Source organism: Hyla sarda, chromosome 1, assembly GCF_029499605.1.
Source record: "Hyla sarda isolate aHylSar1 chromosome 1, aHylSar1.hap1, whole genome shotgun sequence".
In the NCBI taxonomy this organism is placed as follows: domain Eukaryota; kingdom Metazoa; phylum Chordata; class Amphibia; order Anura; family Hylidae; genus Hyla; species Hyla sarda.
The window spans coordinates 289139110-289273687 of NC_079189.1; the positions used below are offsets into that span (position 1 = coordinate 289139110).

Sequence of the window (134578 nt, forward strand, 5' to 3'; positions counted from 1 at the left end):
AAGATCGGAGAAACGGGATGTTCTCTAGAAACTCTGTATATTGGATTACTATGTAACACTCTCTCTTTATATACACGATACTGTTTATTTCACTATGTTGTGTTTATTTATGTCATTTTCTGACACACCCATTGTCACTTTAAGGGTAACTCCCCTCGCCTCTGAGGTTAACTCCTCCTTATGATGTCATCAATTGGTGACCCTATATAACACTTGTTTGCTCCTTATTTCACTGTGCTTGATAAAGACCTTATTGTTAGGTCAAAACGTTGCATCATTCTGTATGTATTGGGATCAATAAACCACTTTCTTTGAATTTGGACACCAATACCGGAGTGCCGTCTTCCATTTCTTCTATTGATGTATTCTTCGAATATAATACTGGCACACACCCTCTGAATATAATTCTGACACACTGTACCCCCTGAATAAACAACACACTCTACCCTCTGAATATAATACCGCCATACACCATACCCTCTGAATATAATACCACCACACACTGCGCCCTCTAAATATAATACTACCACACACTGTGCCCTCTGAATATACTACCACACACTGTGCCCTCTAAATTGAATACTACCAAACACTGCACTCTCTGAATATAATACTATCACACACTGCACCCTCTGAATATAATACTACCACACACTGCACCCTCTGAATATAATACTACCACATACTGTGCCCTCAGAATATAATACTACCACACACTGTGCCCTCTAAATTTAATACTACCAAACACTGCACTCTCTGAATATAATACTACCACACACTGCACTCTCTCAATATAACTTGCTGTGCAGTACACCCTCTGAATAAAATACCCAAATGTATTGTGGCCCATAAAAAAATGTACCACCCCAGAAATTCCTCATAATATACACTATACTTCTGAAATGCAGAACACTCTGTGCCTTCACATATAGTAATAATGCCCCATCTTGTGCCCCTACATATAATAATTATGACCTGTCCTGTTCCCCCCACATAATAATAATGCCCTCTGCCCTGTGCCCCTATCATATATTGCCCCCTGTGCTGTGCCCTTCACATATAATTCCCCCGTTCTTTGCCCCTCACATATAATGCCCCATCATGCGCCCCTCACATATAATGCCCGCATCATGCGTCCCTCACATATAATGCCCCCTGTGCTGTGCCCCTCACATATAATGCCCCCTGTGCTGTGCCCCTCACATATAATGCCCCACATGCTGTGCCCCTCACATATAATGCTCCTGTCATGTGCCCCACACATATAATGCCCCCTGTGCTGTGCCCTTCACATATAATGCCACCGTTCTTTGCCCCTCATATATAATGCCCCCATAATGGGCCCCTCACATATAATGCCCCGTGCTGTGCCCTTCACATATAATGTCTCATGTCCTGTCCCCTCATGGGGCATTATATGTGAGGGGCACAGCACAGGGGGCATTATATGTTTGGGGCACATGACAGGAGCATTATATGTGAGGGGCACAAGACAGGGGGCATTATATGTGAGGGGCGCATGATGAGGGCATTATATATGAGGGGCGCATGATGGGGGCATTATATGTGAGGGGCACATCACAGGGGGCATTATATGTGATGGGCACAGCACAAGGGGCATTATATGTGTGGGGAACAGCACAAGGGGCATTATATGTGTGGGGAACAGCACAGGGGGAATTGTATGTGGGGGGCACAGCACAAGGGGCATTATATCATATAATGCCCCCTGTGCTGTGCCCCACACATATAATACCCCCTGTGCTGTGCCCCCCACACATATAATTGATATGTGTGGGGCACAGCACAGGGGGCATTATATGTGAGGGGCACAGCACAGGGGGCCCCTCTGTCATGTGCTCTTTACATATAATGCCCCCAGTGCTTTGCCCTGCAGCCCCTCACATTAAAAATTCCCCTTTCTCTGCCCCCCACGTTTTTTAATCCCCCTCTCTCCTATACAATATAGTGCCCCTTACAGTGGCACATATTCTGTCCCCCTAATCTCCTGGGCCCTGAGCATACTCTTCAGTACTTACAGAATGCGGGCCGCGGGGACGGGATCTCTGGGCGCCGGCGCCATGATGTGACGTCATCGCGCCGGCCTGCAGTAGATCGCGTCCCCGCAGCTCACACACTGTGTACTCACAGTGTGTGACAGCCAAGGTTAGTGAATGGTGGAGCGGGAGCTTACAGCTTCGGCTCCACCATGCTAGGGGGCGGGGGGCAGCAATCCCGGGGGCGGGGGGCAATTGCCCCGTTGCCCCCCCCCCCCCCCCCAGGATCCGCCACTGTTCCAACCTTGGAGCAAACAGGGAAGAACTCCACATACAGCTCTCTCTGGCAGTGTGAGCTGCAACTAGCAAATCCCCCTCGGCTGGTGAAACAGGCTGCCTTTAAGGCCAACCAAAGGTGCCTTGGATTGTGGGGAATGACCCCCACCCTGCACTTGGTCATTCCCAGTAAGAGCCGTCCCGGATTGCCTTCCAGCCATACTACGGCCACAGTGTCAGACTGCATTGCAGCACAGACACTGATTAATACCGGCTCTTACTTCACCAAAGCCAGGAGCCTTGGTGACACATATCGCCCATCCACCACGATGACATATATCCAACACATTTCGCTACCCTGTAGCATTACAGGCAGCTCCTCAGGGATACGTAGGAATACTTTAGGCAGGGGTCATGCAGTGACCCGGGCACAACAGTATGTGTGCCTACACATGTATGGCTATGTAGTTCCGATGATGTAAATATAGAAAATGATCCTCACTATAGTTAGGAAAGAGGACCTGTGGTGGATATATGGACAGTTGCCGGTATCCTTGGTATAGAGGGGATCTAGAGTAAAAGATATAGAACTGGTAAGGTATTAAAAATGAAATTAGTAGGATAATATGAGTGTGGCAGAAATAGATGAGGTTACCTTGTGGATGGGGTAGATAACCCTTAGGTATGTCCAGAATGGTAGGTCCTTGGTCCCATATAAGATGACTGTGAATCTATGAGGTAATATTATAATAAGGAGGTGAGTATAGTATAGTAAAAAAGTGTAAATTACAGACATATGGGTAGATTATACAATCTACATATATACCTTGGAGTAGCGTCTCAGGAGTGGTGGTACTGGATCCGGCCGGATGCTCACAGGAGATGCCAACAAGGAGTGATCCCACCCTAAAAACTGATAGAGGTAAATAGATGGTGAGAGGGTGGTTGATACAGTAGCTAGGAAGGTAAGGAATGTAGTGGCGTAGTCCGCTACCTAATATGTTGATTATATAGGATATATAGAGATATATAGGTATTCTCCCACACATAAGATGTAAACCAGGTATAAGTACATGTCGCCATATAGTAAATGGTAGGTAAAGATATAGAAGAAGATCATTCTTATCATTCTTTTCAAGCGTATGGCTTTTATATGACAATTTTTTTTACTTACTTTTGCTTACATGTGACCTATTTATCAATAAATCACACGTAAGCAAATAAATCACACGTAAGCAAAACTTGGGAAACCCACTTACAAAAGCATTTTTTAAAGCAGAAAAGTTTTCCCTTATGTTAATAGCTGAAGTTCTTTATCTACCCTTTATTACCAGTAGCGTCGCTAGAGAGTGATGGGGGAGGCGTATCGCATCGGGTGACACCCTGACTGGCCTGCCTGGGACTAAATAGCTGCATTCCAACTATCCCACAACAACCCATCCACCCTCCTCAGAAATAAAAACATACTATGCCGCACCATGAATATCCGTACTCTGGAGGCTTTTTTGCTTAATTTTGAGCCCAGATTTTGTGACGTTGGTGGGCGGAGTCTTACATCACTGCACTGAGGCCGGAGTTTACGTCGGGAAGAAAGACAGCGCAGCACCAACAGGCACATAAACAATAGTGAAACCACAAAAAAATAAAAAAAACTGCTCGGTATGTTACCCACCCCAAAATGTACATGAAGCTGTATTACTATGGATGTTTCTTTTTTTTTTTTTTAAGGAAAAATGTTTGTGCCACATATGGGTTATTTACGTAGTCTGTAAAAATTCTCCTTATTCTATTTTTACACAACTCTAATTTAAAAATTTAGTGGATACGCCAACATGTACGTGTCCTAAATTAACAAGGTGTGCAGTGTGTATTTTCAACATTAAAATTAATAGAGTTATTAGTTATACAGTTAATTTTTTCTATAATTAACATTAATGTAGTAGCTTTGTTTCCTGATGCAGAACAAGAACAGTTGTTAAAGTGGGTGTTAATTTCAATTTCTGCAGACGTATGCACTTTCAGTAAGCCAGGTTGGACCACTGCAAAGTAAAAAAAAAATATACTACCTGAGCAGATTTCAGAAATGGGCTTTGGAATAAGCAAAAATCAAAAAGTCGGAGCATGTTTAGAAAAATATATACTACAGAGCTTGATAAATCTCCTTCATAGTGATAATGCTAAGAGGGTGCAATCAACCTAAGTATATTCAACAGTGGATAATGTTATCTATATAGTTCGTGGATGGACAAACTATATCTACATCCCCTGGTGAAGTAGGTACAGGCTATATATCATTAAAATAAAGTATAATAATAATAATAAGTGGCCTGCTAACAATACAGAGATGAATCATACTGCAGGCCCAGATTAGATGAGAGTAATATGCCAAGACAGGTAGGGTATTTGGGGAAGGACCGCCATCAGGGGGTGTGCAACCCATACACCTGTATGGGGCCCGGAGCTTCAGGGGAGCCCCGCCGGCCCTGTCCTTTATTTTTTTTTAAAGCTTGTCAGTGAGTGACTGTGTCTGTCAGGCACATTCTTTGCACAGGGGACCTCTGCTGTCTGTGTCCGCCCCTGGCGCCAGACATTGGCTGCATCCCTCTATATGGGGGTGCAGCTCCATCCCCTGAAAGAAATCTCTCCCCCTGCCAGGCTGGTCCATCAGTTGATCTTTTGTATAGTGGTTTTTATTCAATAACAATATAGCAGTGTTAGCCAGTGTTAATGGTAGTGGTCATGGTGTGGCGGGATAAGATGGATGGCTCGGGCACTGTCCGCAGTTTGTGCGGAGATTCAGTACGAACGAGCGCATTAAGCAAAGGGTGACCGGATGCGTGTCACAGAGCGGCGCACCGGTAATGTGTGTGTGTCAACAATGGAACGCACGCCGGCACCTGCGCAGATAAAGCAGTGGCGGGGGAAGGGAGGAACCTGAGCAGTGGGTGTACCTGTACACTCTGGCACCTGCGCTGTAAAGATAGTATTGGTAGACCTGTGGGGAATGGTGCATGATAATAAAGAGTAAAGCATTATATATAATTGCAGCCACCATTATACCTACTTATAAGCAAGGAATAGCGATATATAAACATAGAAGAAGTACACCAACATGATATAAAGGTGCACAGATGGGGGACCAATTGGGATGTGGTGTACTGGAAAACTATTATAAAAGTTGTGGTAGATGTGTTAATTTGGACTCTAGAACCCATTATGAATAAATAGATTTCGACTGTCACAGTGAGAATATGTAATGGGAGAATGGAAATTGGGGTAGATAGAGGACAGGAAGGTAAGGAATTCTTGAACCAGGGGATACGAAGAGGGATTACAGTTATCGCAAGTTGAAATGGCTGTGGGCAAACACTGTATCTAGCGTGAAAATCCATTGCGTCTCTTTTTAAGTCAGGATTTTGTCAATGTTTCCTCTCCAGAAGGAGGGTTGTATCACCTCGAGGACCTGGAATTGAAGCACAGTAGATTTTCCTCTGTGTAGAGTATTCACATGTCTGTCTATAGGTTTGTCTCTGTTGTTATTAATGTCTCCCACATGTTCCAAAATTCTCCGTTTAAAATCACGTGTTGTTTTACCTATGTATCTTAGGTCACAGGTACAAACTGCAAAGTATACGACCCCCGTGGTTTTACAATCTGCAAACTATTTGCTGAGGAATAAGCGATTCAGAGTAATGTCAAAATATTGATTATCAATTTTGACAAATTGACATGCTCTGAATTTCCCGCATCTGAACGTCCCATTCCTTCTTTGTAGTAACCAGTTAATTTGTGTTTGAGGTGGCGTGTAGTGGCTGGTAGTGTTGAGCGGCATAGGCCATATTCGAATTCGCGAATATTCGCGAATATATGGACGAATATACATCATATATTCGCAAATATTCGCATATTCGTAATAGTCTCGTTTTATTTTCGCATACACGAAAATTCGCGCATGCGAAAATTCACATATGCGAAAATTAGCATATAAAAAAATAACATAATTGAAGATTCGCATATGCGAAAATTAGCATACACAAATTTTCGCATATGCGAAAATTTGCACGCCAGTCTCACACAGTAGTATTAGAGCCTTCTTAACACCACACAAGCTGGAAGCAGAGAGGGATGATCACTGCGATGTGTACTGTGGAAAAAAAAAAAAAAATTTAAAAAATTTAAAAAAAAAGAATATTCGTAATTACGAATATATAGTGCTATATTCGCAAATATTCGCGAATTCGTATTGCGAATATTCGCGAGCAACACTAGGGCTGGATACTATTCTATCCCCAATGTTATGTCCTCTCCTAAAGGTGATGAGAAGGTAGGGGCTGACTGCCTCCTTAAGGTGTGGGTCCATCTCGAGGATGTCCCAGCATTTGCTGATGATGGTACGTACCTCTTTGGATGCGCAGTTGAAGGTAGCAATAATGCGGGTGAAGGTGTTATCTTTGTCCTTATTGCGGGGGCTGTGTAGGTTATGTTTGGAGGTGGAACTAATATCCAGTACTGCTGTGTCCAGGTTTCTTTTAGGATAGCCGCGTTCCTCAAAACGGGAGTATAGCTTAGCCTCTCCTTGCTGGAAAACCGCTTCAGATGAGCAATTTCTACAGATTCTGAGGAACTGGCCTTTTGGGATTCCTCTCCGTAGGGGCATAGGATGGAATCTCAGTAAATGATTGACCGCCATCAGTTTCCGATAGAGTGTTGTCTCAATTTGTCCCTGATCATTTCTATAGATACCTTCCTTACCTTCCTAGCTACTGTATCGGCCACCCTCTCACCATCTATTTACCTCTATAAATTTTTAGGGTGGGATCACTCCTTGTTGGCATCTCCTGTGAGCATCCGGCCGGATCTAGTACCACCACTCCGGAGACTCTACTCCAAGGTATACATGTATATTGTATAATCTACCCATATGCCTGTAATTTACACTGTTACTGTACTATACTCACCTCCTTATTATAATATTACCTCATAGATTCACAGTCATTTTATATGGGACCTACCATTCTGGACATACCTAAGGGTTATCTACCCCATCCACAAGGTAACCTCATCTATTTCTGACACACCCACATTATCCTACTAATTTCATATTCAATACCTTACCAGTTGTATATCTTTTAGTCTAGATACCCTCTATACCACAAATACCTGCAACTGTCCACATATCCACCACGGGTCCTCTTTCCTAACTATAGTGAGGACCATCTTCTATATTTACATCATCAGAACTACATAGCCATACATGTGTAGGCACACATACTGTTGTGCCCGGGTCATTGCATGACCCCTGCCTAAAGTATTACTACGTATCCCAGAGGAGCTGCCTTTAATGCTACAGGGTAGCGAAACGCATTGGGTGTCTATGTCTTCATCTGTATATGCATAAACATATCCTTTGTTATGCATATCTATAATAACTTACTTGTATATTCTTTTGAATACTGAATATTACCCCTGGGGCACACCCACGGATTCTGTTTGCTATTATAACTGACACATGTTGATTAAGAATCTCCCATTGCGGTTTGTAAGTATTCTGTTATCATATGGGACTACTCTCTATGCAGCCATACTGTACCGGCGCACCAGCCCTGTTATCTGTATCCCTGACCTAGCCTAGGTACAACAAGTAGGTTCCGGTGTAGGCCCAGGTCACAAGGACAGGGGACCTACTACTCGTAGGCAGGAGACCTACTACTCGTCCAGACTAGGGCAAGAACAGATCCGGTTACCTACCCATTACCTTATTGGGGCTGCTTTAATATACTATATATACTATAATATGTATAGTGTACATAACCTCATGTCTTGAACTATTTGAATTATTTGCTTTGTGTGATCAATTAATAAATATCTAAATGGAAATGTTTTTCGTGATTTCTCCGGGAATTCTGGGAGTTGTAGTTTTGCATTAGATGGAGGCACCCATTTTATGAGTCATTGCTATGTAGTACAGGACATCAAAGCAGGATGGGAATGGTTGCTTAGTAACATACCGAGTGTTTGGGCTGGCCAAGGGACTGGGGCAGAAATCGGCAGTTATGAGGAAGTGAGCACAGAGTGACAGCAAAGAATGCTGGGACCTGTAGTTTAACCCCTTAAGGACTCAGCGTTTTTCCGTTTTTGCATTTTCATTTTTTCCTCATCACCTTCCAGAAATCATAACGCTTTCAATGTTGCACCTAAAAATCCATATGATGGCTTATTTTTTGTGCCACCAATTCTATTTTGCAGTGACATTAGTGATTTTACCAAAAAATCCACGACGAAACGGAAAAAAAAAATCATTGTGCGACAAAATTGAAGAAAAAATTTCATTTTGTAAATTTTGGGGGCTTCTGTTTCTACGCAGTGCATTTTTCGGTAAACATAACACCTTATCGTTATTCTGTAGGTCCATATGGTTAAAATGATACCCTACTTATATAGGTTGGATATTGTCGTACTTCGGAAAAAAATCATAACTACATGCAGGAAAATTTATATGTTAAAAATTCGCATCTTCTAACCCCTATAACTTTTTTATTTTTCCGCGTACGGGCCAGTATGAGGATTCATTTTTTGCGTCGTGTTCTGAAGTTTTTATCGGTACCATTTTTGTATTGATCGGACTTTTTGATCGCTTTTTATAAATTTTTTCATGATATAAAAAGTGACCAAAAATACACTATTTTGGACTTTTTTTTGCACGCTATTGAACGTGCAATTTAATTAATTATATATTTTTATAGTTCGGACATTTTCGCACGAGGCGATACCACATATGTTTATTTTTATTTACACAGTTTTTTTTTATGGGAAAAGAGGGGTGATTCAAACTTTTAATAGTGAAGAGGTTAAATGACCTTTGTTAACTTTTTTTTTTCACTTTTTTTTTGCAGTGTTATAGTTCCCATAGGGACCTATAACACTGCACACACTGATCTCCTATGCTGATCCCTGGAAAGCCATAGCTTTGCAGGGATCAGTCAGATAGGGGCTCGATTGCTCAAGCCTGTAGCTCAGGCTTGGAGCAATCAATCCCCGATCGGACGCCACGGAGAGAGGTAAAGAGACCTCCGCCTGCGTCCCAGCGGATCAGAACATCGCGATTTTATCGCGATGTCCCGATCAGCCCGACTGAGCTGCCGGGAACCGTTTACATTCATTTTCAGACGCGGCGGTCAACTTTGATCGCCGCGTCTGAAGGGTTAACAGAGCGCGGCACAACGATCGGTGCCGCACGCTGTTAGCCCAGGGTCCTGACTATCGTTAGCAGCCGGGACCGACCCGGTGTGATGTGGGGTCACGCCGTGACCCCGTTTTTCACAACGGGACCGGGCTTAGGGCGTACAGGTCCTTAAGAGGTTAAAGACAGCGTGAAGGGAAGGGAACAAGTAGGAGGGCAAAAAGGTGTATTAGAGCCACATACAGGAGATAAAAAGGTCATAGTAGAATAATAGATGCAAGGTTGATGTCCTATGCTGATCTGAGTTTTTTTTTTTTTTTTTTTTATTCCGTTAACTGGATAACCCCTTTAAATTTGTTTCAAGAACAGTGAAATGAGTGGATTTCCAATGCGTTTCAGGGCAAAATATGCTCCCAAGAAAACTAGGTTTGAGTCAAACAAAATGACCCAACAGCAGGATAATAACCTAAACCACACATTCAAAAAGAAAAAAAAGAATAGTATAGAAGGAAAATTGGACTGTAGAATTGCAGTGGAATAATGGAAAGAACTATCAGCATGCCAGAAACTTACAGATGGCTAAAATTTTTTTTAGAGGCTGTCATTGTTGACAAGGATTGTACTAACAAATATTCAGGAAGGGTGCCTTTAATTCTTTAATTCTATTCATGCCATATACTATGTTTTTATTTTTTTATACCATGTTTGTTCTTTACACACACACACACACACATATATATACACACACAACGTTGGTTCATATCCACTTATTTCTGAAGATATGTGCCAGTAATGTTGGCCACAACTGTTTAACCTCTTAACGACAATTGACGTAAATGTACGTCATGATGCCGTGGTACTTAACACACCATGATGTACATTTACGCTCCACCATGACTGCGAGCACCGGACCGGTGCTCGCGCCATGCGGGGCAGGTCCCGGCTGCTATCAGTAACCAGGGACCCGCAGGTAATGGTGGACATCCGCGATCGCGCGGATGTCTGCCATTAACCCCTCAGATGTCGTGATCAATACAGATCACGGCATCTGCAGCAGTGCAGTACTTTGAATGGATGATCGGATTTCCCGCAGCGCTGGGATCCGACATCCAGCATGGCGGCCAGAGGTCCCCTGACCTGCCTCCGGCCATCTCCAGGGGTCTGGAGATCAAGCAGACCAGAGCAGAATAAAGCCGATAACACTGATCAGATGCATAGCACTGAACAGTATTAGCAATCAAATGATTGCTATAAATAGTCATCTATGGGGACTATTAAAGTGTAAAAAAAAAAAAAAAAAAAAGCGTAACAAAAAAATGAATAAACATATTTGGTATCGCCGCATGCGTAAAAGTCTGAACTATCAGAATTTATTGTTAATTATCCCGTACAGTAAATGGCGTAAACGTTAAAAAAAATTAAAAAGTCCAAAATTGCAGCTTTTTGGTCACATTTTATTCCCCAAAAAATTATAAAAAAGTAATAAAAAGTAAAACGTAAGCAAAAGTGGTAGCAATAAAAATTAAAGATCACTGCGCTTTAAATGAGCCCTCGGAAAAATGAGAAAGTTATAGGTTGTCAAAATAGGGCAATTTCAAACATACTAATTTTGTTAAAAATCATTTGAGATTTTTTTTTTTAAGCAGTACAATGAGATTTTTTTTAAAGCAGTACAGTTATAGAAAAGCATAAATATTGGTATCATTTTAATCATATTGACCCACAGAATAAAGAACACATGCCATTTTTACCGTACAGCGTGAAAACAAAACCTTCCAAAATTTGCTAAATTGCGGTTTTCTTTTCAATTTACCCACATAAATATTTTTTTGGGTTGCACCGTACATTTTATGGTAAAATAAGTGATGTCATTACAAAGTTAAATTGGTGGCAAAAAACAAGCCCTCATATGGGTCTGTGGATGGAAATATAAAAAAGTTATGATTTTTAGAAGGCATGTAGGAAAAAACAAAAATGCAAAACTAAAATTGGCCTGGTCCTTAACCCTTTAACGACCAAGGACGTAAATTTACGTCCTGGTGCTACAGTACTTAGCACACCAGGACATATATTTACATCCAGTACATGATCGCGAGCATCAGAGCGATGCTCGGATCATGCACGGCTGGTCCCGGTTGCTGATCGCAGCCAGGGACCCACCGATAATGGCCGACATCCGTGATCGCACGGATGTCTGCCATTAACCCCTCAGATGCCATGATCAATACAGATCACGGCATCTGCGGCAGTGTGGTCAGAAATATGAATGATCGGATCGGCCGCAACGCTGCCGTGGCGATCCGATCATCCAGAATGGCGCATGGAGGTCCCCTCACCTGCCTCCACTGCCTTCCATAGGTCTTCTGCTCTGGTCTGAGATCAAAAGGGAAACAAAAGTAAAAAAAAATGAAAAATCCCCTCCCCCAATAAAAATGAAAAATGTCCTTTTTCCCCATTTTACCCCCATAAAGTGTAAAAAAATTAATTAATTAATAGACACGTGTGTAAATGTCCGAACTATTAAAATATAATGTTATTGATCCCGTATGATGAACGGCGTGCATAGATGCCCATGACAAGGAAATAATTTTACCGCTGTACAAATAACTAGTCAGACCACACATGCAATACTGTGTACAGTACTGGGCATCAGTGTACAAGAAAGATATAGTGGAGCTGGAGAGGGTTCAAAGACGGGCAACCAGGGTAATACGGGGAATGGGAGGATTACAGTACCCAGAAAGATTATCAGAATTAGGGTTATTTAGTTTAGAAAAAAGAAGGCTTAGGGGCGACCTAATAACTATGTATAACTATATCAGGGGACAGTACAGAGTTCTCTCCCATGATCTATTCATACCCAGGACTGTATCTATAACAAGAGGGCACCCTCTACGTCTGGAGGAAAGAAGGTTTCTACACCAGCACAGACGGGGGTTCTTTACTGTAAGAGCAGGGAGACTGTGGAACTCTGCCAGAGGAGGTGGTCATGGTGAACTCTGTAAAAGAGTTCAAAAAGGGGTCTGGATGCATTTTTGGAGAATAATAACATCGCTGGTTATGTATACTAGATTTATAGGGACAGAACAATGATACAGGGATTTATTCTGACTGCCTAATTGGAGTCAGGAAGAAATTTTACCTCTAGTATGAGGGTTTTTTGCCTTCCTCTGGATCAACTCAACTCAGTAGGGCCTTTTTAGGGGTATAGGTTGAACTTGATGGACTATGGTCTTTTTTCAACCTTATGGACTATGTTACTTCCCCATTTACTGTGTTGAGTCTCTTTAAAAAATAAATAAATAAATAAAATTATATTTAATAGTTTCTATCATATCCCCTCTGTCTCAAACACAGCGTTAAGGTGTTACTGTCACTAGTAAGTAAATGTACAAAGAATGCTCAAGTCAGTTTAGCAATGTGTCCTAAGACCTGTATGCATACTAATATGCATGTGTTAATATAAAAAATACCTTTTGATCTATGTATGCTCACTCTGCTGGCAGTTCTCCTGAAGGCTGAGGGCATTTCTTCACAAGTTCTTTTCCTCCCCTTTCCCTTTTTATGAGTCCTGCACCAACATTTTTATATTTGCTAATCTTTGTGCCTAAAGTGCATGCTTTTTATAACTCCAGTGCAGCCATGTGGAACCTAATGTGTTACAAGTACACGAGAAAAAACTAAATTTTGTGCAGAAAATTAAATTTTTTTACTTTTGCAAAGCTCTGTGGCCAAAGTGCATGCTTTTTTATAACCCTAAAGCAGCCATGTAGAACCTATATAGGGAAAATACACACAAAATAAGTTCATAAAATGACCAAAGACAAATAGTAAGAAAAAGTAATTATTTAGCACCTTGTATTGCTTGTCAATGTGCATGGAAAAGCTCCTCTTCTGAAAAGACTGCAAGGTTTCTGAATCTTGTCTACATCTCACAGGGATTCAGCTCACACTGGTAAGAGCTGGTTTATACACTGCACTTAGACACAGCAGGGAGATAACTACTCCTCCAGGTCCAAAATATCTTGTTGTTAGGACCAAAAAGACTTGGATACCAGGGTTTGTTTGCAAAATTAAAGAGACAGAGACCCTCAGTGAGCATTTTTTTTTTAGCAATCAAATTTATTAATAAATTAAATTAGAAAAAATGCTTAGTTTCTAAGGAAGTATTAAATGAAAAAAGTGTTTTTCTAATGATAGTTTTGCTTTAATAGATCCTTACATTGCTTAACAATCAAGAACATTGGCACTCTACTTCATAGGGAAGGCAAAGATAGAAGAAAGACCATGTTCTATGTTGTTACACTGGATAATCACTGGATAATCATAGAGGGAATGGAAATGCACTGCATTACGAGAACACAACACATGAAATCCGCAACATTCCATCCTTCATTTCAAGGTCTGTTTCACCTTTAAGATAGATTTTAATATATTTAAAACCCTATTCTGATAAACAATTTACTAAATTGTACAAAAACAAGAGGGATGAGAGCTGACAAACACTGGCACGTTAAGTCAAGGATTGTCATAATAAGCTGCATAATAAATCTTTTCCCCAAGAAAAAGAAAGATGTTTCATATTGGTATTCTCTTTCAGTATGGGAAATGATAAATATGTACCAGCAACAGAAGTGGGTCTTATCTGATGTCACATGCTATGCTTATACCTAACATCATCTAGCTCTGACTATTGTAAGGGATGAAATGGTTTCTATAGAAACCAGTATATGACGCATTCAGCTCTCCTCCAAAGAAATACAGTCTCTTATCTGTGAATGGGAAATTAACAAACAGGGAAACACAGAAGAATCTATTTTTTCTCAGACTCTTTTCTTCCCAAGGAACAGATGTGAAATAAAATTTTAACATTTAGCAAAAATGTGTTGAGATGTGTTTCCACAAAGATAACAGTTTTATGTTTATAAAACTGCTGTCACACTGACTACCTCAAGTGTATACAGTGGAATGGTTATGCGGTAAAGGAAGCTTCAGAACTGTTTCTTCCACCTTCCATTTCCTCTGATGAATCCATTCACAAGTGTTGTAGAATTGCTGAGGCAGAGGAGATGTGCAGCATGTTTTCTTTTATCGGTCCCTGCCCCATGCACTTGCACCATGTCTTCCTATCTTAATTCCATCTCAGTGGAGAACTAAATCTTCTCTCATTACTGGTTATTAGCTATATTAAATCCTATCTGTAGCCATAGGGCCACATGAGGGTTAAAGTTCCTGTGAAAATCAAGCTGTCAATAGAGATGAGCGAATCGAATCTGACGAATCCGAATCCGTTGCGAATTTCAGGAAAAATTTGATTTGCAGTGAATGCGAATATCACCACGATTCTATCATGTGAATTGCTTCATTAAACTCCATTTAGTGCGGTCCAGGCTCCAGGACATCTAAAATGGTGGATCCACATGTCAGCACATGGAGCAAGGAATCATGGGAAGGCGTGAACAAGGGTAGGTGGGATGACCCTGAATCACATGCAGGATGCAGCCTATCAGCAGCCAATCACCCCTGTGATGTCACAGCCATATATAATCAGCAGCCATATTGCGGCCAGTCACTTCATCCTTACACTACAGAGAGATAAATAGGGACAGAAAAGCTTTTTCCAGCAGTGATTTACCCCCTAGTCAAGTCAGCGTTCTGTTGGACAGAGAGCAGTTTGTTTGTCACAGAAAAGCATTCTTAAGGCAGTGATCCACTTCCCAGTCACTGTCTACAGCGTTCTATTAACCCCTTAAGGACCGGGGTTTTTTCCGTTTTTGCATTTTCGTTTTTTGCTCCTTGCCTTTAAAAAATCATAACTCTTTCAATTTTGCACCTAAAAATCCATATGATGGCTTATTTTTTGCGCCACCAATTCTACTTTGTAATGACGTCAGTCATTGTGCCCAAAAATCTACAGTGAAACGGAAAAAAAATAGGTTTGATTTTGTCGTACTTCTGGAAAAAATCATAACTTCATGCAGGAAAATTAATACGTTTAAAATTGTCATCTTCTGACCCCTATAACTTTTTTATTTTTCCGCGTATAGGGGCGGTATGAGGGCTCATTTTTTGCGCCGTGATCTGAAGTTTTTAACGGTATCATTTTTGCATTGATAGGACTTATTGATCACTATTTTGGACTTTGGAATTTTTTTGCGCGCACGCCATTGACCGTGCGGTTTAATTAACGATATATTTTTATAATTCGGACATTTCCGCACGCAGCGATACCATATATGTTTATTTTATTTACACTGTGTTTTTTTTTTTATGGGAAAAGGGGGGTTATTCAAACTTTTAATAGGGAAGGGGTTAAATGATATTTATTCACTTTTTTTTGCAGTGTTATAGCTCCCATAGGGACCTATAACACTGCACACACTGATCTTTATCATTGATCACTGGTTTCTCATAAGAAACCAGTGATCGATGATTCTGCCGCTTGACTGCTCATGCCTGGATCTCAGGCACTGAGCAGTCATTCGGCGATCGGACAGCGAGTAGGCAGGTAGGGGCCCTCCCGCTGTCCTGTAAGCTGTTCGGGATGCCGCGATTTCGCCGCGGCTATCCCGAACAGCCCACTGAGCTAACCGGCATGGTTTCAGTTTCACTTTAGACGCGGCGTTCAACTTTGAACGTGGCGTCTAAAGGGTTAATAGCGTGCGGCACAGCGATCAATGCCGCGCGCTATTAGCCACGGGTCCCGGCCGCCGTGGCCCCGCATTATAGATCGGGAGTGGACACATGACGTTCCAGTGCATCATGTGTCCTTAAGGGGTTAAAGAGAGGATCAGAGAGCAGTGTGTTGCACAGAACAGCAGCAGAGATTCAGCTCAAGCACAAATCCTGCCTAGAAGCACTGATAGGGAAAGGAGTGAGATTGAGAATCTGCAATTTTGCCTGTAGTACACAGCGACCATGTGCTGCAGCACTGGTGTCTACTGCTGGTGTTGTGCACAAAAACTTTTTTTAAGCGTACTGTAGCGCATTTTTCGGCCCTCATAAGTGCATACCACATACGTACATCTGGGTGTTGTACCATTTTTTCCCTGATAAAGTCTTAAGGGCCTAGATACTGTGAAAGGACAGCCAAAAGTTCTCACCGGCTGGTGTTGTACACAAAAACTTTTTTAATCGTACTGTAACGCATTTTTCTGCCCTCATAAGTGCATACCACATGCGTACATCTAAGTGTTGAACCATTTTGTTTCTGATAAATTCTTAAGGGCCTCGATACTCTGAAAGAACAGCCAAAAGTACTCACCGGCTGGTGTTGTACACAAAAACTTTTTTAAGCGTACTGTAGCTCATTTTTCTGCCCTCATAAGTGCATACCACATATCTACATCTAAGTGTTGTACCATTTTGTTCCTGTTAAAGTCTTAAGGGCCTAGATACTGTGAAAGGACAGCCAAAAGTACTCACCGGCTGGTGTTGTACACATACTTATTTAAGCGTACTGTAGTGCATTTTTCTGCCCTCATAAGTGCATACCACATAAGTACATCTAAGTGTTGTACCATTTTGTTCCTGATAAAGTTTTAAGAGCCTAGTTACTATTAAAGGCAAGCCAAAAGTAAACATCTGCTGCTGTTCTAGACAAATACAGTTTTAAGCGTAGTGGAGCGTATTGTACTCCCCTCAGATACGCACTAAGTATGTCAGGCAGAGAAGTGCAAGGACGTGCACAGAGGAGTGGCAGAGGCCTAAATTCATCAGGCGCAGGCAGAGGTCGCAGCAGACTAGGGGCGAGTGGCAGCAGGAGTCGCAGCAAGAGGCATGATCTCCCAGTATGAGCTAGCAGTCGTGACTCGACCAGCAACCCATCTGCCGTCATCAATTGGTTAACACGGTCATCCACTTCATCACAAGTGACATCTGATACCCCCAGTCAACAGTCGGTGGATTCCTCAGACACAACCCTCAGTTGGCATGGCCTGGAAGCAGTCCCTGTCCTCACATTGCCTCTGTCCTATGCTGTTCCCTCCCCTACATAAGTATCTTATGCTGTGGGTTCAGCTCCACTATTCAGTGAAGACGATCTAATTCTAATAGAGGACAGTCAGCAGCTACTGCCCAGCCAAGAAGTGGAGGAGACATCCGCTGCGTCCTCCGCTAGGCGGGCAAGTAGTGATGAGGAGAGTGACATGGGAGGTGGTGTTGCCAGCATTCAGGGTCCTGAAGCAGACACTGTTGAGGAACCTAAGGATGACATGAGTGATGTGCAGACACTTGTTGATGATGATGAAGTCGATCGCAATTGGGAGCTGGGTGCAGAAGGGGCTTCATCATCATCAGGAGAAGAGGGTTTCAGGTTACCGATGAGGCAGCAGTGCAGGCAGCAAGGTGGTAGCATGGTTGGCAGTCAGCATGGGGGTAGAAGTGGAAATTCTGGACCCAAACGTGCCCGGGGGAGACCACCTGTTTCACGGCAGCATACCTTCCCGGGAGGTAGTGGAACAGGGGTTCCTGGAGATGTTGGCAGTAACAGTCGATTAGTGCGGATTATTGGTGGGAAAATCAGCTACTCGGCGGTGTGGGAGTTTTTCATCAAGCATCAGGAGGAGGTTAACATAGCCACATGCAAGATGTGTGGGCAGAAGGTGAAGCGTGGCCAGAGTCCCAATGTTGGCACCACGGCCCTGTGTCAACATATGCTGCGCCACCATAAAGCAACCTGGGAGAACCATGGCTCTGATGTAGTGGTCCAGCCTGTTGCATCACCCAGTGGCACGACGCTCCCTCTTTCAGCCAACCAAGGCTCCACCACCTCAGACGAAGGGAGCTGTGTGTCAAACCCTCCTTCTGTCGCTCCAGATGCTCCTGCTCCTCCTACTTTGAGTCAGTCATTCTGCCAGTAATCCATCGGCGAAGCCATGTCCAAGAGACAACAGTATGCACCTACTCATCCATGAAGCTGAATGTGCTCAAGTCTAAGTTGCTGGTGCTTCAGTCCCTCCCTTTTCAAGTGGTGGACTCTGCACCTTTCAGAGAACTGATGGCTTGTGCCGAGCCGAGGTGGAGAGTCCCAAGCCGTCATTTGCCAAGAAGGCAGTACCAGCCCTGCACAATTTTGTGGAAGAGATGGGCCAGTCCTTGAGCCTGTCGGTATGTACTAAAGTGCACAACAGTGCCGACTGTAACTATGGTCAGGCACACGTGTTCAATCTGGTTGTCAAGCAGTTCCTAAAGTGTTCCCCCCATTTGCAAGACATCCTAACAATGGGAAGGAAACTATGCATGCACTTCAGCCACTCGCACACCGCAATGCACACCCTCTTTGAGCTGCAGCGTCAGAACGGTATCCCCCAACATAGACTGATTTGCGATGTTGCCAAAGGTTGGAGTTCCACCCTCCATGTGTTGGACCGACTATACAAACAGAGAAAAGCCATCACCGATTTCTTCATAATCCAAGTGGATAGGGGGACTACCCTGTGTAACTTCATTGTCAACTAGTGGCAGCTCATTAGTGACACCTGCCGTTTGCTCAGGCCCTTTGAGGAAGCCACATTATTAGTCAGTCGCCAGGATTATGAGATGAAGTAATTATACTGCTTCATTTCCTACAACACGTGTTGGAAATGATGGCTGGTCAGGACACTGGAGACGTTGCGCCTACATCTCATGGCCACATGAGCTCTGTGAGGGCTGAACTGGAGGAGGGGGGGGGGGCACAGTAGGGCACAGTTTAGGTTTAAAATGGGCGGTTTTTCTAGTCATCTGATAGGAAAGGAGGAGCAGCCAGAGAAGCAAGAGGGTTATGAGGAAGGCGAGACAGAGGACCCTGACACACCATGGCAGTATTCAGTGGAGATGGAGGCAGGGAGTCCTTCCAAGTCACTTACACAAATGATACGATGCATGCTCAGTTGCTTGCGTAGTGACAGCTGAATTGTCACCATTCGGCAGTGGGATGACTTCTGGCTCTCCACCTTATTGGACCCTCGTATCCTGCACAAAATGGGGGCCTTTTTTACACCCACTGAGAGGGAGGACAAACTGACCTACTGCAGAGACATCCTATGTAGTCAGTTGGCCGATGCCTATGTGCGCCATCGTCCATCCTCTTGCAGGTCTGACTCAGGTGGCCCTCTGCGCTCACCTTCCACTGCCATGGCTGCTGGGGAGGGGTGGGGTGGCCGGAGCAGTACCAGCTCCATCAGCAGCAGCCTGAGCATACAGTCGCTGATGAATACCTTTCTTCACCCGCATAGTGAAGCAACTCATCAGCAGCAGGTAGACCTGGAGCAGGACCTAAACCAGCAAGTCGTGGCATACCTTGACATGCCCATGCCAACACACCTTGAAGATCCACTGGACTTCTGGGCAGCCAAACTTGATTTATGGCCGCAACTAGCAGAGTTTGCCCTGGAAAAGCTGTCCTGTCCGGCCAGTAGTGTGCCATCAGAGAGGGTGTTTAGTGTAGCGGGGGGCCATTGTCACCCCAAGGTGAACTCGTCTGTCCCCGAAAAATGTGGAGAGACTGACCTTTGTGAAGATGATTCAGGCATGGATCTGGTGCCACACCAACACTTCACAAATATGTATAGTGCCAAACAGATTTAAGGCGCTGCTCCCCAGTTACAAACATTTTGCCGCATCAGACCTTTTTTATCGACCTTCGTCACCGGGTACTGATATTGCCACCCACCGCACCACTCACCGAATAACTTTTAGGACTCCTGCTGCTGCTGCCACCTCCGGGCTGTCTCATTTTGCCACCATATGTTCTCCTCATGTTGCCGCCACCTCCAGGCTGTGCCAATCAGCCACTATATGTTCTCTTCATGCTGCCGCCATCTCCAGGCTGTGCCATTCAGCCACTATATGGTCTCCTCATGCTTCCGCCACCTCCAGGCTCTGCCATTCAGCCACTAGATGTTCTCCTCATGCTGCCGCCACCTCCGCGCTGTGTCATTCAGCCACTATATGTTCTCCTCATGCTGCCGCCAACTCCAGGCTGTGCCATTCAGCCACTATATGTTCTCCTCATGCTTCCGCCACCTCCACGCTGTGTCATTCAGCCACTATATGGTCTCCTCATGCTGCCGCCACCTCCACGCTGTGTCATTCAGCCACTATATGGTCTCCTCTTGCTGCCACAAACTCCAGGCTGTGTCATTCAGCCACTATATGTTCTCCTCGTGCTGCCGCCAACTCCAGGCTGTGCCATTCAGCCAGTATAATTTCTCCTCATGCTGCTGCCAACTCCAGGCTGTGTCATTCAGCCACTCTATGGTCTCCTCATGCTGCCACCACCTCCATGCTGTCATTCAGCCACATTATGATCTCCTCATGCTGCCGCCACCTCCACGCTGTGTCATTCAGCCACTATATGTTCTTCTCATGCTGCCGCCAACTCCAGGCTGTGCCATTCAGCCACTATATGGCCTCCTCATGGTTCCGACACCTCCAGGCTGTGTCATTCAGCCACTATATGTTCTCCTCATGAGGCCGCCAACTCCAGGCTGTGTCATCCAGCCACTATATCTGTTCTCCTCATGCTGCTGCCAACTCCAGGCTGTGTCATTCAGCCACAATGTGATCTCCTCATGCTGCCGCCACCTCCACGCAGTGTCATTCAGCCATTATATGTTCTCCTCATGCTGTAGCCAACTCCAGGCTGTGCCATTCAGCCACTATATGTTCTCCTCATGCTTCCGCCACCTCCACGCTGTGTCATTCAGCCACTATATGGTCTCCTCATGCTGCCGCCACCTCCACGCTGTGTCATTCAGCCACTATATGGTCTCCTCTTGCTGCCACAAACTCCAGGCTGTGTCATTCAGCCACTATATGTTCTCCTCGTGCTGCCGCCAACTCCAGGCTGTGCCATTCAGCCAGTATAATTTCTCCTCATGCTGCTGCCAACTCCAGGCTGTGTCATTCAGCCACTCTATGGTCTCCTCATGCTGCCACCACCTCCACGCTGTCATTCAGCCACATTATGATCTCCTCATGCTGCCGCCACCTCCACGCTGTGTCATTCAGCCATTATATGTTCTCCTCATGCTGTAGCCAACTCCAGGCTGTGCCATTCAGCCACTATATGGTCTCCTCATGCTTCCGACACCTCCAGGCTGTGTCATTCAGCCATTATATGGTCTCCTCTTGCTGCCGCCAACTCCAGGCTGTGCCATTCAGCCACTATATGTTCTCCTCCTGCTGCCACCAACTCCAGGCTGTGCCATTTAGCCACTATATGTTCTTCTCATGCTGCCACCAACTCCAGGCTGTGCCAATCAGCCACTTTATGTTCTCCTCATGCTGCTGCCAACTCCAGGCTGTGCCATTCAGCCACTATTTGGTCTCCTCATGAGGCCACCACCTCCATTCTGTGTCATTCAGCCACTATATGTTGTCCTCATGCAGCCACAAACTCCAGGCTGTGCCATTTGGCCACTATATGGTCTCCTTATGCTTTCGCCACCTCCAGGCTGTGTCATTCAGCCACTACATGGTCTCCTTATTCTGCTGTGACATTACCTAAAACATTTTATGGTAGTACTAGCTACCATCAATCTTCATCTTTTAATCCTAGGGATTGTGAAGCCCTATTGTCTCCTCATGCTGCTGCCAGCTCCAGACTGTGTTATTGGGCCACTATATGGTTTTTCATGCTGCTGGGACATTACCTAAAAAAAAATATGGTGGCACCAGCTCCAGGCTGTGCCTTTCAGCCATTATATGGACTTATGCTGCTGCCACCTCCACGCTGTGTCATTCAGCCACTATATGTTCTCCTCATGCTGCCGTCAACTCCAGGCTGTGCCATTAAGCCACTATATGTTCACCTCATGCTGCCGCCAACTCCCGGCTGTGCCATTCAGCCATTACATGTTCTCCCCATGCTTCTGCCACCTCCAGGCTGTGTCATTCAGCCACTATATGGTCTCCTGCTGCTGCAAACTCAGGCTGTGTCATTCAGCCACTATATGTTCTCCTCATGCTGCCGCAATCTCAAGGCTGTGCCATTCAGCCACTATATGTTCTACTCCTGCTGCCGCAATCTCAAGGCTGTGCCATTCAGCCACTATATGGTCTCCTCATGCTTCCGCCACCTCCAGGCTGTGTCATTCAGCCACTATAGGGTCTCCTTTTGCTGCTGCAAACTCCAGGCTGTGTCATTCAGGCACTATATGTTCTCCCCATGCTGCAGCCAACTCCAGGCTGTGCCATTCAGGCACTATATGTTCTCCCCATGCTGCCGCCAACTTCAGGCTGTGCGATTCAGCCACTATACGGTCTCCTCATGTTGCCACCACCTCCATGTTGTGTCATTCAGCCACTATATGTTCTTCTCATGCTGCCGCCAACTTCAGGCTGTGCCATTCAGCCATTATATGGTGTCCTTATGCTGTCGCCTCCTCCACGCTGTGTCATTCAGCCATTATATGTTCTCCTTTTACTGCCGCCAACTCCAGGATGTGCCATTCAGCCACTATATGGTCTTCTCATGCTTCCGCCACCTCCGGGCTGTGTGATTCAGCCACTATATGGTCTCCGTATGCTGCTGGGACATTACCTAAAAATTTTTATGGTAGCCCAAGCTGCCTTAAATCTTCATTTTAAATTTGAAAATTCATCTTTTAATCTTAGGAATTGTAAAGCCCTATTGTCTCCTCATGCTGCCGCCATCCACATCCTTATTGTTCTTAGTGTAAAAAACCCTTTCTTTGCCTTAGACAAAATCTCCTTTCTTCCAGTATAAAAATTGCTGAGTTGCCCATAGCAACCAATCAGATCACTTCTTTCATTTTTGAAAAGGTTGCTATGGTTAACTCAGCAATTTTTCCTCTGGACACTAACATATATTCAGCTATCCTGGTAATTTAATGTGCATTAAACATGTGACAGATGCGCTTTATTTGTGTTAAGAAAAATTACTTTGTGTTGCATTTTCATTTTATATATTACGATAAAAAGGCCCATCAAAATCTTCAGCACCAGGCCCATGATGCTCTTAATCTGGCCCTGGCACTATGTACATTTGACGCCCCCTCACGGAATGTAACAAGGGGTATAGTGAGCCTTAACACCCCACAGGTGTTTGAAGAATTTTTTATAAAAGTTGGATGGGAAAATGAAAATTACATTTTTTTTAACAAAAAAAAGCCCCCCAAAATTTGTAACCCCATTTCTGTGGATGTAAAGTGCTCTGCGGGCGAACTACAATGCTCAGAAGAGGAGAAGCGCCATTGGGCTTTTGGAGAAAAAATTTGTCCGGAATTGAAGGCCACGTGTGTTTACAAAGCCCCCATCGTTCCAGAACAATGCCCCCCCCACATGTGACCCCATTTTGGAAACTACACCCCTCATGTACTGTAATAAGGGGTACAGTGATCATTTATGCCCTACAGGTGTCTAACAGATTTTGAACAGTGGTCCGTGAAAATGAAAAATTTTATTTTTCACTTGCACAGCCCACTGTTTCAAAGATCTGTCAAACGCCAGTGGGGTGTAAATGCTCACTGCACCCCTTATTAAATTCTGTGAGGGGTGTAGTTTCCAAAATGGGGTCACATGTGGGGGGGGGGGTCCACTGTTCTGGCACCACGGGGGGCTTTGTAAACAAATGGGTCTGTAGATGGAAAATTTAAAGTGTTATGATTTTTAGAAGGTGAGGAAGAAAAATCAAAAATGCAAAAAAAAAAAAAAAAATGGCCCGAGAGGGAAGGGGTTAAGAGGTAGTGTAAAAATAAATATGGTTCTGGGGTTTGTAAAAAATAGAGAAAAAAAAAGCCATATTTGGAATTCCCCAATAAGTGCCAGATTCCCGGAGGAATTTTACTAGCACACTAGAGAAAAACTGAGCAAGACCAAGGAAGTGAATATTCCTGGGGACTGGTATTTGTTCTACGCAACTTTTCCGTGACAATAATAAAATGGCTTGCATCACAGTGGTTCTTGAAGGTATTACAAAAAAATTCAGTGTGTAGCTGCACTCTTACCTTATGTATATTGGTATTTCCACTTCTGGGAACCTCTGTCCAAGTAGCCTTTCTTAGGTAGTAGAGTGGTGGTTGGCATATGTGAAATGGAAGTAAAAAAAAAAAACAATTGCGCTAAGCATCTGTTTTTCTCATTAGGTTTATTTAATTACAAGATTGATTACACGCAGTCCTTTTGGGATGCAGGAATAGGTCATTTGAGGAAGACTAGGTCTAGAACTTGCTTTGCATTGCTCTTGATAAGTGTTTAATGTAACACTTCTGGTGCTGTGAGCATGCTGGTTTTAGTATACACAGATTACAAACGTACAGCTGAAAGAGTGTTTAATGCTTAATACAATGACAACTGATATCACATTTAATATTAGGAATAAAAATATTTTATTAGGATTTTCATGTACTCTGATAACATGTAATCTTAGAGCATTTTACTCTTCATATCCTTCCACAGTAGGAATTAGATATGTATAGGAAAACTGATCACAAACAGATGGATATATTCACGTCATTGATATTGTCAGCATATGATGACATTATAAAATGGTTACTGTGGGATATGTGTTCTATAACCTACAACAAATGTTTTTGCATTTAGACAGTATAATACATTTACAAGTGAAATATTATCAGTACAGGCAATATGGAACCAAACAGTGCATTGCAGAATTGTGCGCCAACTTTCATGCCCTCCATAGACCAAAGCCTCATGCCCTAGCAAGGAATAGCATAACTTTGCACCTTGTGTTCTTCCCCAAGTAGAAAGATAATAGAAAAATATTACCATTTGAATGTTTATTTGCTTTTGCTTTAACTCAAACATCCTGATTTCTTTGATAGAACTATGCATTTGCCTACTATTAACATATAAACATCTAAAAAGTGAATGGAAGAATATTTTGCAGTTTTAGTGTTTGTACATCAATGCTCTAGTATAGCCAGCTAGTGTGGGTAGCTTCCCATTGACAAGAAGGTTGTTGTCACCGCCAAGTTAGCAGCAATTGAAGGGTCAAATACAGTTACCAAAATATTTATCTTTGCATCCTTATGTCCCAAACTTATGGTTTAACATCACGTTATCCATATTGTGGTATATAAATCTTATTTTAGCTAAACCATAACTCCTAAGCCCTTATTTCCATTACATTTGGGTTCTACGTATACAACAGTATAATTACACGATTTGCCTAATATACCAGTTATCTATAGTACTCCCATCATCCTTTAAATATACTGCAGGGTTGTCAGGAAATGGATCATATTCCTGGTTGCTCTTTTTTTTCTGTGTGTACCATGAAATCCTATCTAACATGATAAATGTAACCCATAGAATCAATAAAATCTCCTATTTATAACAGCCAACAACTAAATAGTCTTATATTTTTCCACACTAACCAGCCCTTGTTGTATTACATGTACCTGTGCAACCAAAACATGTAACATAGGATGCACCTCCTTTTGAGTGGAGGTGCTCTTTGCAGCAACTCTCTATGGTCATCATATACATTGATCTGTCATCTGTAATCAGGCTGCATAAACCAAAAGTCTTCGAACGAGGCTGGTGGGGCAGTAATAAGCCACTGGGAACCATCTCAATGACTTGTAATTTAGGTGGCATGAAACTGATGGCAGGTTCCTATTCTTCCAACAAAGGCCCATGCTTTAACTTTATAGGAAAGTGAGGCAGACTTTGCTTTACTATACAAAAGGCCACCAAAAATGTAAACCGAGAGGGCAATATATGCCACTACATAATGGCATATATCAGAGCCTTTCATTGGAGGTAAAGGTCAGTAGTTTAAACCTCAATGAATGAGCAAATGAGTGAACAGTGGCTAAGGGGGTTCCGTTACAAACTATATAACTAATTAACCCCTTAAGGACTCTGGGTTTTTTCATTTTTGCATTTTCATTTTTCCCTTATCACCTTCTAAAAATCATAATGCTTTCAATTTTGCACCTAAAATTCCATATTATGGCTTATTTTTTGCACCACCAATTCTACTTTGAAGTGACATTAGTCATTTTACCAAAAAATCCACGGCAAAATGGAAAAAAAATTCATTGTGCGACAAAATTGAAGAAAAAAACACCATTTTGTAATGCTTCCGTTACTACACAATCCATTTTTCGGTAAAAATTACACCTTCTCATTATTCTGTAGGTCCATACGGTTAAAATGATACCCTACTTATATAGGTTTGATTTTGTCGTACTTCTGAAAAAAATCCTAACTACATGCAGGGAAATGTAGACGTTTAAAATTGTCATTTTCTGACCCCTATAACTTTTTTATTTTTCCGTGTACGGACTTTTTGATCGCTTTTTATTCATTTTTTCATGATATAAAAAGTTATTTTGGACTTTGGTATTTTTTTGCGCGTATGCCATAGACTGGTGGTTTATTAACAATATATTTTTATAGTTCGGACATTTCCGCACGCGGTGATACCACATATGTAATATATTTTTATTTACACAGTTTTTTAAATGGGAAAAGGGGGGTGATTCTTGCTTTTATTAGGGAAGGGATTAAATGATCTCTATTTACTTTTTTTTCACTTTTATTTTTGCAGTGTTATAGCCCCCTCTAGTGGCTATAACACTGCACATACCGATCTTATACACAGATCATAACATGGAGATGATCAGTGTTATCTGCGGTCGATTGCTCAAGCCTGGGTCTCAGGCTTGGAGCAATCAATAGCTGATCAGACGCAACGGAGGCAGGTAAGGCACCCTCTTCTCGCGTTCTAGCTGATCAGGACATGGCAATTTCACTGAGCTGCTGGGATACTTTAACTTTCATTTTAAACGCGTTGATCAACTTTGAACGACACGTCGAAAGGGTTAATAGTGCACGGCAAAACGGTCAGTGCCGCACGCTATTAGCCCAGGGTCCCGGGTTTCATTAGACACCGGACTGACTAGCTATGACCCGGGGTCACGGCCTGACACCGCGTTATATACCGGGACCGGGCATACAGGTACACCCTGCGTCCTTAAGAGGTTAAAGGGGTACTCTGCTGAAAATATCTTATCCCCTATCCAATGGCAGGACCCCCAAAATCTGCGGCGGCACCTAGGACATGGAAGCTTGCTGTTTCCATGTTCGTAACGTCAAGCTACGCCCCCTCCATTCATGTACGTGAATGGAGGGGGCATGGCATCTTGCATTGCCAGTCATCGGACATGGAGCGGAGTTGGAGGGGAAATCCTTTGGATAGGGGATAAGATGTTTTCAGCTGAGTACTCCTTTAAGGTTCCAAACAACCTCTATGATTGATCTGTTACAGCTTCCTATAACATAAGAGTTTTTACAGAACCATAATAGTCATGTACATGACCCCCCCAAAAAATATTGTTTTTGTGAATTATGTAGAGGGCAATTAGCTTATTTGTAAGGCTTAAACATTATAAAGGTAACATTAATTAAAGGGTAGCTGTCAACTTGAACTCCCAGTCATGGAGACATATATTGCACGCTGGGCAGTAGAGTTGCAGAGGCAACCGCATAACACCAAGTGAGTTTCATGCACAAGCCTATCTATAATAATAGGTCTCATACACAGTGCTTTGGCAATCCGACAGACTGGCATGGAATGTGTTTTTCTTTATGCCTGGTCTGAGGATGGGGGGGGGGGGGGGCTTTATATTTGGGGGGGAGGTTAAGATATACTTTAAATCATGCTTAAATATATGAAAATCAATTGCAGCATTAACCTCCTGGTTGGTCCCTTTGTGTAACCACAGCGGGGGGAATTTATTAATGCTTCGTACCAGAGAACTAGGGGAAAAGAAAATTGCAATTTTTTACACAACCCTCTAAATTTTTGCGCAAAACACTGAAAATGTTTATTTTTGCAAGGCTTGTGCAAAAGTTAGCAACTTTTTTATTTTTGTTTTCTGCTGTCAAGCATTGTAAATCCTCCCCTAAAATCTTACTCATTCCATGTATTCCCAAAAAGAAAAGCTCCCCTGTCCCCATCCCATGGACAGTTTCAATGTAAAGGGCTTTTTCCAACTTTCCATAAATAATGCCTAACAGGTAGAGGTCCTCAAGGAGGGATGGCTGTGGATCTCTAAATTTTAGCCTAGATGAGGTAAGGAAACAGCTGAGCAAGCTAGTCATACCTAAACTCAGTTATTGCTTTCATACAAAATGGATCATTTGTGAACGAAGACTCACCTTTCCTTTTATAGAGCTGGGCATAATTTAGGATTACATTTTCAAATACCTTCTATTTCAGATAAGATACAACACATTTCCAGCTGAAAAATGCATGGAAATTATTTGCAAAACATGAATAGATCTGCGCATCCAAAAAGGTCTATTGTTAAGGGTCATATAGCTATGATTCTTAGCTGATAAGCATATGCTGAGGGTATAAGGGTGCTTACATGCAGTGCTAGTGTCTGTGGCTCATATTTGCTATACAGATAATAGCTGGGCACCTCCTGGACTTGCCTTTTGAAACAGTGACCAGGATTAGCCCACAATCTTTGGTAAACTGCGAGTGCTAGCCATGACCATTAGCGCTGCCTGTAAGAGCACCCTTAACGGGATGGCCAAAAATGTGTGAGGAGGATGAATATATGTAAATTTCTAATATATCCTGTGACAAGACATGTCCATCATTTTTCCAACATTGAAACATACTACACCTGTGCTAGTGTCTTGGATATTCAAAAGCTGGACAGGTGCAGATGAAAGCATGTTATAATATTTTTATCTGGACTTAATGCTGCTCCAGAAAATTGGCCATTTTTAAAAGTGGAGGCTGATTTATGTTGCTTGTCACATGCCCCTCCATGTGGCTATTTTGTTGATGAGAATGGCAAAAAGCTAAGTCAACAAGGTCGTGTGGCTCTGTTGCATGTCTTAAAGGGGTACTCCGGTGTAAAAACTTTTTTTTTCTTTTTTAAATCAACTGGTGCCAGAAAGTTAAACATATTTGTAAATTACTTCTATAAAAAAATCTTAATCCTTCATGTATTTATTAGCTGCTGAATACTACAGAGGAAATTATTTTCTTTTTGAATGCTCTCTGATGACATCACGAACACACTGCTCTCTGCTGACGTTATTATAATAATAATAATAAGTCTTTATTTATTGTTGTCCTTAGTGGGATTTGAACCCAAGGCCCCAGCACTAAGCCACCATGCTGCCCTTAGCATACATCTGCTATGAACGGTTGCTAAAATGGACAGATGTCAGCAGAGAGCACTTTGGTCGTGGTGTCATCAGTGTTCCAAAAAGAAAGGAATTTCCTCTGTAGCATTCAGCAGCTAATAAGTACTGGAAGGATTAAGATTTTTTTTTATAGAAGTAATTAACAAATATCCATAGAAAATCCAAGAAGGAGAGAGCACACCAGATAGCAAACCAAATAAATGGGGAAAGCAAACATACAATACCGCGAGGTAACTGTTGGGAGCGTCCGGACTCACTTCAGTATATACGCAGCACCTGCGGGGTGCACACACTAGGTAAAGTATCAATATATGCAGAAACAAAGAGGTAGTATGCACTCACCGCTGGTAAGCTGCTATGGGCTCCGAGTACGGGATCACCACGGCATGAATAGAGACGATAAGGGGCGCTCAGAGGCTACGCCGGCTGTTTCGGACGTAGGAACGTCCTTCTTCCGGCCTCAAGAAAGCCGGAAGGACATTCCTACGTCCGAAACAGCCGGCGTAGCCTCTGAACGCCCCTTATCATCTCTATTCATGCCGTGGTGATCCCGCACTCGGAGGCCGTAGCAGCTTACCAGCGGTGAGTGCATACTACCTCTTTGTTTCTGCATAATTTACAAATATGTTTAACTTTCTGGCACCAGTTGATTTAAAAAAGAAAAGAAAAAATTTTTTCCCCCCAGGAGTACCCCTTTAAACTTTCAAAATGAGATATAGAATGGCCTACCCATTAATGGAACTAAGTGCTAACTATGGTTAGTAATGCCTATTATCAATTCAAGCTGCTTACATGCATTTAAGCTAATTAAAGTGAGTACAAAGATTGAAAGCTTGTCATATTCAATGCAGAATTTTACCCTTTATGTTACAATAACTTTTTGATATACACATACATAATACAGCTGTTTCTATGATGTAACCTTAAAAAACTGGAGGGAAAAAGCTATCAAATGCCTCAAATGTATCAGAGTTGCTCTATTTTTTGGCGTAAAATCCTGGTCCACATGTACAGCAGCCATGAGGTGGTGAAAACATGTCTTGTGAGTTTAACCAGATTAATTACATGTGCCATTTTTATAAATTTGGAACAGTTTACACCATTTTCACCTTCTCATATATGTTATTTAGGGGTATATTATGTAGACAAAAACTGTCAGTAAGCTCCACTGAATTGCTTTGAGTAGGGACTAATGTCCCCCCCCCCCCCCCCCCCAGGAGGGCATCTAAACAGGGACAATTATGCTACCAAGTAACTGTACCAAGACTGTATTAAACCCAAACAATGAATATCACAACGCAAAGTTGTGAAGAAGTGTAATCTGCTGTTTCATAGAGCACATATATATATTTTTTTTTTTCTTTTTTACTTCTAGAAGTATAAGAGAGCAATTACATATGACTTACAGTCACTTTTGGATTAAAACCAGTGTTTCCCAACCAGGAAACGTATGATTTCCTCAGAACACAGCATATGGAAAGATCTAAAACGACAGTATATATGGTAAAACAGCCCCCTACAGAGAGGAATTAGAGGTGGGGTTTCCTGGGACTCAATTGTTCAGCATTTTTCCATGGTAATAAGGTTAGGAATCACTGATCTAGACAATGGACCACTATTATCTTGGAAGAATAAAAACACTAACTCATACATTGTTTCTTTAAAAACATATGTATTATTTTGTTGCCCAATAAATTACCTTAAATAAAAATGATTTGTCAAAGCATTGTAATTGTATTAAAGGAGCGGTCTTTAGCCGAAGTGACAAGGATATCTTTTGACCATCTCTGTAACGGTAAATGCTATACTGACCATGTAATACAATCACCTAAAAAAGAAACATAATTCAAGAGTTAACAATATCTCTAATAGGTTTATAGAAAATAATATTAATGGCAATGATTCAGTGTTAGGGTATGTTCACACTGAGGAATTGGAGAGGAATTTCCACGAGTAATTCTGCTCGCTTTTTCCTCTCCAAATCATTCAGCAGTGAACATCCCCATAGAGCTGTGCAGAATTTCTGCCCCCCAGTTCACACTGAGGAATTTCCTCAAGCAGAATTCTGACGAGGAAGTATGTTGAAGAAAGAACATGTTCTTTCTTTCAGGCGGAATCAGCGTCGTTCTCCCATAGAGATCAATGTTATATATATTTTTTTCAGTCAGAAGCATTTCCATGCGGAATTCGCGTGGAATTTCCGCATGAAAAAAAAAAGGAGTATTTATGAATAAAAAAAATACATATATATCGCCCACTCTCCAACCTGCATTTCCGCACGGAATTCCGCGCGAAATCGCTGCTAATTCTGAGCAGAAAAAAAATGTATTTTGGGGTGGAAATCTTTAGCGTGATTTCCGCCCCAATTCCTCAGTGTGAACATAACCTTAAGTAACACTAATTTGGCGTGAAGTAAAACTGAACACAACTTAAGGGTACGTTCCTACACGGTGTATTTTGCTGCGTATTTGCAGCGTATTTGGTGCTGCGTATTTTCCTACCCATTGACTTCAACAGAGAAAATAAAATACGCAGCAGCAAATACGCCGTGTGGGAATGTACCCTAAGGGGGTATTTACAGGTGCAGTATCCTGTGCATATTTGATAAACATAATTTGATGCTACAGATTTTATGCTGCAGAGTTCAGTGTAAAATAATTGACTAAGCACAGCCTTAGCAGCTACAAATCCTGCGCATCAATTATGTGCAGGATACTGTACCTGTAAATAGACCCTAGAGCAGAAAACAATTTGTAGTGTAAATTGTATTTAATATTAAACTTTTTTTCCATTCCTATGTCTTGGATTCTATTTTTTATTTTTTCATTTCTAAAAATATAATATGTGCATAATTGTTTACAAATGATGTCTGGTTGGGTCTTTCTGCTAGGAATGCCTTCACCACCTGTGGTAAAGGAGTCTTGATGTGGCTTATGGCTGATTTCTGTGCAAAACCGTCACAGTGGAAAACAAAGCATTGCAGAAAACCCATTGTAATCAATGACTGTCTAGGCCATCCATTGTTTATGATGCTGCTGAGACCTGCTCTGGAAGTTGCTTTACATTATTCGCTAAACATGTCATAAAACAGCACCTATAAGGGGGTTATCTGAAAACAGACACACCTTTAACATGCTCTTCTTAGTTTATTTTGGGTATACACTTGGATAAAAGATACTGCATATATTTATATACAATTATAATATACAGTTATTATTCATTACTTTTCCATTGCTTTTCCCAATCTAAGTTCATGCATTATTCAGTATTTATGCTCCATATAAAGTCAGTTGAGTAAATTCTGATCATAATCTCACACAAGCTCTACTGAACTATAATTTATTTCCATTTTGTACAGATCGTACATTTACTTTTCTTCCATGTAGAAAACTATCAGTTGTTTATGCCTATAAATATAGGCCCTTAAGGTCACAGAATATGCTATCCAGTGTCCTTTGTCTTAAGACATAAGTGCTTAGTTCCCATCTCCTATAACATGTGCACTTGGCTCTAGTCTCTGTAACAATTATCTCTGGATCTCATGTCTATTGAAAAAGATAATTAATTCCTATACAGTCATGGCCATAAATGTTGGCAACCCTGAAATTTTTCAAGAAAATGAAGTATTTCTCACAGAAAGTATTGCAATAACACATGTTTTGCTATAAACATGTTTATTCCCTTTGTGTGTATTGGAACTAAACCAAAAAGGGGAGGAAAAAAAAGCAAATTGGACATAATGTCACAACATACTCCAAAAATGGTCTGGACAAAATTATTATTGGCATCCATAACTTAATATTTGGTTGTACACCCTTTGGAAAAAAATAACTGAAATCAGTCGCTTTCTATAACCATCAATAAGCTTCTTACACCTCTCAGCTGGAATGTTGGACCACTCTTCCTTTACAAACTGCTCCAGATCTCTCTTATTGGAAGGTGCCATTTCCCAACAGCAATTTTAAGATCTCTCCACAGGTGTTCAATGGGATTTAGATCTGGACTCATTGCTGGCCACTTCAGAACTCTCCAGTGCTTTGTTGCCATCCATTTCTGGGTGCTTTTTGACATATGTTTGAGGTCATTGTCCTGCTGGAAGACCCAAGAACTCAGACACAAACCCAGCTTTCTGACACTGGGCTCTACAGTGCGACCCAAAATCCGTTAGTAATCCTCAGATTTCATGATGGCTTGCACACATTTAAGGCACCCAGTGCCAGAGAAGCAAAATAACCACAAAACATCATTGAACCTCAACTATATTTCACTGTAGGTATTGTGTTCTTTTTTTGTATGCCTCATTCTGTTTTCGGTAAACAGTAGAATGATGTGAATTACCAAAAAGCTCTATCTTGGTCTCCTCTGTCTACAAGACGTTTTCCCAGAAGGATTTTGGCTTACTCAAGTTCATTTTGGCAAAATGTAGTCTTGCTTTTTTATGTCTCTGTGTCAGCAGTGGGGTCCCCCTGGGTCTCCTGCCATAGCGTTTCATTTAATTTAAATGTTGATAGTTCGCGCTGACACTAATGCTCCCTGAGCCTGCAGGACAGCTTGAATATCTTTGGAACTTGTTTGGGGCTGCTTAGCCACCATGCAGACTATCCTGCGTTGACAACTTTCATCAATGTTTCTCTTCCGTCCATGCACAGGGAGATTAGCTACAGTGACATGGGTTGCGAACTTCTTGATAATGTTGCGCACTGTGGACAAAGGCAAATCTAGATCTCTGGAGATGGACTTGTAACCTTGAGATTGTTGATATTTTTCCACAATTTTGGTTCTCAAGTCCTCAGACAGTTCTCTTCTCCTCTTTCTGTTGTCCATGCTTAGTGTGGCACACACAGACACACAATGCAAAGACTAAATGGACTTCTCTCCTTTTTATCTAGTTTCAGGTGTGATTTTTATATTGCCCACACCTGTTACATGCCCCAGTTGAGTTTAAAGGAGCATCACATGCTTGAAACAATCTTATTTTTCCACAATTTTGAAAGGGTGCCAATAATTTTGTCCAGCCCATTTTAGGAGTTTGGTGTGACATTATGTCCAATTTGCTTCTTTTCCTCCCTTTTTTGGTTTAGTTCCAATACACACAAAGGGAATAAACATGTGTATAACAAAACGTGTTACTGCAATTCTTTTCTGTAAGAAATACTTAATTTTCTTGAAAAATTTCAGTTGTGCCAACATTTACGGTCATGACTGTATATAAAAACATCTGGTTCCTGAACAGATTTCTCCTAGGGACAAAGATCATTGGTACACTTCTTTATGAACACATATCCTTAGTTTCCATTTGCATGATCAAGTGTTTTCGGTCTCCACAGATACTTAGCCCTGGTACATAGCTCTGTAGACACCTGTAGACCTAGGTTCCTGACTCTACAGACAAACATCGCTGGTTCCTCACTTGTGTCCCTAGGTTTTGGTCCTTGGTCCACCAGACTTGTATGCTTGGTTCCTATCTCTATACTGTTTCATTGCTGTATACAATAAGTATTTGCTTCTAACTATATATGTTTGTATATTTGTATTTGTGTATCTTTATCTTTAGTTCCTTTCTCATTGGACATATGCTCTTGTAGGCCAATGAACAAACATAACGGACATTTTGATTGTACTTAACATGAATACAGTATATGTTTCCTTATCTACAGAGTAATATGACCCTGTAGCTATCTTTAATGGTCTATACATGTGAAACAAAAAACACCAGTTCTATAAATAAAAAAAGGTTATCCTACTTAATATCTGGTAATTCCTTGTGCTTTTAACATTAAGTTTTGTGCTCTTCAGTTTTTGGATACTCTTTAGTTTCCAAAACACTGTGTTTTACAATACCTTCTGTAGATTGACAAACATTGTAGTCAAACGTGCTTTATTGTGTTTTATGGAGAATTCAATGGCTACACATTTACTGTGTAAAATTTGCCTTCAAAACTCATGCTTGATAGAATTTTAGGCTGTGTGCTATTCTGTTTATTTGGAAATAACTACATTGTGCTTGGAAACACATCTCTATGGGCCTAAGATGCATGATTTAGGAGCAAATCAAATAGGATTTACCTACCTCTTGTGCCTTTATCGCTTTGCTCTGAATTAGGTTAATACTACACATAGATGATGAACATCATACATACGTTGCTAGCTTTCTACATCAGGGAAGGGTAAAGGTTACAAGATATGTGTTGTATATATAAGTATGATGATTGATAACATTGTACTTGACAACCCCTTTCCATAGTGTACATTCTATGAAAATAATATCTTTATCAATAAATGTCATGTTCATTTTCAAATATTTGGATATTTTTTTAGGAAATGATTTATACATGCTTTATCAATAACAAAGGCCATATACAAGTAGGTCTGCTTGTTCTTTTGAAATATTCACAATATACTGCACTACAAATATGAATACTCTAAGTGCCTCCATAGTATCAGCTTGCAGCTGTCCCATTTTGCCACACAGAGTTTTGTAATAGGTTGTGGACAGACAAAAGAGCAAAGCATCTATTTTTATAGAAGGTTTTCCTCTTACAATATGTATAGTCAACATGAAGCTGAATGTTATTATGTATATAAATACTTTTCAATGAGTTTTCATACATCAGCAGTATCTCAGGCTAGGTTCACACATTGTTTTTTGAGTCTCAAAAATTACCATAAATGTTTAGCCTTTTTTGCTTTTGGGTTGTTATTTGGAAAAGTATGTTCGACTTTTGGGCATTATATTGTTCATCTGATGTATGTAAACCCCCCCTCCAAACATCTGTGTGTGAACATAGCCTCAGGTTCATTTTCGGCTCTTACAAAGAGTAATAAACCACAATTTGACATGTTATTATTCTTTTTCATAATTTGGTATTATATTAAGAACATGTTTAAAGTAATAAGTGCCAAAGTTTCGTCTCCCTCTTTTTTTCTAGTTAATTATTTGCCAATATAGGTGTGTATTTACCATTGTAGTCAAGTCCATACCTTCAGACTCACATAAATGCTATGTGAGTTAACAACAAAATAAAATATCTTAATCTGTAGAGCCAAGGTTTTCTCTTCTTTAAATTCAATGAACAGTATAATCTTTCAGATGAACAATCGACAGAAGCATGCACATTGCTTTTTTAAGTCAAGTCTGTGAAGTACCATTTTTCTTGTTTCTGGCCTTTTTTTGTCATGACAGTACTACATTGATAAGGTCAAAGGTGACTCTGTTTAATGTACCTGTTTGTGCTCCTCAAAACATCCCTTTTGAAAGATCTTTTGGACCAGGACACATTCCTGATACTTTATTTAAGCACCACCCTTTTAGAATTGAGTGAGTCATACATCTGTATATGTTAGGCTAACAGCTATGAACTTGTATATTATTGTGTTATATATGCATGGTGAAGCAAAACAGATATTTCACAGTTCCACTGTTCTTTGTTAAAAAAATAAAATAAAATAGAAAAGGGGAAAAAGGGGTATTGTTCTGTCAGATTTTGCATTCTCCAAAAATAAAATTAATGACATTTGGATGTAAAGCAAAATCTGTAGTTGCTGCACAATGAAATTTCAAGGCAGTTTCTGTATGCCTAGAAAGTCACAGTGTTAAAATGCAGCAAGGACATGACTTCTTTTCTTCAAAGCAACAACAAAAGAGAAAACTGGTATGACTGTGCATATACATGAATGAAATGGATGCACCAGTGTTTTCATTGCTTACATGAGACTGCACTTCCCCTTAATTTTTTCTGCCCTCTTCTGCTTGCTTGACCTTTTGCCATCAATATTCAGACTCATGTTTCTTTTTTTTTCCAAGTTAAGAAGCTCTTGGAAAAGTTCCTTCACATTATAATTCATCTTGGCTGAGGTCTCCATGAAGGCACATTTCCACTCTTTGGCCAATGCCTCCACTTCTTTTGTATCCACTTCACGTTGCGTTTCATCACACTTGTTTCCTACTAGCATTACAGGAATACTCTCTATACTTCCTTTAATCTGCAGGATTTGTTGATAGATAGGCTTTAGCTCCTCTATTGACTGTTTGCTGGTGACTGAAAAGACCAAGATGAAGGCATGGCCCTTGGAAATGGAAAGCCTCTGCATGGCTGGAAACTGGTGACTTCCAGTTGTATCTGTAATTTGTAGGGTGCAAACACTTTTGTCACAACTGATGACTTGTCGATATGTGTCCTCTATGGTGGGAATATACGTATCTCGAAATGTTCCTTTCACAAAACGTAGAACTAGTGAGCTCTTCCCAACACCTCCTGCACCAAACACAACTACTCGATAATCATTACTTTGTTCTGGCATTTTAACAGCTTTTTGCGTCCTACAATAAAAAATAAGAATACACAATCAAACTTATTGCAAAAGAAAAATGTGTTATAAACTTAAAACATATATAGACACAATCACAGAATAAATACAGTCATGGCCGTAAATGTTGGCACCCCTGAAATTTTTCTGTAAAATTAAGTATTTCTCACAGAAAAGGATTGCAGTAACACATGTTTTGCTATACACATGTTTTTTTCCCCTTTGTGTGTATTGGAACTAAACCGAAAAAAAGCAAATTGGACATAATGGGCCTCATTTACTAAGCTGAAACCAACCAGTTTTTGTCTGGTTACTTTGTCTGAGACATGTCTGCGCCAGTGTGTGACAGTGTGCGCCTGAAAAATCCGACAAACCCGAAAGGGGGCGTGGTCAGTCGCAAAAGGGGCGTGGTTTCAAAACCCGACCGATTTACTATGGAATTCACAGAAAATCCTGGGGGTAAATGGCTGGAAATATCGACCTAGAAAAAGCTGGTCAGAAAATGTTCCCAACTTTTCCCAACAGCAAATAGAGAGGAATCCTACATGTCTGAAACAACTTTTCCCACTAGTAAAAACCCGAAACTCTTAGTAAATGAGGCCCAATGTCACAGCAAACTCCAAAAATGGGCTGGACAAAATTATTGGCACCCTTTCAAAATTGTGGAAAAATTGTTTCAAGCATGTGATGCTCCTTTAAACTCACCTGGGGCAAGTAACAGGTGTGGACAATATAAAAATCATACCTGAAAGCAGATAAAAGGAGAGAAGTTCACTTAGTCTTTGAATTGTGTGTCTGTGTCACACTAAGCATGGACAACAGAAAGAGGAGAAGAGAACTGTCTGAGGACTTGAGAGCTAAAATTGTGGAAAAATATCAACAATCTCAAGGTTACAAGTCCATCTCCAGAGATCTAGATTTGCCTTTGTCCACAGTGCGCAACATTATCAAGAAGTTTGCAACCCATGGCACTATAGCTAATCTCCCTGAGCGTGGACGGAATAGAAAACTTGATGAAAGGTGTCAACGCAGGATAGTCCGGATGGTGGATAAGCAGCCCCAAACAAGTTCCAAAGATATTCAAGCTATCCTGCAGGCTCAGGGAGCATTAGTGTCTGCACAAAACTATCCGTCCACATTTAAATGAAATTAAACACTATGACAGGAGACCCAGGAGGACCCCACTACTGACACAGAGACCTAAAAAGCCAAGACTACATTTTGCCATAATGAACTTGAGTAAGCCAAAATCCTACTGGGAAAATATGGTGGAGGTTCAATGATGTTTTGGGGTTGTTTTGCTGCCTCTTGCACTGGGTGCCTTGAATGTGTGAAAGGCATCATGAAATCTGAGGATTACCAACGGATTTTGGGTCGAACTGTACAGCCCAGAGAAGGAAAGCTAGGTTTGTGTCCGAGATCTTGGGTCTTCCAGCAGGACAATGACCCAAAACATACGTCAACAAGCACCCAGAAATGGACGGCAACAAAGCGCTGGAGAGTTCTGAAGTGACCAGCAATGAGTCCAGATCTAAATCCTATTGGACACCTGTGGAGAGATCTTAAAATTGCTGTTGGGAAATGGCGCCCTTCCAATAAGAGAGACCTGGAGCAGTTTGCAAAGGAAGAGTGGTTCAACATTCCAGCTGAGTGGTGTAAGAAGCTTATTGATGGTTATAGGAAGCGACTGATTTCAGTTATTTTTTCCAAAGGGCGTGCAACCAAATATTAAGTTAACGGTTCCAATAATTTTGTCCAGCCCATTTTTGGAGTTTGGTGTGACATTATGTCCAATTAGCTTTTTTTCCTCCCTTTTTTGATTTAGTTCCAATACACACAAAGGGAATAAACATGTGTATAACAAACATGTGTTACTGCAATCCTTTTCTATGAGAAATACTTCATCTTCTTGAAAAATTTCAGGGGTGCCAACATTTACAACCATGACTGTAGTATATATGTCTCTTGAACTACAACAGGTAACATTTCAGTTTAATAGGTGCATTTAGCTGGACCACTGCTTTTTAGGGGTCCTAGGAGGTGGACCCACTGTTAAAACATCGCTGACTGAGCCTAAAGCTGGCTATACAATAGATATTTTATACAGTTTTCAACTGACGGCGACTTTAACAACAGAAAAGATCATGACAGATGCCAATCAAAAAGCAGATATCATTGAATACTTGCTGAATTTAACTTTTCCTGACCCTACCAGGCAATTATTGGCATACTTGCAGGCCTTTTCTAAGCAGTGAACTGCTGACGATGATGAATAAACCACAACAAAATAGATCACAGCAAGGAAAGGGTTAAATTACAACTGTAGTCCTTGTTTAAAGGGGTATTCCGGCCCTAAGACATCTTATCCTCTATCCAAAGGATAGGGGATAAGATGTCTGATCGCGGGGGTCCCGCCGCTGGGGACCACCGCAATCTCTCATGCATGCACCCACCTGTCTCAGCTGCAAGAAGCGATGATCGCTCTGTGTCTGAGGCCTCACGACCACGGAGTCGGAGTATCTCCGGCCTCGTGAGGCTTCAGACACAGAGCGATCATCACTTCGTGCAACTGAGGCAGGTGGGTGCTGCATGAGAGATTGCGGTGGTCCCCAGCGGCGGGACCCCCGCGATCAGACATCTTATCCCCTATCTTTTGGATAGGGGATAAGATGTCTTAGGGCCAGAGTACCCCTTTAAGTGAACGGCTGATAAAGATGACTAAAGGGAGGGGGAAAGGTGATTATATTCAGGGTGAAAGAAGCACTGTGTACATAATAAGAACACAAACATTTACACAAAATTTTTAGGTGGTCCGAGGTAAGAGTGGCAGCAATACGCATACATTTCTTAGAGATAATATATGTGGTCAGAAGTGGGGTACCCCTGGGGTATGGCAGCCCCTATCTATACCCCTCATATGGCAGTGACGATGGCCTCCGGTACCTATAAATAAAAAAACACAAGAGAATAGAGGGCTATAAATCACACATCTCCAGATTCCTTCCTATAGATATAGTGTATCTTGTTACACTCACGGCCATAGGAGACCCAATACCTGTAAAAGAAAATGCCCCATCACTTTGATTGTTCCAAGTTACCTAGGGAAAAAGAAGCCACCGCACAGAATGCCGCTTGACGGCTTACTCACGGTTACACTGCCGTCAGAAAGTCTCCAGTGGCGGGGGGCTGTGTGTTACTAACAGCTTCTCAGCTCTTCGCTGTATGTAGTGCGAAAGTTCCGGACGGATTACTGCCCGCACATCCCGCGCACAATGCGATAGTTTGCGCATGCGCAAGTTGAGCACAGAATGTGATTTAGGCTATAGATGTCAAATCTTATGACCAATTTAGGGTAGTGGTAACTATAAATAACGGCAAAGAACTTGGCTAATCCCAATGCAACCGATTATGTTAAGAATGTAATATATGATGTTATATCATAAAATGTTAGGCAGGTAGGACTCTTAGTGAAACCTACATACAGGGTTTGTAGGTATATACTATGGCACTGGTTGATACCCCCAGGCATCACAATCAAAGGGATGCAAAATTTTCAGCTAAGGTAGGTATCAGAGCCAGTGCCATTCACATACAGAGTCCAACACACCACACTTGAGTTGAACACCTCAATGTACCTCTGTCAACCTAATTTAAAGTTAGGATTACCCCTTTACATATCAGCCTAGGTATGTGTTATAGGGGATTATATTCACCCTCAAAGTGAGGTCCTATTGGGGGGTATATGTTAATATACAAGCCGTGAGCATCTGTATAAAAAAAGTTAATATATCAAAATGATGTAAAAAAACAAACAAACAAAAAAACCACACAGGGAGTCTTTAAAGCGTACCCGTCAGATCGAACAAAAAAAACATTTTCTTAAATATATCACTCAGTACCTAATCCTGACCATGTACATGTAATTTTTATATGTCTAGCACCTTTATTTTTTTATTACACTTATAATTTAGCTCACTAGTCTGAATTCCTCTCAAAGGGAGGGGGCATGGCCTCACTGTTCAGGTCTCCGCCCCTTCCCTCAGTATACTGTCTGCTCACATCTCCGCTAGCATTAGCAAAACTACAACTCCCAGCTTGTCCTCACTGACAGTAGCGGGACACAAGCTGACAGTGGGAGACTTTTTCCTCCAGCTGTGAGCCCTGCACTCACAGCTGTCAATCAAGGAAGCGTGTCCATGACATAGGTGACGACGCATGGACACAGCAGGACTAGTATGTGTCCAAGCAGGCAGGGGGGGGCACTTGTTTGACTGGCTTTTTCAGTATGAAATACTGAAAATTTTCTAATGAAAGCAATTGCAAAACCTATTTGTTTTGCATGCTTTACAACATATCAAAAGTTTTTGCATCTGACATTGCCCATTTAAAGATATATATATATATATATATATGTGTATGTGTGTATATATATATATATATATATATATATATATATAGAACATGGGGGGTAAGAAATGACACATCACTTGGAAATTATCAAGATGATACTATATAAAGCGATGCGACTCCCCTAAAGGATAACTGTTTAAAAGTGGGATATGAATAGTAAATGGCCCTAGGGAACCTGATCTTACCCTACACTAGCTTTAGGCCCTAAACCTAGGCGGGTGCCCCTGTCCTAAAAAGGAGGGACCCGCTCACCAACCTCCTTCATGGCCTAACAAGTGCTATACTAAACAGTAGGTCTAACTCAAGACTAGGGATCGACCGATATCGATTTTTTAGGGCCGATACCGATAATCTCTGGCCTTTCAGGCCGATAACTTATACCGATATTCCGGTATAAGTTATCGGCTATTTCTCCACCCCCCCCGGCTCCGAAAAAGCGGCTGCAGATCATTGATTTAAAGCAGGCGCTTTAAATCAATGAACTGCAGCGGCTTTTGAAGGGCCAGAGACCGCCGCCACCACCCGCTTCTCTTCCTCTGCCTGTCCTGGGGTCCTCCTGAGTCCAACCCCCCCCCCCCCCCCCCCATCCTCTGGCCAGAGAACACAGCCGCCTGCTTCTCTCCCCCTGCCGGTCCTTAGTCCAACCACCGCCGCTGCCCCATTGCCTCCCCCATCCCCAATTTTATAATTATTTGTTCCCGGGGTCCGCGCTACTTCTGGCTCCGGTGGTGTCCTGAGCTGTTACTGTGCGCACTGACGGTGACTTTGCGTTGGGGACATCACTCTTCATTGCGCAGCGCACAGCGTAACGCAGGACGTCGCAGAAGCCAGAAGTAGCGCGGAACGCCACGATTGAAGCGAGATCCGGATTATCTGGCAGAGGAATCCCAGCGTGATCCATGGCTGGATCTTGCTGTTACGGAGCAGGATGTGGATCCTCTAATCTGTGTGGCTGATGACACGAACCGTATCGGGGAGCTGAGTCTAAGGTGCCGCTGGTCTTCACCAGAGCCCGCCGCAAGGCTGTGGCAGGCGACACTGCTTGCTTGCTGCGGCAGGCGACATCCAGGTTGCTACCTCCGACACGGCTCGACCACACAGGTAGCTGGGCAAGGTGAGGTACCAAAGGAGGCAGTAGCATAGTCAAACGTAGCAGAAGGTCAAGGCAGGTGGCAAAGGTGCGAAGTCAAATAACGTAGCAGGAAGGTCTGGATACACAGGTAAGGCAAACAGGCAATATGGAATGCTTAATCTCAGGCTAGGGGCACTGAAGATCTGGCAGAATCTTCAGTGTGGGTGTGGGCGGAGCAGGGACTTTATAATGTAGTGTCAGGTGTAACACCTAATTATTGGCGTACTGGCCCTTTAAATATCAGAGCTCTGGCGCGGGCGTCCCCTTCTCCTAGAGCTCTGAAATTTAAAGGGCCAGTACCCCCATAATTAGGTGTTACACCTGACACTACATTATAAAGTCCCTCAAAAAACAGAGAAGGGGGCAGCAGCGGAGCGTGGTGAGTGACGGGCTGGGATTCACATGCGGGCACGTCCCGCAATGCGAATCCCAGCCCCGCCGGCAGTCAGGGACACAGGGACAATGCACTCACAGCCGGTGCTTGCGGCCGGAGTGCAGAGTGTGACACCTATAAATTTTCGTGCATGTAGTTATGATTTTTTTCAGAAGTAATACAAAATCAAACCTATATAAGTAGGGCATCATTTTAATTGTATGGACCTACAGAATAAAAGATAAGGTGTCATGTTAACCGAAAAATGTACTGCGTAGAAAAGGAAGCCCCCAAAATTTACAAACTGGCATTTTTTCTTCAATTTTATCTCACAATGATTTTTTTTCTAGTTTGGCAGTAGATTTTTCGGGTAAAATGACGGATGTCATTACAAAGTAGAATTGGTGGAGCAAAAAATAAGCCATAATATGGGTCTGTAGGTGCAAAATTGAAAGGGTTATGATTTTTAAAAGTGAGGAGGAAAAAACGAAAGTGCAAAAAAAGAAAAACCCTGAGTCCTTAAGGGGTTAAATAATGTACACAAAAGTATACATAAACATGTAAAGTTAATGAAATCGCAGAGTGAATGGCATAAGCATAAAAAAATCAAAATCCTAGCTTATTTTTAGTCACTGTATTAGAAAAAATTTATCAAAAAGTCCAATTGAAAATAAGCCCTCATGCAGCCCATATATGGAAGAATAAAAAAGTTATAGGGGTCAGAATAGGACAATTTTAAGCATACTTATTATCTTGAAAAAAGGTTAAAAAGTTTTGCAAGAATAGTCAAATAAAACAAAAAATTTATAAATTGGGTATCGTATTGATCTACAGAATAAAGAAAACATGTCGGTTTTCTCAGTTTGAAGTGCATCTATGATGCTATGCCATCCTAATAATCTGATTAAGTGGAATCCCAAGCCTGTTAAGCTATTCTTCGTTTTATTTGCTTTGCTTTGTTTGATTTAGATTTTGTTTGTATCACAAAATAATTGACCTTGCGTCATTGGAACACAGAAGAATCCTCTTTCTTATTTACCCTGATGTACTAGCTCACATAACAAAAATATGGCATTTTAAATCAAGGCATGCTTAAGATGACCGTAAAGGGCTAAAACAGTGCACAATGTATAGCCAAAGGCAGTCCATAGTAATATACTTTTTCTTAAGAAAGGGATATTCTAATTTTAATGTAAAACAATCATGGGAAATTTGTGGCTCAGTTTGATTAAGTAATTGGGGTAGTTATTGTACTTGGTTCCGTGTATTTACCTGTTATAAAATAACTCATTAGTAGTGCTTTCCCAATTCCAACTCACACTTTACGTGTGCCACAGGGAGAGTACAGACTGTTCTGGACAGCAGGTTGACCGATGTCTAATGCATTACCAAACAGAATCATTTACACTGTTTTATAGCTAGATATTACATGTAAGATGACTAGGCCATTCTGATCAAACACTTTTACCTTGTGAACAGGGTGCTCACTCCTATTGCACTAATTGTTTTGTATATTTTATTTTGTATGTTAAGTACCCTCAGAATTATTTAGTGCTGAGCAAAATATTAGCTCTATATAAATCAATATGTATTATTACTATCATTATTATCTTCCAGACAAGGCTTACAAGGGTTCCAAAAGCAATAAAGACCATTATACCTGTATGTATGCTTATAAAAGTATGCAAGAAACATTATACAAATTGTGACTGTAAATACACCCTAAATGTAAATATCCAACTGTTATTATGGCACAAAATGAAAGGGTTGGTTCAAGCTGAGAGGAATCAGATGAGAATGTGTTACCACAGCAGTGCACAGATAGGAATCTATGAATGCACAACACATCACACCTTGAAGAGGATTTGCTACAGCAGCAGAATGCAAATCTCAAATTTTGCTATACCATATAGATGGTAGTGTCAAAATGTATCTGCAACTTTATGAATACGCATTCTTTGTCGTCTCAACAGATGTAGGTGATTGTGTAATGGCATGAGAAATATTTCTTTATCTTTTTAAAATCAATGGAGCACATTTAGAAAGAACATACAGTCCATATGTATCAAACTGTATGAGAGAAAACTTGGAGTGCTTTTCCCAGAGCAGCCAATTGTAGCTCATCAGTCCTATCTTAACTTGTTGGGGACGGAGGGCGTACAGGTATGCCCTCGTGTCCTGGTGATCCGACCAGGAAGACTGCTGATATTTATCAGCAAGCATCCCGTGGCAATGCCTAGGTCAATTCAGACAAGCAATTTGCGGCGATTCCGGGCCAATCGGGTCACTGGTGACCCGACTGCATGGAAAATAACAGTGATCAGAGACAGCTCCGACCATGCTAAAGGATAGGAGCGAGGTGGCAGTGGTGCCACCTTCTCCTATCCCCTGCCATTGGTCGGTCAGGAGTAACCGACCAATGGCAGTTGCGGGCAGGGGCGGGTAAAAGTTCATTTCCCCCGCTCTGCCCACCGATTGAATTCGGGGCAGAGCGGGAGGAACAAGTGCGGCGAGGGGGGAGCATGGCCGGCTTACCGATGGAGCAGTGGTGGCGGCATGGAGAAGGGCGGCAGCAGAGACATGCATGGCAGGAGGAGTGCGGCCTGAAAGTGCGGCGGTGGAGGAGGCTGCAGTGAAGGTCGATTATAAGTGATCCTTACTGTGGCCTTCTAAAAGTTGCAAAACTACAACTCCCAGCATGCCCAGACAGCCAAAGGCTGTCCTGCAGCTTCTTATCCAAAGCCTTCACACAGCAGCAAACTGCAGACTATCAAACTGACCTTGGAAGAGTTGCAACTCTTGCTTGTGGGGGAATGCCACCATGTTTTAGAATTCACAATCAGCTGTTCCTAACAGAAACTTCTCTCTGTTCTAAATTACTTTTTTTTTCTTTCATTATATGTAACAATGAAATATTGCTTTTCTTATATTGACCACTGAGCCTTATAAAAGGAAGACATTTCCTGTTCTATAGAGGTCATTTTTAAGAAATTACCTGTGAATGACATGTGCTGGCTTGGCCTGGAGGGAGTAGTTTTCTAGCTCCCCTCACAAAGGTAATGGTAATCTATTGCTGATCAAACTTTTATTGTTCTTTGAAAGAACCCTGCAATCCGCTCTCCGTTTTTTTTTTATTTTTGTACTTTATATGCTCACATGCCAAGGAACTACACATGTATTGTGAGGATGGCAGGAGAATTTAAAGGAGAACTCCAGCGATAGAATACTTATCCTCCTATCCACAGGATAGAGGATAAGTAGCTGATCATAGGGGGTCCGACCGCTGGGACCCCCCGAGATTTCCGGGACGGGAATCCGTCTCTGTCAGTGAGGAGCGCTTGTTATTTACTGTTAGACGGCACACCCTCCATTTTTTATATGAGAGTGTCAATTATGCCCAAGTGCTGTACTCGGATCTTATCAGTGCTCCCATAGAAATGAATGGCGCCGGGTCACAAGTGCTGAGACCCTCCGCAATCATCTACTTTTTCTTCTATCTTGTGGATAGGGGATGAGTTTATTTTTGAAGGATTTTGTAGTAGAGATCTGCCACTCACTAATTGTAAGTTATTTTTTGTATCATATTCTGGTGTGGAAGATCAGTGCAGCTACTGATTTTTCTTCATTTGCTGTTTTAAGTTTTACACAGGCAGGATTACAATGAAAATTAACACCAACATCCATGATCCACCATTGACAATACTTTTGCATGTTTAACAACAACAACAAAAAATAAGAAAAAGAAATGCAAAACAGAACTAAAAAATAAAATTAATCAAAACAATGGTTAGTAAAGTACAAAATCCAACAAAACATAAAAAAAAAGATCATATTAAGGCTTGGTTCACACCACGTTTTTGCAATACAGTTCCAGTCTACGTTTTCAATTTGAAATCTGTACGGAACCGTATTGAAAACCGTATGCCAAAAGATGCATCAGATTGTATCCGTTTTGCATCCTGTACAGTTTTGGCAGTTTTTTTTTTCCCGTACCCAAAACCATAGTCTACCACGGTTTTTGGTCCAGGTGAAAAACCGTATTGAAATGTATATGTTTTTTTTTAACATGGGAGTCAATGGGAACCGTACAGAACTGTATGTGCGTACGGTTCCATCCGGCTTTCGGTTTTTGACTTTGCACAGTTTTTTTTCTTGGAATTTTAATCAAACAAGTGAAACTTTATTCATAATGGAGTGAAAAGTTTAAAACGTATACTTTTTTTTTTTTCTCAAAATACAGATGCAACCGGACATCATTTTTCAAACCGTATACGGTTTACAATCATGTACGGATTAAAATTTGTACACACGTTTTAAAACAGTTTAGTCCGGTTTTGAGTAGGGATCGACCGATATCGTTTTTTTAGGGCCGATACCGATACCGATAATCGGTGCAGGTTAGGGCCGATAGCCGATAACTTATGCCGATATTCCGGTATAAGTTATCGGCTATTTAACCCCCTGCGACACCGCTGCAGATCATTGATTTAAAGCGGGCGCTTTAAATCAATGATCTGCAGTGGCTTTTGCGGGGCCATAGGCCGCCGCCGCCGCCACCACCTGCTTCTCTCCCCTTACCTGCCAGGGTGCTCCGGGCCATCCATCCATCGTTCCTGTAGCATCCGGTGGCGTTCCGGGTGGAGGGTGGTCCGGTCCGGGCTGTCCTTCTTCTCCGGCGGTCATCTTCTCCACTCCGGGCAGGCTCCGGCCTAGTACGCTGCATAGACGTCGCTGCGCAGTGACGCCCGTGCGCAGCGACGCACCTGACGTCACGGCGTAGCGGCGTCTATGCAGCGTACTAGGCCGGAGGCTGCCCGGAGTGGAGAAGAAGACCGTGGGAGAAGAAGGACAGCCCGGACCGGACCACCCTCCACCCGGAACGCCCCCGGACGCTACAGGAACGATGGATGGATGGCCCGGACCACCCCCATTATGGGTAAGTTAAATTTTTTTATTGACTGGGAGGGTGGGGGAGGGGCCCGACCGGTATAGTGGTATGGGAAAAAATCCATACCGGTATACGGCCTAGCATCACGGTGGGGGGTGCGGTGGGTCGGCGGTGCGGCGGGTCGAGGGGGTGGCGGTCGCGGTGCGGTGGGGGTGGTGCGGGGGGCGGGGCATTATCGGCTTATCGGCAAGATAATTGCCGATACCGATAATGCCCAAAATCGTGATTATCGGCCGATAATATCGGCCATACCGATAATCGGTCGATCCCTAGTTTTGAGGAATCCATTTTTTATCAAAAACCTGATACGGAAACTGTATTGCAAAAACGTGGTGTTAACCCAGCCTAATAGGGACCAGTAACACTAGTAACACCAGCAACACGAATGGCTCTCCCAAAGTGAGATATGGAGGGGGCGTGGTGGCCCCACTTTGGGCGGGGGGTCGTGATGCACCAATCTGTGGAAGAGCCGGGGCTCCGTACAGACGATCGCGGGAGGCCACATTGCTTGGACCCCCGCGATCCAAAAGGTATCCCCTATCCGCAGGATACCTTTTTCTGTACTGATTGGACATAAGACTTATCCTTTAAGGACAAACCCCATTTTGGCCTTAAAGGAGAACTCCAGAATATAAAAATTGTCCCCCATACTGCCGGCAGTAAAAAAAATAAAGATGTACATACCTTCCTCCACTCCCCCGGGGCCTCCGGTAACCGGCTCCGGTCTCCGCCACGATCCTCTTCCTGGTTGCTGGTGGTCGGCGAGTCGTACTGCGCTCAGCCAATCACTGGCCGCAGTGAAGTCCCGATTCGGCCGGCGATAGGTTGAGCTGCAGTGTGAGAATGCTTCAAGACACAAAATTCTTCACTACACTGGCACCTGCTGCCGGGGCCGAAAACATCACACTGCCGCTCAGCCTATCGCCGGCCGAGCCGGGACTTCGCTGCGGCCGGTGATTGGTTGAGTGCAGTATGACTCGTGGACCACCAGCAACCAGGAAGAGGATCGCGGCGGAGACCGGAGCCGGTTACCGGAGGCTCCGGGGGGAGCGGAGGAAGGTATGTACATCTTTATTTTTTTACTGCCGGCAGTATGGGGGACAATTTTTATATTCTGGAGTTCTCCATTAAGGACACAACCAATTTTCATTTTTGAGTTTCAGTCTTTTCCTCCTCCCCTTTTAAGATCCATAACTTTTATTTTTCCACATACAGCCCCATATGTGCTTGTTTTTTGCGCGACCAATTTTACTTTGTAAATACATCTTTCATTTTGCCATAAAATGTAAATAACCAAAAAATGATTACTTGTCTGCAAATATGCTAGTTTTAATTTTTTAGTTGATTTTTAAACAGTGCACTTTAAGGTAAAAATTATACATTATCTTTATTCTGTAGGTCAATGTGATTAAAAAGACACCCAATTCATATAGTTTTTCTATTATTGTACTGCTTTAAAACATGCTAACTTTTTTTTTTATTTTAAATTGATATGCATAAAATTGGCCTTTTGTGACCCCTCTATGGCGTTATCAAGAAGCAAGATGGGCAATCATCTGATTGACTGATTGCCACTCTTGCCTCTTGATAACGCCGTGGAGACGGCGAAACATGTAGAGGCGGGCAATTGAGTGTGTTTTTTTTAACATAACAGAACGGATACAGGCATAAGGGTACTGCAGGGCCACTATACATGGATACATGGAGTGTTAACTCCGTTCATGAACACAGCTTATAGTGTCCGTTCTGCATCATTTTAATTTATATTAGGGGTTTACATTGTAACCAGACACAATAAAGGTTATCTTTTAGGGGTTGTTTCAAAAGTTTTTTTTTACCCCGGGCTTTTGCCCTGGGGTTTGGTCATTCATTAGTTAAGGGCCCCTTACTTCCCTAGGGTAATTTAGGTAAATAGGGGTTGTCCAAGATCCCCCTGATCCCCCTGAAGGGATAGGAGTGAGGTGGCCGGGGTGCCACCCCTCCTTTCCCTGCTATTGGTCAGCCAGAAGCGACTGGCCAATAGCAGATCGGGGGCGGGGGGGGGGTTAAAGTTTGGTTCCCCTGCTCTGCCCACCCACTGTAGTCCGGACAGAGCAGGGGAAACAACGGTAACCGGCGCTGGAGGTCCACTTACCATCGGTGATCGGCGTCGGGCGGCAGAGGACGGCGATGCGGCTCCCTGGATCCTACGGAAGCCAGTGAGTAGTTGCCTAGCAACATCCGGAGGACTACAGTTTGGAGACCACTATACAGTGGTCTCTAAACTGTAGCCCTCCAGATGTTGCAAAACTTCAACTCCCAGCATGCCCAGACAGCTGTTTGCTGTTTGGGCATGCTGGGATTTGCAGTTTTGCAACAGCTGGAGGGCTACAGTTTGGAGATCACTGTGCAGGTCTCTAAACTTTGGCCCTCTAGATCTTGCAAAACTACAAATCCCAGCATGCCCACACAGCAGTTTGCTGTCTGGGCATGCTGGGATTTGTAGTTTTGCAACATATGGAGGGCCACAGTTTGGAGATCACTGTGCAGTGGTCTCTAAATTGTGGCCATTCTGATTTTGCAAAACTACAACTCCCAGCATGCCCAAACAGCAAACAGCTGTCTCAGCATGCTGGGAGTTGTAGTTGCGTACCTCCAGCTGTTGTATAACTACGTCTCCCAGCATGACCTTCAGCGATCAGTACATGCTGGGAGTTGTAGTTTTGCAACAGCTGGAGGCACACTGGTTGGAACATGCTGAGTCAGGTAACAGAACCTAACTGAAGGTTTTCCAACCAGTGTGCCTCCAGCTGTTGCAGAAGTACAACTCCCAGCATGCACGGTCTGTCAGTGCATGCTGGGAGTTATAGTTTTGAAACAGCTGGAGTCTTGCCCCCCCCCCCCATGTGAATGTACAATGTCCATTTACCCCTTAGAAAAAGGAAAAATTGGTGTCTTCACCAGCCTGTGTAAAAAAAAAAAAATATTTTACACTAACATGCTGGTGTTGCCCCATACTTTTTATTTTCACAAGCGGTAAAAGGAAAAAAAAGACCCCCAAAATTAGTAATGCAATTTCTCCTGAGTACGGAAATAACCCATATGTGGGCGTAAAAAGCTCTGCGGACGCACAACAAGGCTCAGAAGTGAGAGCGCACTATGTACAGTTGAGGCCTAAATTGGTGATTTGCACAGGGGTGGCTGATTTTACAGAGGTTCTGACATAAACGCAAAAAAATAACTACCTCACGGAATGTAACAAGGGGTATAGTGAGCCATAACACCCCACAGGTGTTTGACAAATTTTCATTAAAGTCGGATGGGAAAATAAAAAAATAAAAATGTTTTCACTAAAATGCTGGTGTTACCCTAAATTTTTCATTTTCACAAGGGAAAATAGGAAAAAAGCCCCCCAAAATTTGTAACACCATTTCTTTTGAGTAAGAACATACCCCATATGGGGGTGTAAAGTGCTCTGCGGGCAAACTACAATGCTCAGAAGAGAAGAAGCGCTATTTGGCTTTTGGAGAGACCCCATGTGACCCCATTTTGGAAACTACACCCCTCACGTAATGTAATAAGGGGTGCAGTGAGCATTTAGGCCCCACAGGAATCTGACAGATTTTTGAAACAGTGGTCTGTGAAAATGAAAAATTTAATTTTTCAAATAAACGCCAGTGGAGTGTAAATGCTCACTGCACCCCTTATTAAATTCTGTGAGGGGTGTAGTTTCTAAAATGGGGTCACATGTGGGGGGGGTCAACTGTTCTGGCACCACGAGGGGCTTTGTAAACGCACATGGCCCCTGACTTCCATTCCAAACAAATTATCTCTCCAAAATCTCAATGGCATTCCTCCTCTTCTTAGCATTGTACTTGACGTCCACACATGGGGTAATTCCATTTCCAAATGGGGTTACAAATTTTGGGTGGCATTTTCTCCTATTACCCCTTGTAAAAATGTAAAATTGGGGGGAAAAGCTGCATTTTTGTGAAAATAATTTTTTTTTCATTTACACATTTTTGTCAAACACCTGTGTGGTGTTAAGGCTCACTGTACCCCTTGTTACGTTCCTTGAGGGGTGTAGTTTCCAAAATAGTATGCCATGTGTTTTTTTTTTTTTTTTGCTGCTCTGGCGCCATAGGGGCTTCCTTAATGCGACATGCCCCCCAAAAAAAACATTTCAGCAAAATTAGTTTTCCAAAAGCCAAATGTTACTCCTTCTCTTCTGAGCATTGTAGTTCGCCCGCAGAGTATTTTCATACTCAGAAGAGATGGGGTTACAAATTTTGGGGGGCATTTTCTCCCATTACCCTTTGTACAAATTGTAAATTTGGGGGAAAAAACTGTAGACATGTTGTATATGTGAATAAATATACTGTATAATTTATTTGGAATGTCTATTTTCCTTACAAGCAGAGAGCTTTAAAGTTAGAAAATGTTCACATTTTCAAATTTTTCCTGAAACTTTTTGGAACTTTTCACCAAGAAACGATGCAAGTATCGGCGAAAATTTACCACTATGTTAAATTAGAATATGTCAAGAAAAAACAACAATCTCGGAATGAAATTCATAAGTAAAAGCATCCTAGAGTTATCCATGCTTAAAGTTACAGTGTCAGATGTGCAAAAAACGCTCTGGTCCCGAAGGTGAAAATAGGCTTAGTCCTTAAGGGGTTAAGGGATTAAGGCTATGTTCACACGGTGGAATGTCGGATATGCGCCAACTCATAGTGTGAACATAGCTAACAAGGTTTTCCCTCTATCAGGACTTTGAAAGCAACAAACAATCCCTGCAATTTCTGGGTTGCACGATTGATCTGCTGAAGTGCTGAAAGTACTGTAACTATAATTTATTAGAAAACTGTGAAAAATGTTGTCATTCGCAAATGAATTTCAAAACATATTTCGTATTCAGTACAAGCAACATGCATCATATAATAGGGTAAGTTCATATGTATAACATTATACATCTGATACAGATGTTACAGTTAAAGTGATAATCCATATCCAGTCCAGACAGGTTCTTAACATCCTTTTATAACAACTATTACTCAGCACCAGAAAAAATGATAAAACGTGTAGACAGAAATATTAAAGTGCATTAGGTTTTTCAGCTGTACTGACTATGTAACAATGTATAGTATTTTTGATTTGTCCAAAATATACAATGCCACAGATATAAGGTAACATACCATTAGTACAACATTTTGAAGTTAAGTTGTTGCAACTTGCACAATATTAATAACTTATAGACCAAGGTAAATGATGTATCCCACAACTTTCTGGTAGAACTTTGGCCAATCTTCCTCTCCCAAGTGATTATAAATATGGGTCTGGTGTCCCCCCAACTCCTGAGACCAATATACTGTACAAGATTGTGTTAGGCAGTGCCACTGTAGAGAACAACTTTGAGAACTTCTACAGAGGTGGGTATTGAGGATTGAGATTGGTGTCAGAAAATTTAGATAACTGCATAGTTGACTGGAGCTAGGTCCAATGCAGTTGTACCAGAACTTTTAAGTATGAAGAATTCACCAAGAATGCAGTGTATGGAATCTTCTGGCCAGAGGATGGGGAGGCACTGGGGCAGCGGTGGCGACGGTATGTGGCCACAGGATGGGGAGGCAATGGGGCAGCAACGGCGGCGGTCGTCTCTGGCCGGGGGTGGGGGGGCGGGCGGAGCATTATCTGCATATCGGCAAGGTAATTGCCGATACCGATAATCTCCAAAATCGTGAATATCGGACGATAATATCGGTCGATCCCTAATCTGTACAGGGCACAATGAAATCTCCAGACTATCTAGACATTCTGGAGACAAATTCTGGAGACAAATGTGTGGAAAAGTGGTCATGGGTCCTCAAACAGGATAATGGAAGGAACCTGGGTTGGACTGGGAATGAAAATTTGCCCTGGAAATAATTGTTGACCAGCCCCACAGCATTTAATCAGCCACACACAGATTTATCGCTTTACACTATCTATCTATCAATCAAAGAAATAAATTGCCACTGTATTTCACTATGTTGGAGCCATTTAACTTTTTATATGTGCCTTATAAAACCGTATTTAATGGACAAATATTACCGGCACACCATGACCACTCACTACCACCACAGAATGACTAATACCCCCACAATGCTATTGAATAATCCAATATACAAAGACCAGTATTTCCTCCATACAGTGACCATATACAGGTACATTCCAACATCACACAGGTACTGGTCAGGACTTTGTGTGCTAGTGTGAGTGAGCGGCCGCCGAGTGGCCACACACGAGCTGGAATCCCGGTAGGCCAGTCCGGCCCTGGAAAAAGCTGAAACATGCAATCTAGAGAAGGCACCCTTTACACCTGAGACAGCTGGAGAAGTTTGTTTATGTTCAAGGTACCATCATTTTGGTCTAGGCCAGTTTCATTATTTTAATTTTCAAAATGATTCTGTTGAACCACAATACCAATTAATGTCTGATTTGTATCAGTTCATTTTCAGTACCTTTTTAATTCATTATTACTTATTATCACTTAAAGGGTAGCTCCCACCATCCCTTTTTATTTTTTTTCTGTCCCTGCCTATTGCCCATCTATCCCTAACCCCTGATGCCTGCTGGGGGGCACACATCTGCCCTTAGTTCACCTATTCAGTGTCCCTCCAGCTGTTTCCCCACTACAACTCCCAGCTTGCCCTGACATCTATTGGCTGTCAGGGCATGCTGGTAGTTGTAGTGGGGAAACTGGAGGCATACTGTATAGGTGAACACACAACTCCCCCCGGGCCAGGGAGCCTGCGCGCATCCTCTTCCTTCAAAGTGCTCGCTCCCGCCTGTCTGATTGACAGGCAGGGAGCGAGCGCAGCCTGACTGAATTTGGACCGATGCCCGGCCGGCATCGGTCCGAATTCAAGTGTGACATCACGCCAGGCTGCAGCCGGCCACTAGGAGGGAGACCCCTAGTGGCCAGTTTATAAATGTAAATGAAACCATTTTAATGGAAAAAAATAAAAATAAAAGTATATTAGAGATATGTTGTAGTACATAAGTACTACAACATATCAAAAAAAAATTGGTGACAGTGCCCATTTAAGGTTATTTCAGGGAACATTGTGGGTTTTTCTGTCTTTAGGGTGCGTTCACACGCTATTACTAGCAGCACTTTATGCTACCATGGATTTAAATGGGTCCACAGACAGTCCGCAATAGTGTCAGATTTGCGGACTGTCCGCAAACTCATTCAAATGAATGGTAGCGTAACTCACATCGGGTTTCCCGCAAAGGGAAACCAGCTGCTAGTTACAAGCGTGTGAACGCACCCTTAAAGGGAAATTGACAGCCAGTTCACCTCCACTAAACTGGAAGACACAGGGTTATAGTGTGGGTGAACGAGATGCAGATTACAATGAGGTATCACTTACCTAGCTCCGCAGTCTGGTTGTGGAGATGCCCATTGTATTAGCCTCGATTGCTAATAGCCGGATTTATTTTATTTTTTTAAAGTATTAAAATTGCCCTATTTTGACCACCTATAACTTTCAAATTTTTCTGTATACAGGGTTGCACGAGGGCTAATTTTTGTACCATGTTTTTATAAAAGCTATTTTTGTGTTTATATATTAATATATATAAAATTTATGAAATTTTTTTGGAATGTGATGAGGCAATTTTTCATGTTTACGCTGTTTACCGTAAGGGATCAGTAACATTTTCATAGTTCGAACTATATCTACGCATGCGCTGATACCAAATATGTTTATGAATTCTTTTTGGGGTAAAATGGGTGAATTATTTTTTATTAGGGAGGAGCTTTTTCACATTTTGTTTTTACTTTGTTTTTTACATTTATATCTGTACTTTTTATAGTCCCATAGGGGACTATTTATAGCAATCATCAGATTGCTAATGCTGTTCATTGCTATGCATGTGCATAGAATTGATCAGTATAATCGGCGATCTACTTCTCTAGTCTACTAGAAGGCAAACCAGAGAAGAAGACTCCAGGAGAGCAGTAAAGGCAGGTTAGCAGACCTCTTTGCTGATCAGATCTCCGAGGTCGCGCTGCGGGCGATCCAATCAACCATTACAATTGCTGCATATGCCGTTCTCAGAATTGATTACAGCATCTGAGGGGTTAATGGCTGACATCAGCATGATCGTTGATAGCAGCCGGGACCTGCCGTGCATGAAGCGAGTGTATGTCCTATGCTCGCTTCATGTATAGAACGTAAATGTACATCCTGGTATGTCCTATGTACTAATAGGGTACTCTGGTGGAAAAAAAATTAACTGGAGCCCCAAAGTTATACAAGTTTGTAAATTACTTCTATTTAAAAATCTTAATCCTTCCAGTATTTATCAGCTTCTGTATACTACAGAGGAATTTCTTTTCTTTTTGAATGTCTTTTCATTCTGACCACAGTGCTCTCTGATGACACTTCTGTTCATGCCAGGAACTGTTCAGAGCAGGAGAGGTTTGCTATTGGCATCTTCTTCTGCTCTGGACAGTTCCTGACATGGACAGTGTCAGCAGAGAGCACTGTGGTCAGACTGAAAAGACATTCAAAAAGAAAAGAACTTCCTCTGCAGTATATTTAAATCAGACATTTTTATTAAAATTTAGAAAAAAAAATGTAAACATACAATCGCACCACAACTCACCCCCCCCCTCCCCGACAGTACCCACCCTCACATAAACATTTAAAACTAAAAGCCTGCAACTATTATAGCAACACAATAGATGCACTAGTTTTTGTACTAATCCAGTGTGTCAAACCAGATTTCCACACCATCCAACAGCATCAATCAGGAGGGCACACACAAACATAATAATCACTACGCAAAGACACTGCCACAACAAAGACAAATAGGGTCTTTCAGACACAGACACCAGATTTAAAAAAAAAATTCCACTGGAGTACCCCTTTAAGTGATTAAGGGAAGGGTACCAACAATATAGTCCATGTCTGTATCTATACACAGTCATGGCCGTAAATGTTGGCACCCTGAAATTTTTCAAGAAAATGAAGTATTTCTCACAGAAAAGGATTGCAGTAACATGTTTTGCTATACACATGTTTATTCCCTTTGTGTGTATTGGAACTAAACCAAAAAAGGGAGGAAAAAAAGCAAATTGGACATAATGTCACACCAAACTCCAAAAATGGGCTGGACAAAATTATTGGCACCCTTTAAAAAATGTGGATAAATAAGATTGTTTCAAGCATGTGATGCTCCTTTAAACTCGCCTGGGGCAAGTAACAGGTGTGGGCAATATAAAAATCATACCTGAAAGCAGATAAAAAGGAGAGAAGTTCACTTAGTCTTTGCATTGTGTGTCTGTGTGTGCCACACTAAGCATGGACAACAGAAAGAGGAGAAGAGAACTGTCTGTGTACTTGAGATCCAAAATTGTGGAAAAATATCATCTCAAGGTTACAAGTCCATCTCCAGAGATCTAGATTTGCCTTTGTCCACAGTGCGCAACATTATCAAGAAGTCTGCAACCCATGGCACTGTAGCTAATCTCCCTGGGCTTGGACGGAAGAGAAAAATTGATGAAAGGTGTCAATGCAGGATAGTCCGGATGGTGGATAAGCAGCCCCAAACAAATTCCAAAGATATTCAAGCTGTCCTGCAGGCTCAGGGAGCATCAGTGTCAGCGCGAACTATCCGTCGACATTTAAATGAAATGAAATGCTATGGCAGGAGACCCAGGAGGACCCCACTGCTGACACAGAGACATAAAAAACCAAGACTACATTTTGCCAAATTGAACTTGAGTAATCCAAAATCCTTCTGGGAAAATGTCTTGTGGACAAATGAGACCAAGATAGAGCTTTTTGGTAAAGCACATCATTCTACTGTTTACCGAAAACAAAATGAGGCCTACAAAGAAAAGAACACAGTACCTACAGTGAAATATGGTGGAGGTTTAATGATGTTTTGGGGTTGTTTTGCTGCCTTTGGCACTTAATGCCTTGAATGTGTGCAAGGAATCATGAAATCTGAGGATTACCAATGGATTTTGGGTCGCACTGTACTGTACTTCCAGCAGGACAATGACCCCAAACATACGTCAAAAAGCACCCAGAAATGGACGCCCTTCCAATAAGAGAGACCTGGAGCAGTTTGCAAAGGAAGAGTGGTCCAACATTCCGGCTGAGAGGTGTAAGAAGCTTATTGATAGATATAGGAAGCGACTGATTTCAGCAATTTTTTTCCAAAGGGTGTGCAACCAAATATTAAGTTAAGTGTGCCAATAATTTTGTCCAGCCCATTTTTGGAGTTTGGTGTGACATTATGTCCAATTTGCTTTTTTTCTTCCCTTTTTTGGTTTAATTCTAATACACACAAAGGGAATAAACATGTGTATAGCAAAACACCTGTTACTGTAATCCTTTTCTGTGAGAAATACTTCATTTTCTTGAAAAATTTCAGGGGTGCCAACATTTATGGCCATGACTGTATAAGAGATTCCAAAATAAAAATTTCCCCATCTCCCTTAAAAATGCATTATATGAATATCAAAGTGATTACACAAAAAAGTACAACTTGTGCTATAGAAAACATGACCTCTCATGACATGTCGAGGTGGAAGGTTGTTACGCCGAGCGCTCCGGGTCCCCGCTCCTCCCCGGAGCGCTCGCAACATCCTCACTACGGCAGCGCCCCGGTCAGATCCACTGACCGGGTGCGCTGCGATACCGCCTCCAGCCGGGATGCGATTCGCGATGCGGGTGGCGCCCGCTCGCGATGCGCACCCCGGCTTCCGTACCTGACTCGCTCTCCCTCGGTCCTGTCCCGGCGCGCGCGGCCCCGCTCCCTAGGGCGCGCGCGCGCCGGGTCTCTGCGATTTAAAGGGCCACTGCGCCACTGATTGGCGCAGTGGTTCCAATTAGTGTCTTCACCTGTGCACTCCCTATGTATACCTCACTTCCCCTGCACTCCCTCGCCGGATCTTGTTGCCCTTGTGCCTAGTGAAAGCGTTCCCTTGTGTGTTCCTAGCCTGTGTTCCAGACCTCCTGCCGTTGCCCCTGACTACGATCCTTGCTGCCTGCCCTGACCTTCTGCTACGTCCGACCTTGCTTTTGTCTACTCCCTTGTACCGCGCCTATCTTCAGCAGTCAGAGAGGTTGAGCCGTTGCTAGTGGATACGACCTGGTTACTACCGCCGCAGCAAGACCATCCCGCTTTGCGGCGGGCTCTGGTGAACACCAGTAGTACCTTAGAACCGGTCCACTAGCACGGTCCACGCCAATCCCTCTCTGGCACAGAGGATCCACCTCCTGCCAGCCGGCTTCGTGACAGTAGATCCGGCCATGGATCCCGCTGAAGTTCCTTTGCCAGTTGTCGCCGACCTCACCACGGTGGTCGCCCAGCAGTCACAACAGATAGCGCAACAAGGCCATCAGCTGTCTCAACTGACCGTGATGCTACAGCAGCTACTACCACAGCTTCAGCAATCATCTCCTTCGCCAGCTCCTGCACCTCCTCCGCAGCGAGTGGCCGCTTCCAGCCTACGTCTATCCTTGCCGGATAAATTTGATGGGGACTCTAAGTTTTGCCGTGGCTTTCTTTCACAATGTTCCCTGCACTTGGAGATGATGTCGGACCAGTTTCCTACTGAAAGGTCTAAGGTGGCTTTCGTAGTCAGCCTTCTGTCTGGAAAAGCTCTGTCATGGGCCACACCGCTCTGGGACCGCAATGACCCCGTCACTGCCTCCGTACACTCCTTCTTCTCGGAAATTCGAAGTGTCTTTGAGGAACCTGCCCGAGCCTCTTCTGCTGAGACTGCCCTGCTGAACCTGGTCCAGGGTAATTCTTCCGTTGGCGAGTACGCCATACAATTCCGTACTCTTGCTTCCGAATTATCCTGGAATGATGAGGCCCTCTGTGCGACCTTTAAAAAAGGCCTATCCAGCAACATTAAAGATGTTCTGGCCGCACGAGAAATTCCTGCTAACCTACATGAACTCATTCATCTAGCCACTCGCATTGACATGCGTTTTTCCGAAAGGCGTCAGGAGCTCCGCCAGGATATGGACTTTGTTCGCATGAGGCGTTTTTTCTCCCCGGCTCCTCTCTCCTCTGGTCCTCTGCAATCCGTTCCTGCGCCTCCCGCCGTGGAGGCTATGCAAGTTGACCGGTCTCGCCTGACACCTCAAGAGAGGACACGACGCCGCATGGAGAATCTCTGCCTGTACTGTGCCGGTACCGAACACTTCCTGAAGGATTGTCCTATCCGTCCTCCCCGCCTGGAAAGACGTACGCTGACTCCGCACAAAGGTGAAACAGTCCTTGATGTCAACTCTGCTTCTCCACGTCTTACTGTGCCTGTGCGGATATCTGCCTCTACCTTCTTCTTCTCCACTAAGGCCTTCTTGGATTCCGGATCTGCAGGAAACTTTATTTTGGCCTCTCTCATCAACAGGTTCAACATCCCAGTGACCAGTCTCGCCAGACCCCTCTACATCAATTGCGTTAACAATGAAAGATTGGACTGTGCCGTGCGTTACCGCACGGAACCCCTCCTAATGTGCATCGGACCTCATCACGAAAAAATTGAGTTTTTGGTCCTCCCCAATTGCACTTCCGAAATTCTCCTTGGACTACCATGGCTTCAACGCCATTCCCCTACCCTTGATTGGTCCACAGGGGAGATCAAGAGCTGGGGTACCTCTTGTTTCAAAGACTGCCTTAAACCGGTTCCCAGTACTCCCTGCCGTGACCCTGTGGTTCCCCCTGTAACCGGTCTCCCTAAGGCCTATATGGACTATGCTGACGTATTTTGCAAAAAACAAGCTGAGACTTTACCTCCTCACAGGCCTTATGACTGTCTAATTGACCTCCTTCCGGGCACTACTCCACCCCGGGGCAGAATTTATCCTCTGTCCGCCCCAGAGACTCTTGCTATGTCTGAATACATCTTCTCTGTAAAGGAGATACTGGCCTCCAAAAAGGTCAGAGGAAAAACTTTTTTTTTAGTTGACTGGGAGGGCTGTGGTCCTGAAGAGAGATCCTGGGAACCTGAGGACAATATCCTAGATAAAAGTCTGGTCCTCAGGTTCTCAGGCTCTAAGAAGAGGGGGAGACCCAAGGGGGGGGGGTACTGTTACGCCGAGCGCTCCGGGTCCCCGCTCCTCCCCGGAGCGCTCGCAACATCCTCACTACGGCAGCGCCCCGGTCAGATCCACTGACCGGGTGCGCTGCGATACCGCCTCCAGCCGGGATGCGATTCGCGATGCGGGTGGCGCCCGCTCGCGATGCGCACCCCGGCTTCCGTACCTGACTCGCTCTCTCTCGGTCCTGTCCCGGCGCGCGCGGCCCCGCTCCCTAGGGCGCACGCGCGCCGGGTCTCTGCGATTTAAAGGGCCACTGCGCCACTGATTGGCGCAGTGGTTCCAATTAGTGTCTTCACCTGTGCACTCCCTATGTATACCTCACTTCCCCTGCACTCCCTCGCCGGATCTTGTTGCCCTTGTGTCTAGTGAAAGTGTTCCCTTGTGTGTTCCTAGCCTGTGTTCCAGACCTCCTGCCGTTGCCCCTGACTACGATCCTTGCTGCCTGCCCCGACCTTCTGCTACGTCCGACCTTGCTTTTGTCTACTCCCGTGTACCGCGCCTATCTTCAGCAGTCAGAGAGGTTGAGCCGTTGCTAGTGGATACGACCTGGTTACTACCGCCGCAGCAAGACCATCCCGCTTTGCGGCGGGCTCTGGTGAACACCAGTAGTACCTTAGAACCGGTCCACTAGCACGGTCCACGCCAATCCCTCTCTGGCACAGAGGATCCACCTCCTGCCAGCCGGCTTCGTGACAAAGGTGATGATGGAAAAACAAAGAGAATTGCAATGGGCACTGTCAGATACAAAAACTTTTGATATGTTGTAAAGCATGCAGAACCAATAGGTTTTGCAATTGCTTTCATTAGAAATTTTTCAGTATTTCATACTGAAAAAGCAAATCAAACAACTGCCCCCCTGTCTGCTTGGACACATACTAGTCCTGCTGTGTCCATGCGTCACATCACCTATGTCATGGACACACTTCCTTGATTGACAGCTGTGAGTGCAGGGCTCATAGCTGGAGGAAAAATCCTCCCACTGTCAGCTTGTGTCCCGGTACCGTCAGTGAGGACAAGCTGGGAGTTGTAGTTTTGCTAATGCTAGGGGAGATGTGAGCAGACAGTATACTGAGGAAGGGGCGGATACCTGCAAAGTGAGGCCACGCCCCCTCCCTTTGAGAGGAATTCAGACTAGTGAGCTAAATTAAAAGTAATGAAAAAATAAATAAAGGTGCTAGACACATACAAATTTTATGTGCATGGTCAGGATTAGTTACTGAGTGAATACTCAGTACTGACGGGTACGCTTTAAGCATTAGGGCCAAGAAAAGAAATTATTAAATAAACACTATGCTCTGATTGATTGCTGTGGACAACCAAAACAGATTCACACGTACATAATCCAGTGTGGATTTCTTGTTGCAGGAAATCCACTGCAGATTTTGTGACCCACTGACTGGAATAGGTCCGTAGAAATTCTGCAAATCCTTCACAAATGCAGATTAGGTACATCAGAATGTACCATTAGGGTACATTCACATGTGTGTATTTACAGCAAATCTGCATCAGAAAATACGCACGTGAGAATGTATCCTTAGAGCACGTTCACACGTGCGTATTATTGCTGAAAATTTGCTGCTGCAGATTTTGCTACCCAATGACTTCCATGGGCAGCAAAATCTGCTAAAGTAAATCTGCAGCAGATCTTCAGCAAAAATATTTTTTTGCGGACAGCCAAGAAGAGCACATCCCCTTTCAAATACGCAGCGGAAAACCCTCAAATAAATCCGCACGTGTGAAAGTACCCTTAGACAGTTTTTATTAATTCACCAAATTTGACTTGTATGAAATTGTGTTGTGGGTAAATTGACAAGTGATATGTGAAGAGATGATAAAGCATAGGGACTGAGGAAGTGAACTTTCCCAATCACCACTGTAGGGTTTTAGGCTATGTTCACACGGCAGAACTTCTGTGCGAAATTCTGCAGAAAAATTCTGCTGCACTGTGCTCATGGCAGAATTCCCGCGCCAGATGTTTATGGCGTGGAACTAGTGAATCCGGCATCAGCAAAAACACTGAACATGTTCAATGTTTTTGCGGATTCCGCAAGGTAAAGCATTGCTCTCTATGAGACGGGGCATTTCTGAGCGGTCCTAGCAGCCGCCGGTTAGTCAAATTTGCAGAATGTCCGCACCTGTTTTTCATGCAGACATTCCGCACATATTTCGCCTGTGTCAACCGGCCTTAATTTGAACTAGACGGACTTTTTTTTCAACCTTACAAGCTATGTAACCAGTTGTCAATAGTGAATCCTGTGTTATTTGTCTCCAGGTTTACAACAGATATGTTACTTTTCATCATACCCTACCCTTTGAAGACAAGAGGACTTCTGACCCTGATCCTGTCAAAATCTGAAAGTAACAGGAAGAGTTGCTATATGGACAGGGCTCTTGGAAAGTGTTTCAGGAATGTTATTTGTATAACAAAAACAAAAACCAAAATAAATATTTTATAATGCAGTATGTATGCTTTATAAATAAAAAGTAGATATACCTACCTGCCCCCATCTCCCGTGGCTGCTGTTCTGACATCTTCCAGACCCCACTGCTGTCTACTTCTTCCTGCGTCCGATGATCAATGATTTTGTTTGTGCCAGGAATGCCCATTCAGCCTGGCTGGCCTGACTGAGCAGGTCCAAACTAAATATCAACAGCTTTGGGGCAAGTAAATATTCTTTTTTTATTGCTAAAACATAGCCACTGCATTATAAAATAATTGTTTTGCTCAATAAACCCCTTCAACATGAAAATTTGATGACTCTATAATGAATATTATGATTATAAAGTCCCTCTAAAGGGGCATTCCCATCTGGGACACATATTTCATATCCACAGGAAAATGTCCTCTAGATGTGGCAATGTCATCCATCTGCCCCGGCGCCAGACTTTTTCTTTTTAATATAAAACAAATACAGCACTCCTCCTGAGGCTTATTTCTCTGGTCACACTGAAGGGAGCCTCGTTCTAGGCCAGTCGCCTGGCCTCAAGTACAGTGATCGGGGACAGGTACAATGAGTACCTGAGAGAATGACATGTCCATGCCCAGAATCATCTGATCCGAGCAAGAGGAGAACCTGGAGCCTCATTTGCTGCTGTAAGAGGGCCTACTCTACAAGGTGAGGAGGATGCAGGGTTCGGGGATGGGGTGGCAGAGCAGTATGGAGGAGAAGGACATAGGGGTCTGGGGGACAGAGCATTAGGATGGGGGGTAAAGCAGTATGGATGAGGAGTAGAACAGAGGGGTCTGGGGGAAGAGGAGTATGGAGGAGGACAGAGGGGTCTGGGAAGGCAGAGGAGTATGGAGTAGAAAGACAAGGGTTCTGGGAGGGATAAGGGGTCTGGAGGAGGAGGACAAAGGAGTCTGAAGAAGACATAGGGGTCTGAAGGAACTTAGGGGCCTGGAGGATAAGAAAAATGGGTCTGGGGGAACTAAGTGGTCTGGCGGACAGTACAGAGGTGAGATTCTGCAAAACTGAGAATAAACTAGTTTATGGCAGTATTATTTTCAGGAGGCATGATGTCTGGCAGGGTTATATTTAAAGGGTGTCTGGCAGGGTTATATTTAAAGGGTGTCTGGGAGGGTTATATTTAAAGGGTGTTTGGCAGGGTTATATTTAAAGGGTGTTTGGCAGGGTTATATTTAAAGGGTGCTTGGCAGGGTTATATTTAGGGGGCACAGTGTTCAACAGGGTTATAATGATTACTGTCTTCCTATCAGAGGCAAATTTGTTAACAACACCTAGGAAACAAACAGGCTTTAAACTATTAAACATCCTCTATTTTTACCTATTACATAGATAAAGTATTTTATAGCATTTGTATACCTGCAGTACTATAGGCTAAACTAGGAACAACTTCTCATGCAAATTCAGACCCCCAAAGGACAGTTCACTGGGATTGACTGCTGGAACCCTTAGCAATCAGCTTATTTTGCCACTGGAAGCTGTCAGGGCTTACATATTTCCCACACAGGGTATAGTGTATTCTTATTGAATAGCCCAATTTAAGGAACTAGTAGACAAAATATGTAAAAAGTCTACTTATTAATGTCACTAATGCTACACGTTAAGTCTGCAACCTCAGCTCTTCAAGCTTCTGTACAGCAAGTTAAAATTAGTCTATATATATATATTGAGGACTAACCAATAAAGTGAAAAGTGCATCTTTTATGACTGTTTAAGGTTAGGTTTTCACACTGTTTTTTTCTGGTGTTTTTTTTTGGAAAACTGCCACATCAGTTTTTAAGCCAAAGTCAGAAGTGGATCCATAAGGGAGGTGAAGTGTAAGTCCTTCCTTTATATTTCCCATTTCTTTTGAATACACTTCTGGCTTTGGCTCAAATACTGCAGTGGCAGATCTCCAAAAAACACCAGAAAAAAAATAAGTGGAAACCTAGTCTTAGCAACAAAAAGAGACAAGGGAACACCCAAACATGTAGTGCACATCCACACAAAAATTTTAAGGTATATGTACCTTTAAAAATCACAAAATTATTGAAAATGAACAAACAAGCACACTCTCAAGATGGCACATGTCAAAGTAAAGGGAAAATGTAAACACTTCTGATCACAATGTACAGGGAATAAAGCACAACATACATCTGTGGTCAAAAACACAGTAATATGGAAATTAATATCTATGACACACACTGTAATACAATGTAATGAGCCAAACTTTATGTCCAGATGATGGGAAAAGAGTTCTAAGATTTATGCTAGCCTATAAAGACAGTACAAATGACATGTAAGTTGAAGAAAGGTAAACTAATGCAAGGCTAAGGGTATGTTCACACTGAGGAATTGGGGCGGAAATCAAGCAGAAATTTTCTGCCTCAAAAAATTGTTACTTTTCCACAAGAACTCAAAGAGATTTCGCGCGGAATTTAGCGCGGAATTGGTGCAGAAATCGCGCGGAATTGGTGCGGAATTAAGCGCGGAAATGCAGGTTTCATGCAAAAAAAAAATTCCATGCGGAAATTCCGTGCCAATTCTGCGCTGATTCCGCGTGGAAATGCTTCTGACTCAAAAAAATATATATAACATTGATATCTATGGGAGTAAGACGCTGATTCCGCCTGAAAGAAAGAACATGTTTTTTCTTCAACATACTTCCTCGTCAGAATTCTGCTTGAGGAAATTCCTCAGTGTGAACTGGGGGGCAGAAATTCTGTACAACTCTATGGGGGGTTTCACTGCTGAATGATTTGGAGAGGAAAAAGCGAGCAGATTACTCGTGGAAATTCCTCTCCAATTCCTCAGTGTGAACATACCCTAACACTGAGCTAAGCATGAACATACAAATGACCAGATCAAAGTGAACAATGCACTTATCCTGTGGACATGTACCACAAATGGAACCCCACTTGTTCTGTTGCCTCTGATTGGCAACTTTCTCATGGGTCATCTTGTCACTCTTTTTTATCTTGTTACTCTTATCCCATTACCTGGGAAAAGAGGGGGAGATTTATCATTGTTATTTTTGGAAAGTAAGTTTTGAAGTATTTTTTTTTTGCTTTGGTTTTGCTTATGTGTGACATATTTATCATACTATCCCAGGGGGTTGAAACATTTGTCTCACATTAGCAAAAAACAAGAAATCACTTTAGAACACCACTTTGTATGATTTTTCCTATTCTTTTTTGCACATATTCTTTAAAGGGGTCTTCCAGGCCAAAACTTTTTTTCATATACAGTCACCCCCGACCTACGATGGCCCGACATATGATAAAATCGACATACGATAGCCTCTCAGAGGCCATCGTATGTCGATGTCAGCATCGACATACGATGCTTTTATATGTCGGGGCCATCGCATTAACTGCTATCCGACAGCGCAAAATGCTTAAGCTGCTGTCGGATAGCAGTTTAAGCATCCCTGGCAGGTTCGCCCACCTAAACCCGCTGCTCGGGGTCCACTTTGCGATCCTTCGGTGTCTTGCGCATCTTCTCCAGGGTCCGGGCCTCGCTTTCCGGCATCGTTATTACGTAACTACGCACGCCGCACCGGCGCAGCAGCGTAATAACGTCCCCAGAAAGCGAGGCCCGGACCCTGTAGAAGATGCGGAAGAAGCCAGAGGATCGCGAAGAAGACACCGGAGCAGCCGGACAGCATCAGGAGCCACTGGGACAGCATCGGGACCGGTGAGGACCTGGTCCGGAGCGGCGGGGACAGGTGAGTATAGCTTCCTATACTTTACATTGCACGGATCCCTTAACATACGATGGATTCGACAAACGATGGGTCGTTTGGAACGAATTACCATCGTATGTTGAGGGACCACTGTATATCAACTGGCTCCGGAAAGTTAAACAGATTTGTAAATTACTTCTATTACAAAATCTTAATCCTTCCAATAGTTATTAGCTTCTGAAGTTGAGTTGCTGTTTTCTGTCTAACTGCTTTCTGATGACTCACGTCCCAGGAGTTGTGCAGCTCCTATGGGGATATTTTCCCATCATGCACAGCTCCCGGGATGTGACATCATCATTGAGCAGTTAGACAGAAAACTTCAGAAGCTAATAACTATTGGAAGGATTAAGATTTTTTAATAGAAGTAATTTACAAATCTGTTTAACTTTCCGGAGCCAGTTGATATATAAAAAAAAGTTTTTGCCTGGAATACCCCTTTAAGTCTCAGTTGCAACTTTTTGTGAGACTTTTTAAGTGCTCTCCAAAGGCAGTTTTGTAAGTCTAATCTGACCTGGCTTTAACTTGTGACATTTTGGGTGGGTTTGCAACTTTTATATGCCTATGTGCGACATTTTGTGGGTGCCCTCTGTTGGGGACAGAGGGCGTATGGATACGCCCTCGCATCCCGACACTTAAGGACAGAGGGCGTACCTGTACGCCCTCTGTATTTCCGATCACCACAGCTCACCGGACGGTGATCGAAACGGGATGCCTGCTGAAATCATTCAGCAGGCATCCCGTGCCAATGCCCAGGGGGGTCCTGAGACAGCTAGAGGGCTACAGTTTGGAGATCACTGTGCAGTTGTCTCTAAACTGTGGCCCTCCAGATCTTGCAAAACTACAACTCCCAGCATGCCCACACACCAGTTTGCTGTCTGGGCATGCTGGGATTTGTAGTTTTGCAACATCTGGAGGGTCACAGTTTGGAGATCACTGTGCAGTGGTTTCTAAACTGTGGCCCTTCAGATCTTGCAAAACTACAACTCCCAGCATGCACGGACAGCAAAGGGCTCTCTCTCGCAGTTGTAGTTGCGTACCTGTTGCATAACTACATCTCCCAGCATAGCCTTCGGCGATCAGTACATGCTGGGAGTTGTAGTTTTGCAACATCTGGAGGCACACTGGTTAAAAAATACTGAGTTAGGTAAAATAACCTAACTGAAGGTTTTCCAATCAGTGTGCCTCCAGATGTTGCAAAAGTACAACTCCCAGCATGTACGGTCTGTCAGTACATGCTGGGAGTTGTAGTTTTGCAACAGTTGGAGGTTTGCCCACCCCCCATGTGAATGTAAAGGGTACATTCACATGGGTGGGTTTACAGTGAATTTCCTGCTTGAAGTTTGAGCTGCGGCAAACTTTCCGCCGCAGCGCAAACTCCTAGCGGGAAACTCACAGTAAACCCCCGAATGTGAGAATGTATCCTAAAAACACTACACTACACTAACACATAATAAAGGGTAAAACACTACATATACACCCCTTACACTGTCCCCCCCCCCCCCCCCAATAAAAATGAAAAAAAGTGTTTCCAAAATGGAGCCTCCAGCTGTTGCAAAACAAAAACTCCCAGCATTTCCGGACAGCCACTGACTGTCCAGGCATGCTGGGAGTTTAGCAACAGCTGAAGGTCCCCTGTTTGGAATCACTGGCATAGAATACCCCTATGTCCACCCCTATGCAATCCCTAATTTAGTCCTCAAATGTGCATGGCGCTCTCTCACTTTGGAGCCCTGTCGTATTTCAAGGAAACAGTTTAGGGCCACATATGGGGTATTTCCGTACTCGGTAGCAATTGCACTAAAAATTTTGGGGGGCTTTTTCTCCTTTTACCCCTTATGAAAAGGAAAAGTTGGGGTCTACACCAGCCTGTTAGTGTAAAAAAAAAAAAGGTTTACACTAACATGCTGGTGTTGCCCCATATTTTTTATTTTCACAAGAGGTAAAAGGAAAAAAGACCCCCAAAATTTGTAACGCAATTTCTCCTGAGTACGGAAATACCCCATATGTGGAAGTAAAATGCTCTGCGGGCGCACAACAAGGCTCAGGAGTGAGAGCGCACTATGTACAGTTGAGGCCTAAATTGGTGATTTGCACAGGGGTGGCTGATTTTACAGCGGTTCTGACATAAACGCAAAAAAAAAAAATACTCATGTGTGACCCCAGTTTGGAAACTACACGGAACGTTAACACCCTACAGATGTTTAACGAATTTTCTTTAAAGTTGGAGGGGAAAATGAAGAACAAAAATTTTTTGCACTAAAATGCTGGTGTTACCCTAAATTTTTCATTTTCACGAGGGAAAATAGGAAAAAAGCCCCAACATTTGTAACCCAATTTCTTCTGAGTAAGAATATACCCCATACGTGGATGTAAAGATCTCTGGGGGTGCACTGCAATGCTCAGAAGAGAAGGAGGGCTATTGGGATTTTGGAGAGAAAACTTGTCCGGAATTGAAGGCCACGTGTGTTTACAAAGCCCCCATAGTGTCAGAACAATGGACCATGTGACCCCATTTTGGAAACTACACCCCTCACATAATGTAATAAGGGGTACAGTGAGCAAAAAAAAAGTTGTCAAACACCTGTGGGGTGTTAAGGCTCACTGTACCCCTTGTTACATGCTTTGAGGGGTGTAGTTTCCAAAATAGTATGCCTTGTGGTTTTTTCTGGCAACATAGGGGCTTCCTAAACGTGACATGCCCCTCAAACACCATTTCAGAAAAACTCACTCTCCAAAATCCCATTGTTGCTCCTTCCCTTCTGAGCCCTCTACTGCGCCCGCCGAACACTTGACATACACATATGAGGTATTTCCTTACTCAAGAGAAATTAGGGTTACATTTTTTTTTGGGGGGGGGGATGCTTTTTCTCCTATTACCCCTTGTAAAAATTCAAAAACTGGGTTTATAAGAACATGCGAGTGTAAAAAATAAAGATTTTGAATTTTCTCCTTCACTTTGCTGCTATTCCTGTGAAACACCTAAAGGGTTAACAAACTTTCTGAATGTAATTTTGAATACTTGGAGGGGTGCAGTTTTTATAATGGGGTCATTTGTAGGGTATTTCTAATATGAAGGCCCTTCAAATCCACTTCAAAACTGAACTGGTCACTGAAAAATTCCAATTTTGAAAATGTTGTGAAAAATTAGAAAATTGCTGCTGAACTTTGAAGCCCTCTGATGTCTTCCAAAACTAAAAACATGTCAACTTTATGATGGAAACATAAAGAAGACATATTGTATATGTGAATCAATACATAATTTATTTGGAATGTCTATTTTCCTTACAAGCAGAGAGCTTCAAAGTTAGAAAAATGCTACATTTTCAATTTTTTCATCAAATTTTGGAATTTTTCACCAAGAAATGATGCAAGTATCGACAAAATTTACCACTAACATAAAGTAGAATATGTCATGAAAAAACTGCATAAAGTGATAGAGGTCAGATTTGAAAAAAATGCTCTCGTCATAATGGGCTCCGTCCCCAAGGGGTTAAACGTATATGTCTGTTCATTTTCTATTATTATACGATTAATAAAGTTACATATACCATTTACTTGTACATTTTTGTCTGTGTGTGTACTACATGTCTGGATGTCTCTCTTTTTGTTGCTGTATTTTGAACACATTCATAGCACTGTGTTTAGTATCTTACATTTAGGCAGAGCTCCCACTCTTTATATACAGGAATTTTATCTGTTTTAGTCTTATCTTTACAAAAAAAAAATATATATATATATATATACAGTGTATATATATATATATATATATATATATATATATATATATATATAAATAAAACCATGGTCTCTAATAGGAAGAAGGATTATCCAGTGGTAATGTATCACAATCTCACTGTATACAGTAAACCTTGAAGACACAGTATGACCATTATAACAGGGATTACAAAAATGTAGCTGAATAAACCAGGAGGAAAAGCAGAGCCTTAATGGAGTTGCATTTGTGTTTCGTCATGTGAGTCATCCAGGTCTTCCTATGTGACGCATTCCTGTTGTGTGGGGGGATACCTCAATAATGGGACTTGCATTGCAGCAAAAGTCAGATCCGCCTGACCTGTAGGAGTAGAAAATCACGACTGATCCAGAAATCTATAGCTAGATGACAAAAAGCTGAGTGCCTTCCCACATAATAATGAGCAAAGGAAAGAACCGCAAATGCCTCTGGAATAATGGCAAAGACATTACACTGAATATATATGCATTCTGTGGGCTTGGATTGCACTAACAGATTTTGCTGCAATATTTCATTGTATATATATATATATATATATATATATATATATATATATATATAAGCCGAGGCAGCATTTTATGCTAATGGTGATAGTGGTGTGATATGCTGAATCAGAGAACCTGTACCATATTGCTGACCTACTCTATACACACCAAGCATAGGCTTATGTTGGGAATACTTCTGCTCCTAGTCTCACGTTGCATTGCAGACAGCATGAGGGTGTACAATGTCATCCAGCCCCAGTGTGAGTGGAGTGCCCTTCTCATGAAGGTCTGTGCACATGGTCAGTGCCCTAAACTTCTGCTAGTTCAAGGTTAGCACTTGGTCATTCCTTGTGGTAACACATTATAGGACATAAATGCACATACGTGGATCACTAGTCTATAGTAAGATACAAGGATCGCCAATATTAGTGTAAGATGCATGGGTGTGTGTAATATATTGTGTGATATTTGTGTAAATATCATGTACATTTGTTATATAGATAGGTACATGGATAGCTATAAGACAGATGGGTATAGATAGATAGGGTTGGCAGGTTGGTAGATAGATAGATGTATAGATAGATAGATAGAGATATTATATAGATAGATAGATAGATAGATAGATATGAGATAGATAGCTAGATAGATAGATGTATAGATAGATAGGGTAGGCAGGTTGATAGATAGATATGAGATAGATAGCTATGAGATAGATAGATAGATAGATACATAGATAGATAGATAGATAGATATGAGATAGATATGAGATAGATAGATAGATATGAGATAGATATGAGAGAGATATAGATATGAGATAGATATGAGAGATAGATAGCTAGATATATATATATATATATATATATATATATATATTAGATAGATATATAGATATGAGGTAGATATGAGAGATATAGATAGATAGATATTAGATAGATAGATAGAAGATAGATATGAGATAGATAGATATGAGAGATATAGATAGATAGATATTAGATAGAAGATAGATATGAGATAGATAGATATTAAATAGATAGATATGAGATAGATATGAGAGATATAGATATGAGATAGATAGATATTAGATAGATAGATAGATATGAGATAGATAAATATTAGATAGATAGATAGATATGAGATGGATATAGATATGAGATAGATAGATATTAGACAGATAGATAGAAGATAGATATAAATGAGATAGATAGATATGAGATGGATATAGATATGAGATAGATAGATATTAGATAGATATATATGAGATAGATAGATAGATATTAGATAGAAAGATATAAGATAGATATATATGATATAGATAGATAGATAGATAGATAGATACATAGATAGACATATAGAGTAGGCAGGTCTATAGATAGAATTTGTAGATAGATATGAGATAGATAGATATGAGATAGATAGGAGTTAGATAGATAGATAGATATGAGATAGATATAGATAGATAGGTAGGAGATAGATTAGATAGATAGATAGATAGATAGATAGAGTAGGAAGGTCTGGATAGATTCTGTAGATAGATATTAGACAGATGGATAGATAGATAGATATGAGATAGATGGATAGATAGATAGATGGATAGATATGAGATAGATAGATAGATAGATAGATAGATAGATAGACAGAGCAGGCAGGTCTAGATAGATTCTGTAGATAGATATTAGATAGATGGATAGATAGATGGATAGATAGACAGAGCAGGCAGGTCTAGATAGATTCTGTAGATAGATATCAGATAGATGGATAGATAGATTATTCTGTAGATAGATATTAGATAGATGGATAGCAGTCTCTTCTGTTCTGCAGGCTCAGCTCCAATCCATGAAGCACGGTGCTTTGTACCCAGTTCTGCTAGAGATGCCACCCTCCCTCCGCTTCCCTCATTAGAATGCTGACTCCTTTGCTGCAGGATTTTTCCTGAGATGCCATCACTGTGCCATCCTATAATGGTGGTAATATTGCTGGGCGCAGTGGTGCAGCCTCTTACCTCGTCAGTGGTGCCCGCTGGCTTCCTCCTTACAGCATTGTTCGCAGTGGCGCGGTCCTCTGCAGTGCCGGAGCTCCCGTTTCCCCCTCCTCAGTCCAGGCAGCTGTGCGTCTTGTCTGTGGTCTTCCCCTCAGGAGGCGCTCCCGCACGTACATGCAGCCTTCTTGTGTGCTCAGTGCTCAGGATGCTGCTGTATGTAGCGCTCCTTCCTTCATTCCTCCGCCTGTGATTAATCATTCAGGGACACGGTGTCATTTGTCACTGATGAGCAGCACTCCCGGTGACTCCTGAGGATGCTGCATGGAGGTAGCGGAGCGAGGGCGGTGTGTGAGGGTGTGCATGTGCCCTGGTGCCGGCCCTACTCCTCACATCCCACACTAGTCTAGAAGGACACGCATACTAAAACATGACATGGCTTGGAATGGTTCCTTCTTTATTATTGCTGGAGGGAGCGGTTTGTATCAGTACGGAGAGGTGGACAGCGGGTTACTCTCTCTTGGAGGCAATGGTCACTCACTAGAGGTTGGCGCCAATATGGGCTAGTAGGGTTCTTGACGTTTAGTAAAGCTGACGTGCACGGAGCGCCGAGGGCTCTCAGGCCTTCTCCCGCTCCTTCATTAGCTCCTATTGAACGCGCCAAAGCTGTCGGCTGATTCCTCTATTCCCAGATGGCTATGAATCCTTTCAGAGCTGCCATTACCCAGATGCACACAAAGGAATTAGGCCTGTCCTGTTTATTTCTTCACTCAAATCGTTACTTGGGTTCCCCCCCTCCCGAAAAAAGAAGCTGAAAAAGCAATTCTATCTATACAGATATAAGCCACATATTCTGTCAAAGTAGTCCAGGCCTCCTCCCTAGAAGAGCTTTAGCGGCCTACACAAAGAGATGGCTGCTCTGGGCACCATTTTGTAGCCACTTGAGAGGTTGACTCTCCAGTTCATACACAGCAGTAAGGAGGAACTTGTCTCCTGGTCAGTGCAAAAGAACCGCTAGGTATAGGCCACATTTGAATGGCCTCTGGTAACAAATGATTTAGTCCTAGACTTCAGGACCATGGACAGGGAATTCACACAAGGTACAATGCATGGACACAAATCCATATGAAATTGCACAAAATGTAAATTAGGTCCCCATACAGCAGCTGCCCGCTAAGGGACTTTAAAGTAAGCTCAGGAGCTGAGATTGCTTCCAGGCCTGTGAGTAAAGGCTGCAGTCAGCAGCCGGGTCTCACTGATAATGCTGGACATCAGCAATTTACCCCCTTAGATGCCATGATCAGCGCTGATCACAGCATCTAAAACAGCAAAGTAAAAGCAAAAAGGACATAAATTGGATAGTGTTGTCATCATTTTGACCTACAAAATAGAATGTCATTTGTACTGTAACGTGCACTGCATATAAACTGATGATAAGGATGCTCCGAGGGGGGGCTTTCAAATGGGATTGACTGGGCTGCTATATATTTTGCTAAGTGTCGACATAAAAAATATACACCACACAGAGGATGTTGGTATACACTCTTTCTTAGCAGGAAACTCGGCTGTTCCCCAAAGAGTTATGGTTTATAACAGGAAGTACAGTTGGTTTTTACATTGTACAAAGAAGGAGGGTTAGTTATGGCATCACAATTAGCATGTTACATTTTGATTGGTTGTTCGATTATTGTGTCCGTATATATTAGCATATCTAGTGTCCATTAATTTCTTGGCAGAAGTTCTCTGTTTTTCAGATATTTAGTCTTTCTACTCCCGCATGGAGTCATCTCAAGGCCTCAATCCGGAGTCACAAGCAGATAGCATTCTGCTGTATATGGGTTAAAGGAATAGGGAACAAATATTTTTCCAGCAGCAATGGCATGTTAGTAGAAGTACAGGGTGGGCCATTTATATGGATACACTTTAATAAAATGGGAATGGTTGGTGATAATAACTTCCTGTTTTTGCACATTCGTATATGTGAAGGAGGAAACTTTTCAAGATGGGTGGTGACCATGACGGCCATTTTGAATCCAACTTCTCTTTTTTCAATAGGAAGAGGGTCATGTGACACATCAAACTTATTGGGAATTTCACAAGAAAAACAATGATGTGCTTGGTTTTAACGTATCTTTTTTTCTTTCATGAGTTATTTAGAAGTTTCTGACCACTTATAAAATGTGTTCAATGTGCTGCCCATTGTGTTGGATTGTCAATGCAACCCTCTTCTCCCACTCTTCACACACTGATAGCAACACCACAGGAGAAATGCTAGCACAGGCTTCCAGTATCCGTAGTTTCAGGTGCTGCACATCTCGTATCTTCACAGCATAGACAATCGCCTTCAGATGACTCCAAAGATAAAAGTCTAAGGGGTTCAGATCGGGAGACCTTGGGGGCCATTCAACTGGCCCACGACAACCAATCCACTTTCCAGGAAACTATTCATCTAGGAATGCTCGGACCTGACAACCATAATGTGGTGGTGCACCATTTTGCTGGAAAAACTCAGGGAACGGGCCAGCTTCAGTGCATAAAGAGGGAAACACATCATCATGTAGCAATTTCGCATATCCAGTGGGCTTGAGGTTTCCATTGATGAAGAATGGCCCCACTATCTTTGTACCCCATATACCACACCATACCATCAATTTTTGTGTTCCAACAGTCTTGGAGGGATCTATCCAATGTGGGTTAGTGTCAGACCAATAGCGGTGGTTTTGTTTGTTAACTTCACCATTCACATAAAAGTTTGCCTCATCACTGAACAAAATCTTCTGCGTAAACTGAGGATCCTGTTCCAATTTTTGTTTTGCCCAATCTGCAGCACCTGAAACTACAGATACTGGAAGTCTGTGCTAGCATTTCTCCTGCGGTGTTGCTATCAGTGTGTGAAGAGTGGGAGGAGAGGGTTGCATTGACAATCCAACACAATGGGCAGCACACTGAACACATTTTATAAGTGGTCAGAAACTTGTAAATAACTCATGAAAGAATAAAGTTACGTTAAAACCAAGCACATCATTGTTTTTCTTGTGAAATTCCCAATATGTTTGATGTGTCACATAACCTTCTTCCTATTGAAAAAAACTAAAGTTGGATTCAAAATGGCCGAGTTCCAATTGGCCGCCATGGTCACCACCCTTCTTGAAAAGTTTCCCCCCCTCACATATACTAATGTGCCACAAACAGGAAGTTAATATCACCAACCATTCCCATTTTATTAAGGTATATCCAAATAAATGGCCCACCCTGTGTATTGATCAGTCATCAGAAACTTAAGGGTCATCCCTATCAATTCCCCCCCTAAAAGATATTTGTTACCGTGCACGACATCTCTCCCTATTGTGCGTTCTGCCTAATAGTCCCAGGTTCAGGCGGAAAAAAATAAAAACCGGGTATGGGATGCTTCACTGATTTGAGATGAGCGGCCCCTGGGGAACTGCCCCCCTTTGTACTCAGACTTGTCCTTTACCTGGGTCTTCTATGTTCACCCTACTCTGTTGGGTTTGCACTTGCACCATTGGCATACAGGATGGTTGTTCTCCTGGGGGAATTCTCTCGGTCATTCTTGGGTCTGATGTATCAATTAGGTTCAGATAAGATGAAATAGTAGGAAATGAAAGAGATCGGATCCAGCTCAATGCAGGTAAAATCAGGTTTAATCCATAGGACAAGGAAGGAACAAGTTACGCGTTTCAAGCGCTGCAAGCGCTCTTAGTCATACTAAGGTATGACTAAGAGCGCTTGCAGCGCTTGAAACGCGTAACTTGTTCCTTCCTTGTCCTATGGATTAAACCTGATTTTACCTGCATTGAGCTGGATCCGATCTCTTTCATTTCCTCATTGGCTGGTGCCGTCCAGCGCCTGGATCCGTCCTCCACTGTCTGGGGCGGGGTGAGCTGGCTTTCACCTTGTTTGCCTTCCCAAAGATGAAATAGTAGGTTCAATATTCACATACATTGTCCGTTTGAAATGTGGCCTCTGCAGTGAAGATTATTGTTTTCTTTACACAGGGGACTATGCAACATCCAATTGTCATTCTCTGTAGTAGAGATTTGTCGGTATTGTCTTTTCTTCTATTGGCACTCTGTGGTCTATAGTCCCAGTCAGTCCCTGTGTTCCATCCCACTGCTCTCCAATAGTAACCATTGTTCCCCCAGTAGTGTGGTGGAGTCGGATTGGGTTGCTGGGTTTGTACGCCACTTATGCGAAAAAAGGATGTGTATCAGGAGCATGGTGTAGGAACCCTCTTGCAGTGTGAGGCATATCCATGTTGATTCTCCTTCCAGTTTCACCGAAGTCAGAGTTGTCAGTAATAACAAGTACCTTCAAATCTAGGTTCCAGCGGCCCCCTCATGTGTCTTTTCACGAGGACAAACTCTGCAGATTGTGATTTCCTGGTTCAGTGTTTGGATCTGGAATGGAAGAATAAAACTGAAACATGTGTTACTTTCAGCTCATTACACAGTGTGAAAACAAACTTTACAAACTATAATTTCCGGCACTGAGGGTAGTAACATCCTAGCTTAGGGACCCCCCCCCCCCCCCCCAAGAGTGTCTCATATGGGGTTAGGCAGAACTTCTGGTCATAGAAGGGACAGTTCTTTCCTTGCCTTTAGGATTTTGTTCTTTAGGGTGCCATTCAGTCTTTCAACTTTCCCACTGCTCCGGGATGATATAAGGTATGGAGTCCGAGGTCTGCTCTCACTATTTTTCAAAGTTTCTCTTGTAATACCCGCAATGACAGCCGGTCCTTGGTCACTTTCAATTACTTCAGGGACTCCAAATCTGCATACCTGTTCTGTTAGTAGTTTCTTTACAGTAGTCTTTGCTGTAATATTAGTGACTGGGTAGGCTTCTGGCCATCCTGAGAACATATCCACTGCTACTAGCAAGTACTCAACTTTCCAATTTTGGGCAATTGCTCAATCTGGATTCTCTGAAATGGGTAGCAAGGTTTGGCCAAGTGTTTCTTCAGAGTAACTTCTGTTCTTCTAGGGTTACAGGTGTTGCACATGTCATATCCCTTGACATATTGTTTAACTGGTGTTGTTATTCCTGGTGCAAGGTAGATTTTGTTGATATAAGTGAGCATTTGTTTTTTTCCTCTGTGGGTGATTCCATGAGCCCATTGAGTCACCCCCGGGTAAAGGGCTTGGGGAAGACAAATCTTGTTTGCTTTTCTTCATAGGCCGTCTGATTCACTGAGTCCAGCTCCCTTTTTTCTCCCATATTCTCTTTTCCTTGTCCAAGGCTTTAGTCTGGAACTGTTTCAGTGTCTTGAGTCCGGGGTTTTCCTTTTCCTCTTCTGGTTCTTCTGATCCTTTCTTCTGTCTTCTTGTCACCACGTATACCCCTGATTCCTCTCGAGCAAGGGGCAGTATTGCAGTTTCTTTAGCTGCTTGGTCTGCCAAGAAATTTCCTTCGGCTTCTTCAGAGTCCAATCTTCCGTGCGCTTTGACTTTGATGATTTCCACTTGTTCAGGCAATTTTAGAACTTCAATCTGGGTCCTGACAGCTTCAAAGTTCTTTATAGGGGTTCCACTTGCAGTCATGTACCCCCTCAAGGCCCATTTTAATCTGAAGTCCAGCACCACTCCATGCTCATAGAGTCTGTGTAGATGTTGGCGGTTTGTCCTTCCAAAATGTGGCAGGCTTCAGCTAAGGCAATGAGTTCCGCCGAAACACGGGGAGGGAGTTGTTTTGCTTGCAGAACTTCTAATGGGCTAACCACTGAGTTTCCTGGGTGGAAGTTGCCACTTTCATCAGCATATCTGGACCCGTCTGTGTGGAGAGTAAAGGTTGCATTGTCCAATGGTGTTTCTTGGACCATTGGTAGATGTGATGTCTCCATTTCCATAACCTCTAAACAATTGTGCTTAGGGTCACCGAGGTCCCATCATTTTGTTCAATTTGTTTTTCTTCCTCATCCCCCCTCGAGAGAGGAAGCAGGGTAGCTGGATTCAGGATTGCGCATCTTTGAAGAGTGACTTTGTCCGGGATCTTGTCCAAAAGGTCTTTAGCTGCTAACACAGCTCGAAGGCAGGTTGGTGCAGTTTGTGCAACAGGATCTAGTCTGCATGAGTAGTATCCAAAAGGTCTCAATTTGTCTCCATGTTTTTTGTGCAAGGACTCCAGAGGCATGGCCCTTTGTTTTCAGTGAGAAACAAATAAAACGGCAGTCCATAGTTTGGGGTGTCAAGTACAGGAGCGGACTTGATAAGGTCTTTAAGGCGGGTCAAACACTGTATGGCTTCCCATCAAAGTGGTTGCATCTGAGATATAGTTGGAATGGCATCATACAGAGGTTGCATCAGTGCTGAGGCATCCGGAATCAATTGTCGGCAGTATGTGATCATACCATGAAAGGCTTGTGGTTGCTTGAAGCAAGGAAAGATAGTAGATCCAGTGAAGTGGGGGCACACTCATCTTGCGATGTGGAACAGAGTAAAAAGTCATCCACGTATTGAAGTTTATTATGATGGGCTCCTACCCATGGATCCAGACAGGTGGATAAGGCTTGAGAAAAGTGATTGGGAACAAAGGGAGTATCTAGAATTGGCACCATTAATGGCACAAAGATCATGTACCATGCGGAACTTCTTAGGTTGTCCTTTTGGGGTCTTCTTCTTGACTGGAACAAGGAGTGTTTGCTGGTGAAACACATTTGATTAACGCTCCATTCTTGAGAAGAGTTGTAATTTGTTCAGATAGAGAAGCCTCTTTTTTTTTACTTTTTATTTTCAAAATAATTTTTTACAACATTAATATATACATAATACAATATACAAATCAATTACGCACAAAAGGTTACAGTATGGCGTAAGTTAAATATACATTTTTGGCGACAGCTACTACATACCTAAAAGGAGAGGAAACATTTTTTTTTTTAATAAAAAAAAGCATGAAGAAGAAAAGAATAAATGGGGAAGGGGGGAAGATTCAGGAAGGGTGAAGGAGCTCATATCCAGAGCTGAGTTGGTTTACTGAGATCTAAATTCTAGATCTCAAAACTGGAATCAAAACTTGATAGTTGGTTATTGGTTAAAGCAATAGATTGTTCCATTAAGACATTTCTATGGATTGTATTAATAATAATCTGAAGGTTTGGTAAGTTCTTACTTCTCCATTTGTTTGCTACTTTGGCTTTCGCGACTGTAAGAAGATGCACCACTATCGCAACATCAGCGTTATTACTGGTTTCTAGACCCAAGTGAAGTAAGGCTACTTCCGGACCCCATGGGAAGGTATTGCCTACTATAGCACATATTGTTGTATAGATTTTATACCAAAAAAGTTGAATTGATTTACATTCCCACCATATATGAATCATTGTACCTATCTCTTCATTGCAACGCCAACATTTGTTTGAGTAGTTGGGGAAGATGATTGCAAGTTTATATGGTGTTAAATACCATCGGTATAGGATCTTTCTGCTTACTTCAAGATGTGAGATGTTATGTGAAAATCTAGAGTTCAGAGAAAAAGAGTGGTCCCATTGAGCATCAGAGAAGGTTTTATTTGACTCTATTTCCCATTTGCGACAGCAATCTGGGAGAGCAGTATCAATAAGGAGAGACTGGTATGCTCTAGAAATCCCTTTATTAAGTATTCTATTGTTAGAAAAGTACATGGTATATAAGGTTTTGTTATACCCCTTTGGGAGTTGGATTGTTGTAACACAATGGCCTTCATTTACTAAAGGAGAGCCGACGTTCTTTCTCGGTTATTGCGCCCAAAATTTGGTCGCATCCCGCGTGCGACCAAATCTGCGCCCAAAATTTAGGCGCACAACCTACATTTTCAAAAACACTAGGAGAGTTTAATTTAACCTACAAAATGGGCATTAACCCGACAAAATGGAAAAATCACTCGGAGTAATTGTGAAATCACTCTGAAAAAAGTGTGATTTCGCAACTCTGAAAAACCGACAGCCCAGGGGTTGAGTGAAAATGGAAAAATTGAGTGTTTTTGAGGAAGGGACAGCTGACCATTGTGGTTTATGATTAAATTACTTGTTTTATACTTTAAAAGCATTTTTAACCCCTCAATGCTTTTATGATTAAATTATGTAATAGATTTTTTAAATTTATATATATATATATATATATATATATATTTTTTTTTTTTTACAATCATGAATGTAAAGTTACATCCTTGTGCAGAGTAACTTTACTTTATTCATTTGGTTTAATTTTTATTTTTCCAGTGCGACACTTTTTATTCCTGTGCGACAGAATTTAATATGGTGCGACACAAAAAAAACAACACATGCGACAGATTAGTAAATCACAAGGAAAAAAAAGACGAGTACACTGAAATAAAAAACCTAACCGACACTCCAGTCTTTGCAAATGATGGCCAATGTCTTAGTTGAAGGTACTTATAGAATTCATTTTTGGATATTGAAAATTTCTGGGAAATTTTTGTAAATGGCAACAACTTTTTGTCTTCCATGATATCTGAAATACATAAAATACCCTGTTGATGCCAATTAGAAAAGTCTATATTAGGGATTAGGATTTGGGGAATATCCAACGGCATATCCTCCAACCGTAGAGGCAGTATGTTATTACTAATACTGGGTAGTAACCAAATTTGAAGTGCCGCTTTTACAGTGGGGCTATATTGTGGTATGTTTAGTTTAGATACTCGTGATAGCCAGAGTGCCGTACATAGCGATTTTGTCTTAATAATGAATGTTTCTATAACTATCCATAATTTGGTGTGGTCATTTAGCCACCATGATTTTAACTGGTCTATTATACATGCTTGATGGTATCAAAATAAATCCGGACAATTTAGGCCTCCTCTTGTATTTGGAAGTGAAAATGTCTTGCTAGAAATTCTAGGTTTCTGTTTTTCCCAAATACATTTTGATAATAGATGCTGTAATGCTTGTATTGTATGTTTCGGGATTAAAATTGGCAAGTTACGCAGATAATATAGAATTTTGGGTAACAAAATCATTTTTGTGGTAGATATCCGACCAATCCATGAACTAGGAACCTTGGAGAGTTTAACAATATCTTGTGAAATTGTGTTGTTTAAAGAGGCCAAATTGACCACCCCCAATTTAGATATGGGTGATGTTAAGGTAATTCCTAGATATGGGAGTTGGCCATAGGTCCATTTATAAGGAAACTTTTCTTGAAGTTGTCTTTGATGTTCCTCACAGATTCCTATGTTTAATATGAAGGATTTGGTAGTATTGATTTTGTAGTAACTCAGGGTGCTAAACTTCCGTAAAATATTTGATACTCCTAATAGAGACGTAACTGGTGATGTTAAAGACAAAATTATATTGTCAGCGAACAACCCAATTTTGTGTTCTTTTTGTCCGATTTCTACCCCTGAGACTTGGCTGGAGGAGCGAATATACTCAGCAAGTGGCTCCATGGCCAACACAAATATCAGAGGAGAGAGTGGGCACCCTTGGCGAGTGCCGTTGGTAATGGTGAATTGTTCAGATAATATACCTGACATATAAACATTTGCTGACGGTTTCGTGTACAGTGCCATTACTGCTCTTCCAAAATTCTCCCCCAAGCCAAATCTAGTCAAGACTTGTGAAATGTATCCCCAATGAACCCGGTCGAACGCCTTCTCTGCATCCAATGTAAGAAGCAGAGAAGGCGTTCGCCGGTATTCCAGGACAGATATAATATCAATAAATCGGCGGGTTCCGTCTGTTGCTTGTCGCCCCTGGACGAAACCCACCTGATCATTGTTTATTAAGAGGGGCAAAATGGTATTAAGTCTAGTAGCTAAAATGGATGCATATATTTTGCGATCTGAATTTAAGAGAGCTATAGGTCTAAAATTACCAGGCAAATCGGGGGGGTTCCCGGGTTTAGGAATTGCTATTATTAGTGCTTTTAGCATCTCGGTCAGGAACTCCCCTTTCGCTATATTTTTGATATATGTATTGGCAAGGTAGGGAGCTAATAAAGAACCATAGAGATTGAAATATGAGTTAGGTAAAGCATCAGGTCCAGGGGATTTATGTAGTTTTAATGTCTTAATGGTTAAAATGGTTTCTTCTACTGTTATTAGAGAGGATAGAGCAACAAGCTGTTCCGTGGTTGCTCTAGGTACCTGTAGTTTGTCTAAAAAAGCTACTATTTCCTTTAGGTTGGGCTGAGGTGTCGCTGGATCCTCCCTCAAATTATATAGAGTTTTATAATAGATAGAGAGTACATTTGCAATACCCTTAGGGTCCGTTATTCTATCCCCTTTTGCATTAATCATGTAATGAATTTGAGTTTTGTTCTGCTGGGCTTTTAACTGTTTAGCCAAATATTTACCCGAAGGGTTACCATACAAATAGTAACCCAACTTCTTTTTCCTTAATTCTAACTCGAATTTACCACATTGGAGAGAATAAAGTTTGTCTGTTAGTTTTGCTATTTCACTAGTTCTTGTGGTATCAAAATGTTTTTTATTAAAATTGTGTAGGGTTACTAATTGCTGATGTGTGTCCAGGATCTCTTGAGTGTTAGTTTTCTTGTAATGGGATGCATGCTTAATGAAATGTCCTCTTATGTACGCTTTATGGGCGCACCATAATGTACCCTCTGATACTTGGCCATTATCATTAATGCTAAAGTAACTGTGTAAGGCCTCCCCAGTAGCCGTTTTATAAGTGGGGTGATGAAGTACTGATTTGTTTAAACTCTCTTAGAGAATATTGGGGTACTTTTGGAATCTCGGCACAGAGTTTCGAAAAGATCTTAACAGGTTGAACAGGCAAGTGTCCAATATCATCTGGGCCTTTGGACCAGACATGGTCAAGAATTTGTTGCAGGTAGACATCGGGAATAGTCTTTGTTGGGATGTTAATGACCATCAGTGAAGAGGCTTGCAGGACACAAAAGTTCTTCAGGTGTAAGTGCTTGGGCTAATTCAAGGTGCATCCCATCATCCTTATATTTATTGGTGGCTTCGAGTTTCAGGAGTAAATCTCAGATCCGCATTTTTGACAGTTTCTATATGAGACGTGATTAGCTGGATTCTCTTGAGTTATTTTGTTGTCGGGTCTTCATTGTTGATTCATCCTGGAGTGGTTTGGGTGTCCAGAGTGAGGTCCAGATTGTTGTCGGTCCATATTATGACGGTTTTGTGGCATCATTGGCCTTACAGTGGCTGAATTCATTCAGTAGTCGGAAGGAAGATGTTTGGATCTGCAGTGTCGCTGGATATGTCCGATTTTACCACATCTGTAGCAGATGATCGTTCTGACGGGTGATCCTCGAGGGGGATAATTCGGAACACGGTACAAAGCAGGAACGGTTTGGAACTGAGGGACATAATTCTGAACTTGGGTATTGTGCTGTAGCATTAAGCATCATCGGTGCATCTTGACAGATTGACACATTCGAGTCCTTCTTAGTAGGTGCCACTTCAGTTTGTTTTTCAATAGCTCTGACAATGAGTAAGAGCTGTTTTGGTTCAAGTGTCACATATTCAGGCCTAGTGTTCTTAAGCTTTTTCTTGGTAGCATCATGGAGGCTTGTAACAAAGGTGCTAATGAAGAGTGTCTTATGGAAGTTGCTTCCTAGGTCATAACCTTGATCCTGGAACAGATTAAGTAGTCTGGAGAAAAACTTTTCAGCTGATTCCGTAGGTTCCTGAGAGGCATCAGAGTAATTGGTGGAGCTTGAAGCTAGTCTGTCTCCGACCCAGGCTTGTAATTGTCGGCAGAATTCTATTCCAGAAGAGTATGTCTCCTTGTCCACAATAGCAGAACTATCAAGGCTGGCAGAAATGATAGGCCAGAAGGCGTCTCCAGTTTTGAAAGAGACTAGATTATATAAATCCTTCCATACTGATGAATAGGTTTGTTGGATTTGCTTGATTCTTCTGTAGAAAGGCATTGGCTGTTTCTCTGGGTCAGGTAGTTGGGCTACAAGATTATTTACTTGCACCGAGGTAAACGGAACATATTTATAAAAGGATTCCGAAAGAGATTTCTCAGACCCTTTATTTCCCCCACCATAATTAAGTGGTATTGGCATAGTTTATGGCAGACTGGGTTCACTGAAACTATGCATGAGATCTCTGGAACCATCGGACTGTATGGGCAAGAGTTTAGATGGCGTGGATCTGGGTAATCCATGTTGCAGGTTGTCTGAATCATTATGTGGCATTGGGTGTCTACCGAAGAGGTTAGATTTCTTGAACAAGTTAACAGCATCCACAAGAGCTTGGACTGTTTCGTATGTTTTTGAGATAAACCTGATTTCTTGCAATGTTGGTATTGGCTTGTGAATCTCAATACTGGACACTATTGCATTGGCACAGATATTAGGAGGAAATCCAAATAATCCAGAACTGATGGGTGGAAAGGCCAGAGAGGAAATTTTCTTCTCTCTAGCTAGATCAAGAATGTGGTGTATTGTGGACTGAAGCTGCCTTATGCAGGCATCATGTTGGGCAGAGGAATATCTGGGACCAACAACATGCATTATCATGTTGCAAGGCAGTGTCCCAGAGCCTGTAATGGCCAGTTGGGAGGTTGAAATGCCCTTGTTGTAGTACCAACAGATCAGAGACATGCTGTATACTAGCCCCCCCTGCATGCACTAAGGCAGCAGCAAGGCCATCATTATGCTGAAGATACGGATTTGCAGGGTTAACTATAGCTTGCACTTGCTGGGTTTCCATGGAACCCATGCCAATCTGGAGTAGGGTGTTATTCCAGATCTTTGTTCCAAGGGCCGGTTGAAAAGATTCAGACACCATACTTGATCTAATGGTTTGGTACATGTTACTGTTGGAGGTATTGGGAGGCACATGAAATTGCACCACAATAGGTGTCATTGTATTAACAGGTGGAGGAGATATCTTTCCTGGGGACTGATGGTGATGATGATCAGTGATAGGAGACTGATGATGATGATTATCATTGGTAGAAGACTGAAACTGTGCATGGGGTTCATCTTGGGCTGGAGGACTGTCTTCACTGGGTACAGAGGTCTGTCTTCTTGGTGAGGCACAGCAATTATTAGCAGAATTAAATACAGAGCTTTCCAGTGAGGGCTGATCCGGGAGCGTGTGGGTTTGATTTGGGTATAGGCCAGTGATCTGGTCATTACGTACACAGTAACTCCCATCCTGAGTCATACCTGGAAAGAAATCAAGTGCTTCAGCACTCGGATGACTGCTAGAGGAAGTTCCATTTGGAAACCTTCCAGCAACTGGCAAGTTATGTTTGTGTGTATTGGATGAGGGCTCAGTACACAGAGTAAGTAGATTGGGTGAACCAAGATGGCTGACAGTAGAGAAAGTGGATGAGGCATCACTTCCTGGTCCTTCAAGATGGCTGACAGCACAGGAAGTGGGGTGAGCCACACTTCCTGGCACTCCAAGATGGCTGACAGCACAGGAAGTGGGGTGAGCAGTACTTCCTGGCACTCCAAGATGGCTGACAGCACAGGAAGTTACTGCAGTAACATGGCCACCACTATACGGAGGTGCTGTGGCAGTACATGGTGGAGCATTTACAGGCCAGGCTTGGCCACAGGAAACACAGTCTTTTACTGATGGCAGGTTTTGCTGACCACAATGGGGACACAACCAACAGCTAGGATCATCATCATTGTCACGTGGCTCCTCCTACCCAGGGAGGAAGGGAGCTTGCAAACGGCTCATATTTTACCCTTTAAAGTTAACCAGTGCAGGAATTGAACAGTTTTAAAGCCTTTTAATTCTCAGGTTGAGTGAGGGATGCAAATTACCCTATTAGCAAAATCTCTCAGTGGACTGGCCGTACACAAATTGGTATCCAGCACTAACAAAAGAGTGTGCATTTGTCAACCTGAACACTGAACTGATATATCTATAATCAGCACGCTGCTAAAAAGCTATCTAGCATACAATAGAGAGGACATTGGACTGACTGACAGCAGTACTTTACACAATAGTTATGCCTTGATACTGTTACTGGCTGGCATGTCCCCTCAGCCAGTACACCATTGTCATCTGGTATGGTTACTCCGAGTGATACAACACATCTCTCTCTAAATTCAGTTATCAGGAGTACATCATACGAAGAAAAGTTACCAGATACCCTCCTAATTACCAGAGATAATAATAAAAAAAATCTCCAAAAATCTACAGCACTTTTTTTCCCTTGACCGTATCCACTGAGCAAATTTTAAAAATGTCAAAAATCTAAATTTAAATCCTTACAAAACATTCTCTGTATTCTAGAATGTTTTTACACTATGCGCTCCGGCCTCACACACTGGCCGTGAACACATGGTCCCCTTACCTTCTGCTGCCGATGGGGCTGGGACTCGCATCGCGGGACGCGCCCGCATGCGAGCCCCAGTCCGTCACTCTCCGGGTGTTTCTCCTGCCTCTGCCTCCACCTCTCTGCTCCCTTAAGGCGTGCGCGTGCCGGAGCTTTAAGATTTAAAGGGCCAGTACGCTCATCAGTGTAGCCACCTGTGGCTTGTTTATAAATTCCTCCACCCTCCTCAGTTCTCTGCCGGATCTTTGTTACCTTGTGCCCTAGAGAAAGCGTTCCTTTGTGTTGCCTTGCCGTGTACCAGATCTCCTGCTCTTGTGACTTGACCTTGCTCCTCTGCCTCCTGCCTACTGAACTCCTGCTACGTCCCGACTAAGCTACTGTGCCACCTGCCCTGACCTACTGCTATCCTGACTACGAATTGCATTATCCCTCCTGTGCCTCGCATCTCCAGCTGCCTGTATGGTCGAGCCGTGCCAGGGGTAGCGATCTGGGTTGTCAGGATCCGGGTACTCAGAGGATACTGGTGGTGGATCCTCTGTGTCAGTGGGGTGATGACGTGGGCCGTACCAGGGGAACGGAGTCTAAGGGGTTACTGGTATTCACCAGAGCCCGCCGCAAAGCGGGATGGACTTGCTGCGGCAGGTAACCCCCAGGTCGTTCCACCCGATAGCGTCTCAACCCCGACTGACTGCTGAGATAGGCGCGGTACAAGGGATTAGGCAAGAGCAAGGTCAGACGTAGCAGAAGGTCAGGGCAGGCAGCAAGGATCGTAGTCAGGGGCAACGGCAGGAGGTCCGGAACACTGGCTTGGGACATACAAGGAACACTTTCACTGGCACAATGGCAACAAGATTCGGCAATACAGGGAAGGGGAAGTGAGGTAATATAGACCAGTGCACAGATGAAGTTACTAATTTGGGCCAGACGCCAATCAGCGGCGCACTGGCCCTTTAAATCGCAGAGAGCCGGCACGCGCGCCATAGGGAGCGGGGCCGCGCGCGCCGGGACTGGACAGAGCGGGCGCGTCCCGAATCGCGGGTCGCATTCGGGGCGCTGCGAGCAGGTAAGTGCTGCGAGCGCTCTGGGGAGGAGCGGGGTCCCGGAGCGCTCGGTGTAACAGTACCCCCCCCCCCCCTTGGGTCTCCCCCTCTTTTTGGAACGCGAAAATTTGTGAATGAGGTCTTTGTCGAGGATGTTATCCTCGGGCTCCCACGACCTCTCCTCAGGGCCGCAATTCTCGTAGATCTACGAGAATTTTTTTTTACCTCTGACCGTCTTAGACGCAAGAATTTCTTTAACAGAGAAGACATCGGAGGAACCGGAGACAGGAGCTGGAGCGACAACCTTGGGAGAGAAGCGGTTAAGGACAAGCGGTTTAAGGAGAGAAACATGAAAAGCGTTAGGAATACGGAGAGAAGGGGGAAGAAAGAGTTTGTAGGAGACAGGATTGATTTGGCACTTGATTTTAAAGGGTCCAAGATAACATGGTCCCAGTTTATAACTGGGGACACGGAAGCGGATATACTTGGCGGAGAGAGCCACACTTTGTCTCCAGGAGCAAAGACAGGAGGAGTTCTTCTCTTTTTGTCGGCATGCTTCTTCATCCGGGATGAGGACTGTAGAAGGGATTTTTGAGTTTCCTTCCAGATGGTGGAGAAGTCCCGGGTAACTTCGTCAACAGCAGGCAAACCAGAAGGGGTGGGAGTGGGGAGGGGGGGAAGAGGGTGACGGCCGTACACCACAAAGAACGGGGATTTGGCGGAGGATTCAGAGTCCTTGAAATTGTACGCGAATTCAGCCCAGGGTAGAAGATCGGCCCAATCGTCCTGGCGGGAGGAAACAAAATGTCGCAAATAGTCACCAAGGATCTGATTAACTCTCTCTACTTGCCCATTGGATTGGGGATGATAGGAGGAAGAGAAATTTTATTTGATTTTTAGTTGATTACAGAGAGCTCTCCAAAATTTCGATACAAATTGAACGCCTCTATCCGAGACGATATGCGTGGGAAGCCTGTGAAGGTGAAAAATGTGCACAAAAAATTGCTTTGCCAACTGTGGCGCAGAAGGAAGGCCTGGAAGTGGAATAAAATGTGCCATCTTGGAGAAACGATCAATGACCACCCAGATGACTGTGTTGCCATGGGATAAAGGCAGGTCCGTTATGAAATCCATGGCAATCTGAGACCATGGTAGCTCAGGAACAGGCATAGGATGAAGATGTTAGCGCCACGTAGGCGATCAAAAGTTCCGAGATAAGAGGCAGGGGATAGCGTTTTTTTATAGTGATCTTATTTAAACCGCGGTAATCGATGCACGGCCGTAAGGAACCATCTTTTTTGGAGACAAAGAAGAACCCCGCTCCGTCAGGGGATGAAGGCTTACAGATGAATCCCCTCTTTAAATTTTCTTGGATGTAGTCCGACATGGCTTGAGTCTCAGGAGCAGACAGAGGATAGATCCTGCCCCGGGGTGGAGTAGTACCAGGAAGGAGATCAATAGGGCAGTCATAGGGCCTGTGAGGAGGCAAAGTCTCTGCTTGTTTTTTGCAAAAAACATCGGCATAGTCCTGATAGGCCTTGGGGAGGCCTGGTATAGGAGGAACCACTGGGATTTGACTGACGGGACTGGGAGCAGACGTGAGGCATTTTTTGTGGCAAGAAGCACCCCAGCTCTTGATCTCCCCGGTGGTCCAGTCAAGGGTAGGAGAATGGCGTTGGAGCCAAGGCAAGCCAAGGAGAATTTCAGAAGAGCACCAGAAATTTAATTTTTTCGTGATGAGGTCCAATGCACATTATCAGGGGTTCTGTGCTGTAACGCACAGTACAGTACAATTTTTCTCCATTAACTGAAGCGATATAGAGAGGTCTGGCAAGACTGGTCACTGGGATGTTGAACCTGTTAACGAAAGAGGCCAAAATAAAATTTCCTGCAGAGCCTGAATCCAAGAAGGCCACAGCTGAGAAGGAGGAGTTAGCAGAAGAAGAAATCCGCACAGGCACAGTAAGACATGGAGAAGCAGAGTTCACACCTAGAGCTGTCTCACCTTTGTGCGGAATCGGAGTGCGTCTTTCCTGACGCGGAGGACGGATAGGACAAATCTTCAGGAAGTGTTCGGTACTGGCACAGTACAGGCATAGGTTCTCATTGCGGCGGCGTGTCCTCTCTTGTAGGGTCAGGCGAGACCGGTCTACTTGCATAGCCTCCACGGCAGAAGGCACAGGAACAGATTGCAGTGGACCAGAGAAGAGAGGAGCCGGGGAGAGAAAACACCTGGTGCGAACAAAGTCCATAGCCTGACGGAGCTCCTGGCGTCTTTCGGAAAAACGCATGTCAATGCGGGTGGCCAAATGGATAAGTTCATGCAGGTTGGCAGGAATTTCTTGTGCGGCCAGCACATCCTTGATGTTACTGGATAGGCCTTTTTTAAAGGTCGCGCAGAGGGCCTCGTTGTTCCAAGATAATTCAGAGGCGAGGGTACGAAATTGGATGGCGTATTCGCCTACAGAAGAATTTCCTTGGACAAGGTTCAGCAAGGCAGTTTCGGCAGAAGAGGCTCGGGCTGGTTCCTCGAAGAAACTACGAACCTCAGCGAAGAAGGACTGAACAGTGGCAGTGACAGGATCATTGCGGTCCCAGAGCGGTGTGGCCCATGACAAGGCCTTCCCAGACAGGAGACCACGAAAGCCACCTTTGACCGTTCAGTGGGAAATTGGTCCGACATCATCTCCAAATGCAGGGAACATTGCGAGAGAAAACCACGGCATAGTTTAGAGTCCCCATCAAATTTGTCCGGCAGGGACAAGCGGAGGCTGGAAGCGGCCACTCGCTGCGGAGGAAGTGCAGGAGCTGGCGGAGGAGATGGTTGCTGCAGCTGTGGTAAAAGTTGTTGTAGCATAACAGTCAGTTGAGACAGCTGATGTCCTTGTTGCGCTATCTGTTGCGACTGCTGGGCGACCACCGTGGTAAGGTCAGCGACAACTGGCAGCGGGACCTCAGCGGGATCCATGGCCGGATCTACTGTCAGGATCCGGGTACTGAGAGGATACTGGTGGTGGATCCTCTGTGTCAGTGGGGTGATGACGTGGGCCGTACCAGGGGAACGGAGTCTAAGGGGTTACTGGTATTCACCAGAGCCCGCCGCAAAGCGGGATGGACTTGCTGCGGCAGGTAACCCCCAGGTCGTTCCACCCGATAGCGACTCAACCCCGACTGACTGCTGAGATAGGCGCAGTACAAGGGATTAGGCAAGAGCAAGGTCGGACATAGCAGAAGGTCAGGGCAGGCAGCAAGGACCGTAGTCAGGGGCAACGGCAGGAGGTCTGGAACACTGGCTTGGGACATACAAGGAATGCTTTCACTGGCACAATGGCAACAAGATCCGGCAATACAGGGAAGGGGAAGTGAGGTAATATAGACCAGTGCACAGGTGAAGTTACTAATTTGGGCCAGGCGCCAATCAGCGGTGCACTGGCCCTTTAAATCGCAGAGAGCCGGCGCGCGCGCGCCCTAGGGAGCGGGGCCGCGCGCGGCGGGACTGGACAGACGGAGGACAGGTCTGGTAAGCAGACTGGGATGTGAACCGTGAGCGGGCGCGTCCCGCATCGCAGGTCGCATCCCTGCTAGAGACACTATCGCAGCGCTCCCGGTCAGCGGGTCTGACCGGGGCGCTGCGAGCAGGTAAACTCTGCGAGGGCTCCGGGGAGAAGCGGGAACCCGGAGCGCTCGGCGTAACATGGGTGTCGCCTGCAGGTGCAAGCCCATCCTGCTTTGCGGCGGGCTCTGGTGAAGACCAGCGGCACCTTAGACTCCGCTCCCTGGTACGGTCCGAGTCATCTGCCACACAGGTCCAGTGGATCCACATACACCGGAGTTCCTGTCTTCAGAAACGTGAGTGTTACAGTAAGATCCGGCCATGGATCCCGCTGAGGTACCCCTGCCTGAAGTTGCGGATCTTTCCTCAATTGTGATACGTCAGTCACAACAGTTGGCCCAACCGGCGCAGCAATTTTCTCAACTTGCAGCCATGATGCTACAGCATTTGGCATTGCAACAGCAGCAGGTACCACAATCTGACCCACTCCCACCTCCAGCTCCTGCAGTGTCTCCTGGCTCCCAGCTGCACCTGCCTTTGCCTTCCAAGTATGATGGGGATTCCAAGTCGTGCAGAGGCTTTGTTACACAGTGCTCCATGCATTTGGAGCTCATGTCTGAACTGTTTCCGAAGGAACGTAGTAAGGTGGCCTTTGTCATTAGTCTACTTTCCGGAAAGTCCTGGCTTGGACTACACCCCTTTGGGACCGTGGTGATCCATTATCCTCCAATTTGTCGACAGAGTTTCTTGGCAGAATTTTGCAGTGTCTTTGAGGAACCCACAAGTGCCTCTACAGCTGAGATGGCGTTGCTGAACCTCTGTCAAGGGATTTCTACCGTTGGTGACTACGCGGTTCAATTCCGCATTCTGGACTCTGAACTTGCCTGGAATAAAGTGGCCTTGTGTGCCACATTCAAAAAAGGATTGTCAAGCAGGATTAAAGATGCCCTTGCCGCACGAGATCCTCCATCTTCTTTGACTGAACTTATCCACTTGGCCACACGCATTGATGTGCTTTTTGCCGAAAGACAGGAGGAATTGCGCTTTGAGAGGGAATCTGCCCACCTGACACCTGTATGCCAACGTCCACCTCTTCTGTCTCTTGCGCCTCTTGCCAAAGAGGTTATACAAGGACGACGCAATGAAAATTTTTGTTTGTATTGTGCTAGCCCGGAGCATTTTGTCAAGGACTGTACAGTTCGCCCGCACCTAGGGTACGTGGGAGAGGTGTCCCTGGGTGTGGATACTACCTCTCCACGCTTAACTATTCCTGTACAAGTCTTCGCCTCAGCCAAGTCTTCCTTCAGCGCTACAGCATTTTTGGATTCCCAATCAGCAGGTGACTTTATTGATGCTACTGTAGTCCACAGTATCATCTACTGTAGTCCACAGTATCATCTTCCCCTTACTTCATCTCCTCTGTTAATGGACAAAATCTGGACTGTAAGGTTCTTTTCCGTACTAAATCTCTTGTCATCCAGGAGAATCTCCAAAAGGGTTTTATCCATAAGTCATCTTCTCCTGCTAGAGCAGGTTTCTTCTTTGTAGGGAAGAAGGATGGCTCACTCCGTCCATGCATTGACTACAGGGAACTTCACAAAATCACGGTCAAGAACCATTACCCTCTACCTCTTATCTCAGAACTTTTTGACCGCCTACGTGGTGCTAAGGTCTTCTCCAAGTTGGACTTACGCGGTGCATATAATCTCATTCGTATCCGCAAGGGAGATGAATGGAAAACTGCCTTCAATACTCGTGACGGACATTTTGAGTATCTTGTAATGCCTTTTGGTTTCTGCAATGCTCCAGCCGTTTTCCAGGAGTTCGTCAACGATATCTTCCGTGATCTTCTCTACACCTGTGTTGTCGTATACCTAGATGACATCCTGATATTCTCTTCCAACTTAGAGGAGCATCGTACTCATGTTCGTCTGGTTCTTCAGCGACTACGGAAGAATAATCTCTACGCCAAACTGGAGAAATGCCTGTTCGAGAAATCTAGTCTTCCGTTTCTTGGCTACATTGTCTCTCATCAGGGCAGATGGAGATGGATCCAGATAAGTTGTCTGCAGTAATGGATTGGCCTCGTCTCTCGGGCCTACATGCGATTCAACGCTTTCTGGGATTCGCTAACTATTATCGTCAGTTTTTCCCACATTTTTCATCCTTGGTTGCTCCTATTGTGGCTCTCACTAAAAAGGCATCTAATCCTAAATCTTGGCCTCGAGAGGCTGAAGAGGCCTTCTCCCATTTAAAGTCTGCATTTGCCTCTGCTCCCGTGCTTACAAGACCTGATCCAGAGAGGCCCTTTGCTTTGGAGGTTGATGCCTCATCTATTGGAGCGGGTGCCGTCCTCACTCAGAAAACCGCTAAGGGCAAGAGTGTAACATGTGGGTTCTTTTCCAAGACTTTCTCTTCTGCTGAGAGGAATTACTCCATTGGAGATCGTGAACTCCTTGCTATCAAGCTAGCTTTGGAGGAATGGTGACATCTATTGGAAGGTTCTTCTCATCCGGTCAGCATCTACTCCGATCATAAGAATCTTCTATACCTTCAGTCTGCTCAGCGTTTGAACCCCTGCCAGGCAAGATGGTCACTGTTCATTTCCAGGTTCAACTTCTTCATTCATTTCCGTCCAGCAGACAAGAACATCAAGGCTGATGCTCTTTCCAGGTCCTCTGACGTCATTGGTTCGGACTCCACGCCTAGACATATTGATTCCTGCTGCTCCTGCCGAGATTCAGCGAGTTCCTCTGGGAAAATCCTTTGTGCCCACCAGATTGAGATGCAAGGTACTGAAATGGGGTCATTCTTCCTTGACTGCAGGACATCCTGGAATACGCAAGACCCTACTTCTTATTTCCCGGCACTACTGATGGCCCCATCTTGAACGTGATGTTTCTGATTTTGTTCGGTCCTGTGTAACTTGTGCCGGTGACAAAACTCCTTGGCAAAGACCTGCAGGACTCTTACAGCCTTTAGCCATTCCAGAGACTCCCTGGTCCCATATCGCCATGGATTTCATCACCGATTTGCCACCTTCTCATAATAACACTGTCATCTGGGTCGTGGTAGATCGGTTTTCCAAGATGGCTCATTTCATTCCTCTACCAGGTCTTCCTATTGCTCCGCAGCTGGCGAAGTACTTCTTGTTGCATGTCTTTCGATTACATGGTCTTCCACAGCATTTAGTTTCGGATCGAGGGAGCAGTTTGTCTCTAAGTTCTGGCGAGCCCTTTGTAACCGTCTGGACATCAATCTGGACTTCTCCTTGGCCTACCACCCTCAGTCCAACGGTCAGGTGGAGAGGGTTAACCAAATCCTTGAGACTTATCTTTGGCATTTTGTTTCAGCTCACCAAGATGATGCGCTCCGGCCTCACATGCTGGCCGTGAACGCATGGTCCCCTTACTTTCTTCTGCTGACGGGGCTGGGACTCGCATCGCAGGACGCCCTGCATGCGAGTCCCAGTCCGTCACTCTCCCGGTGTTTCTCCTGCCTCTGCCTCCACCTCTCTGCTCCGGCATGCGTGTACCCGTCCCTGAGGGCATGCGCACGCCGGAGCTTTAAGATTTAAAGGGCCAGTACGCTCATTAGTGTAACCACCTGTGGCTTGTTTATAAATTCCTCCACCCTCCTCAGTTCTCTGCCGGATCTTTGTTGCCTTGTGCCCTAAAGAAAGTGTTCCTTTGTATTGCCTTGCCGTGTACCAGATCTCCTGCTCTTGTGACTTGACCTTGCTCCTCTGCCGCCTGCCTACTGAACTCCTGCTACATCCCAACTATGCTACTGTGCCACCTGCCCTGACCTACTGCTATCCTGACTACAAGTTGCGTCATCCCTCCTGTGCCTTGCATCTCCTCAGCCGCTTGTGTGGTCGAGCCGTGCCAGGGGTAGTGACCTGGGTGTCGCCTGCAACTGCAAGCCCATCCTACTTTGCGGCAGGCTCTAGTGAAGACCAGCGACACCTTAGACTCCGCTCCCTGGTATGGTCCGAGACATCTGCCACACAGGTCCGCATACACCGGAGTTCCTGTCTTCAGAAACGTGAGTGTTACAAATGTCATGTCAGGTTTTCCCTACCATGAAAAAAAAATCTGAAGAAATCTTATTAAACAGTGCATTTAACATGTTTTGAAATGCCTGGCCTTGTGAGCTAGATAAGCGTCCACAATATGAGCCAAAGAAAAAGAGGGGGGTCATATTTTGTTTACACGAGGCTGCATAAAAATCACAGGCAGATTAACTCCCTATGCCTCTACTCTTAGATTTTTTAACCAGCTACAGTCAAGCATCAATGCAGCTAGAACTCACAAATTAGACCACACAGCAGGAAAATACCCTGCCGCTAGGGTTTGTCAGAGAAGAAGGAAGATCACGTGCAGCCAGGGAATCTTTAATCCTGCTAGACAGTCATTTTTTGAATTTGGCACACAAGGCCTCATCATTCCATGCTAGCTCTGAGGCTAGAGTGCAGAATTGAACCGCGTAGTCACCAACGGAAGATTCAGCAAAGCCATCTCAGCAGAAGAGGCACGTACGGGTTCCTCAAAGACACAGCTAAATTCTGCCAGAAAAGCCATCAAGTTGAAAGCTACCGGATCACTGTGGGCCCAAAGGGGGGTAGCGCAGGCCAGGGCTTCTCCGGACAGTAGGCTAATAACAAAGGCCACCTTAGCATGTTCCGTCGGAAACAGTTCAGACATGAGCTCCAAATGCATGGAGCACTGTGTAACGAAACCTCTGCATAACTTGGAATCACCGTTATATTTAGAGGGCAATGGTAGACGTAGCTGGGAGCCAGAAGACACTGCAGGAGCTGGAGGAGGGAGAGGGACAGGTTGCGGGTGCTGCTGTTGTTGCAAGGCCAAAAGCTGTTGTATCATAGCAGACTGTTGGGTGCTGCTCCTGTCTCGCCAGTTGCTGAGACTGACGTACCACAATGGAGGGAAGATCCGTGACTTCAGGCAGGGGTATCTCAGCGGGATCCATGGCCGGATCTTACTGTAACACTCACGTTTCAGAAGACAGGAACTCCAGTGGGTGTGGATCCGCTGGACCTGTGTGGCAGATGACTTGGACCGTACCAGGGAGCGGAGTCTAAGGTGCCGCTGATTTTCACCAGAGTCCGCTGCAAAGCGGGATGGACTTGCTGCGGCAGGCGGCACCCAGGTCGCTACCCCTGGCACGGCTTGACCACAAAGGCGGCTGAGGAGATGCGAGGCACAGGAGGGATAAGGCAGCTGGTAGTCAGGATAGCAGAAGGTCCAAGCAGGCGGGACAGTAGCATAGTCAGGACATAGCAGGAGGTCAGTAGGCACGCGGCAGAGGAGCAAGGTCAAGTCACAGAGCAAAGGATCAAATACACGGCAAGATAATACTCAGGAATACTTTCTCTCAGGCACAAGGCAACAAAGAACCGGCAGGGAAGTGAGGAGGGTGGAGGAATTTATCAATGAGCCACAGGTTAATTACACTAATGAGCACACTGGCCCTTTAAGTCTTAAAGCTTCGGCACCCGCGCGCCCTAGGGGACGGGGACACACGCGCCGGAGCAGAGAGGCGGGGGCAGGAGAAGCACCAGGTGAGTGATGAACTGGGGCTCGCATGCGGGCGCATCCCGCAATGCGAGTCCCAGCCCTGCCGGCAGCAGCAGGTAACGGGACCATGCGCTCATGGCCAGCATGTGCAGCCGGAGCGCATAATGTAACAAAGTATTGACCAATGCTGCCAAATAACATCCACTATCTGAGTGTTATTGGATGTATAATCTAAAAATGCACCTCACCTGTTTTTTCTTCTGCTTCCTTTCAATGCTTGGATGTAATAGGGAGGTTCGATCTTCAACATGTGCTCCTTTGATGCTTCTGTTACTGTATCCTCTCTCTTGGAACCTTCTTTTCAAGTCGACCATTCGTGCCTTGAATTTTTCCTCTGTGGAACATAGACGTCTTGCTCTTAAAAATTGTGTGCCGATTATGCATGTAAAACTGTATTAGCAGATGTGTTTTTTCGGAATAAGTCTGTCTGGACATATCCAACTTCATCGATCTGGATCTGGATATCTTGGAAATCAATGGTAGAACGGCTAGTTCTATACGTAAGTCGTATGTTCAAGTTATTATCATTAAGAGAATCCATGAATTCCTTCAACTCCACAGAGGTTCCTTGCCACACAATTAGCACATCATATATATATATCTTCCCTATAATGTTACCTTCTCAAGGTGAGGGATAGCATCCGATGAGAAAAGGGTCCTCTTCCATAGCCCCAGGAAAAGATTTGCATATGAGGGCGCAATCACTTTTTTTCATGTTGTCCATTCTTTTATATGTGTTGTTTGTATGCACCATCCTCCACTTGTTGGAGTTTTTGGTAGATGGGTAGTGAATTGGCCCTTCACCCCCCCCCCCTTCACTTCCTAACACTGAATGTGTATTTTTAAACATCATTTTCAGTTATTTGTAAGCCATATTGTACTGTTTTTATAATGATTGGTATTTTTTACGTTTTACCTTATCATGGTATACTTCTGTGATTTTATGTCTTTTTAGATATATTTTTATGGTAGATTTTTTTATGGTATATAGATGTGATTCAATGTTCTATATATATATATATATATATATATATATATATATATATATATATATAAGAACCAGATACATATATATATATATATATATTTTTTTTTTTATTAATCCCATCCACCAGAGTCCTTGCCTATTTTCCTTTTATTTCTCCTCACCAGACTCAATTACCCCTTAGTATCTTCTTGGCTAGCGATATCCTGCTATGTGCCTCCAGTTCCGGTGGCAAGCTTCGAGTTTCTGCGTTTGGTTTCCATGGTTTGGTTTCCAGGAGGGAGGTTCCTTATCATTACCGGATCAGCGGGCACTGTTTACTTGCTCCTTGCTCTCTCTGGTTGAGGCGGTACCGCTTCACCCGTGGGGGGATTTGGATCATGACTAGATATGTGTCACGTATGGGCAGGGAAGGAGTGCAGCCCTGATCTGAACCACTCCCTCTGACCCTGCCTACTTGCATATCCACCCTAAACAGAGGATCGACAACCACAGTGATGGAAGTCACCATCAACAAAACAGACACAGGTCAAGATACAGTCAGGAAGCACTAAAACTAACAAAAATAATACTAATAAACACACACATTGTCAAGGTCAACTTACCGAGTCTGTACCAGGAAATGTCAAAGGTGCCAAGTCGCCAAAACAGGAGAAAGGTCAGAATGCCAAGCCCAGAAGTAAAAAATACCAGATGATCAGGATTATAGATACAAACGCTAGCTACTGGAGAAACTCTTTCGCAGGCAAGGCCTGAAAGCACATAGCAGGTTTAAATAGGCAGCTACACAGGTAAACTAAACAAGGTCAGCTGACCAGCCCAGAGCTAGGCATAGCCACAGCAAACAGATAAACAAAAGACTCAGAACTGATTAACCCTACGGGTTCTGATAGTATGTTTTGTTTTGTTATTGCAATATGGATCACATGTTTTGTTATGATCACATTACACGTATGAGATATGGCCTATTCATTGACCATTGATTCATCTATGTTTCTATATGGATCATATGTTTTGTTATGATCACATTACACGTATGAGATATGGCCTATTCATTGACCATTGATTCATCTATGTTTCTATAAACTTAAAGGGGTTATCCAGGAAAAAACTTTTTTTTATATATCAACTGGCTCCAGAAAGTTAAACAGATTTGTAAATTACTTCTATTAAAAAAATCTTAATCCTTTCAGTACTTGTGAGCTTCTGAAGTTAAGGTTGTTCTTTTCTGTCTAAGCCCTCTCTGATGACACCTGTCTCGGGAAACGCCCAGTTTAGAAGAAAATCCCCATAGCAAACCTCTTCTAAACTGGGCGTTCCCTGAGACAGGTGTCATCAGAGAGCACTTAGACAGAAAAGAACAACCTTAACTTCAGAAGCTCATAAGTACTGAAAGGATTAAGATTTTTTAATAGAAGTAATTTACAAATCTGGTTAACTTTCTGGAGCCAGTTGATATATATAAAAAAGTTTTTTCCTGGAATACCCCTTTAACAGCAGCAAGACTGGGGATTGGGGAAGTTGGACCCTGACTGTAGCTACAACTGCTTGCCTTATACCTCATGTAGAATGTCTACAATTAAAGGGGTTATCCAGGAAAAAAACTTATATATATATATATATATATAAGTTTTTTTCCTGGATAACCCCTTTAATTGTAGACATTCTACATGAGGTATAAGGCAAGCAGTTGTAGCTACAGTCAGGGTCCAACTTCCCCAATCCCCAGTCTTGCTGCTGTTAAAGGGGTATTCCAGGAAAAAACTTTTTTATATATATCAACTGGCTCCAGAAAGTTAACCAGATTTGTAAATTACTTCTATTAAAAAATCTTAATCCTTTCAGTACTTATGAGCTTCTGAAGTTAAGGTTGTTCTTTTCTGTCTAAGTCCTCTCTGATGACACCTGTCTCGGGAAATGCCCAGTTTAGAAGCAAATCCCCATAGCAAACCTCTATTAAACTGGGCGTTTCCCAAGACAGGTGTCATCAGAGAGCACTTAGACAGAAAAGAACAACCTTAACTTCAGAAGCTCATAAATAGAAGCTCATAAATTTTAATAGAAGTAATTTACAAATCTGTTTAACTTTCTAGAGCCAGTTGATATATATATATATATATATATATATATATATATATATATATATATATATATAAAGTTTTTTCCTGGAATACCCCTTTAAGAAAACCTAATTAAGAGGTAAGGCTTAAGTTCTGAGATTTCCCTTTCCAGAAGGACTTGATTCTCCAAAGATAATTCAGGTAATATTAAATGAGAGAGAAATGACCAGTGTCAAGTCATAAAGGCTTGCCTGGAGGGTGGCTCACAGATCTCATCAGATGAGTACACATATTTATGAGGTGTTTTTATTCTTAGGAATATCATAAGCAGTGCGGCATAGTTTATGGATTTTTGCCAGCAATGGGCCAATTTTACCACCTCATTGAAAGTTCCGAAAGGCATCAATGTGCAACTTTGCCTGTCCCTGCATATAGGTTTCGAGGGTATATTTTATGTTGAGATAAACAGCTTTATTATCCCCAGTTCTGTTAGTAAGATATAGTCTGCAGGCACATATAAGATCAGAATTGATCTCCTTAAAGCATTTGGTGTATTTCTAATTTTATGTAGATAGGAAGTAACATGACCTTTCATTCCCACCTTAGAGGTTGTCCAAATCAGCGCATACTTATCAACATGTTGTTTAGTGTATAGATTCTAACTGTCTAAAATCCACAGAGGTAGCTAGGTAGGAAGGAAACCTCCAATTGTAACTTTTGGGCTTAGGGGTATCAAAGGGAAATAGGAGCATGATCAGAGGTGACCAGGGGAAGTATGGCAGAGGATATGACTGAAGGATAGCAGCACAGGATCTTTAGATTGCTGTGAAAATAGTAGACCCAAGGTATTTTAGCGGCTTTTTGACTTTTGGCGATTAGGGTGAAATTGCGAAAGGCTCTGTGTCTGGTTGAAAGATCTAGTAGAGGTTGATGGCATGGTTTCAGCAAGAAATTTAGCTATTAGGAGTGGAAAGGCAAAGTTACTGCACTTTAATGCACAGTCCTGAAGCAACACTACTGAGGCCTGGTTGGTAATATTGGAAAGGTAGGCAGTCTAGAGGTGTAGACACAATGAGGGTTCTCAGCAGAGTCCAGATAAGTAGGTGCAATTACAGAAACTGAGTGTCCAATGCATGGAAGCAAGATGGCCCAAATAAAGTAGTGAAAGAGATGGGCAACTATGGGTGTTGTTTTTAACACTGGCACACCAAATAAACAGAAAAGGGGGGACAGTATGAGCCCTTTATTACTTGGGTAGGGATGCACACAGTCTTAATGTGGCATAACAGAAGAAATTATTCACTCCCCTGTGTAGCTAGAGGTCCAAGTGAGCTTACATTGGGAGTGAGTTCTATGCCTAAAGTGTGCTGGTCTCAGCAGCCACTAGGTGGCAGCAGAATCTTACGTATCTGCTACAGAGAAGGTAGTGGAGCTATAGAGAAGTGCCAGTGAGTTAAATGGAAGACATAAAAGTTTTCTTTCTGTAGGCACAACAAATTGTCCAGAGAAAGCTTCAAGCAATGGCAGTGCAGCTCCTCTGTAGCAATATATACCATGCACGCTAATAAAGTATGCTTGCACTCAACTCTGTAATAACACAGGAGAGTCGTGGTTTAAAGTGTACCTGTCAGTTCCCACACAAAAAAATAATAATATATATATGCTACTCAGTACCTTATCCTAACCATGTACATCTAATTTTTATGCCTCTTAACATCTATATTTATTATAAAAATGCCTATTTTCATAGCTCACAGTGTTAGAAATCTTCTCAGAGGAAGGGGACATGCAACCTTGTCCATGAGTCATCTCTTGTCCATGAGAAGAGTAAAATCTAGAAAAACACTGCAGCAGCACTTCCACCCAAGAAGGTCAGAATGCAAAGAGTATTTGGTTTTAATAGCTCCTTTATAAAAAAAAATAACAAAAATATCACATAGAATGGCAAGACTCATTTTAGGAGGGTAATCTCCCTTTATCAATTTGCAAGATGAGAGGTAGTACACATATGGAGTGGGTTATCCGGTTTAAATAGTGGACAATCGGCACCAAAAGTACGATTAGGGGCAGGGGTATGACTTCACAATTAGCATATTAATTAACAACAGAGGGGGTCAAGGTGAGTATTTGTATAGTGGGGCAGTGGGACAAAATTAGGAGGTGTACACAAATGGGAAGAAAACATCAGGATATGAAATATTGCTGGTAAAATACACAACTATCCATGTCCATGTATATAGATTTAAAGACGACGCGCCAAGGTAGTTCTGGCATTCAGCCAATCAATGGGCAGGGGTCGATGGCCAATCCCCTATCTCTCTAGAACTGACATCAGTGGTGTCACGTCTGGGTAGGGAAGGAGTGCACACTATTCTCGTGCACTCTCCTGTCCCTGCCTACTTACGTACCTGCCCTAGACGACAGGTCCGTAACTACGGTGACAGTCCATTCCTAAACAAGTGCGGGACAGTCAAAAAGTCAAAATAATAAACTGCAAAACAGACAAAAGGTTGGGAAAGGCTGGAGGTACAGAAATAACAGAAAACAAACCTAAACACCCACACACAAAAATACATAGTCAGAGGGCAGAGTCTAAATCTGGAGAGCATGAAGTACAGTAAAAGAGTACCAAAGGGAAGTCAAAAGCCAAGCCAAAAGTCACAAAATCAGAATAAACAGAATGAGCACAGATATAGCTAGGTAAGTTATTAAGAACTATCACAAGCAGAGAATGTCTGAAAAGGGCCTCCTTATATATGCCTGAGCTGCAACCAGGAGGACTCAGCAAGCTTAACCACATCCAGGAGCACAGAGGCATCATCCCAGCAACCAAAACAAACAACAGGGCTAGAAATCATTAACCCTATGGGTTCTGGCAGAACCAGTCATCACAAGTGGTATGGATGGCGGGGCTGTCAGAATTTTGAGGTGATCACGTGATGACTAGCGACCAATCACAGAGCTGAAGGAAACTTCATTCATTCTATGGATGGCAATGTACAGTGGCACTGTGAAGACAGTTTGAACAGAGAAAAATCTGTGTAAATAAAATCTGTGTGAATATAGATCTAGATAAAATCGAAAGGATAAACTTCTAAATAAATGATGTACATGAATCTACAATACAATAAGGATCTGTGTAAATACAGAGTATGCAGTATGTAGGGTGGTATAATATGTGGGATTAGGATTATGATGGTGGGAGGGGGGGGGAGCTTTTGATGGGGTAAGTGGTGCCAGTGATGTTGGAGGTGAAGGGCTTACATCTGTATATTCGTGCAGCACTTGCAGCCGGTTCTATTACATTTGTAGCTTCCCAAGACTTGGGGGGCGTCTTGAAGTGTGGATTGCTTAACTTTATTCTTCAACTTGCTGGGGGCGAGTATATTTTTTAGAGAGCAGTTTCTTCTGAAGGTGAAGTTGGGTCTGACAGGCAGGATATCTTTGAGGAAGGGATCAAGTTTCAGGGTCTTTCAGTGTGTATTGATGATGTTCTTGATCTGTTTATGGTCACTACTGTAGGTCATAATAAAGTTATACGTGTGTTTGGGGATGGTTTCCACTTCTATTTCTTTCCCTTTATTTTCTTCAGAAGTTCTTCTTTGAAGTGAGACAGTCTTTTTTGGGTAATTTTTTTGGCTTTGTTCTTGCTTTGGGTAGGCTTTGAAAAGTTGGTCCAGGATCAGTAAAATTACATCTTATACGTTTGTATTGTCATAATGGGATGTCATTTGTCCATTTTTTATAATGGCAGCTATTTCCATCAACGGCTTTAAAGCAGGTTTTGATTCAGTGGTCTGCAGTACAGTAAACAATGACATTAAGGTACTCAATGGAGTATTGATTGAGTAATGAGTATTGAGTGATTGAAAGTGAAATTAATGTTCCAGGAGTTGGTGTTAAGAGAATTGATGAAGGTGGCCAATTCTGTCTTAGTGCTATCCCAGATGAAATTGTCATTGTACCTTTTATACAATGTTTAAATAGTTTGTGCGGGTATAAGTGGCCCATGAACAGATTAGCTAGGCTCAGTGCGAAACAGCTCCCCATCGCATTGCTTAAAGGGGTATTCCAGTGGAAAACTTTTTTTTTTTAATTAACAGGTGCCAGAAAGTTAAACAGATTTGTAAAATACTTCTATTTAAAAGTCTTAATCCTTCCAGCACTTATTAGCAGCTGTATGCTACAGAGGACATTCTTTTCTTTTTGAATTTCTTTTTGTCTCAGCAGAGAGCACTGTGGACAAGACAAAAAATAAATTTCCTCTGTAGCATACAACTGCTAATAAGTACTGGAAGGACAAATATTTTTTAATAGAAGTAATTTACAAATCTACGAAGAAAGCAGGTATATGCCAGCGATTATGAAACTTCACCTTTATTGGAACCACGTAAAATCATCGACATGGAGAGACAAACATTTAAAATTCCAGGAATCAGCGCCAAGCATTATGCTTGGCGCTGATTCCTGGAATTTTAAATGTTTGTCTCTCCATGTCGATGATTTTACGTGGTTCCAATAAAGGTGAAGTTTCATAATCGCTGGCATATACCTGCTTTCTTAGTATCCTTGGAGGACTTCATTGCCGTGCGGTGGCCGGGTGAGCTGACTACTCTTCTACTTTGCTCTAATTTACAAATCTGTTTAACTTTCTTTCCACCGGAGTACTCCTTTAAATATGTTTCCATTAAATTGGAAGACGTTATGTAAATCAATAAAATGCTATCCAAGATGAACCGTTGTTGGGGGAGTGGCATGGTAGAATCTTTTTCCAAAAAGTGGGATACTGCAGCGATGCCGAGATGGTGATCAATGATGGTGTACAAAGATGTAATGTCCATGGTAAAAAGGCTATAATGATCTTTCCATTCGATCTCGATGATGAATTGAATGAAGTCGGTGGTGTCCGGTGTGGGTATGAGGGTAGAGTACTGACTCTCGGAAACATGGTTTCTTGAGCCTGCACATTGATACGTAGATGCCGGAAGTGGGGCCAGCAGTGGATTCTGGCAGAGCAGTACGCAGGCGCCGCAACGATCTCACACTGCTGTAAGTAATTTTCCTCATTAACCTGTTGGGTGACGAAGAGCATATGCATACGCCCTTGCGTCCTGGTACTTAAGGACGAAGGGCGTATCCATACACCCGTGGAATTTCGGTCCCTGCCGCGTGCCGGCCGGGGACCAGACCGGGGTGACTGCTGACGGCGCAAATCGCAAGTGATTCTGGGTCATTACGGGTCTATGGTGACCCGGAATATAAGGGGGATCGCGTTTGTCTAAGACACCTACGATCCACCTGAAGGGATAGGAGTGAGGTGGCAGGGGTGCCGCCCCTCCTATCCCTGCTATTGGTCATCAGAAGCGATGACCAATAGCAGATCGGGGGGGGGGGGGGTTAACTTTCGTTTTCCCCGTCCTGCCCCTCCACAATAGGCGGGGCAGAATGGGGAACCGAAGGGGACTGGGCGCCGAAGATCCACTTACCCATCCGACGGCAGCGGGCGACGGTGATCGCCGGGCGGCAATGTCATGCGGAAGAAGAGGACGGCTCCCTGGATCCTACGGAAGCCGGTAAGTTGCCTAGCAACATCTGGAGTGCTACATTCTGAGACCACTATACAGTCGTCTCTAACCTGTAGCCCTCCAGATGTTGCAAAACTTCAACTCCCAGCATGCTCAGACAGCTGTTTGTGCATGCTGGAATATGTAGTTTTGCAACAGCTGGAGGGCTACAGCTTGAGACCACTATACAGTGGTCTCTTAACTGTATCCCTCCAGATCTTGCAAAACTAAAACTCCCAGCATGCCTAGACAGCTGTTTGGGCATGCTGGAATATGTCGTTTTGCAAAAGCTGGAGGGCTACAGTTTGAGACCACTATACAGTGGTCTCTAAACTGTATCCCTCCAGATCTTGCAAAACTACAACTCCTAGCATGCCCAAACAGCTGTTTGCTGTCTGGGCATGCTGGAATTTGTTGTTTTGCAACATCTGGAGGTCCACAGTTTGAGATCACTATGCAGTGGTCTATAAACTGTAGCCCTTCAGATGTTGCAAAACTGCAAATCCCAGCATGCCCAAACAGCTAACAGTTTTCTCGGCATGCTGGGAGTTGTAGTTGCGTACCTCCAGCTGTTGCATAACTACATCTTTTAAGCAATATGGGTATGATGTATGCACAGCTTTACTTCATTCAATGCAAAGAAGATTCCCTTACTACTTCAAAGCATGTTTCTTTATTATTAGCAAGTTGGTTACTCTCACTTCGCACGGCTTCGATGTTACAAGCTGACTGGCTGGCAGAGATCTTACACACCACTGATCGGATCCAGAGGTCTGACGCTACGTTTCGGGGTACGCCCCCTTACTCATGCATCACAACATTTTAGTAAAAATTTACGACTTGTAAAAATACAAGAACATGCGAGTGTAAAGAACGAAGATTTTGAATTTTCTCCTTCACTTTGCTGCTATTCCTGTGAAACACCTAAAGGGTTAACACTCTTGCTGAATGTCATTTTAGATACTTTGAGGGGTGCAGTTTTTATAATGGGGTCATTTGTGGGGTATTTCTAATATGAAGGCCCTTCAAATCCACTTCAAAACTGAACAGGTCCCTGAAAAATTCCAATTTTAAAAATTTTTAGAAAAATTGCTGCTGAACTTTGAAGCCCTCTGATGTCTTCCAAAAGTAAAAACATGTCAACTTTATGATGCAACCATAAAGAAGACATATTGTATATGTGAATCAATATATAATTTATTTGGAATGTCTATTTTTCTTACAAGCAGAGAGCTTCAAAGTTAGAAAAATGCTAAATTTTCTAATTTTGAAATGATGCAAGTATCAACGAAAATTTACCACTACCATAAAGTAGATTATGTCACGAAAAAACAATCTCGGAATCAAATTTATAAGTAAAAGCATCCCAGAGTTATTAATGCTTAAAGTGACAGTGGTCAATTTGCAAAAAATGCTCCCGTCCTTAGGGTCATAATGGGCTCTGTCCCCAAGGGGTTAACTGACCACATAAATCCCGGTAGTGACTGCCACAGATAGTACCTCTTGAGAAAAGGGAAACCGAAACGATCGTAGGGGTCGGGGCTCAGGCTGCTATCCCACATGGGTAAGGCTATGCAAGTACTTTGATGTTACTGCTCTTCACACACACTTTGTGTAGACTATGTCTATATTTACCTGATAGTTGCCATATACATATAATGCACTAGCACTTTATGTTGTATTCACATGATTCAGCAATGTTTGGGGTTAACTATTGGTTACCCTGACAGATATTTTTGCATTGGTATATGATAGAAATACAATATAGTGCAATTTTTTTGGATAATATTTGAATCTTGATGTAAATTACCATTGCTACTTACACATATAAAAAATCTTTATTGTGCTTGGATGATTTGTGTTTGTTGATTATATAGCAACCTTTATTACCCCCTTTTTTTGTACTGGATGCCCATTATGTCACTTCTCCATTGCTGCATATAACATGTTTTTTAATTAAATATGTTTTCAATAAAGATGGAATTCTTTTTAAATGCAGATGTTGTTTGAACTCTCATTTTCTATGTACAAAAATTTATGCTTTGAGTTCCCCTGTTTCTGACAGGATTATATTCACTCCCTTATGGGTATCATGATGACACAAGGGAGACATTTTTGCAAAATACTAGGACTGTATTATTTACTAACAGGCTGGTGAAACATCTGTTATATAACATTCCTCTTCATAAGGGGTAAAAGGAGAAAAAAAAACAAAAAAACATTTGTAACTCAATTTCTCCCGAGTACGGAAATACCCCATATGTGGCCCTAAACTGTTTCCCTGAAATACGACAGGGCTCCAAAGTGAGAGAGCGCCATGCGCATTTGAGAACTATATTAGGGATTGCATAGGGGTATTCTATGCCAGTGATTCCCAAACAGGGTGCCTCCAGCTGTTGCTAAACTCCCAGTATGCCTGGACAGTTAGTTGTTTTGCAACAGCTGGAGGCTCCGTTTTGGAAACACTGCCGTATGATACATTTTTATTGGGGGGGGGGGGGGGGGGGGGACAGTTTAAGGAGGTGTATATGTAGTGTTTTACCCTTTATTATGTATTAGTGTAGTGTTTTTAGGGTTCATTCACACAGGCGAGTTTCCGCTAGGAGTTTGTGCTGTGGCAGAAAATTTGCCGCAGCTCAAACTTAAAGCAGGAAACTCACTGTAAACCTGCCCGCGTCAATGTACCCTGTTGATTCACATTGGGGGGGGGGGGGGGAGGGGCATCAAAGGTCCATTTGTCGCAAAGCTACAACTCCCAGCATGCACTGACAGACTGTACATGCTGGGAGTTGTACTTTTGAAACACCTGGTTGGAAAATCTTCAGTTAGGTTATGTTACCTGACTCAGTATGTTCCAACCAGTCTCCCAGCATATACTGATCACCGAAGGTCATGTAGTTATACAACAGCTGGAGGTTCGCAACTATAACTCCTAGCATCGTGAGACAGCCTTTTGCTTTTAGTGCATGCTGGGAGTTGTAGTTTTGCAAGATTTAGAGAGCCACGGTTTAGAAACCACCGCACAGTGATCTCCAAACTGTGGCCCTCCAGATGTTGCAAAACTACTAATCCCAACATGCACAGATAGCAAACTGCTGTGTGGGCATGCTGGGAGTTGTAGTTTTGCAAGATCTAGAGGGCCATGGTTTCGAAACCACCGCACAGTGATCTCCAAACTGTGGCCCTCCAGATGTTGCAAAACTACAGGACTCAGGACTCCCCTCGGCGATGTGCCAGGATGCCTGCTGAATGATTTCAGCAGGCATACCGGTCCAGTCCCCAACTGGCTTGCGGTGGGGTCCGGAATTCCCACGGGTGTACCCATACGCCCTACGTCCTTATGGAATCAGGATGCAGGGGTATGCATACGCAGACTGGGAGAAGAAGACAATGTAAGACAAGTCATGTATGTATAACAATTGTGATGCTTAAACAAATCTGAAAAATCCTTATAGTACATGTTTATTTTATATTACCCAACAATACAAAATAAATTATTTGGCAGGCTAAACAATGGAAAAGAAAAAGTAATAACAACCCATACAAAAACAAATGTAAAACATGCAAATGACAACTTTTACTTTGCAGTTTCCTTATCTTTGACCTTAAACACATAACTATCTCTTGTAACCCTTTTGCTCTGGCCTACCATCAGGTAAATGAGCATTCCTAGAAACGCTTGTTTGAGATAAGTTGATCGTCACTTGTTTCTCCATGCTTGTCGGCCCTTATATGCTGTAATATATATACAGTATAAAGATTTCGAGACTTATGAGCTATACATTGGGCTGAAGGAACTGACCTGTCCATGGAGAAATAAGCATTTGGTCACTGGTGCCAAACTATGTTTCAAGAAGGTATATTCTAATTGACAGGAACATAAAAGTCCTTTCCCATATGGCACAGTGGCAGCTTTCAAAAGACTTCAGCCTAACTCAAATTCAAAGGAAGTCTGGAGCTCAAAACAGTTGGGTTTTGAATAGGGTTACTGCACATACAAACTAAGAATACAGTTAAAGAGGTTTTCCAGGGAAATACTCTTGGTGGCCTATCCAAAGGATAAACCATTATTAGTTGATCGGTGGGGTGCAGCCATCCGGCAATCCCAGTGAACATCTGTTTGGGGCCCACATTACGCAGATAATGAGGTCATAAAGCAGTTGGCCCCATACTCAGTCTAGTGGCGACACCGTTTTACTGCAGCTTCAGCTGCTACTGAAGTAAATAGGAGCTAGGGCTGTAGTAATGCGATGCTGTGAATATGCAGAGTACAGAGCCAACTGCTTCTGACCGTATTCTCGATGTAGTGTGGGCAGCAAACTGCCGATTGACAGAGTTGCCGTGTGGTGGCACCCTGCCGATCAACTATTGATGATGATACCCTGTGGATAGACCATCAATAGTATTTCCTCTGGAAAACACCTTTGTTTCCACTTTTGGTTAAAGGTTAATTACTGGAAATCTGCAGCAAGTATCCTCTACATCCATGGATAACATATTATGATACAGAAATTGTCCAGGTATGTTCACACGGTGGAATGTCCATGCGGAATTCCGCAGACTTCAAGGGGATTCTTCTGCATTGCTGTGTTTTCCACGCGGAAATGACACACATTTTCAGCCATGTAACCCCGGCTTCCTATATAGTGCAAGATACTTGCTGAGAAACACCTATGCATATGTCCCAGGACAGTATACATTTCTCTGTTAGACTGACAAAAATGGACATACATTCTAAGTTGCATTTATAAATAAAGCAAATAAATAACATGCTTGCAAGAAAATATACAATAATACAATTTTATGTATTGTATTTAAATATAAAAAGATTGTTGTTGTTTGGGTATTCTTAGAAAAAAACACCAGTGACAACCATTTAATAAGCTCACATTGATAAATAATACAAATATGTTGATAAGTATACAAGAAGGTAGCTCATCTGCTTCTGCATTAAATTCATATATGAGGAAAATGTATCAAGGCTTGGATGCCAGTTTACTGCCATACAAAAGTTGCACATTTCTGTGCAACTTTTCCAGTATTTTGCACTATAATTAAGAGCACTGTGAAAAATAGCAACTTTTTACACCAAGCTCAAGGATATGTTGAGTGTTGTAAATCAATGCTGTGGTTTAGCCCCCCAATGACCAGTTCTGTTTGGCCTTAAAGTAGATCTGCAGCCCTGGACACTTATGCCCATAAGTGTCTGATCGCTGGGACCCTGGCTCCGTGCCACAGTTGACATGCCCCCTCCATATATCTCTATGGAAGAGGCAGAGATGCAGCATTCGTGTACCCCCGCCTCTCCCATAGAGCTGAATGGAGGCGGCATGTCGTCAACCTCAGTGATGTCGACGACACGCACATTAGCCTGAAGAGTCGCAACAATGCCAGGCCCCTGTACGGGAGGTTGCGGGGGGTCCCAGTGGGGGTCCTGCGGATAGAGGATAAGTGTCTGAGACTGCAGTACTCCTTTAAAGGAGTATTCCGGTGGAAAATTTGTTTTTTTAATCATCTGGTGCCAGAAAGTTAAACAGATCTAAATTACTTCTATTAAAAAAATCTTAATCCTTCCAGTACTTATTAGCTGCTTAATGCTACAGAGGTAATTCTCTCTTTTTGGAACACAGAGCTGTCTGCTGAATCACGAGCACAGTGCTCTCTGTGGACATCTCTGTCCATTTTAAGAACTGACCAGAGTAGGAGAAAATCCCCATAGCAAACATATGGTGCTCTGGACAGTTCCTAAAATGGACAGAGATGTCAGCAGAGAGCACTGTGCTCGTGATGTCAGCAGAGAGCACAGTGTTCCAAAAAGAAAAGAATTTCCTCTTTAGTATTCAGCAGCTAATAAGTACTGGAAGGATTAAGATTTTTTAATAGAAATAATTTAGAAATCTGTTTAACTTTCTGGAACCAGTTGATTAAAAAAATATATAAAAAGTTCCCCTTTTAAATGGTCACTGAGTTTTCAAAATACTTGACATGTCTGTGCCAAGCATGGTATCTCCCGACTCTGTGACGGCTAAGGTGGCCTCATAATTTAACTATGGGGTCATCATGTAGCACATGCACATAGGGAGTGGCAGTGCTCAACAGTGTGCTTTTTTCCACAGGTTCTAATGATCAGTCATGGTCTGAACACACAGATTACAATTTTGAAGCTCAAACATTTGTTTTACAATTGCGAGCATTTTTCTTTTCTTTTTTTTTTGTACTAGAAAATGTTACAATGCGATCTTCTGACTGCTTATGTAATGTTATGTGACACTCAGTACACCAAAGCAGTATTGCCTGTCAGTAAAACTTACAGGGAATCTATTAGGCCTTGCCTTCACTCGGCCTTTTAGCTGTACAGCTATTAAAGGCAGGGCAGGGGGAGGGCTGCCCAAAAAAAAGAAAGAAAGAAAGAAATTAAAAAATAAAAATTATTTCATCTGATAATTCCTTTAAACTAATGAATATATCGCTAGAAGTAGTGATTTTAAGTGTAATACACTTAGGGGACTTTTGGGTTTAGGCTAGAGACTGTAGCAGGGGTTTTCTATCTTTCACAGATGAGAGCCTCAACAGTTTGAAAATTATATCTAGTCCTCACTACAGGTCAAAGGAAATTACTCAATATATTTTTAATATGTCCGTGGACAGTCTTCTTTTTCATCATTATATGGTCCCCCCAGGTCTAGTGTTTCCTTTCAGGTCCTGATGACGTTCATTCCTTTGCGGCTTGAGGCTGCAGCTGGTATCAGGGGGCTTGGCTATTTCCCTGATGACGTTTACGTTCCATCTGTACGTCCCGACGTGCCGGTGTCCCGTGATCTCAGCAATCTGCGGAATGTGAGAACGCAGGGCACGTCTGGACTTGCAGATGGACCACAAATGTCATCAGGGGGCTGGCTTGCGAGGAAATACAAGAAATAGCCAAGCCCCCTGATACCGGCTGCTGCCTCGAGCCGTAAAGGATTGTGAGACGAACGTCATCCATTTCTTACGGAAACGCTAGACCTGGGGGACCACAAAAAGAAGACTCTTCAGATTCCAAATGGGCACTTGCTGTACAAAGGTAAAAAAAAAAAAAAAAAACAATGTATGACCAGACAGATGTTAAAAGTCTAAAGAAGTTGTCTGGGGACTAAGTTTCATGTGAAAATGTCCGGCTATTGATAGAAGAGCGCAAATTTCATACATTTTTCACACACAAAAATGAGTCCCTGGACAACCTGTTGAAACACCCTAAAATATTTTGCTTTATATATTTTGGGGGAGATTAAAAACTGTCCAGAGGAAAAGTTGCTAAGTTGCAAAAAGCAACCAATCAGATCACTTTTATTTTGCAGAGGCATTTTCAAAAATGAAAGTAGTAATCTGATTGGTTGCTATGGGCAACTCAGCAACTTTTCCTCTGGACAGGTTTTGATAAATCTCCCCTTTATGTACAATAACAGCCGCTTTTATTAACTATGTTATTTAGGAACACATGACGATAGCCTACATATTTATGAGTTAATAAATACATGTCCTTTAAAGTCAAAGAAATGAATAAAACAAATGCCTAAATGCTACAAATAGATTCTTAAATAAAAAAAAAACGAGGACCAACTTTATGATAAATTTCATCTAAGGAATGTACACATATAAATAATTTTCTAGAACTACTTTCCATCCACGGTTACCATTTGAAAAAGACAAGTACCGCAAGAACAGTGTATCCAAGAACCAAGAAAAGGACTTTCAGTAGGCGGTCATGCTTATCCTCCAGTTCCTTTACCAAAATTTCAAAAAACGTAACAAACAGGAATGTTCCTCCTGCAATTCCCTGTAGCAAAGCAGAGGCAATACTGCTGGCCAGATTCTGGGCACTCTGAATTGCCATTCCAATGGCTATACCAATGGGAATCATGATGCTCACTAGAACAGCCATCTTAGCTGCATTTCGAAGCAGTATATTTATCTTCGCCATGCTGACTCCAAGTGCAACTGCAACCAATGTTTCATGAATAACAACCCCAATGAACAGGCTTAGCACTTTATCACCCTCCTCCTGTAGGCCAAGTGCTAGGCCCTCAAAGATGGAGTGGGCAGAGAGTGCAAACACCAGGCTGAAGAGTCGAAGAGGACTTGAATTGGACAGCTCTTGAATATTTAGGCCATGAGAGTGGTGACTGTGGCCAACTTCATATAAATTATGGCCTCTGTTAGAAGATATGAAGGGGCTTTCATATTCAGAGTCGCTGCCCGCGTCAGATCCTGCATTAAACGTTTCCATGTCAATGAAAGAAGGCTTCTCTTTCCGGAATGTTAGAATAGCTTGTTCCACAAAGACTGTAAGGAAAAATCCAACCAGCATTATAGTCTCTGCTAGTGGGTAATCAGTATTGATGTTCCCTATCTTCAGAACCTCCTCCAACTAGAAAAAGGAAAAACAACAATACCCAAAATTCTGTTAGGGCAATAAAGCTACGTGGAAACAGATCAAGCTGTAAATACTACACAAAGACAATTCTTTTCAGGTTATATAGCTACATAGTACAAATAATAACTACATCATCACCATTATACAGGGAGTCACATGATGGAAGTGGAAATATTCGGGGAGATTTATCAAAGTTGTCTATTTCCCGCATCAATATAGACCAAACTACAGAGGGTTAGGTCGGTCTATTGTGCGCACAACTCTTGATAAATTCTGCGCACTGACTTCAGGATCTATGCTTTAGACTGTATTTAAACCTTCTCCAACATGGTCTGACATTTCAGCGTACTTTTGCGCGATGCGACTTTTAGCCAAATAGTCGCTATTGATAAATTCAGCACCAATGCATTTTTCTGTCTAAAATAGACTAGAATGCATCATGTTCTAAAAATCCTCTAAAGCAGAAGTCGCACGTATTTAGACTGCGACATCCTGTGCCGCAATTTTAGATGGGAAAAACCAGTCTAAATCCTTTGATAAATCTCTCCCATTGAGAGTATATTTAAACAGAATTTGCCATTAGGTCACTAGCCATTTTTTATTTTGCACTAAAGCTTATATGTATCAAATAAAACTATTTTGTTGTGGCTACTGCAACCAGATAAAAAATGTTATTTGATTAATTGAAACCAAAAGAAAGCAAATATCTACAATTAATCTAGTATGAATTACACATATCACACAACCTACATTTGCATTATGTAATAAATGCTTATTTGCACAGCAAAATTAGGGTTCAGGGATGTTGGAATTGTATCGCCCGACACCCGGGACATGCGGTTCCGGGCAGGTGAACTCATTAGGCATTTAGCCTGACGGGGAAAGAGTGTCTTGCCCCGTCACTAAACTGCTATACACCGCACTGTATGCTGCAGCCTATAACGAGCCTTCCTGGCAGAGGTGTGCGCAGGGTGCTGACGTCCTGTGCGGCGCGTTCGATGATGTCACTCACTGCTCGCACCTCTGCCAGGAACTCCCCGCAGGGAACAGGGAGATGTAAGTAGCAGTGAGTTACTCAAACTTGGCTACTTACTATAAAAAGGGAGGACCTGCCTACCACTAAGGGCTAACCTATCTACTTAGGGCAGGGCTTCCCAACCATGGTGCCTCCAGCTGTTTTAAAACTACAACTCTCAGCATACCCGGACAGCCGAAGGCATGCCGCATGCTAGGAGTTGTAATTTTGCAACAGCTGGAGTCACCCTGTTTGAAACTCAGGGGGTATAGTTGTTTAAATGGGAGCCCTACCTGCCGGGGGTCATATCTATCTGGGAGCCATTCTACTTACTGGGAAGCCCCACCTAATAATCAGGTATGGCTCCCCAGTAGGGAGACAGGCCCCCAGATAGATATGACCCACATCAGTGATGGGAGTCATATCTATCTGGGGCCTGTCTACCTACTGGGGAGCCCTATCTGATGGGAGTCATATCTATCTGGGGGCCTGTGTACCTACTGGGGAGCCCTATCTGATGGAGGTCATATCTATCTGGGGGCCTGTGTACCTACTGGGGAACCTACCTGATGGGGTTTCATATCTAATTGGGGGCCTGTGTACCTACTGGGGAGCCCTACCTGATGGGAGTCATATCTATCTGGGGGCCTGTCTACCTACTGGGGAGCCCTATCTGATGGAGGTCATATCTATCTGGGGGCCTGTGTACCTACTGGGGAGCCCTATCTGATGGAGGTCATATCTATCTGGGGGCCTGTGTACCTACTGGGGAGCCCTATCTGATGGAGGTCATATCTGTCTGGGGGCCTGTCTACCTACTGGGGAACCTACCTGATGGAGTTTCATATCTAATTGGGGGGCCCGTGTACCTACTGGGGAGGCCTACCTGATGGGGTTTCATATCTATCTGGGGGCCTGTCTACCTACCTGATGGGGGTCATATCTATCTGGGGGTCTGACTACTGTCAAGCCCTACCTGATGGAGGTCATATGTATCTGCAGACCTGTCTATATATGGGGGGAGGGGGGGACATATCTATCTGGGGCATTATTTACTTACAAGGGGAGCCCTACCTGCCTACCTATCTGATGAGGGGATGTACCTACCAGATGAAGGGACATACCTTCCTGAAGTGGGGACTACCTACTTAATGGGGCGGACTTACTTATCAGGGGCCCATTCCACCTAATGGGGTGACATACTGGTCTGCTTATGAAGTTTCTATTAATAAAGACCTTATTTACATACTATTTTGGTTGAAATTATTTTATGTACCAGGACAAGTGGATTGTCATGAGGGACAAGTGGTTTTTTAATTATAAATATAAACATATCAAAAGGTTATTACAAAGAAATTTCCCCCATCATCTACATTATACCCAGTATTGCATCTATAACAAGGGGACATCTTCTATATCTAGAATAAAAGAAGGTTCCACCATCATAGGAATTCTTTAATGTTGGAGCAGTGAGACCATGGAGCTCTCTGCAGGCGGAAGGGATTATGGTAAACCCATTAAAATAGTATTATAGGTAACTTTAAATCAGTACTTTAAGTCATAGTTACTAGATAACTGGAAATGGGTTGTTGATGCAGGGATTTATTCTGATTTGGGAAAGAATCTTTTTACCCCCCACGATGAGGAAAATTGGATTTTACCTCATGAGGTAGATTCAGTACATTTACTAGTTAGGTAGGACTCCTGTGGAGATAACAAATACTCAGCCCATAATACCCTATGGGCGCCATGTTGACCTTTTAACATGTTTTTTTATTTTATTTTTCAAAAGCCCTGCAGACTTATTGATACAGTGATCCTCTTCTGTGGCCCACACAGCTCTGCCCTACTCAGTCCCCCACCCTGTATGCAGCCGAACGCTCATTTGTCCATACATGACTGCCTAGCGAGGAGTGGGATACACGTCACTATACCTCCTCCAATGAGCCCCTCGCATGAGTGTAGTGTACTGCTATGGAGGAGGTTCTACCATAAGGAACCATATACGAATGAATGAGAGTCCTGGCTGTATACAAGATCTGGGGATAGAGTGGAGGCGGAGCTGCATCATTATACAGAACAGTGTGGTCATTGAATCTAAGTCATCTATTATACTCGCTTCTTGGCTTTAGGAAAAAACATTTTAAAAGGTGGCCAACCTCAGGGGTACTCCAGTGGAAAACTTTTTTTTTTTTTTTTTTTTTTTTTATCAACTGATGCCAGAAAGTTAAACAGATTTGTAAATTACTTCTATTAAAATTCTTAACCCTTCCAGTACTTAGTAGCTGCTGAATACTACAGAGGAAATCATTTTCTTTTTGGAACACAGAGCTCTCTGCTGACATCACAAGCACAGTGCTCTCTGCTGACATCACAAGCACAGTGCTCTCTGCTGACATCTCTGTCCATTTTAGGAACTGTCCAGAGCAGCATATGTTTTCTATGGGGGATTTTCTCCTACTCTGGTCAGTTCTTAAAATGGACAGAGGAGTCAGCAGAGCGCACTGTGGTCATGATGTCAGCAGAGAGCTCTGTGTTCCAAAAAGAAAAGAATTTCCTCTGTAGTATTCAGCTGCTAATAAGTACTGGAAAGATTGAGATTTTTTAATAGAAGTAATTTACAAATCTGTTTAACTTTCTGGCACCAGTTGATAAAAAAAAAAAAGTTTTCCACCCGAGTACCCTTTTAACATCCTTCTGTATATGTAGGGTACATAGAGGCGATTCCCCACAAAGACTACCTTCGCTGGACCAGATTGTTTCCAAGAACAATGCTATTGGGGTAAATAGAGGTGCAGAAACACACTAATTGAATCAAATTGCATACACCACAAGAAGAAAATGCAGTACTAAAAAACTACAAATAAGTAGGTAGCTGGCACATATTGTGAAAGCAGTCATACAGGCATAAAATGTGGCAATGAAATTCAGTGTAGCATAGACACACATCCCGTCCCTGTCATCCTTTGCATTTTTTTATGCTTATATATTATATTTTATTTATAATTAATTACCGTATATACTCGAGTATAAGCCGAGTTTTTCAGCACGATTTTTCGTGCTGAAAACACCCCCCTCGGCTTATACTCGAGTGAACTCTCCGCCCTCAGTGGTCTTCAACCTGCGGACCTCCAGAGGTTTCAAAACTACAACTCCCAGCAAGCCCGGCAGCCATCAGCTCTCCGGGCTTGCAGGGAGATGTAGTTTTGAAACCTCTGGAGGTCCGCAGGTTGAAGACCACTGCGGCATTCGACATCATCCAGACCCCTCTCACCCACTTTAGTTCTGTACTCACCTCCGCTCGGCGCTGGTCTGGTGCTGCAGGACTGTCCGGTGGGGAGGTCGTCCGGTGGGATAGTGGTTCCGGGCTGCCATCTTCTCCGGGGAGGCCTCTTCTCCACGCTTCGGGCCCGGCCCCGGAATAGTCACGTTGCCTTGACGACGACGCAGAGGTACGTTCATTACCAACGTCCCTCTGCATCATCGTCAAGGCAACGCCTCTATTCTGGGCCCGAAGCGCGGAGAAGAGGCCTCCCCGGTGAAGATGGTAGCCCGGAACCACTATCCCACAGGACGACCACCCCACCGGACAGTCCTGCAGCACCGGACCAGCGCCGAGCGGAGGGGAGTACAGAACTAAAGAGGGCTGGATGATGTCGAAGGCCGCAGTGGTCTTCAACCTGGGGACCTCCAGAGGTTTCAAAACTACAACTCCCAGCAAGCCCGGACAGCCGATGGCTGCCCGGGCTTGCTGGGAGTTGTAGTTTTGAAACATCTGGAGGTCCGCAGGTTGAAGACCATGATGATGACATGTGGTGATGATGACAAGGGGATGATGAAAGGGGGGAGGGGTGGGATTATGACAAGGGGATGATGAAGGGGAGGGGATTATGGCAAGGGGATGATGAAGGGAGGGGTGTGTGGAATGATGAAGGGGGGGTGCGATGATGACAAGAGGATGATAACAAGGGGATGATGAAGGGGGGTGGGGATGATGAAGGGGTGTGTGGGATGATGACAAGGGGATGATGAAGGGGGGATGATGATAGGCGGTGATGATGAAGGGGGGGATGATGACAGGGTGATGATGACGAGGGTGTTAATGACGGGGGTCTGGATGATGACAGGGGGGGATAATGTATTTCCCACCCTAGGCTTATTTTCCTGGGATTTTGGGGTGAAATTAGGGGCCTCGGCTTATATTCGGGTCGGCTTATACTCGAGTATATATAGTATACACATTATCAAATTGCGCTATTGATTATTATCATTTTTATGTATGCTATATAGCTATATACTATTTCTTCATTTGTGTATGATATATGTACTCTTTTTTTGTAATCTAAATAAAAATTATACATTTTATTAATTTGATGTTTATTGGTTTTATTAGATTTTTTATTTATTCATTTTATTACATATATTTTTATTCTTAGTAGGTTTACCCTATACGCTGTAGTGGCATATTTATAGGCTATATAGACACACAGGCAAACAAAAGCTAGATGTGCGCATACTCTTTTGCAGTGTTTCCGAACCAGGGTGCCTCCAGCTGTTGCAAAACTACAATTCCCAGCATGCCCGGACAGCCGAAGGCTGTCCGGGCATGCTGGGAGTTGTAGTTTTGCAACAGCTGGAGGCACCCTGGTTCGGAAACACTGGTATATTGAAAGGTTTATGAAGATAGCTTAATACCTTTTCTCTCACTGCAGGTAGAAGTGCATTAAAACAAGTAGCCAAGAATACACCTCCAGCAAAAGAATTGCACAAGGCAAGAATCCTATGAGAGCGAGAAGCCTTCTCACCGTCGGCCTCAATAATCTTGACAGGCAGCAGAGAACCCAACATCATCAGCACAAACACTGTCACCAAGCACAGAAGCTTTGCCACTATAAGATTCATTCTGATGGCCGAGGTCTTTGTACAGGATGCAGAGAAGAGGGTCAGGCTGGGATGCTAACAGCTTCGGGACAGAAAGGAAAGAGATGGCTACTTCCAGTCATGTCTTTTTCGGGAACTACAATAAAAAGAACAAGAGGGACAATCAATAGAATACGTGTGCAAGTAAAGAAACAGGACAGGACTCAATGACATTGAAATATTCTGCTACTAATATATATGAGAATCACCATCTCTGCTAGGTGTCATAGAACAGCTGAAATCCTACCTTAGACTTGTCACTTGTTTAGAGATGGATACAAGCAATGACACAAATACAATACAAATAGGTCAGCGGTGAACTCCTACAGTCATCACAATACCTAGAAAAGAGAATTGTTAGCAGCCTACATCAGTGTTTCCCAACCGGTGTGCCTCCAGCTGTTGCAAAACTGCAACTACCAGCAGGCTTTGGCTGTCTGGGCATTCTGGAAGTTTTAGTTTTGCAACAGCTGGAGGCACACTGGTTGGGGAACATTGGTGTAGATATTCCTCTGCCGGCGGCTCCTGGACTCCATACAATTGTAGTCAATTTTCAGCTTGTGGATGTAAATGGGGATGTTCCCATTTAGTGAAAGTCAATAAAGATCCTGTAAATAATAAGGAATGAAAACAACAAGAACAACATCAATTTGCAATAAATCAGCTTTATTTTAAATAAAACTGGAAACATCCTTTTAAAAGCTTTATTGCAAACATTTCAACTTAACACTTGGACCAAAACTTTAAAACATCAGGTCTTCCAAAGCTCACAATTAGAGATGAGCGAACTTACAGTAAATTCGATTCGTCATGAACTTCTCGGCTCGGCAGTTGATGGCTTTTCCTGCATAAATTAGTTCAGCTTTCCGGTGGGCTGGAAAAGTTGGATACAGTCCTAGGAAAGAGTCTCCTAGGACTGTATCCACCTTTTCCAGCCCACGGGAGCACCTGAAAGCTGAACTAATTTATGCAGGAAAAAGTCATCAACTGCTGAGCCGAGTAGTTCCTGACGAATCGAATTTACTGTAAGTTCGCTCATCTCTAGCAATAAGCTCCCCACCCCACGGAAATGGTGGAGCAGAGTCAGGCGGTTAGTATGCCACAAGTAAATGGGGTTTTTAAAGTGCTAAATGACTTTAGAACATTGATTTCACACTAACACACAGAGTCCAGCCCGGCCCAAAGCAGTTCAGGATATAAGAACTGGCATCAAGGTAGGCAGATGGGCTATTTTCACTTATTTGAATACACAACTGATGTTTATAAAGGGTTAAACGACTTTGGGCCACTGGTCTCATAGTGTGAAAGCAGACAGGCGAGCCCTGCAGGGAAAGCAGGTTAGTTTAAAGCAGTGAATCCCTCATGTTTCCACAGTGCCCAAAGTCATTTCATCCTTTGAAAACACCAGTTTTAAACCAGCCCTCTCTAATGCCAAGTTATATACCCAGCAACACCTGGGACCAGGCGAGACTCACTTACCCCTATGGGCCAGGATCTGCATCCATGGATGAGGAGGGACAGAGGAGACACCCTTCACCATACCCAAGAAGGTGCAGTAGTGATCTCACATGGCAGTGCTAAGTGTCTGACATACCAGAGGATGCACAACAAAAATTGCCTGACTGCCCATATGGGTGCCAGTTTACACCCAGAACAGCTTTGGGCCAGACTGGACTAATTGGAGTCAGATAAAGGCAAATGTAAGTTTAGTGGCCCAGTGAATAAAATGATACATGCTGTTGATGTAGCTGCTGCAGCCAATGTTATGGGTGTGTTATAGATCCCCACGTCCTGTCCTATATTACTAAGGTTCCTATGGTAGGAATGAGGAGTGAGGCAGGAGCTGTCCTCTGGGCACTGCCCTTCAGCCAATCCCATAACACCCCACACTGAGCCTATGTCCCTCCCGTATACACAGCCTTATAACCCACAATGTACCGTAGGGACTGTCCCCTGTCACCCGTGTTAGTGACGAGCCTTCTCCCCGCAGGTGACATTTCTGTCTCAGATCCGGTCACGTGGTAATCTTTTTCCCGATAACAACCACCGGCAGCTTTGACCTTTCCAGGAAGCAACCCTCGGTGGGCTCAGGACACGCCCTCTAAACATGCTCTGATTGGCTGAATGTGATGTCATCGGTCTGAGGCTTGTCATTCGCATAGGGTCTGGCTGCAGAGTGGAGCTCTAGTCTAAACATGTGACCTCCACTCCAATTTATTTTAAATTTTTTTTTTTTTATGACCCTTTCACGCTCTCCTACTGCTGAGCTCCGCCCACTCCTGTCACATGATCATCGTCATCCTTCAGTCACAAGCTCTTCCGTCTTGCTTAGCTCGGTAGCAGAAGGACTCTGGTGACGTCAAAACACCATGTGACTGGTTGATCACACGGTACAGAAAGCAGCAAAGTGGGAAATCCAAATGAGCTGATCCTGCGGCCAGTGTATTGTGACTGGAGCACTCAGGCTTCCTCTTCCGCCAGAGCAGGGTGGCAACCTTTTCTGGGCTCCTGAATGAACAGTATACTTATTCAGGGCTCTGGGAAAGCTGTAGGAGCTGGAATGGCGCCCATATTCTCAAAAGTGTATATATATTTTTCTTACCAAGTTTCATGGAATCTGTCATGCAAAGTTTGCTGTGGAATTATATTTGGATCTTTAATATAGTTTTAAATAACCCTCACCCCACCATAGATTTTATTGGGGGGATCCAAGCAGAAAGCAACTTGTCACTTCTTTTCTGAAGAAACAGTTTTTGAAAATGACAACATTTTTAATGTAGATGTCTCTTAATAAAATGAATGAGAGATCGCTTTTGGTGCTAAATTGTGGTTTAGTGTATTTTTTGGTGCAGTTTTGGGGTACATACATATTACTGTTAATGTTTATTTTTTTTTATTATAGAAAAAAGCCTATTTTTCAGTATTTGGTTTATTTTTTAAACCATTTATGTGTCGCATGTAATATCTGTTACAATAATTCTTTAGGTTATTACAGATGTGTTATCATATTTTTTTGTAAACTACGCAATATGTTTTAGACAAAAAAAAAACAAGGTGCTGATAGTTTTTTGGTTGGTCAGGGTGAAGTAATGGGGTGTTAAAGGGGTAGTCCAGTGCTGAAAAACGTATACCCTATCCTAAGGAGAGGGGATAAGTTTCTGATCGCGGGGAGTCTGACCATTGGGGCCCCCTGTGATCTCCTGTACGGGGCCCCGGCACACGGGAAAGGGGCGTGTTGACCACCGCCTCAATACAACTCTACACACCCCCTCAATACAACTCTATGGTGGAGTCGGAGCACTGCCTTTGGCAATTTCCGGCTCTGCCATACCGATGTATTGAGGAGGCGTCTGGTCAACACGCGATTTCTGGCCAGCAAGACGGGGCCCCGTACAGGAGATCGCTTGGACCCCCCATGATCTGAAACTTATCCCCTATCCTCAGCACTGGACTATTCCTTTAACCCCTTAAGGACTCAGGGTTTTTCCGTTTTTGCACTTTAGTTTTTTCCACCTTACCTTTTAAAAATCATAACCCTTTCAATTTTCCACCTAAAAATCCATATTATGGCTTATTTTTTGCGTCGCCAATTCTACTTTTCAGTGACATAGGTCATTTTACCCAAAAATGCACGGCGAAACGGAAAAAAAAATAATTGTGCGACAAAATCGAAGAAAAAGCGCCATTTTGTAACTTTTGGGGGCTTCCGTTTCTATGCAGTGCATATTTCGGTAAAAATGACACCTTATCATTATTCTGTAGGTCCATACGGTTAAAATGATACCCTTCTTATATAGGTTTGATTTTGTCGCACTTCTGGAAAAAATCATAACTACATGCAGGAAAATGTATACGTTTAAAAACGTCCTCTTCTGACCCCTATAACTTTTTATTTTTCCACGTATAGGGCGGTATGAGGACTCATTTTTTGCGCCGTGATCTGAAGTTTTTATCGGTATGATTTTTGTTTTGATCGGACTTTTTGATCACTTTTTATTCATTTTTTAATGGTATAAAAAGGGACCAAAAATGCGCGTACGCCATTTACCGTGCGGTTTAATTAATGATATATTTTTATAGTTCGGACATTTACGCAAGCGGCGATACCACATATGTTTATTTATTTATTTTTTTACACTGTTTTATTTTTTTTATGGGAAAAGGGGGGTGATTCAAACTTTTATTATGGGAAGGGGTTAAATGACCATTATTAACACTTTAAAAAAAAAAATTTTTTTGCAGTGTTATAGGTCCCGTAGGGACCTATAACACTGCACACACTGATCTTTTACATAGATCACAGGCGTGTATTAACATGCCTGTGATCAGTGGTATCGGCGCTTGACTGCTCCTGCCTGGATCTCAGGCACGGAGCAGTCATTCGCCGATCGGACACCGAGGAGGCAGGTAGGGGCCCTCCCGGTGTCCTGTCAGCTGTTCGGGACGCCGCGATTTCACCGCGGCTATCCCGAACAGCCCGACTGAGCAGCCGGGTCACTTTCACTTTAGAAGCGGCGGTCAGCTTGGACCGCCGCTTCTAAAGGGTTAATACCGCACATCGCCGCGATCGGCGATGTGTGGTATTAGCCGCGGGTCCCGGCCGTTGATGAGCGCCGGGACCGACGCGATATGATGCCCTGGAAAACATTTTTTTTTTTTATCAACTGGTGCTAGAAAGTTAAACAGATTTGTAAATAACTTCTATTTCAAAATCTTAATCATTCTAGTACTTAGCTTCTATTTGGAAGTTCTTTTCTTTTTGAATTTCCTTTCTGTCTGACCACAGTGCTCTCTGCTGACACCTCTGTCCATTTTAGGAACTGTCCAAAGTAGGAGAAAATCCCAATAGCAAACCTCTCCTGCTCCAGACAGTTCCTAAAATGGACAGAGGTGTCAGCAGAGAGCACTGTGGTCAGACAGAAAAGGAAATTCATAAAGAAAATAACTTCCTGTGGAGCAAGAAGAAGCTGATAAGTACTACAGACAAAGAATAAGTCAGCCAGCACTTTAGTTGATACCAAACTATTATATGGACCTGGCCTACAGGTGCACGCTACTAGGCTAGATATACAGCAACAGAAGAATGCAGCAGCACACTGCCAGCACAAGGATATAGGTGCAACATGAATATGCAGTTAAAACATGGAGAGCTATACAGCTATGGTGTAATAGATGCAAATGTGAAACTATGAAATAGTGAGGCACATAGCTCGCAAATTTGTCTCCGCCGGCGGTCAAATAGCTTGGACCGTCCCACCGCGATAAGGTGGCCTCATTGGGACGGACCCTACACTGTGAATATGCCTCTGTGTGAACAGTTCAGTAAGCATGGCAGAGTCTGGAACATCTAAGACACCTTATATACACACCTGATAGAGGTGGGTGGGGTGCAAGGCCAACATGGAGGTAGCCACTCCCCCGTATGTGCAATACAGACAAAGAATAAGTCAGCCAGCACTTTAGTTGATACCAAACTATTATATGGACCTGTCCTACAGGTGCACGCTACTAGGCTAGATATACATGATAAGTACTAGTGATTTTCAAATAGAAGTCATTTACAAATGTGTTTAACTTTATGGCACCAGTTGAAAGTTTTCCAGTGGAGTACCCCTTTAATACAGGACTGGTAAACAAGCATTTCTTTGTGACATTACAGATGCTGATGTCATCAAGGAACACTTGGGGCCTATAAAAAGAGAACAGTGGCATCAGATGATCCAGCTTTTCTCTTGCTAGCATGGAGATATGAGAAGACATCAAGGTTAGTGTATCATTTGCCCTTAGAAAAGGAAAAGAAGCAGAAAGGTGAGAGAACAGCGCCTCTCCGTGGGTGTGCGGTGCCTCCATAAGACTCCCACAAGTCAAGACTCAAGTTAGTGTAGGATACCTTGATTTTATTTTATTAAGTATAGAGACAAATGGCACTCACCCTCTGTACTTCAGGCTTTTTATTCTGTGAGTGTACCAGCAATGCAAGAGCAACAAACGTTTCACACTTCACATGCTTCTTCTGGCTCCCAACTAATATATTGTACACTGCATAAAAAAAATAAAGGGAAGACTTAAACAACACAATGTAACTCCAAGTCAATCACACTTCTGTGAAATCACACTGTCCACTCAGGAAGCAACACTGATTGACAATCAGTTTCACATGCTGTTGTGCAAATGGAACAGACAACAGGTGGAAATTATAGGCAATTAGCAAGAAACCCCCAATAAAGGAGCGGTTCTGTAGGTGGTGACCACAGACCACTTCTCAGTTCCTATGCTTCCTGGCTTATGTTTTGGTCACTTTTTAATGCTGGCGGTGCTTTCTCTCTAGTGGTAGCATGAGGCGGAGTCTACAACTCACACAAGTGCAGCTCATCCAGAATGGCACATCAAGGCGAACTGTGGCAAGAAGGTTTGCTGTGTCTGTCAGAGTAGTGTCCAGAGCATGGAGGCGCTACCAGGAGACAGGCCGTACACCAGGAGACATGTAGGAGGGCAACAACCCAGCAGCAGGACCGCTACCTCCACCTTTGTGCAAGGAGAAGCACTGCCAGAGCCCTGCAAAATGACCTCCAGCAGGCCACAAATATGCATGAGGGTGGTATGAGGGCCCGACGTCCACAGGTGGGGGTTGTGCTTACAGCCCAACACCATGCAGGACGTTTGGCATTTGCCAGAGAACACCAAGATTGGCAAATTCGCCACCGGCACCCTGTGCTCTTCACAGATGAAAGCAGGTTCACACTGAGCACATGTGACAGAGTCTGGAGATGCCATGGAGATCGTTCTGCTGCCTGCAACATCCTCCAGCATGACCGGTTTGGCTGTGGGTCAGTAATGGTGTGGGGTGGTATTTGTTTGGGGGCTACACAGCCCTCCATGTGCTTGCCAGAGGTAGCCTGCCTGCCATTAGGTACAGAGATGAGATCCTCAGACCCCTTGTGAGACCACATGCTGGTGCGGTTGGCCCTGGGTTCCTCCTAATGCAATACAATGCTAGACCTCATGTGGCTGGAGTGTGTCAGCAGTTCCAGCAAGAGGAAGGCATTGATGCTATGGACTGGTCTGCCCGTTCCCCAGACCTGAATCCGATTGAGCACATCTGGGACATCATGCCTCGCTCCATCCACCAACCAGTGGTCCCCACCTGTAGAACCACTCCTTTATTGGGGGAGTCTTGCTATTTGCCAATAATTTCCACCTGTTGTCTTTTCCATTTGCACAACAGCATGTGAAATTGATTGTCAATCAGTGTTGCTTCCTGAGTGGACAGTGTGATTTCACAGAAGTGTGATTGACTTGGAATTACATTGTGTTGTTTTTATTTATTTTTGAGCAGTGTAAATATGCATGGGGGGGGGGGGCATACATTTGGGGTTCAAATTAGTCGTTTAAAAACCCCGCCGGGAGCCCTGAATGGCTCCTCGGTACCGGCCATTCAGGGTTCCCGGCTGGGAATTTAAAAGTGAAAGTAAAAATACATCGTACATCGCAGGGGAGTGGAGCATGCTGCCCGCTCCCCTGTTTAATAACTTCTGATCACATCAGGTCTCAGAAGTGAGACCTGATGCGATCAATCCCTCAGCCCCTGTACTACAACCCCCATCATGGCACAGAGACTGTTCCATGATGGGGGTAGTAGTACAAACATTACTCCTGCAGCCGGGGAACTACTACTCCTATCATGGAAACAGTAGTAGTCCCAGCTGCGGGAGTCTGTAGGCAGAGGTGTTAAAACAGCCATAAAATAACGGTACATGACAGATGTTATAACGGGTGAATATGCCCGTTATTTTTGACGGACGTTATTCAGCCGTTAGCACCCGTTATTTCATCCATTTTTTAATGATCCGTTAACACAGATTAATGGACATACACTGGGTGAATACACTGTAGTGAGAAAGCAGCCTAACAGGCCTATAATTCCCGGGGTCACTTTTTGGCCTCTTTTTGAATATTAGCATCACATTTGTTATGCGCCAGTCCTGGGGAACAGACCCTGCCACCATAGAGCCCTTAGATATTATATGTAGGTGTCTTGCTATTAAAATGATCCCCCAACCTACGATGGCCCTGACATACGATCATTTCAACATATGATGGCCTCTCAGAGGCCTTCGCATGTTGAAGGTAGCATCAACATACGATGCTTTTGTATGTCGGGCCATCGCATAAACGGCTATCCGGCAGCACAGACTGCGTCAGCTGTCGCCAGATAGCCATTTAATGTGCCCCGTGTGCTCTGGTGAGTGTCACTCACCTGTTCCCGATGCTCCGGACCGTCCTCTTCATGCTCTGCTGCATAGCCGTCGCTCTCCTTTGTCGTCATCACGTCACTGCGGGTGCTGTCCCGTCATTCAATAGGAGTGGTGTGCACAGCGATGTGATGACGGCGATGGAGAGCGACGATCCAGGGCAGCGGTGACGGTCCGGAGCGACAGGGACACCCCGGGGACGTGATGACGGCAATGGAGAGTGACGGTCCAGAGCGGCTGGGACACATGAGTATAACTTTGTATATGATTATTCCACGGATCCCTCAACATATGATAAATTCATATATTCATAAATTACCATCATATGTTGAGGGATCACTGTACATTAACTCCCTTAAAATGCGGGGGTGAATGCCATCTGGACCTGCTAATTTGTCTATTTGATGTTTTTTTTTTAGGTGGCACTGTTCTTCTTCCTGGGTTAGACAGATAGATCTGAGATAGATATAGATAGGAAAAAGATAGATAGGACAGATATGTATTAGATAGATTGCTAGGTATAGATAGATAAATGAAAGAGAGTGAGGACAGATAGACCAGTGTTTCCCAACCAGTCTGCCTCCAGTTGTAGTAAAACTGGATCTTCCAGCATGCCTAGACTGCAACAGGCTGTCCAGGAATGCTGGAAATTGTAGTTTTGCAACAGCTGGAGACACAAACTGTTGGGAAACGTTGAGATAGATAATCTGTCCTCTCTCTCATATCTGTCTGTAACAGATGAATGGGAGCAGACATCATATCTACCCTTTGCTAAGCGTGGGAGAGGAGGTACAGCATGGAACTGGTAGCAGTCAACAAAGTATTAAAAAAAAAAAAATTTTTGGGACTGACTACTCTATTAAAGGGGTAGTCCAGTGGTGAAAAACTTATCCCCTATCCTAAGGATAGGGGATAAGTTTGAGATCGCGGGGGGTCCGACCGTTGGGGCCCCCTGCGATCTCTCTGTGCGGGGCCCCGGCTCTCCGCCCAGATAGCGGGTGTCGACCTCCGCACGAGGCGGCGGCCGACACGCCCCCTCAATACAACTCAATGGCAGAGCCGGAGATTGCCGAAGGCAGCGCTTCGGCTCTGCCATAGAGTTGTATTGAGGGGGCGTGTCGGCCGCCGCCTCGTGCGGAGGTCAACATGCCCCCTTCCAAGGGGCTGTCGGGGCTCCGTACAGGAGATCGTGGGGGGCCCCAGCGGTCGGACCCCCCGCGATCTGCAACTTATCCCCTATCCTTAGGATAGGGGATAAGTTGCTCACCACTGGACTACTCCTTTAAGGTGGTGGGGAGAAATAAGTCTATTCTGGGATTTAAATCTGTAGAATAAAAAGCAAAGTCTACAATTATCCTGAACCTTAAAGGGGTACTCCGGTGGCCAACCACTGGACTACTCCTTTAACTTTTAACTCATTTTAAGCCCCACCCCCTTTTTAGAGAAGGAGTTAATAGAGGGGGTTGGGACCCTCCACTATATATGTGTAGAAAAGCCACCAGTTCACCCCCAATTTAAAACTGGTTGCCTTGTTTTTATGTTTGTATAATAAAATCACTCAGGTAGAAACGTCCCCCCTCACTTCAGAACAGGTTGAAAGGTCACTCCTAACGTCAGTTCAGTGTATTTCGAATAGATTTATTTGTGCTTTTGGGTAGCAGGAAGATTATCAGATTTTTGAGGATTGATTATTCATCCTAGTCCATTAGGTATTGCATAATTAATTTGTATGCAAGAGATATTTCCTTTTCAAAGGCCTATTGGATCAAGTCTATTTTAAAAGAACGATATTCTACATTCTTGTTAACCCCTGAATTTTCCTGAATTCAGGGGGCTTACATTTTCTTCCTCCTCACTTTCTAAGACTCCTAACTTTGTAATTTTCCACTGATAGTTGTGTCAGAGCTTATTCTCTGTGTGTGTTCACCATATGGTAAAACTGATATGCTAAATTTATTCTGCAGGCCAATGTGATTCCCACCCACACCAAATTTAGATGGAAAAAAACAAAACAAATACAATTTGTGCATCCCCATGTTCTGATGCGTATTACTTCATTTTGCCACCTACTAGCTGTTTGAGGGGGTAATTTTTGCATTGTGAGCTGTATTTTGTACCGGTACAATTTTTACATAGTATCGCTCTTTTGAACATTAGTAATCTTTTTCCTGGAATGTGATGTGACCAAAAATCTGCAATTTTTTTGCATCTATGCCACTGAACCTGCGGGATCAGGGATATGATAATTGAATAATTCGGACAATTGCCCTTGCAGTGAAACCAAATAAATGTTTATTTTATCTTCTTTTTATTTGGGAAATGCAAAAACAAGGGGTGATTTGAATTTTTATTTAGGGGCGTTTATATCTTTTAAAACTTTTTTTTTTTACTTTCAACAATGTTTGTAGGAACACCCCCCCCCCCAGTGGCCTATAATAAGCAATTATTAAGATTGTTTATTGATCAGTGCTCTACTGGTACAGCCTGCCATATAGATTGCCAAGTCATGGCAGACACACAGCTCTATCTAAGACCTCGGGCTGCTCTGCCAACTCATCAGCACCAGTCATTACCAGCAGGTTTCAGCTGCAGATAGGAGCTGGCACCTGTCCCATGTACGTCCTGGGTAAGGAAGGGGTTTATTTATATTATGCCAAATAAGCACTTTTCATAAACAGGTAAGAGCGATGACACAAACCTTCTTCGGAACAAGGGACTGCAATGATGACTGAAATCCCAAATATGGCGTCACTCTATAGTTCTTATGGTGCTGCTGATGTAAAATCGTCCACACTCGCATATCAGACCATAGACAACGTAATTAGTTTTACAGCAGAAAAAAATCTTTACATTGGATTAGTGAACCACCTATTGTTACAGAATTCCCACATATTAACTATGGGCACCATTTTCAAGCCCCACACTTGTGGTTACCTTTTAAATTTATGAAAATTTTTTGGGAAAGACAGTCTTTCCAAAAAAACGTGGTTAGAAAAACTGATTTCCTTACCACCGAGTCGGCATCCTCAGATGAACCAGGACAATCCTTGTTAACAGTGCCAAAAATGAATGCTACGCGATGGAACAAGAAAACGAGCTCCCTTTAGAAGACGCATTAGACGAGGTTGAAGAAGGAAGAGTCAAAAATACAAAAATAAATAACAAGCGGAAGAAACAAGTAGCTTGGCAACAATAAACATTCTAGACTCTCATGTGAATTCCCCTTCAGATCAGGATACATCCTCCAGTCCTGCTATTGTGAACCTCACTCCAGTAAAACTTAGTGATGCCGCTTGTGCAGTTCTCACAAGAGGGTTAAATTTTTTCCCGGAAGAGTTTGATGTCGTACAATTCCAAATTGATCTCTTCAAATCATTAAGGAAACTTAATTATTTTTGAATTAAATGCTTGGTGTTGTTGCAGATAAAAAAGAAACAGAGTTACCTATCTCAATTGGTCCTTTGGGTTTTAGCCCATTCAGTGAGGCCGGAGATGCAGAATTACAGTGTCTTACTGACCTCACTGAAATATTAGGAGGCAACCTCCAAACTACTAACATTGAACATGTGAGTGATGCAAACTTGTTAGGAGGTATTAAGTCTCAGTTGTGCCCCTTTATTGCCCCGGGCAGTAACCTAGACTTATTCTACTATAAAGTGATGGAGGACATGAAAGCTCTCAAATATCCAGTAGATGTGGGTAATCTGAATAGAGAGGAGAAAGAAGCACTTACTTGCTAGGATCCCTCAAAAATTTTATCTTTAACAGGGTGGACAAAGGTGGCAATATTGTACTGCTAACTGAAGAGCATTATATTAAAGAAGCTAAGAGGCAGTTAGATAATCCTATCAATTATGAAAAATTTAAAACCAACCCTACTTGCAAAATTAAATCTAAATTACAAACTCTTCTTAGAGATGCAGTAGCTAAAGGAATATTATAAAAAGAAACAGTGTTGAAATTAATACCAACATTCCCTAAATATCCAACCTGGTATTTTTTACCTAAGATACACAAATGTTTAGAGGCCCCCCCAGACGCCATAACTGAATGCATCTCAAAATACATTGACTTCTTGTTAAGACCTATGTTAAAGGATGCCCCCCTATAATCAAGGATACAAATGAGTTCCTAGCTACAATAAACGATTTATAACGGGAGAAAGGAGGTATATTGGCTTCTATAGACATAGAGTCACTTTTACTAGTATCCCCCAAGAATTTGGGGTTAAATGCATCCGCGAGTAATTAGAAAAAACTGACAGAAGTAAGAAAGTGGTCGACTTCGTCTGCGAGGCACTGTCTCTAGTCCTTACTAATAATGCTTTCATGTTTGATGATGTGTGGTATAGACAGACCTCCAGAGTGGCTTGCACTTTTGCCAATTTATTGGTAGCTTGTTTCGAAAGAGACATTATTTTTTCAACTTCGAATCCATTTTTGAAATTTATTAGGGGATATGCCCGGTTCGTAGATGATATTTTTATCGTCTGGACAGGCTCAGAGGCAGATTTCGCAGACTTTGTTGACCACATAACTAATAATGACATGAACTTAAAGTTCACTTATAATACCAGTACCACACAATTTGAATTTCTTGATGTTCTAGTGACCACTAGTGATGATGGATTGATAACTACTGGGTACAG

The 134578-nt window shown here is 43.2% G+C and overlaps 2 protein-coding genes across 4 annotated transcripts; both read right to left on the reverse strand.

Moving 5' to 3' along the window:
* Positions 1-30790: 30790 nt before the first annotated feature.
* DIRAS1 (DIRAS family GTPase 1) lies at positions 30791-74976 on the reverse strand. Its single transcript, XM_056575075.1, has 2 exons — positions 74293-74976; positions 30791-37921 (listed from the first exon to the last, which is right to left on the reverse strand). The coding sequence occupies exon 2, from the start codon at positions 37900-37902 to the stop codon at positions 37306-37308; it is 597 nt and encodes a 198-aa protein (XP_056431050.1). The 5' UTR covers positions 37903-37921; positions 74293-74976; the 3' UTR covers positions 30791-37305.
* Positions 74977-113231: 38255 nt separating this feature from the next.
* Positions 113232-124481, reverse strand: SLC39A3 (solute carrier family 39 member 3). Of its 3 annotated transcripts, XM_056516526.1 has the most exons (4): positions 123617-124481; positions 121926-122286; positions 121454-121775; positions 113232-115737 (listed from the first exon to the last, which is right to left on the reverse strand). In XM_056516526.1, the coding sequence occupies exons 3-4, from the start codon at positions 121658-121660 to the stop codon at positions 115000-115002; spliced, it is 945 nt and encodes a 314-aa protein (XP_056372501.1). In that variant the 5' UTR covers positions 121661-121775; positions 121926-122286; positions 123617-124481; the 3' UTR covers positions 113232-114999. The 3 variants fall into 3 exon arrangements, with proteins under 3 accessions (XP_056372501.1, XP_056372496.1, XP_056372508.1); XM_056516521.1 differs by lacking the exon at positions 121926-122286 and having other exon boundaries at positions 123617-124480; XM_056516533.1 differs by lacking the exons at positions 121926-122286; positions 123617-124481 and adding an exon at positions 123158-123591.
* Between the last annotated feature and the right edge of the window lie 10097 nt (positions 124482-134578).

Excerpts from the sequence above, each read along its gene's own strand:
- DIRAS1 (XM_056575075.1), bottom strand. The coding sequence starts at position 37,902 with ATGCCAGAACAAAGTAATGATTATCGAGTAGTTGTGTTTGGTGCAGGA.
- SLC39A3 (XM_056516526.1), bottom strand. The coding sequence starts at position 121,660 with ATGAATCTTATAGTGGCAAAGCTTCTGTGCTTGGTGACAGTGTTTGTG. Across the intron at positions 115,738-121,453 it reads TACCTGCAGTGAGAGAAAAG|TTGGAGGAGGTTCTGAAGAT; the intron begins GTATTAAGCTAT and ends TCCTTTTTCTAG.